Source organism: Neodiprion pinetum, chromosome 4, assembly GCF_021155775.2.
Source record: "Neodiprion pinetum isolate iyNeoPine1 chromosome 4, iyNeoPine1.2, whole genome shotgun sequence".
NCBI lineage: Eukaryota > Metazoa > Arthropoda > Insecta > Hymenoptera > Diprionidae > Neodiprion > Neodiprion pinetum.
In genome coordinates, this window is record NC_060235.2 from 39021116 (window position 1) to 39135904 (window position 114789).

At 37.5% G+C, this 114789-nt stretch overlaps 5 protein-coding genes and 1 long non-coding RNA gene across 7 annotated transcripts; 4 read left to right on the top strand and 2 right to left on the bottom strand.

Moving 5' to 3' along the window:
* Window positions 1-26624: 26624 nt before the first annotated feature.
* Window positions 26625-28561, top strand: U2A (small nuclear ribonucleoprotein polypeptide A'-like U2A). Its single transcript, XM_046622039.2, has 4 exons — window positions 26625-26862; window positions 26975-27015; window positions 27314-27893; window positions 28100-28561. Exons 1-4 carry the CDS (start codon window positions 26781-26783, stop codon window positions 28144-28146), a joined length of 750 nt encoding a protein of 249 aa, XP_046477995.1. The 5' UTR covers window positions 26625-26780; the 3' UTR covers window positions 28147-28561.
* Window positions 28562-29005: 444 nt separating this feature from the next.
* On the top strand, window positions 29006-32076 carry ND-B18 (NADH dehydrogenase (ubiquinone) B18 subunit). Its single transcript, XM_046622051.2, has 3 exons — window positions 29006-29212; window positions 29869-30037; window positions 30369-32076. The coding sequence occupies exons 1-3, from the start codon at window positions 29101-29103 to the stop codon at window positions 30451-30453; spliced, it is 366 nt and encodes a 121-aa protein (XP_046478007.1). The 5' UTR covers window positions 29006-29100; the 3' UTR covers window positions 30454-32076.
* LOC124216916 (very long chain fatty acid elongase AAEL008004) lies at window positions 31427-63747 on the bottom strand. Its single transcript, XM_046622035.2, has 5 exons — window positions 63012-63747; window positions 45065-45423; window positions 40299-40436; window positions 38836-39078; window positions 31427-33789 (listed from the first exon to the last, which is right to left on the bottom strand). The coding sequence occupies exons 2-5, from the start codon at window positions 45320-45322 to the stop codon at window positions 33592-33594; spliced, it is 837 nt and encodes a 278-aa protein (XP_046477991.1). The 5' UTR covers window positions 45323-45423; window positions 63012-63747; the 3' UTR covers window positions 31427-33591.
* Window positions 53773-103670, top strand: sit (stuck in traffic). Of its 2 annotated transcripts, none has more exons than XM_046622029.2 (6): window positions 53773-53919; window positions 95732-95836; window positions 96673-96944; window positions 97774-97957; window positions 99072-99187; window positions 100470-103670. In XM_046622029.2, exons 2-6 carry the CDS (start codon window positions 95743-95745, stop codon window positions 100662-100664), a joined length of 861 nt encoding a protein of 286 aa, XP_046477985.1. In that variant the 5' UTR covers window positions 53773-53919; window positions 95732-95742; the 3' UTR covers window positions 100665-103670. The 2 variants fall into 2 exon arrangements, with proteins under 2 accessions (XP_046477985.1, XP_046477984.1); XM_046622028.2 differs by lacking the exon at window positions 53773-53919 and adding an exon at window positions 83319-83870.
* Window positions 103080-107312, bottom strand: bond (james bond). The gene is made up of 6 exons (XM_046622038.2): window positions 106326-107312; window positions 104996-105186; window positions 104694-104780; window positions 104566-104622; window positions 104024-104266; window positions 103080-103929 (listed from the first exon to the last, which is right to left on the bottom strand). Exons 1-6 carry the CDS (start codon window positions 106384-106386, stop codon window positions 103771-103773), a joined length of 798 nt encoding a protein of 265 aa, XP_046477994.1. The 5' UTR covers window positions 106387-107312; the 3' UTR covers window positions 103080-103770.
* LOC124216931 (uncharacterized) lies at window positions 105657-108448 on the top strand. Its single transcript, XR_006882732.2, has 2 exons — window positions 105657-106720; window positions 107318-108448. It is a non-coding gene; the product is annotated as an uncharacterized lncRNA (long non-coding RNA).
* Window positions 108449-114789: the final 6341 nt, after the last annotated feature.

The following is a 114789-nucleotide window of genomic DNA, read 5'->3' on the forward strand; positions in this document are numbered from 1 at the left end:
GACGGATTCTTAAATGGGCGAGAGGTTACGGTTGACCGTCACTTGTCGGCCGGTCGATTCTAGGGAATTTTTTTGTTTTATTCTTGCCTGAAAAGGTTTGCTTCAGGCTTTGGGAGAATGGATTTCAGCCAATGAAAATTGAGCAAGTTGAATCGCGCTTGGTACAAACAGGTCCTTTCGGGAGAACCTTTCGGCATCTGGAATTTGTTAATGAAAGACATCGAATTGCCGGGGCTGTATTAACTCAACGTAACTTCCTATATTATTATACATCGCTTATAGTAAGGCTGAGAAATAATGTTGATTCGTAGCTTTGCGCGGTATTGATATTGTTTTGATAAATAAATTCGCGTAATCAAATTGGCCAATCAATGTAAAACGGCCAGTAGTATATATATATATATATATATATATATACATATATGTATATAGCGCATTCCCGTGAGTTTTTCTCTTTTCACTTCTTCTTTGTTTTCTCTTCTTCGTAAGGCTATCATAACATATTCGACGAATTATAGTCGTCGTGTTACATAGATACTAGGCGTGTAATAACAGGTTTGCGGTATATCTCCGGAATCTAGTGTTGGCCGTTAATTTATTGTGAGAATTTCATCACGATTTGGAATATTACTGAATGATCTTTTTATTATAAAAACACGGATGTACCGGATCATCATGAGGCTTAATTCGATTCAGATGTTTAACTTCTCGATTCGTTATAACCGATTTGAAACAGCGCGGCATTACACAATGAAGCGTGTACATTTTATATTTTATACTAAATTTGTATATACCTGTATTGATCAGAGATACTATCGACTAAACATTTTACGGCGAAGTTGAAAAGTCTGAAGTGCGTCCGAATCGCTGACTGAATCAAACGTTACCCTGTATCAACAGTTTGAAATTATTACGACAGATTTACGTTTAGTGGCTCGATTAAATTTTTAATACCAACAAATTTGAACTGCATTTACCAAACTCATTAAATGATATGGGTAAGAAAATCCGATCAATTATTTACACAAATAAACCATATTGGTGGAGACGTTTAATTTTATAAATTGTAAAAGTGTCGTGTTATGAAAAATTTGTGAACTTCACAGACGGGCGCAACTCGTTTGAAGGCCGATACCGATGACGAACTTTTCACATATTGAGAAACGTACTCTCAATAGATAATTGGGTCAATGACTACCATATCTTAAAGACTGGCGAATGCACAACTTGCAGATTGAAGTAGGACGGTATACTTGATTACGATACGCCAACCTTTACGCGTTACGAAACTTCTATTAATCTAATAACACCAATCGGATCGGCCACACGTGTAAAAATTCATCCAATCGTTTATGCAGAGATTACCGGAGATTCCGGTCGATGCTGCATTGCGAAATGCAGCGATGCAACATCATTCGATACATGATAATTATCAGTCGATTAATCGAAAAAAAAAAAACAGGTAATCCAAGTATTCGATTAATCGACTGATCGAATAAACAAATACACTCAAAGAAGAGTGAATCCGATCGTTATTTGTTTCGGTTGAGCCTTGGAAAACTTCTGAAAAGATTGGATGTTTGTTGATGAAATCTTCAAAGAATGGCAATAAATGTGCGTCTGTTGTTTATAACTCAATTTCATTATGCGTAGTTATAGCGATTCGAAAATATCCGGAGAATCTGGCAATGGTAAGTTTTTCCGGATATTTTATCGTTCAGCGAGAGCACATCGAAAAGAAACAGTCAAGCGACATAATGCATCTATAATTTCGAGGTGATTCAGACGCGTCTGTTAGTGCAGATTTGGTCTTCTTTTTCCGCACAGTCTTGACAAATCGGTTGTTATGAAATTTTTTTTACTCCTCTGCCGCTTATTAATATTACTTAAACAGTACGAAATAGTAAATTGTGCACGAAGGATGAAAGGTGAGTCTGTTTTTGTAAAAAATTTGGTATCAGATTACATTGATCAAAAAATTGATGTATGCGTTCAATTAACAAACACTTCCAATTGTTTCAAAAGTATAAAAGTACCGAGGTAGGAAAAAAGCAAAATGGTTAGGCGTGCCTCGTTTTTCGTAATCCCAACAATGTTCGAACAGTTTTTTTTAACACTACCTGTTTTACTAAATTTTTCTAGTTACTGTAACAAATGAAATTTTTCTCAGTGTGGTTAATTTTTCCCAATGATTCGTAACAACCAAGTTTCAGCCCTGCATATGCCAAGTATGCTGAAAATTCAATTGTGCGAAACACTTCTTTCAAAAATCCACACATATATCGATCCAAGAATATACTATACAGATAAGAATTAACTTTTTAGCGATTAAATTAATTATATTGGTAGAAAGAAGAAAAAGGCGATTATATCCTCGACCGCAAATCATGCTTGAATATGTCTTTTTTCTTCGTCATTTCCAATCATCGACCCTTTTATTTAACAAAGTTATAAACCGACGGCCGAAATTTCGAAATTCTCGACGACTAAAACCAATTGCTAGAGGGTTAGATACTACAGATTTAATTTTTGGTAGTTTTAGAACCAAGGATCGAACAGATACAATCAAAAAAGGTCATTAATTGGGACAGGGTCAATAACTTGTGACGCGTGCCTAAGTTACCTTAAATAATGAATCTTTGTCATTCATTCTCACGATGCGCTGGTTATTTGTTGTGTGGTTTGATTATTAGTTCGTATAAATCTGCGTCATTAAGTACGATCTAAAGATAGTGGAACAGGGATCATCGATCCACTAATCACTCCTCACACATTTCCTGCTACCGTATAATATAACTTCGTAATGATTGTATATTTATATAATTAATCGTCGATTTACAACCGAGGAGATTTATATAACTCATTAGTCTGCGATCATAATCAAGCTGAACGTAGGAACGCGTATAGATGATTAGTTAAAAATTGAAAATCATGCCGGAAACTCATTTTCACTCTCATTACCAGACAGATGTAGAAAAGAATAAGAAAAAGTCTGATCGTCTTCGATTCGTCTTCGCGATGTGAAAAAAAAAAAAAAAAAACTGGGAATAAACCTTCGTTCCGACGAACACGATTTTTCGAGAGTGCAGCGTCTGGACTGTTTTTTGAAAATCTGCCAACTCATCGGTACAAAGAATTTTACGATTGCAGGATGACTCGCGATTTCGTCGCGATATTCGAATCGTCGAAAACGAGAAGAGGTGAAAAAACATTGACATTCGCTCATTGTCATACGTCATCGAGCGGGAATGATTGGCGAAGAGTTTCGGCTCGGAACTCGCGCACGGTTTAGTTATGAAAATAACATGGTAATTAGTCGGGCTAAGTGCGCCGATATTTGGAGGTAAGAGAACGGAAAGAGAAAAGAAGAAGAAGAAGAAGAAGCCTTGGTATTCAATTAGACGTTTCTGGTTAACTGCGCGCGTGCACGGTTCGTGAATATCAATTCACAAAATAACAATCATTGACCGAGTATATTTACCCGAGATTCCATCTCCGGCATATTGTTTGAGATTTTTTTTTATTTTTATTTTCATCGCGCGCCATTAATTGAAAATTTTATCCATCGACGGAATGCCGTGTCCAATTTTCAATCACCGTTTATCATCCGATGCGTTTAAGCGTAAGTATATAAGCCGTTCCTTGGACCCCTGGAATATTCGCAACCTCAACGTATTTGCGATCCAGTCTTATAAATGGTTCTTTTTTTTTTTTTTTTTTTTCTTCTTCCATCTATAATTCATGAATTTGTTATATCTATAAAGGCGATCACGTTGTCCCGGAATTTTCGAGACTTCATTAATCAGTCGTTGTACTGTTTTATGTAATTGTTTATTCATTGGTTGGTTAAGTTTTTTTTCTCATTTAACTTCAGAGACTAGCGAACAGGTAATGATTCCGGACTTAAAACGCGCGCTTTATTATTTACGCACACGTGCAGCGGCCGCTTTCCGATCTCACTTTTTTAATCGTTATAAGTATATTAAGCATTGACCGGTTGAACATGTCCTTCCATAATGTCTACAAATTATAATTTCTCTGCTACCGCAATTTAATGGGCTTATTAAACATCATTTCCGTAGGTACTTGACTTTGTTGAGCATTAAGATTAAGTGGCTTAATGGTAGCTGTAAACATATAAAAAGTACGGTCATTAAATTTGAAATGAAATTTGTTCAATATATTTACTTTGCCCGTTTCGACCAGGCTTAAATTTCGTGTCATATTTATTCACACAATGTAAATAGCCCGATTTTTGTGTTAAAAATTAAAAAGCACCACCGATTCGAAGCTGGTTTCAAAAAATCAGGAAAACATTCGGCGATAAGGAAGCGCGAAGCAAGAAATAGGAAACATCTCGAATTCCATATAACGACGACGGCGCGCCGTTTAATTTGACGCATGTAATTAAATTCCGGATCCGCAAATATCAGATGCAAACACATGGATTATAACTAACATAAATTTCTTGACGTAAGATACAGAGGCTATCCTTGGCTTTCGTGTATCAATTTAAATAGGCTTCGTCATGTGTTTGAATTTTTTGGTTTTAGTTTTTGTCTTCTCCGTTACTGTCGATTCGCCTTTCGCATTCAAGAAAATACTTTTTCCGGATGAAATACTTGTGACAAATTAATATAGATATGAAATCGAACCTTTGAATGATCGTGCCGAGCATCAATTTATTCGAGATAACACGGCCGTGCGTTTTTTGCGATAATGTGAATTTTGTATCATGAAAATTTGTCGTTCAAATAATTAAAAATTTTACCGAACGCACCTCAATCCATTTATTTTGGAAATATGAAATTGTTGTATCAAAGTTCAATGGTTGAAGCAGATAATCAAATTTTGTTGCATTGACTGAACACATTAGAGTTATTCAAGCGTAGAAATCATATTTGTCAAATGTTGTAATTATAAATATGTTGATTCAAAATATTGTGGGATTTATTCGATATTAATCTGGTGAAATCCGAAAACTTGTAACTGTTGTATACATGTAAAAGTGAAAAACGAACATGTGGCGATGGTTTTTGTTTATTTGTCGTCAATTTCAATTTCGGTCATTCAAAACTTGGCATTATAATGCTTTCTTCGTTTTTAACAAGTCGGACGAGAAATTTACTCTTCGATATCCGGATCTGACTTCTTTACCGACTCAACCAATTAGCTAGATCAACAAAGTGTGGAATTCGATCGATGTAAATTTTCTGCTGGCTAGATTCATTTACTCATTTTATTTTAAGTACCTAATCGTTTCTCTGTCGACGAACATGCGACATGGAGGAACATTGTATAAGCTTGAAATGAAATGATATCTAGTTGACTAAATTTCGGAAACGCATGAAAAAGTTCGTTCGCTTTTGTTGAATAAAGGAATTCTCTTGAATATATCATTTTGACGAACTAACTAAATCGAAACGGTTGAATCGAAGTCATCGTATTTGAAAGAAGTATAAGTGACAGTAGATGGAAGCGAATGGACTCCAAAAAAATCAAATTTTTTGTTGGTTCAACAATTCCTTTTCCTCCGTGCGCGAACCGAGTTCTATGAATTTTCATAAAAGTATTTTAATAGACATAATATTTCTTTCGCAACGAATCAAATACAAAGTATACTTTTCTAAAAGTGATAAAATATCCCATCAATACTAGGCAGCAAACATTTGCGTTCTACAACATGCGCGAAAAAAGCCCCTTTGCAGAATTTCTATTCATTCCATCATTCCAGTGAAACAGAAATTACAAAATTTGCATTGCAAATTTAGATTGGCATAACCCCTTAATTAAATGCAACTTCGACGAGTACTAATGGAATTTGACTTATGGTGGTATTTTTATATATTTAATTTGTTGAGGCCTGTCGACAGGTACAAAATAAGGACCGTATCGGCATAAGTGAACTTAAGTTTACGGATTGAACATTAGGTTTCAGGGTCATTGTCCAACTGCTAATCATAATTTAGTCTCGGAATTGAAATTAGTTTCTCGATTTGAATAACACGGATAGAAAGTTTTTTTTATTGTTTTTTAATTATTACAACCATTCAGCCTCGTTTAATGGCAGGAATTTTATCGAAAAGTATTCGTAGGAAATAGAATTGTGTAGAAAAGTGTCATTTGAATTTTTCGTTTTACGGAGTCAATGGCTTGGCCATTGTAAATTGTTTTTCGAATCGGAGCTTCATTACTCTTGAATCACGTTTCGTGCTCAACAGATTTCACTGAATATATAAATTATCTACAAAACGTTTCCCGGATCAATTCCGTACCATTAAAAACATATAAAACACAGTATCCGCGTACGATTTAAATGACCTTTAATGATGATTTTTTACGTGCGATTTGATGCAAATATTCTCTCACATTAGTTTAAATCTTATCAGCTTCACGATTTTATTCAATTCAATGGCCTTCGTGCATGGAGCGACTCGCGATACTGCGCATTCGTAGACCACCATTAGACCTTATCGTTAGCATCGTAGACGATGTATAAAATAAAAGTGGTTTTTTGACAAGTCGATTGGTATTTATGCCAAAGCGGCTTAGCGTTCTTGCCCGGCGAGTCCAATTCTACTTCGTTTCGAGTTTGATTAAGCACATCACTCTGCTTTATCTTATAGATTTCCTACTTTCATCGAAGTCTAAAGCTTTCACTCCTTTCAGGGGGTGGATGTCGAAATCTCAAAAGATGAAAAAGTCGACGAATTTTAAAATAACGAATGATTAGCGCACCGATATTCGGATTTTTCATAAATCACATTCATTTAACCGAACGCTCTTTGATGCGATAAAGTATTTTCAGAACAGTAACACGAAAAAATCACGAAACGTGAAGATACACGGAAAAATGAAAGTTCCGAAATTAGAGATTGAGAGCGGCTGATACTTCGAAAGGAGAAAAACAGAAAATAATTATTTGTCCAAGATTAAAGTTCAGAAGCAGCAAAATTTCGATCCGCAAAATGTAAAATGACCAGAATACCGAAAGGACGAAATACCGAATCTCCTGAAAATACGGAATGTCAAGATTGACAATCGTCAGTGTCATCAAAGAAAAAACGAACGCAAGATATTTTTAACAACATTCAAACAGTAAATCTTTTTTCCCGTACGTTTGATTTATACAAGTCAATTGTTAAATTAAATCGTCTTCCACATTCGTGTCCACGTTCACGTGTCAATTCGCAAGTGTAAACATAATAAATATGTTGCTGACGTCTTGCAACGTCTTTCGATATTTTATCAACTCTGTTTTGATCAGTCGTTAAACGAGTCTGACATTTGAAAAGTTGACTTAACAACTGCTCGGTATTTCCGCAGTTCAATATTTTGTGATTCGTAAACTTGTCCATTCTCGACGAAAAAAAAAATGTCAGTATAAATTTATTTTATTTACACATATTCGCGTTCAAAATTTTTTATTTTTTCTTTTACTTTTTCGTGCCAACTTGTCATATTACGGTATTTCTACGTTATTGACTGTCCGTAATTTGACTTGAGAAATGTCATGCCGTCGACTTTTTGGTCTTTCGCATTTTTTTAACCCCCATCCAGCATGTTGAAAAAAGCCATAGATGATCGGACGATTATACTCATTATTCGTAAAGCTTTCGATACCGTATCTCGTACCAAATTATTGACCAAATAAAAGCGTCTTAGCTGTTCAACCTCGGTGATGAAGTTGATTGATCGTTATTTTCCTGGGTTTAAAATGAATGGAATCCGTAATTGTCGGTGTTGGCTGCTACTATTATCAGTCTTTGTGAACGATTCCTAATTTATTAATTCATTTCCACAATCAAATATCACTAAAGGTTACAAGTATCAAACTATCGCATGATATTAAAGCGATTCGTGATTGGACCGGTTTTTGAATAGCTACGAAATTAACTTTCAAAAGACGAATGGAATGATTTGCGGTAGCTTTAAGCTTATCAGCATTCTTGATACCCTTTTCCCTTCGATTCTGCCTTTCATGGGCTTCTCTATGATTGACATAGTCATCAGCTGTACTCTCTATTCTCTGTCATGTGATTCTATCTAAATCAGCTTCATTCATTTGTCAATATTGTTTTAACTTTTAGCTGCACTTTTATACCACTCGTTTTATCGATATCTTATTCAATTCATTTCTACGTTTATTTATTTATTTATGTTTCTATGCTGTCTCATCTTGTTTTATCTGATTTTTGCATTTATTTCTGTGGTTTTTATTATTAGCTTTTTTTTTCATCTCCATCTATTTACTTATTTAACTCTATGTTCTATTTTCTCTTTCCTTCTGCTATTTTACTTCAGTGCTTATCTTAATTTTGTTACTTATTTATTTTATCTTAGCTTACACTTGATTCATATATTTGTTTATCTACTGTCATATTTACCATCCTAGGGAACTTGTCCTTAGGCGAATAAGCGCTTCTCTCTCTCTCTCTCTCTCTCTCTCCCTTTCTTATTATTTTAGTTTCCCATTTTCTTCACACACGAATGCTTTTGTACACTAGGATAAAGTTTGTTTATTTACTAATTCCTGTCTTTGAGCATTGGATCATCTCTGTATTACACCGTTTATCGCCGCATGGCACATACGAGCTAAGGTATAAATGATTAAATATATCAATCATTCAATTTCTCTCCTTCTCTCTCTCTCTCTCTCTTCGGTTACTCTTGACCTCCCAATTTCATGAAATCCGAACGAGAGATTTCGACAGCGGTACGAAATATGACGAAAAATGTCATCGCTTAGGTATGTAAATACTGAGAACCGGTATATTTGGTTACGAAATCGACGTATAGCTTATCACTGGATCTAACGATTCCACACTCTGATTTACTGGATTTTTATTTCGGAATAACCGACAGCGTCGCGTATAAGAATAATAATTATGTATTATTGCCGTGTGCAGGCATGCACCAGAAAATTAAGGTCAACCGTCACAAATCATTATATATCCATCATATTTTTATACACCTGTACAGTTTTACTCGCGTCGAAGTGACGAAATTCCGTCACGTTTGGTAGGCTGATCGAGTTTTAATAAACATACGTGTAAACAAGACCGAAGGAAACTCATTCACAAAAAAAAAAAAAAAAAAAAACCATAACTACCGTGCACAGAAATCGCGCATACAATGAAACGCATTGCGTGTATAATTCGTTTTTCTTTCTCTTCGAGCTTCCCCCCCCCCCCCCCCCCCGCACCGTTTTTTTTTTTATCACCCCCATTGTAATTACAACGTAACGAAAAATTCGGAACGTAAGATATCATTAAATGGTATAAAAGAAACTCTATTTTGCAACGAATCAAATTTCAAGATATACTTACACGCGGGATCGTGAAACGAGCGGATGAATATTAAACTAGGTATACATTTGTCACTGACCTCGTTGTGAGAAAACTTGTTGAGCCCGAAACGTTACGGATTTAATTCTAACACAGAATAATTTCGATCACTGCTCGCTTGAAATTAAGATATATTTGTCTTCTGTGTAATTATAATCACACAATTGCGACGGGGTATTTAATATCATAATCGTCGTCATCGTCATCGTCATCCATGTACAAACAAAGCAGCTGTCTGTGGCGAATAAGAATTTTTTGCCTTTATTGACAAGTATTTGTTCTTGTTTTTTTTTTTTTTTTTTGTTTTTTCTATTTTCGAGGTAATGAAAGATTTCGCGATATAAATTATAACCAGTTTTTTTTTTTTTTTTTTTTTTTTTTCAACTCGAAAATTTAATTATTTTCATCAGAATTCACTGTCTTCATCTTCACTTGCCACTGCAATGGCAAAGGAATGTCAGTTTGGTTGAAACTATCAACTATAGTTTCACATAATGTTCACACGAGTGATTATTCGTTTATTGGCCAGGTGTTTATGCTTGAATAATTAGACACGGATGGTCATTTTTCTTTCGGTAGTTTTTTTTCTTTTTTTTTATTCTTTTCTTCACAAAGTTTGTTTTACGCTTATTTTACAGGATCTTAGGTGAATTAATTAGCTAACGTAATTTCTAGAATCTCACTGGATGTTCAATTAACTAGAAAATTCGCAATACCGAGTTGAAATGAAGATTTGTGAAGAACGATGATCGAAGTGACAAATTCGAATGCAGTATTAAAAGACACGCGACACAAGAGAATTAGAAAAATTTGACCTTCTGATTAGAACGTACATTGCGTGAACAAGTTTCCTAATATCAAAATAAAATAACGGTCGCCTCTACGATACAAACGAAATATGATACAAACGTACCCGAGTACAGGGTACGCTGTGTAATGTATTCCATCTCATTCTTTTGCACGTTCAATGTATATGTTTGTCTCTTTCTATAACGCCTCAAGTATTCGTGTTACACTTGATGAGGATTTGGTTTTTTGTGGTTTTTTTTTTTTTTGTTCGGCCGTGTTGTTGTTGTTTTTTTTTGTCCCCTTATCTCACTGTCTCTTTTTTCGTTTGAAATTTTTTTCATGCAAAACACTAATCGACAAGCCGACACTTACGGACTTCTTGAACACGCAAGGAATAATGCAAATATTGCCATGTAATTTAAAACGAAGCCTCGATGATTTGCAGACACCGGATTCTCTTGCTACGAGAAACTTCGATTATCATAGATCGATGATCGAACTGAACAAATGACTGTTTATTATTACACATACAACCGCCGATGCGTATAAGGGGAAAAGTACCGGGGATGATTGAAACTGACACGTCAGTTTTTTGATATCGTTGAGAATTCATAATAATTAATCGTTCAATATTATAGCGGTGTAATCATTGTACAATATCAATTGAATTATTAATGAGATAGCTGACGTAGATGCGCGGCACGCGAATGTTGCGAATATCACATAATACAGGTGTACGGATATGTATAGGATGTTTTAAAAAAAAATAATAATCATAATAATAATTAGAAAAAAAAAAAATTAAAATACCATTAGTCGCGGTTTTACCAGATGATTCTGCTTCCTATTTATCGATCTTTATCACGATTTTTAATCTCGAACCGGAGCAATAAATTTTATAATCTTTACGGATACTCCGGGAATCATTTGTACAAAAAAATAGACATTGACATTCCACCGAATCGTGTGATTATTTATTGAATTATCGTAATCGTTCGACAAATGGATTTTCGAATCTCTGGTCCATGAGTTACGAGTTATGACCTGACTAGTAAGAAGGAGCATGTCAACCCGACGAATATCGGCATTAACATCGCTGACGGGCACAAGTATTCGAACGGTCATGACTTTTTATTTTTTTTTTCTCTTTACCGGCGGCATATCTTTCAGGATTTTATAGATAATTATCCGGTAAAGCGTCGACTAATAGTCTTTTTTTTTTTTTTTTTTTTTTTTTTACACCCTGTACGTTATAATTAAGAGTGCGCACAGACATACAAACAGATACAAATGTGTAAACAGATGGTGAAAAACGTATTGTGTATAAATTATATACATGTACAGTACGTCTAGGAAACAAATGACCTAAGATTATAGGTATATTAATGTCATTAGATTCGAGAAGCTTCCTTTAGACGGTCTAGTCATGCAAATATTCGTACAATACATACCTATATCGCATGCAATGTACTCGTAAACGAGTCGCCTCTGTATTATACTTAGTGTGAGAAAATGGCGAGAATAAAGTGATACAAAAAGCAAAGTAAAAATTAAACACAAAAATTGATAAACCGATAAATGAATATCATAGAAAAAAAAAATCATGCGATAGTATACCAAATAAAGGAGTAAAAGCGCAGCGGAGGACGAGAGAGAGAGAGAGAGAGAGAGAGAGAGAGAGAAGCGTTTATTTATTCGCCCTGGGACAAGTCCCCTCAGGCGGCATATGTATAATCAAGAACGAAAACAGAAAAATTAACAAATACGAAAATAAGTAAATTAATTAATTAATACAAAATAAAATAAAAATAAAACACAATAGCATTGATAGAAAATAAATAAATAAATAGATAAATAGATATGTAAACATATAAAAGTAAATAAATAAATAGGTAGAAGTAAGTAAAGATAGAGAGAGAAACAGAATAGGATTAGTTGAGACTGCCAGTACTCGAGCATAACAACTCGGGGAGTGAGCCGAAAAATAAAAAATAAAATATAGAAATAAAAATAAAAATAATTGATTTTCAAGCAATTGTCACCGGCCCAATCATGAATTGCTTGTACATCACGCGAGACTTTACTTACGCCCTCGGCAATATTTGATGGTAGGAATGAAAGGTAAATTTGTAGATCATCAGCGTACAAGACATGCTTACAATAACGTATCGATGCGGGTAAGTTGTTGACAAAAATGGAAAGTAGTAACGGAGCCAGCACCGAGCCCTGCGGGACCCCCGAGTGAATATCAATATCAACCCAGAGAGAGAGAGAGAGAGAGAGAGAGAGAGAGAGAGAGAAAGAAGGAGAGAAAACCTCTAAAACAATAATGCACTTATACACGTGATATTGTTACTAAACGCGGCTGTGATGACGTAAATCGTTTATAATTATGCGAGAAAGAGGGAAATAGTGACGTTCTGTTCACATTGCATAATTCACACGATCGTGTTTTTGCCAGTCATTGCGATCGATTGTAAATCATTGGTGCACCGAACGATTGTGCGCAGTTATTGACGTCGAAGGATTAAAATTTCGGAAAATCATTGCATTGTATGCATGATTGTACATACATATTGTAATGATTCTTTATGATTTTCTATCAGTAATTATAATATTGCAAGCGGGTCGTACCTAAAGTTAAAAATAGCCACCTCGTTTTATTTATTATTGAACAACATACACTACAGAACAAGAAAAAGGTAAACTTATCTTTCTAACATGGGCGTGTCCGATTGTAAAATCGAAAAGAACGCTAATAATCGTAACAAAAGATATAGCAGGCACAAAAAATAGAAGGACAGAATAAATTAATAAATGAATTTACAATGGCCGATCCATGTATAACTAAAATCTAACGACAAAAAAAAAAACGGCCGGGCTTAAGGTTATAAAAGATAAAATGAGCCAATAGGCGTCACAAAAGAGAATTGAAAAGAGCGGAACCAAAAAAAAGAACGAAATAAATATGTATAAATAATAAAAGGGACAAAACAAAACAACACAGAGCTACTGGGAACCCCGGGGTCTTCTTTGTAGGCCAGGTTCCTTCTTCTTGCTCACGAATATCTCCTGTCCTCCAGACTACTCGGCAACGGGATAATCAGTTTGTGTGAAATATACATATAAGAAATGACGCGGTCCTTTCGGATAGGTGGTTGGTGACCGACTAATCGCCTTTTGGCTCGCTTGGTCTCAGCAGCTCCGTACATGCGGATTTGAATTTTCGTGTACTGGCAATCCTGGCCAGCCTCACGTGACCAAATCTAGCCCGATATCTCGCACACAATCCCCCATACTGATGGTGACGTTTTGGTCAGAAGGGATGCCTTTTTCGTTGCAGCAGTCGTAAGGGTTATGAAGAAAACGGGCAGCATCTGGATCACTCTTTCCGTCGTTGCGTGGAGTTTCGTAAAGACCGCTGGTGCTTCGGTGCACGGAGATACATGGGTACATAAAACATGTGGAAATTGGGGGGACATTTAGACAAACACTTGACACCCTTTTCTTAAGCTTAACATATTAAAATGACATTCTTCTTACAATAGCATTATTTTTACAACTCAACAAGTTCCTTAATTTAAAATTAACAGGAAACCGTAGGCGGCTCGCAAGGTGAAGATGTGAAGACAATGGTTGCTAATGAAACAAAAAGAATAAAACTGTCGGTCTTCGCATCGATTACAAAATGCACACCGCAAAACCGGCACAGCACGCGGAAGGTTAGCATTCCTCGGGTTGCACGTATTTTCTTAAGCTACATCTATTATAGATCCCTTGAACTTTATCCGGATTCTCTACCTGCGATAATTGAAAGGCGTTGTTCTCAAATATTTTAGTGATCACGAATGGACCATGATAAATATGAAATAATTTGTGCGTTTTGCAGGCTACAGCATCAGAGGGATAAGGGATTTTCAACAGTACTAAGTCTCCTTTCTGTAACACAACGCGCGAGGTTATTTTTTGTTGTTTTCCACGACTTGCATGCGCTTTACGGATCCTTTCGGTCGCTTGCATGATTTTGATTCGATGGGGAGTTTCGGTAGAAGGTGGAAAGTTCACAATCTCTGCAATCTTACTAGCTGGATTTTTTCCAAAATGCAACTCATACGGTGTGAACCCAGTGACGGAATGCACCGTCAGATTTAGCCATTTACGTATATCAGGTAACAAGCACGCCCATTTGGTATGCGTCTCACTACAATATGTCCGAAAGAAACGACCCAGTTCTCTCATCGTTCTTTCCACGGGGTTAGATTTTGGATGTCGGATAGAAGATTTAATCACCTGCATATTATTCAATTCTAATTGATTTTTCCACATTGGTGATGCGAATTGCGAACCGTTATCTGACAAGACTCGTTTCGGTTTTCCATATTTCACAATGTAATCATTAAGCAATCTATTGACACATGCTTTAGTGGTAGCTCGTTTAAGGGCATAAGGCGTCACCAATTTTGAAAAAACATCGACTATTGCAAAGATATACTGCACTCCACCTCGAGATCTCGGTAAGGGCCCATAAAAATCGACAGAAATCAAATCATTCGGCCCGCTTGATTCGACTAATTGATAGGTTCCCTCCATGGCATAACTAAGAGGCTTTACCCGCTGGCACAGGTCGCATGAGATCACACACCTTTTTATATCACGTCTCATTCCTTTCCACAAATAGTATCGACAAATTTCCTGATAGGTTTTGTACACTCCGACGTGACCATATTGTTGATGAATACTTATGCTGAGCTCAGTAGCTAAAACTTCGGGAAGGGCAATTTTCCATCTTGACTCCGCTTTAGTTTTGGTAAACAAAATATTATTCCAAATGATGTGGTTAGGTGTTCGTTCACCTTGCTCAATTGATCGTATATGACTTAGCAACCTCTCGTCTTTATCCTGTAATTGTCGTAGGTTTCTGAACATCTTGCTAAAATTTTGATCTGTTTTTACACTTTCGAGTGCTGATATGATACATATAGCACCCTTTGCATCGAGATCATGAAAATTGTCGCGCAGGGATGCGATTATTATCTTTTCGGTATCGGAATGGTCTACACGATCCGGGAAATTTCGGCTAAAAAAATCGGCGACGATGTTATCGACTCCTTTACAATGCCCCATTCGAAAGGTGTATTGATTAAGCAACAGAACCCATCTTGAAATGCAATTCGTAGCGCGCGCATAAACCCGCTCCCGGCTGTTTTTAGGCCGAAAGGGACTCGACAAAATTGATAGAGCGTCCCGTTATACAAAAAAGCAGTATATTTTCTCGATTCTTCCTCGAGCGGTATCTGCCAGTATCCGGTAGTCAAATCCGTGGTAGAAATTACTTTAACGCCCTCGTATTTATTTAGCAGCTCCTCTATAGGCGGCGGGCTCTCGTTGTCAGCTAAAATGATATCATTAATGAAACGCGCGTCGAGACAAATGCGTATGCCACCGAGCTTCTTGGAGACTATTCTCATCGGACTACAATATGGGCTGTTTGACAATTCTATTATACCGTCCTGTAACATTTTTTGAATTTCCGCATTGACTGCAGGTCGGTGAGCTAGCGGAACCGGATAGGTTCGGTGTACAAATGTTTTATGAGGCCTGACGTCAATTTTATGCTCGTAAATTTGAGTGCACCCTGCTTTATCAGAGAATGCCCTGCGATTGTGAATCAATACATCGAGTAACCTTGATCTCTGCGTCTCCGTTAGACAGGTTAGCATTTGCACGATCCGTCGCGCCTCGGTAAAAAAATTGTGGTCTTCGGAATTGGATTGACGTTGTTGAAATGATTCGCTTTCTGAACGGTTGGTATGACGTACGACATCAGAGATATTCTGTGATAAATAGTTTGATGACGCATGTTCTACCGTTCGCGCGTTCATTTTTTCTTTATCCCCCATAATGGCGGTAGTACGGGGATACCCATCAATGTGATTACTATTATACTTATCTCTAATAATGTTTATCTTACACACATTTACATTATGCAAACTATTTTCAATCAGCTCAGTTGCCGATACATAAGAACAATGATTAGACAAAACGGCATCTATCATGGTAGAGACCGAATCATTCTCTATGTCACCTTCCGAATCAGTTTCATCATTCGATTGACCGAAGTCGGAAGATTCAACAAGATTTTGCACAGAGCGTAACCCATCTGGTACGATCAGCGAGTCTTCACGACGCGGACGGTCCGTGTCGTGATCGACTCGCGTCTCAGAGGGTTGAGCTACGTTAGTACAAGTTTTATTCTCTAGGTCACAGGAAACAACTTGGCAAAAATTTTCAATGGGATCAGGATTTGTGATCCTTCCATTTAAGTTTTCCTGACAAATGGTTACATAATTATCAACATGTTTAGTATCATTACAAAATTGGGAATCATTCTGACCGGTATTTCCGTACTCCAGTGGGATCCCATTACACGTTGGAGAATTTATCCTAACACTAACACACAACTTGTCCGCCGAGGATCGACCGAAACCTGCGTACAGATCGCCTAGACAAGTATCACTACAATATATCTTCTTTTTATAAAAATCGAGTACAAATCCATTCTCAGATAACCAGTCTGATCCTAAAATGACAGGATATACCAGTCTTGGAACAACAATAAAAATGGTAAAAAACTCACGATCACCTATCTCGACATTCGTGAAAACTTGTTTTTTTATTGTTAGAGGTTTTCTTCCAACAGCGGGGCAAATAGAAACATTACTCATCGGTAATTCATCAAATTTGGCACGCTCTTTCAGCCATTCAAAAGTGCTTTCTGCGATGCAGGTTACTTGACTGCCTGAATCTAAAAGCGCAACAATTTTTTCTTCGTTAAATTTACATTCCACATGTGGACAGGTGTCACGGTGTTTCTGTGGTGATGTATCCAGAGAATCCTTCACCTCATTCGTTATATCAAAACTCAGGTCCTCAACAATGGTTTGAATATTCTGATCCACATACGGACCATAACGATGCGAGTCATGGCTTAGTTTAAATTACGATTTTCGGGTGAAAATCCGTTTGCGTACGTTGGCGGGGGAATTGAAAAATCTACTTGATCAACGCTTGTTGGCCCACCTCGAAACTGGCTATTATCGTAATTCGATTGTCGATACTCGGGATACCGCGGCATTGTCGAGTTCCTTACTTTTTTTGATTTCGTACTACGGTAGTTTGACGGATGCGCGTGTGACGTTGACGGATCGTTTTGTTGTATTGCCCGCACTTCTCGCTGTGAAGTCGTATTGTGACGATCGCGCTTATTATCTTTGTCCTCCTCTACAGCATCTAACGAAGATAAAACTTGGGCAACTCTTTTTGAATTATTATAATCGACACTCGCCAAAGCCATTTGAATATTCGGGGGGAACTGTTTTACAATAATATAGTTCATTTCATATCTATCCAAACGAGGCTCGAAGTAGTTTGCAGCTTTAATTTGCTTATAGTAATAGGTGCTTAATGATCCCTCTGCTGGTGAATAGCGCGATGACGACCACTTTGCCTTTAATTTAACTCGCGTCTCGATACCAAAAAATTCTTCTAAAAAAGCTCTTCGAAATTGAATGTAGCTGCCAAATTGCATTTTATTCGCCTGATACCATAGCTTCGCTCTGCTTTTTAACGCTGTTTCTACTATAGGTAATTTTGAATCTTCATGAATTTGTTTAAGCGTGAACCACCTTTCAATATCCGATAGAAATTCCGTTGGATGATATGCATTTTCATCAGAGAATTGCGGGAGCTTAATTTCAATATTGTTTACGTGCGAACGCGAAGAACACTCACCCCCACCTGCCTGTGGTAATGCTGGTGCCGATGCTTCTACCGTAGCTCGACCCAACCTATCCAACCTTGCGACTAGGTCCGTAATCTGTTGTTGTAAACTCCTGATTTGGTCGTGTGCCGACTCAGCCGACTCATCAACACGATTCGATTGACTACTACCAAGTGACGCGTTATCTGGCATGACCTCTGTGTTCAAATTTTCAGTTTGCGTACCTGTCGACATTCCACCTTTTTCAACGTTCGCCTGACTCCTTTGCTTTTCCAACCTAGTTAAAACCATTTAACATTAGAACTTATATCTATATGTCTATAATTTAATAGGTTCAAATTTTGAGGTAAGGCTATTTTCCTTTCTGGCCATCTAGTTGGGCGCCATTTATGTAATGATTCTTTATGATTTTCTATCAGTAATTATAATATTGCAAGCGGGTCGTACCTAAAGTTAAAAATAGCCACCTCGTTTTATTTATTATTGAACAACATACACTACAGAACAAGAAAAAGGTAAACTTATCTTTCTAACATGGGCGTGTCCGATTGTAAAATCGAAAAGAACGCTAATAATCGTAACAAAAGATATAGCAGGCACAAAAAATAGAAGGACAGAATGAATTAATAAATAAATTTACAATGGCCGATCCATGTATAACTAAAATCTAACGACAAAAAAAAAACGGCCGGGCTTAAGGTTATAAAAGATAAAATGAGCCAATAGGCGTCACAAAAGAGAATTGAAAAGAGCGGAACCAAAAAAAAGAACGAAATAAATATGTATAAATAATAAAAGGGACAAAACAAAACAACACAGAGCTACTGGGAACCCCGGGGTCTTCTTTGTAGGCCAGGTTCCTTCTTCTTGCTCACGAATATCTCCTGTCCTCCAGACTACTCGGCAACGGGATAATCAGTTTGTGTGAAATATACATATAAGAAATGACGCGGTCCTTTCGGATAGGTGGTTGGTGACCGACTAATCGCCTTTTGGCTCGCTTGGTCTCAGCAGCTCCGTACATGCGGATTTGAATTTTCGTGTACTGGCAATCCTGGCCAGCCTCACGTGACCAAATCTAGCCCGATATCTCGCACAATATACATGTGTTATCGAATAAACTGATTTCTGTAGACAGATGTGGCTGTGCAAGTTGTGCAACCTGTGCAACGCAGGGCAGATGAATTTTTATAATCGTGCAAGCTTCGGTAAAAGACGTATCGTTAACATGCATAATGCACCGAATACGTATGACCGAACTATACGGGCGGAATCAATTTCCGCCAATATTCGTACGACCGCAAACGCTTAACACAAGTGTGTCTTCACCTTTGAACAGAAATGAAAACTGACATTTGCAGACGTAATTTCCGGTGTCGTGCTTTTTATTACGGTTATTTTGTTGACGTTGTTTTTAATTTCGCTGTACTTAGTCTTGATTCTCATCGTGATAGTGCAATAATGTTTTGTATTCGAAGCGTTATCGGTTCAAAATTGAATATGCAAATGAACGTGACTGTTTTTGTAACTGGCGAATATTGCATGAATTAAACTACGCAGCACGTGTAAAGGCGGATGATTGGAAGTTGAGGAGTTATCTAATGTCCGGAATATTTATATAATAATTTATATATAGATTTGTGTGTATATTCTTGAAAATGTCTTTGCACTAGCAAATTATTCTACCCACATCCGCGTAAGTCATGTTTATCGAACTGTCGTCATTTCGCGAAGACAGATGTTCGTATAGGTATACATATGAGCAAGGCGAAAATAATAATGAGAAGAAGTATAAAAAAGGCTTGTTTTAACGGAATTCTGGAGTCTGTAATTACCGCGATAAACGTTTTTTTTTTTTTTTTCTTTCAATTCGATTCTTCAATACGCGCATCTCTCTGTACAAATTTCTCGATATTTGTTCGGAAAAATGAAAGAGCATTGAAGCGAAAAAGTCGTATCGATTTTTATTAGACAATCACAGGATAGCCCACAAAGGGTAAAAAAAAATATCGATAATTAATTTTAATTTATGTAGTTTTACCAGGTGTTAAAATGGCATCAGTCGGTTCTCGGTCATTTCCGACAGCGACTTGTGTTTCTTCAATTCAGGCGACGCAAGATAAATTAATATCGACGAGATATATTTCGTCCGAAGTGAGATCAGTTTTTGTCGATTTGCGCAATATCCGGCTCAAGGTCTAATCGTGGAAGGAGATTTCTTTACCGATCTTAATTCCAGATTGACGAGTAAACATGGCGTCGCGGCTGAGGAACAGCTGATCGTTTTGGTCGAATTGCACGACTACGAAGGCACGAGAAGCTCAGCGCAAGCTACCGATCTTCTATTTCTTTACGCGGAGTCGTCACAAGATGAAATCCGCGGGTAAAAACGAGTTTTAAAATTAAATACGGAGCAGCAGAAGGCGGCGTTCTTAAATGCAACACCCGAGACCCCAATCCGGGCGTCACGTACACGTCGCAAATCAAGACACAGACGTCTTGAGAGCATCCCATCGCTAATAGATTCCAGACTGAAAAACTAGTTTTTTGATTATTGTTTCGCTTGGCTGCGTAGGAATCAACGGAGCTGCTCAAGGAGCCTCGGAGAAAATTACGACCCGCAGTCTTGCTCGCTGAAGTCTACTGTGGAATTTTACGGGATACCATTTGCGGAAAGTCCTGGTATAAGAACCAGAATGACGAGGGTCTCGAGGCCACGAGGCCACGATCTCAGCGCGGCCCTTTTCACTCAGGTCAACAGCCGCCAGCTGGCTTTTGTGCAATCGTTCATGTTCACCTTCAGACTTGTGGCATACTTCGCAACCGAGATTGCCGCGAATTGAATCGATTCTATTCTCTGCGAAGGTATGTGGCAGGTGTAGATACGTTTGTGTATAACACAAGCCGACTCGAATGGATATAAGCTGATCCCACGCGGTGTTCGAACACGTTTTCTAAATACTTCAATGATGCAGTTTCGTTAAAAAGCCAGCCTACACCACGTGCGATATTTTATAACTTATTTAAAGATCGCCTAATTTTATACTTCTGAATGTTTACGTTTACGGCTGATTTCGTTTCTTCCTATGTACGTGCACACCGTGTCATTTTTCGAGGAAATCTCACATGTTATACTCGACGCAGAGCAAATCCGCCTACAGTTATGGAATTCAGGGTACACTTTGCCGATATCCGCCTGCATTTCGGCAACTCAAACTACGACGAACCGATCGACATTTGTTTCGCGGTTTGTGATTGGAGATATTGAGGCGCCGGCCAATCGCGACGAGTGAGAAAAAAGACGATCGGTAAAACGTCCTCGGAGTTACTGTAAATATGTGGACTCGGAATTGCATAAAAGCAGGCGAATTAGCCCGTAACAAATGCAGAAGAAGAAGAAGAAGAAGGGAGAGGGAATTTCGAAGTTGAGACACATGCGTGATATTTCCTCAAGTTATTGAAAGTCATTTGATCACAACGCTTGGACTAAAAAGAGGAGATAAGGTGAATCAAGCTCGGACGATGAGTAAAAAATGTTGTTCAATGAGAATTGATTTTCATCAGAGGAAATTTATTCGTACCTACTTCCGTAATCGTATAAGCGTACAATGAATTTGTTTTTTTTTTTTTTTCTTCAGTATCGTCATCAATGATTATATATTCGCAGATTCTTTTTGAACTTTGATCTGCTTGTTACCAAAATACAAACGGACATTGTAAAGGTATGAATAAATATGAATGTCGTGAATTGAACGAATATTCGATTGAGGAAATCGTTCCCCCATTCCGCCTTTGCCCTTTTATTTAATTCATGTCTTTACGCACTTCCAGCCACCTTTTTTTTTCGGCGAAACCTTCGCTCAGTCCGATATCCGACAATTTTTATTTTCGCAGGTTCTTCCATCAATTGGGATATGAAATTGCAAACAAAACTCATAATTCACGCTCCTTTATCCTCGAGAGTTTCGCCTAGCTATTATACAGCAATTTAAATTCACAATAATATATGTATTTTGGATAGAAAATAACTGTTTCTGTTCTTGCGATTGTCTTCGAGATTTTCTAATTACTGTGATGATACTTTGAAAAGAAGATTAGCGAAGGGAAACACGTAAATTCTTATTATTCATTCTATAGGTAGCCCGAGGTAGACGACCTGTCGTTTTACCAACACAGTATCGCGATTCGCGGTTTGAACGAGCAGTTTCCATCATAGCTAATCATTTTAGACAGATCAATTAACTTCATTTCATTTCACGACCGATTGAACGATCAATGTTAGAGCACGCCGATGTTTGTAATTGTTTACGCCACGTCCATGACCGGAGTGTCAAAAGCTTGGAATAAATATATTATCCCCGAATGCACGACCGCGCTGATTAATACTGTAGAAACAATTATTTTTGATTTCAACTTTGTCTATCACTCAATAATAACGTACACGATGTTGCATACAGTTTAGATATTGCTGCACTTCTGGTATTGCAGATAAATACATGTAGATACAAACATAAAACTTTGAATGCAGTTTTACAATTATAAAACAATAGTTGTCGCGGAGATGAATTGCAATAAATTTATGCGCATACATGTGCATCGTATAAGAAATATTCCATGGTATAATCATATGTATAACGTGAATGCATGTATGTTATAGATAACAATCTAACTTTATTTATCTTATAGCCGTGCGGCAGAGACTCGTCCGTTAGTTTACTACTTGAATTATAATCGCAAATTTACCCATTGACGTTCAAAGCGACGTTTTGCACCGCCACCGATTAGCAGTATAGTAATAACAATGTGAGTATCGAGTTTATACGCACTGTTTGCGTCGCGGTGATTATTTATTTATTTTTTTTTTTGTTTCCTTTTTGCCGCATTTTTTGTTCCGTAAACTTTGTTTATCATTGGTTTTTTTCTCACTGCTCCTTCTCTCCTTCGGTTCGTTGCATGTGTACTCAATTTTACCGAGCGTGCATGTCACGAGCTATTATAATACATCGAGAAAAAAAATTAATTACTTAAAAGTCGTACCAGAAAATTCTATGGTAAAATTTTTATCGTTAGAATAACGGTTTGAATATTGTTGACAATAAAAGATGATTTGGTACAAGTAAATGTTTAACCTGATTACAGTTGCCAAAACTACGATTTCTGGTTATTGCAAGGCTTAATCTGTTTGTTAATAGTTGACTAGGATCTTTTTAGTTTAACGAGGCCTTAACATCATTTTGTTGTTACAACAGCATCAAATTATCACAACGGTTGGAAGAAAATGCATCACGAGAACAGTAACATCTGTTGCACGTGATTTTATTTTTGTTAGTTAGAAAAGTGATATCCATTTTGAACCCGGAACCATATTTTTTACGGTTATGATGAGAATATGAAAATCGTCGAGGACCGTAAAGTGACAACGACTAGAAATTTCTTTCGGTAAATTCACGTCAACGCGTGAAATTAGGTTTCTGACGAGTCGGCGAATATTCTGGACATCGAGAAATTAATGAGGCGGCATGGCGGCAGTGAATTTAAACTAGCAATACTTAGGAGTATGTCCGTTTCTTTATTACGCGTCTCCGCTGATTAGACAAAAAGATTATATGTGTTTTCAATTCGTTTATGGAGGCTATTATTCATTGTTGTTTACTCTCGTAGTAACGGACAGTGCAAGTCGCTGGGGGAATTCTGAATATCTTAACGTATATGGGAAAACTTTATCGTCAATTAAATAGAAATATAAAAGTGAGTAAAAAATTTTTATATTCTCTCTGAGAAGAAAAAAAATTTTGTTTTGTCTCATCGAAAGGTTACCGAATACCTACTTTAATTGCGTAGTGTGATTGTAAACAAATATGTTTTTTTTTTTTGTCGAAGAATGGATGCGTAGGAGAAAATCTTGCAATTTTCAAGTGAATCCAAGTACCTACGCATTGTTATACAGTTAAGTGAATATTTTTCTTTCCAATGCCACATGACTCGACTGAAAATTACCGATGTGACCCTGCAAATTGTGCCATGCGCGAAGCTCTGATATTATCATTAATTGTATTGCCGATCTATTTTCGCGTTTACTGTATTCGAGTTTTTATACCAGACTTATAACATGTGGATTGTACTCAACTCAACGAACACATAAATAATGAATAATTCATTGTTCATTTATTCGGCGCTGTTTTCTTGCCCTTCAAATCGTATTTCCTGCAGACTATAAATAATCAGAAATCAATTTATGTTTCCCGGTTGTTTGATGGAGTTCGGTTTTTTTTTCCTTCCATCCGGACGGATGTGATTGAGCACCTTGAAACTCAAATGGCCTTGCATGGGTTTGGAACGAATGGTTTTCTGCAAATACAATTCAAATAGCTAGACGTTCGGGGATTTCTCTTCAATAATTTTGCGTGCGAAGAAATAATTAATATTTGCGTTATAAAATATTATTTTATGTGCGACCCGAAATCCAGTACAACTTTCAATGCAAATCATGCATTGCAAGTCTGGCGAAGAAGTTGGTAATAAACAAAAATCATAAAAGCAGGCTTACAAAAATGAAACTCAAGTTAATACGTTGAATTTTCAAAGAATCTCTTCTTACATGTAGTCCGAAAATGAAGCAATGGATAAAAACGGCAAATTAAAATCAATCGTAAATCGATATAATAAACTCTGCGAGGCATAAATTCGTTGATTACAATCTGTGATGAGTTTGTATGGGACAAGTGAAATCATCCGGGTCGATCTGTGTCAGTGTTAGTCGATAGTGTTATTTCGACAAAATTTCCGACATAATCCATCGAAATTGGAGACAATAATGGATGATTGTTGATGATTAACGATACAACTTTTTGGTTAATTATAACTTGATTTACTTGAGTCATCGCTTCTCAATCTCCGTTACAATTTTCTATGACCCAGTTTCGAAAATAAAATAAAATTTTCCGACGCTCGAACTTACCTTGCGGCGTTGATATAGGCGAGTTTTGTAATTTTTTGACCTGCTTTATTTTCACAATAATTTTACCAACGGTTTTTGTTTGAACCTCCTGCAGTTGTGCAAAAATTGAGAAAGCCAATTGCATCGACATGCAAGTTCAAGGTTGAGAAGATCTATTTCAAATTGACCTTGATAATAAAGTCGAAATTATTTGCACTCAACGCGGTTGGATCTTTCATTTAGTAAGACAGGTAGAAAGGTGATTTCTCTTTTTTTGGAACATTCATGCGTATGAAAATAATCGTTCAACATAGTATGCATCAAAATCTGGTTCCTATTCATCTACTGGCATTAAAGTTAGATATGGGTGAGAAATTCGCAAATTTAAATAAAAATCGCGACTATGTTCCCTACTCTTCGATATGTTATTCGATTAACGAAGAAGGGGCATTCATTTAGTCCATCGCATCTAAAAAGTAGGTAAATCATTTGTTCCAGTTAATTCGTCTGTTAAATTAACGAGAAGATTAATATTCTTAGAGTGAATTTAATACAAAAACCTACATAGTTTTGTGTGTAGTTCAAACTGTTCAGAGTGTTTTTTATTTCTAATTTCAAGACAAGGACGACTAAGAAGAAAAAACCGCTCATTGATTGCTTATATCAGATCAAGTTACTTTTTAGGAACAGGTAAAAAAAAAAAAAACGGATGACGTTCGATTGACGTAGTTAATGACACCAATAACAAACATTCTGGAGACGTTGGTATAAATCCAATACGTCAGGGAATGCCAGTTCAACTATTTACATTTACTTAAATGGTATTCTGGGTAATCGACAAGAGAAGGAATTTAAATGAGCTAAAATCATAGAACGGTAGATATTCAGGGCTGCAGACCATGAGCAAATATGTGTCCTTTTTAGCAATAATACTTCACTGAAAATTATAACCGCACTAAAACTACGTTCGGTGTTCAATTGAAATGGCAAAACTCTCGAAAACAAATTTCGCGTACGATATTTGTTAATCCAAACGTTCCAAAGGTAGAGAATTAACAAATGTTCAACGAGCTGAATGACGAGGAAAATCGTTCAAATTTACATTTTTTGGGAAATATCTTCGGAATTTGCCGCAGCTTAGTGTATGTAATGTTTGTTAAATACAAAAATCAGTTCGATTCGTATAAATGTATATACAGTAACTAATTTTGTAATTCAAATCGTCGACATCTGTGATTTCTCCCGATATATTATGATCAACATTAGCTTACCATCAGTATTTACAAAATCCTAAATCATTCAAATTTTCAATTTTCGCTAGGTAAAAAAGATTTTTTACTTTTTTGAATATCTTTGAAATTGAAGTAGGATTATACAAAAATGTACCATAGAGCCGACAGATTAAAGGTAACGGTACGAAGTTGATGAATCGGTACAGAATTTACGAGATTAATGAGCAGAAAAAGACCGTATGAAAATCATATGAATAATTGAGATAATGAATGTGCTTACTGAGCGCAGTCTCTGCAGTTACCGACTTGATCAGATGACTCGGTTGGTAATGACAGAAGACCTTCATTACTACCGACCACGGTCTTACATACAGGTCTGGTAACTCCGGCAGTTTTGAGTGGTAGGGGGTGTCACTGTTAGAGAGGCACACGGTCTTGTTTCCTATCCATCCGCTAGGGGCGCTATTGGCCCGGGGTATGATAGATATAGATATATACCAGTGCGTGCTACCGACGCAACTACTGCTGATCATAAACGCTCCGTCGACTCGGCTGTCTCTAGTCTTCTGAGTTCGTGATTGATTCACCATAGCTGCGTCAAAACCGTAGTCGAAACGGTCAAAATTAGCGTAATAAACGGAAAGGATTTGGGACACGTTTCTTTACAGTTGCTGACAAATTCATTGTCTAGAAAAATGGTGAAGTTAACACCGGAATTGATCCAGCAATCGATGCAGTACATAAATCCTGTACGAGATCGAGAATTGGACTTGAGAGGTGAGAATGTTAACGGTTTTTCAAACGACGTTGCGCTGCTTTGGCGTAACTTAACCTGAAAGATTCAATTTTTGCACCGGTTGTTGCTGAAAATTTACTTTTTTTATTACAGGATATAAGATCCCAACGATAGAAAACCTGGGGGCCACCTTGGTGAGTATCAACGTTCAAGAAATAAACAAGAACAGAAAAAGAGATTAACTTGAGGTCAGAATTGATTCCAAATATATGAGAGTTGAATTATGATGGAAGAAAGTCCGTTTTTGCATGCATGTATAAAGCAATTGTTGGGGGATGAAGAGCATTTGTTTCTGTACTTCTAACATTGGCATTATGTATTATGGTTGCCTGAAGTCGAACAGTTTGATTCAAGCCTTTGGGCTTCGAGTTCAGAGTTGGTGAAACAAAAGAGTGCTATTGATGCATTGTTAACAGCCTATATTTGTTCCAGGACCAATTTGATACAATAGATTTCTCTGACAATGACATCCGAAAGCTGGATGGATTCCCGTTGTTGAAGAGACTGAAGACCTTGTTCTTCAACAACAACAGAATAGTCAGAATAGCCGAAGGCTTAGAGCTTTGTATTCCATCGCTGGAGGTGCTTATGCTTACCGGTAACATGATACAGGAACTGGGCGACTTGGACCCACTCATTCCGCTGAAGAATCTTCGGAACTTGTGTCTCCTGCAGAACCCGGTTTCCGCCAAGCCTCAGTACAGACAGTACGTCGTCTATAGATTGCCACAGCTCCGTCTTCTCGACTTCAGGAAGATAAAGCCAAAGGAAAAGGAAGCAGCCATCCTCTATTTTAGAAGCAAGAAGGGCAAGGACATGGCCAGAGAAATAGCCAAGAAGGCCAAGACCCTTGTTGCTAACAATGGCACCCTAAGCAAACCACCCACCAATGCTGAAGAACGCACAAAGATCAGAGAGGCCATCACAAAAGCTTCGTCACTTGAAGAAGTTCAACGATTGAGCAAGTTACTACAAGCTGGTCAATTACCTGGCGAGGAATCTTCACAGAATGGTATGGAAAACTTTACTAAAATTGTTTGTACGCCTGGCCTCGGAGCTTGATTTGAACATAGTAAGACTATTCTAGCAAATTGAGTTGCGAATGAATTTTTTTCCAAATAAAACATCGAACTCGATACTTATTTCAAAATCAATTTTTTGCAGACGAATATAGCGCTTGTTTATGCTCGCGGGCTACTAATATCTCCTATTTTTCAGGCACCCCACAGCAGCCAACGCCAATGGAGGAGGAGGACGATGAGTGAACGAAATTGAGGGATAAATGTTTAATAATCTGTTTACCGTATTACGAATTAAGTTCTTTTTTTTATAAGGTTACAGCGTAATCCCGTAAGTATGCATTGCCTCCTGATCAACGTTTGTAAAATGAAATATGTGAAAAAAAAAAGGTTCTGCATATTAAGCTAATAAGAAGCTGTACACTACACAAAATACAGTATTATCCATTGGAATGTATGGATAGAAAGCGATGGAAAACCGAAATAACGGTTCATTGAAAATTCTAAAAATAAATTACTCTTTGATTGCAATGAAACAAGGTTCGGAAGCGATTTTACCTGAACGAAATTTTCTCTGTAATGTTTCTCCGCTGATTCTAATGTAAATCTCTGTTTATTTCAGCGTGGTTCGAATAAAACACATTGTTTTTCACATTATAAATTGTGTCTTTTAATACTTATTCAAAGACACTTTTAATACACATCCAAAGTTTCCCAACAACTTAATTTGCTTGCAGAATTTCATCAAAACTAACCATAAACTAATATTAATAGTTGATATAATCTTACGGTTTGCATTGATGAAAATTCATGCGTAAATCAGTAGCTCAAAGATCTTCTGAATCCCACGTTCTCACTCAAGTTTAGGCGAACCGTTCGCGTCTGTAACACAGCTTAAACTAAACTGGAGCATACAAAATCAGCTTCGAACCGTTGTAAACAATTTTTGTTTTGATTTTCCACACTCTAGGGTCCGTTCGAAGCGTCGAAACTCGGATTAGCGACTTAGACCGCCTGAAGGTAAATTACAAGTCATACACAAACGTAAGACCCGCTTGCATTTCACGGTTACGTAAGGAGCGTCAACAGATGTCAGCACTGTACAGCCAGTTCGTCAAATTCTTCCAATCCGCTATAGGTTTTCTCCGTTCCAGAAATCGGAGAATTGTTAAAAAAATTAAATTTGGTGGGCTCGGAAAAATGGGGAATACGTACGCGCACTACGTTTCTCACCCGGACACGACACCGGGGATCGATATAGAACCGAGTTTTGATCCTCAGATTGGTTTTGCGAACGGGAGAAAACCCAGAGGCAAGTGAAACCTCTCCAACCTAACCTAACCTAACCCTAAACTCGTCCTTGTTGGCAGTTTATACACGAGAGAAATTGAAAAATGAGTGAAAATTGAACGTACCTCTGTTGATGTCGGTCGAATCTGCTCCTTTCCTGCCTTTGAAACCGTTGACACCGTTCACCGACTTTGCTCGCAAAATATCCACCTTGTTTATCTCGATCAGCAATCCTATGACATAACCGAATATGCGCACACCTTATCATTCATCATACCCAGTGTTCCAAGAGAATCCAATGCTGTACCCCGAAGCTCATTCTTGCTCTCGCACTTCATGCGGAGAGACTGAGCGATGCAACTGCCCTCTTTTCCTCGAATTTCTTATGCTAGATTTATCTCAGCGTGCAACGTTAGGAAAATCGAGAGACAGCTAGTGTAGAAGACTTGTTTACACAAGTATTCATGCTAATTGTTATTGCCAAATACCTTCCTGAATTGTTATTCTAAATCTTGGTAGTTGTGGCAATATCCTGGTATTCTTGGCTCCGTAGATAAATCTGTGAATCTTATCAGTTCTCCTGTTAAACGTCACAGGTAATCCGAGGGTTAATTTTACAGTCCTAGTGAGAAATCGAGATTCTTGCCTAGTTCGACTACCTGATTTTTCTTTCTTCAGTTATGGTGGCGACTGAGGAGGAAATGCAATCCGCTCGTCTTCCCCAAGACCGTCGAGACTACTGTGCTCACATATTGATCGATTATCAAGCCTGTCGAAAAGATGTCTGGCCTTGGGCTGTGAAATGTGCTCACAAAAATCACGAGTATTTAAACTGCGAATACGAAGAGTAAGTCCAGTCAAGTAATTACAGGCCTGTTTCAAATGTTCCTCAATAATGTAGAGGGAAAAGATCTTATTAGGGTTTTTACTGCAAAGTTATAACGGCAAATTATATTTCTTTTGTCGTATCATCGATAAAAAAAGTAATTTTTCCTATACCGATGTACGTGAATTTAAATTTCAATACGAATTACTATTATTGGTTGTTTTAGTTATCCTTTAATTATTAACTGAGTATGAAATCTTTTGTCCTTAGAACTTATGGTTTTCAACGTCATGTTTTGTAATGCGAGAAAGAAAAAATTGACCAATTCGATATGAAACTAATTTCATTCCAGTTACATCATCAGAATGAAGGAATACGAACGTGAACGCAGACTTCTTGAGAGACAAAAAAGAAAGAAGCAGGCAGAAGCAGCCTAGGATGAATTATAGTTGATCATGAATTGAATCACAAATATTTCTGTAAGCGCAGTAGCGAGTAATATATATAAATACGGTGTTCAGTTTCTTTATACATAAACGCATCGTCGTCGATCACGTCGTGTACATACAATAAAAAACTAAAATTGAAAAAAAAAAAACCAATCTGTGATTCCTTTTACAATACGTTATGTAAACAAATTTCCTTTGTTCAAGTCGATCTTTTATTCTGCAAGTACCTTGTTTCCATAATATTTTCGTCAAACTGACTTTGTAATTTATTGCTAAGCTATTGTAAGTCGTCGCTTGTGCGAATAATGCGCTGTCTGCCAGTGACCCTTAAATCACTTTTTCACGGGCGCTTTGTCAAAAATCCACGACAGCACATTTTCGCCTGGCTAAAATGTAAGCAGCACAAAGACAACTTTCAAAATATATTTTAAACGGCTCCGAGGTACAGTAACATTTATTAACGCCTTAACCTTACGGCTAACTTGTTTTCGGTCCGAAAAAAAATGCGAGTTCAATTCTGTACGAATTATGTGATAATATAATTCGTATAGAATCGTAGTCGCATTTTATTTTGGACCGAAAACAAGTTAGCCGAAAAGTTAAGACATTAACGTATATGACTGTAAATGATGATCAGTCTACAAGAGGAGAGGACGCTTTTGAAAAACTTGAAACGCCACGAAAAAACCAACATGGACGGAAAAGTTGGCGACACACTTGCTACTTAATTTCGTCTCGTCGATAATTTTACGGACTAAAAATGCAACGAGCACTTACACAGACGCACTGAAACGACGACGCAAGAATAACTCGAAGTGATAATATCACCTTGGACGGGATCCCAAAACCCGAAATAATCAAGCTTGGAAAACGAGTTTGTATAACGACTACGAATTGCCTATAATGATTTGTATTACTTCATATATTTTATTGAAAAAAAAAAAAAACAATTCATGACATGTATAGAAATATAGTATGTATTTACAGAATAGTTTACATTTATACATTAATTGTACGTATTATACTATAATTATTACTTTTCATAAATAGAATTTTTATAATCCGCCAGAGTTTCTCGTTTATTAAATAATAATAATAATAATAATAATAATAATAATAATAATAATAATAATAATAATAATAATAATAATAATAATAATAATAATGATGTATAAAAAAAAGAAAACGAAGAAAAATTACGAATCGGTCAACAGTCGACCCTCGGGACTGATTGGTTTATAATTCGCGAGGATTGAACTACTGCGCATGCCGCAAAAATCCTCACATTACTGTTTTGGACAAGTTTCAATGAGCGTCACTGCACTTCGTTGTGCGAGTTCAAGCGGTGGCTGCATCGCCCCCGTAAAAATCGATAAGGCAACGCGGGTTTTCCTTATCGCACAACGTTCGCGAACGTCTTTCGGTCAGCGTTACGATAATCCTATCCACCCCTGAAATTTCGTTATCAAGAAAACAAGCGTGTACACGCTTATATCTGTAACTGCAGATTATACAACTGCCTGTATACGATACGTTTTTTTCTTTCGTCGGTGAAACTTCATGCCAAAAATCCTGGTACGGTGATTTATTTACGGTGTGCGTATATATAAAGGTGCGTTCGAAAAATTATAAATAATTAAAATATATTGACTACATTCCTATGTTACATCGTAAGAAAAAAAAAATTATAATTTTTTTTTTTTTTTTCACTCATGCCTATGCGTTCATATTCATATGTATATTGTATATACGTGTATTAAAATCAAATTCCATCCTGTGAAATCTTTTATATGCATACACACACACACACACACACATATATATATATTTATATATATATATTATATATATATATAAATGTAATACCGAGTATATTTAAAAAATAATATTTTAATTGTATTTTTGACCAAATTCTTTGTTTTTCTTCTGTCTTATATAATAATAATAATAATAACAATAATAACAATAACAATAATAATAATAATAAGTGTTTTCTTTTTATTTTCTAATTCTTTTTCGCTTATTTCTGTCAAAACTTTTGCCGACGTCGGTCGCTGCAACTTGCGGAGAATGTAGGTTACGTGTTCCAATGCGGGAAATATATGTGTGTATACATATACACAGTATGTGTTTTTACGCACCTATGTTTACGAAATATTGCACACATACACACAGGGTACATGTATACACTTGAGCAATTTCACAACCTGTATTGTATATGATTATTATTTGAACGACGATTTTTCATATTTCAATATTAACATTTACGGTTTATTCTTTCAACATTCGTCAGTGCTTGGGTGCATTTTTGTAGATTTGAAAAATTCACGTACTGATTGCTGAGTGATATTTTGCAATTCCGAAACGTGATTTTTCTTGTTTTTTGCCATTAAGCAATTGATATTACGTTAGTTGTCAGTTTTTTTTTTTTTTTTTTTGTTTCACGAGACCTTTAGTTACAGTAAAAATTAATAATCGTCATGGTAATTTCCAAATGATATGCAAATGAAATTTAAGAAATACGAAGTTTAATTATACGTGTCAAACGCAATTCATGTATTTAAGTACATGTATACGTATAATCTATTACGTGTGTGGTACGATGATTCTATACGGTTTAATATTGAGCTCGAGTCTCGAATCTCTTGGCCATGCCTTACTTAAATAAGCCTGGTCGTATTAAAATCGCGGTATTTCATTACGCCTATGATAGTGATTAATGCATAACGTTATATTATTACACAATTTCTATATATATTTACAAAATTAGCCTTAAGCGCATCTACACTATACGTGTAAACTTAACGAAATGAATTTGCACGAAACATGCGGCGTGTAATCTATTACTTACTTGACGTAGAAAATAATTTATGATTTATGGTTAATTAACGCTTATTTATATGCTTGTATTTTTATATATAATATAACATATTATATATCTATATAATTTGATCACACGTTAATTTGATCGGTATTATACGATGGGGTTTTCGGGATAAGGTAGAAAAGAAGTTAGGACGTGATGGGGAGAGAAAAAAAATCAAAATAAAAGAAAAAGAAGAAAAAAAAAAAAATGACAATGACAATGAAAATAAGGGAATAAGAATTGGCGCGCGTGTCTTTGAACTAATCTGATTTAACAGCCTTTTGTTGGATAGTCAGTTTCTTCGCCTGTGCTCTGCGGTAAGCTTGGTTGTAAAAGTCCGAGAACAGGACGAAGAATATTGTCGAGTGTAGGAGCAAAAGTCCGGCGACTAGTTTCGGGTATCCGCAGTCAAACACCAAGGCTTGGGTGCTGTGCACGAAGACGAGGAAAAATTGAACCTGAAAAGAAAAGGATAGAAAAATTTTTCACCTTTAATTATTTACCTTCTAAAATCGTACGCGATACGTAATTTCGCGCAAATTATATTTTACAACGTTTAATATCCGTTTGATACTCTTGCATTTTCACCTGCGCTTGCCTCTAATGTATGTGCATATTGTACATACATGTAATATAAGTACACTCAGAACGAAAGCGACTGTTCATTATATCCAATTAATATTTCGAAACGTTCTGGAAAGGTTTTCGAAGTAAAAGGTATTAACCGCAGAATAAGTCACGCCCCGAGTGAGACAATTAATGCGAAATCGTCTATATAATGATAATAACAGTAATTATGCCAGTTTTCGATATTCTGCAACTGCATTCAATTACATACGTGCATAAGCGTACACGTAAATTTGTATGTATGTACGTGAACTTGCGCAGCTCCGGACGATCCGTGCGAGTCACAATGTATGCAATTTCTACATACATATTCATGACTAGATATTTTATAAAGCTTAATATCGTTGCAAAGGTCATGAAATTCGTATTCTCGCGTGCATGCGAAAAACCACTTTTGCCGTATATTTCTCAACACTACGCAATCCACAACAATAACGACGAATCCCGAAATGTTCCAACGTTAAAGACGAAATTATGATATGTAGAAATAAACGAGGATGAGGAATGGATGATTGAAAATTTATGTAGATCCTATTTTCTGTATTTTCGGTGACCGTAATGAAAATGAAACAAATCCAAAAAAAAAAAACAAGAAAAAAGAAACGACGGTGTGAAAGCTGTTTTTTTTCGTTTTTTTTTTTCAAATTGAGGTTACCTTGAGCGTGGCGCCACGTGGCCGATTTCAGAGTTTTTACGAGTCTGTCTCGTTCCTTCGCAAGACTTTGAATCGATTTAAAATTTCTCGTAAAACGATCGTGCCAGTGACGGAAAGTGCGCTCCGGTCAACTACGGCTGAAAAAATGTCGTAGAAATTTTTAATCTATTTATTTCACCGTGAGGTAGGCTTTGAGGTTATAGTTTCCAAATCGTGCGATCATCAATTCATATGATAATTTATCCGTCCTAGCTGACCAGAGCTCACTTCCTAACATTAAAACGATTACATGTCAAGAAATTTCGAATCGAATCGATGTTCTACGAGATAACAAGATGGAGATTCGTAAAAGCTCTGTAATCGGTCACGTGACGCCAGGCTCAATACGGCTTAACTTTGATCGCGGGATAGCCGCGCAGCCAGCGACATCTGGGGACGAATCGTCGTACCGACAGAGTAAATCGTATTATCACGCGTCGTAGGTGTTGCGCAGTCGCAAACATCGCCGCTCCGATTGGGCGGTTAAATTAAAACGCTAGCAAATTTCGCAAGCTGGTGAAATATTTCATAATTTCGACAGTGCATGCATGGTGTAGTAAAATTGCAAAAATAAACCTAATTGCGGTATAATAGTCGAAGAGGCGAGCGTACGGATCCTGTTCAATCGTGTAATAATAAAGATCCTAATAAGGCCGGAGGCAGCGGCGGATAATTTTGTACGCCGAAGAGTAATTAGCCTAATTATGCGTTCGCGATAGACCCGGAGGGGGAGGGGGAGGACAGACGGAAAGGTTCACTCCGTCAAAGTTTAGCAATTGGCGGGTGTGCGCGGGCACATTCCTATATTATGCACTCGTGTGAGGCAGGTTCTGTCGCGGTGCTGCAAAGGCAAACGGCATATCGGAATGCCGAATTATTACACCATCTCGGCTTGAGGCCGATCCGGCCTTTACGGAGAACCGCGGGCCTCGCAGCCTCCGGTTGGGTCCAGGTACCCAAGATCTTTACGGAGGCTGAACGCTCGTCTGCGAGTTGGTGCTGCACCAGCACCAGCAACAGCAGCTGATCGTGAGTCCTCGAGCGAGTAACGCGAGTTGAAATTGCTCAACGTCCTTACCGACATTTTTCACTTTCCCCGCCATTCTATCCTGTCCTATCCTTTCCTATCCTAGCCCATTCAATCCTGAAAGTCAATACTCCGTCTCTTTCTCGAGAAATTCATCCAGGCTCTTTTGCACACGGAGATTGCTGCTGTAACGAAAGTGTCGAATCGCGCGATCGCTCGTCCGCGACTTCAAAGACTGTAGCACCGGCAGAAATCGGATAATTCGTTCGCTTTGATTATAATATTAAATCGCGGACCTGTTACATCGCACAATGCGAACCGTCGCGAGTCTCGACCGTGCAAAATTCATTCACCTTGCGAAATAACCGCTGCGCCGCGAATTGTCTGGTCCAGTTTTTTACCTCTCTTTCTACGAATCGACGCAGTGATTTTTACGGTTTATACACTTTCTGCGGCTCTGCCAATTGTCTCAGTGCGAATTTTGTTGCATTTTTCACGCCTTTCGGTATCTGTAATTTATTAGATGACAGCGCGCCATTCCAATTACCGAAAGTGCCATTCGGTGGCGGGAAATACAGCTGGCTACTCTGACTTCGTCGTATTTAGTTATAAAAGTCGTTGTTCACCGGATATTCTTCCCTTTATCAAGTTAACGTCACAACATAAAAGTCCCATAAGTTGCACGAGTTTTTTCTTGCCTCTCCGCGCATTCAGTTCACCCGAAACGATCAGCTGATCGTTCAGACCGGCGCCATATTTATGTAGCGATACACGTGATTTGGATTCTATCCAATCGTTTTAAAGTATTCCGGAGATTTTTCTACAAGATCTTTCAGCTCTTGTCACACGTCATTGCAATTTGGCGATTTGCGAATGGCTTGGGAAAAATGTTGAATTAATATGGAAAATTCGCTTGCCGTTTTTGAATTCAATTTCTTTCTTCGTAAGTATTAAAAAACTCGTCACAAAATTTGCGAGATCAAATGAGCTGAATTCTTTCTACACTCGTATAAGGTATATGTTCTCGACTGTAGAACTAGTTTTACGCGCTCGAGTACAGAAAGAAAGAGATTTCTTTCAAGTCACGTCACGCCAGTTAAATTACGTCCGAGAGTCGTAGAAATTATACGGGATCGATGTCTCCTCGAATTGCGCAAATTTACTCGACAGAACCGAGTCAGCCAGCGTTTCTGACATAGAATTTTCATCCAGTTTCCTGACTTATCCTGGGATTCCGGTTCACAAATATTCTCCACCGATTCGAGATGCGCAATGAAATTGGCGAATCGTGACTCGGCGCACAGAAATCGAGTCGGTAAAAATCGCTTAGTCACCCGCACGAGGCTGGGAGTACAACTTTTACGCTATCGCAACTAGGAAAAGAGTGAACGTTGTCTCGAGGTGACCGAAACCGTTCGCCTTTCATTCTGAAACAACAGTTAATTCGGCGTTTTTATTGCCTCTAACAGTGGTGAAAGAAAAAAACTTACATTGTATAAAATACCTTTTAAAAATGAATGGGCCGTAACGTCCGAAGTGAAAAAACCGTCTCAAAATCGCCGTTGACGGTGAACACAAGTTAAAAAACGTTCCTAATACGTAATTGAAATGAAACTGAATAAATTCGAACAACGTAAGCTAAGGTGGCGAAAATTTGAGAAATGATTTTACGCGATTAGAAAGATCAAAATTATTGAAATCATATCTTGTTTTTTTTTTTTTACCTTATTTTCTTCATTGCAGAGATTTTCAACGGTGTAATAAATCCTTTACTCAAATCCTAACCGACTCAGCGTCTGTTACTCTAATTTGCTCCAATTCGTTTTTGTTATCATTGGGGCAAATGACGTTGTTGAAAATTCCTTCTCTGCTCCTGATTTTCGATTCGAACGTTTTGGCCGAATCATCCTTAATTATAGTACTATATTCAACAGTCTTTTGCCAAACAAATTCCACGTTTGGAGCACAATATTATGTTCGCACAATATGTAAATTTATAAATCGACGTGGATAAAATAAAAACGCGGCGCGAAGACGAATCAGAGTCGAATATTTGCGAGGGTAAATCGAACGGACAAAACGTATTTTCACCTTTCCTATTTCCTTAGTTTTCCCTACCGCATCGAGCAAAACGCCCCGCTTAAAACAATACCGTTTATTTCGCAACTCCGTACCGTTGAATTCCCGTTTATCCCTACCGTTTCTCATTTCGATTCCCCGTCTCCGTTCCGAGACTTGGGCGGCTGCCTTATACATCGAGTGTGTATTTTGATTATAGCAATCTAGACGATATTGCGAGGCGGCGTTCCTAATTCGCTCTACACACTCACAATCAGCGCGGTTGAGCAATGATTGACAGCAACCTTAAACCGCGTTATTCCCACCGCAGAACGATCGTTACTATCATTGTTGTGATTTTTTTCCATCCCTCCTTTTCTTCCTTATATCTTCGAAGGTACACGTCGCGTTTTTTTCCCCTTCCTTGTCTCTTTTTATCCGACAATTACTTCTCCTCGTTTTCTATATTTCACACGCTCGCACCGTTTTGTCATACCAACGATCTTACAATGCGCCTGCCGCCTCGCCGAATCACCCTTTTTGTCTTCTTTCTACAATTCGTCAATCATATCTAGGTTATCGAAAGTACAAACCTCTCACTGCGGTAAAGCGGTCTAAACGCCGCCGCTGCGGCAAAGTCGCGTGGCTTATTTAAACACAATTACTTCGCGCCAAAAACTTTCGCCTATGTAATTCCGTGCTGTGCGGTAATTAAGACGGAAGTAAATTTTTTCCACAAGAAAAAAAAAAAAAAAAAGATCAAACAAAATTTATACCCTTCGACAGAAATATGTCGAGGTCGGTCATTAGTATGGCCGGTTCGCAAAAAAACAAAAAAAAAAAAAAAATCACGTATTTGTACGTAATTATTGCTTCTCATTCGATTCAATAAAAATTCACATTCCAGCTCAATTAATATAAATTCAATCTTTGCGAGACTAGGAAAAACTTTCTCACATAGTACAGATAACTTGAATTCAAATACAGATCCTCTGTTTTCCTGGATTTTTCAGAATCGTCGGAAAAATTTCATCGATCCCCATTATCGATAAAATCCCCCCCCCCCCCCCCCCCCCCCCCCCGGAAATTTATACTCACCAACTGAACTGTGGTGAGGTGTTTTTTCCACCAGAGGTACTTTTGGTACTCGGGTCCCATCGCCGATAGCATGTAGTAGGCGTACATGACTACGTGAACGGCGTTGTTTATCAAATTTCCAAGTGTCCCGTGGCCTCCGGCGATGAATTTCACGCACACCCAAGTCTCGAGGGGCGTCAAAGAGTGATGGTAGAGGTGAAGGAACGACACCTGGCTGTCCTTTTTGCGTAGAACGAAGAATATCTGAAGAGGAGGAGAGAAGGAAAGAAAGAAAAAAAATAAATAAATTGGAATTAAATAAAAGCAGAAGGAGAATGAAAAAAAAAAATTATCAACGGGTGGATAATTGTTCATATTACGCTAAAAAGATGATTCGCGATAACTCGATGAAACGTGTTTGCATTACCGCAAATTTATTTCACCCGTTAACATTACCCCGTGCAAATTAACACCGTACGCAGGTTCAAAGGACTGATTAATAGACGAGCTAACGTTTTTATACAAACATGTCAGGAAAAACTTGCGAATAATTTTTCTTCCATCTCACTGTATATTTTTGTATATATATATAGTTGGCACGGAATACCTCATATATGTATATATATTATATATACCCCCGCCAATTTGCTTCATTATTTTTTATATGATTCTACAACCTAAAAAAAGAGCTCGCCATTTTTTTCAGATTTTTCGTCCGAACCATTCTTTTTTAAAAAATGTTACAAACCCTTTTATGGTCTTAAAAAAAAAGGCATTTTTTGATTTTTTTACAAAAATTAACATAATTTCTAGGTCCCAAAACAAACATTTTGTGCCGTAGTTCAGAGTGGAGAATTGATTCTTTGTATTTTTTAAATATTTTTTTAGAGGCTTAATTTTTCTTATTTTGTATGTATACAAAACATATGTTATGTTTGTGACATTTTTTAAAAAAGAATGGTTGGGACGAAAAATCTGAAAAAAATGGCGAGCTCTATTTTCAGGTTCTAGAATCATATAAAAAATAACGAAGAAAATTGGCGGGGGTCAGGGAAAATGTCCTCTCAGTTGGCACGGAATGCGACATATATACTGTTATCATTTACACTGATCGGTTAATAATATCCTGAGAAGCGATGTGATTAGCGTGCGAATCGCGAAGGCGAATAATTCGTATCATTACGCGCACATCAAATAAAGGTGTTACGTGACGAAGGGGAGAAGCGAAGTGTTTGCTCAGTCTCACCTTAAATCCGGCATATAATCGTGTATTCATAAATACCAAATTACTACATCCCAGACGTTGGTCTCTAAGCTTTGCGCAAAGAAAGCAAACTGATTTAACGAACACGAATAAGATTAGACAGCGGCCAGAGATGAACGAACGGCCAAGGTTGACTGTATTCGACTCCTCGCGCTGTTATAATAACCCGTCAAGCAGGCGATTCGTGTTCGTATCGTTAATTCGTCGGATGTTGGCTTACCGTGTCTGCGAATTCGGTAAATTTACTGATGAAGTACCACCAGCACAAATTGGCCATCCGCAAGGCGGACGGATTGTGAGAATAATCGACCGGTTGACATTTGTAGCTGTAGTCCAGTAGCCATCCCGACATCAGATGCTGTAATGGGAAAACCAGTCCATTCGTTTAGAGACTGTTGAAAGAAAAAAAAAAAAAACAAAAAACTCCCGTTTTATTATGTTATCATTACCGAATTTTTTTTCTACCAGCCAATTTTATTATTCTGCAAGACGTCGGCATTGAACGAATATAATATTCACCAGGGGAATTTAACTTCGCTAATCTGTTCTGGCATCTCTTTATATTTCACACTGTAATTATGTATTTAAGCATCGGTTGTCACGGGATATATTTTATCTGCGATATCGACGACCAAAATAGTTGTGCATTAGTTAGCGAATTTCTTCTTCTTCTTTTTTTTTTTTGTGTTTTTTCTTCTTATTTACGCATTCTTCATAATTTATTTTAGCTTGTTCAATCGGAGAGTGTAAGACAAACGTCGGGGATATACCGAAATTTTTATCCACGACTGTATTTACGGTAATTTGCGTCCAAACGACACGATTGCGCGTTAAATTGCACATTGGCCGGATCCATGAAGAGTTCATGAAAAAATCAACATCCGTATAATTGGTAATTATTTTTATTGTTGTCAATATTAATAGCATCGTAAATTAGAATTGCCAAAAATTATCGATTTTTGGTTAAACCGCTTATATTTTCCCGATTAATCGAGTATAATGATTATGTTTGAAACTCTATTAATCGACAATTATTATTCTTCACGATAGGTTTTTTTTTGTTTTTTTTACTCCCATGCATGACGCAGAACAATGTCAATTTATACGGTCAAAGTATCGATTATTATCATCGTCTTACTTACTAATCGTAAGTACCTATTCGATGTAATTAGTGAAAAATGAATAAATATTTTTATTTGAAATTGAAAAATACCTTGAATGAAACAATAGATTATTAAAAAACTTTTCCGCCATTAATACTAGGTACAGAAATTTACGTAACTTTGGTTTCATATGCACCGTTTTAAAAAAAAAAAAAACGAAACAATCGATTGTTCCATTAATTTTTACCGATTCAATCGAGTCGTGTTCGACTATTTTTTCGATTCGATTAATCGATGCATCGATTATTTTTAGATTACCAGCCATCGCTTAAAATGGCATCGATATTGCTAAGGCTTTCGTTGTAGATGTACGCAAATCGGCCCGAAACTTGTGTGTATTTTAAAAAGTAACGGCAGTTTGTAATTTATTGATATTAAATTTATTCTTCCCTATTTTGAATTTTTAATAATTCTTCTCTTCGGATCTTATCGACTCTTTTTATTTAATCGTTGTTGTTCTCGTTGCATAGATTTTAGTTTTTCTTCGCACGCGGGAATTAATCTCTCGACGATCTTGGAAGGCGCGCCATTATTGCTGCTATCGCTGCTGCTGGTGCAGAAAGAAGGAAAGAACGGAGGCACACAAAGATACCGGCAAACGCACACAAATCACTATGCAGCCTTGAATATAGAAAGTCGATACAGGAAATTCCTTGGAGGGAAATATTGTTGCTCAAACTTTCGAGAAAAAGCGCGGCTTTGCATCGCCATACTTTATAACTCTTTGCCGGCTTGAACCTAATGATTTCGTATTTCCTAATCATCGTTTCATACGTCTCTGTGTATATGCGTAAGTTACAAGTACCTATACGCGTATGTAATTCTCAAGTGTGTTACAATCTCCGATGACGAATCGAAACCAAAGTAAACGCGGCAGGTGAAAGGTAAAAAAATGGAAGAATACAAGATGAAAAAGATGTCCACATTTGCGTTTGTTGGATAAAATTTTTTTTTTTTTAGGAATTACAAATTCTGAAAGAAATTAGAGACTGTATTCGATCGATTCTGACGAATGGAATTTAATGCTGTTTTCAAAAATAATTGAAAATTTTTTTAGGATTAATGATTATTAGGCGTGACAAATTTTTTTCAATAATTTCCTACAAATACAATTTCCGCCAATGACATTGAACGCGCATCAAAGACCGTTAGTACTATGAGCAACAGAAACGATTCAATGGAAGTTAGAATAACAGGGATAAGTTATCAGAAATTTGAAAAACAGTTCTCTTTTCCCAATTTTCGATTCGGATAGTCCGACTGATTCGCAACCTTGAATAACGAATCTCTGTTTTCTACTCAATATCCGAAAGTCGGCCATGAAGATACAAACACTGTTACTGTTGAATTGCGTGTAATTACTGTTTCAATGACTATACTCTTACGGTTTTGGTTACGCACATTCCGAAATGAATGAGGCGTATTTTTTATGCTCATGTATTTCAACCGGTTCGTCGGTAATTATGAATTTTTAACCATAAGGAAAACAAGCAACTCGATTCCAGTTTACGACTTGTCTATGTCGTTAATTTTTTTTCACCTAAGAGGCGTGTGCAAATTCGTTAAAACGCACCCGCGGACTTAACAAAATCCTCTCTAATAACGTAAGGTCGCGGTATGTATTTACAGTAAGAATGACTAAAAATAATCGATTATTTTTCAAACTCCATTATTTCTCCTCACAAACGGTTTCTGTTTTCTTTACTCTAACGAACGACGCAATGCAATAAAAATTTATGCGATCAAAGTATCAATTACCATCATTGTTTCACTTCCTAAGATACCTATTTGAAATAACAAGTGATGAAAAAGTGAATGAATATTTTCAGCGCAGCTACAAATTATCGAGAAAACTTTTCCGCTATGCGTTGTTTAAAAAAAAAAATAATTTTTACCGATTCAATCGAGGCGTGTTCGATTATTTTTTTCTAATCGATGCATCGATTATTCTCAGTTCAGTGGTAATCGGCAGACTATTTAGGTGTAGGAAGAGGTAAAGTTGAAGACTCGAAACAGTCACGGAGAGTGATGGAGCACGTTTACCCCTTACCATCGCCTCGAGTTAGCAAATTGCCACAAGAGTTACACCACACGCTGTCAGTCAATTAAAATTGGTATTTAAATTAGGAATTTCACAAGTTCGGCTGTACAAGATTCGGACGCGAATTGCGAATGAATAACCATACCAGACGCTCGTCAAACTATCGTCCAACTGTCGTCCAACTGTCATCCAACTGTCGTCCAACTATCGTCCAACTGTCGTCCAACAGTCATCCAAAAATCGTCCAACTATCGTCCAACTATCGTCCAACTGTCGTCCAACTGTCACCCAACAATCGTCCAACTATCGTCCAACTGTCGTCCAACTGTCATCCAACAATCGTCCAACTATCGTCCAACTGTCGTCCAACTGTTATCCAACAATCGTCCAACTATCGTCCAAATATTGTCCAATTATCGTCCAACTATCGTCCAACTATCGTCCAAGTCGACGGATTCACGGCATAAAGCGATCGCTAATCACACTCGTTGTTAATCGTTAAACCCTGGCGTAGATGATAATTAAAGGGTACGTGAAAGAAGCGACAAGCTGCAATACAGAAACCGTTCGCCGCCAGTGAAATGATGTTTTCGTTCCTCAAGAAGTCAGTCGGTCAAGGTTGCATCTCGTGATCTGTCCGTGCTACTTTCTTCCACGACGTTAACAATTATTATACCTATAGTTAGTACGCGGTTGTAACACGGAGTTCCAGCGGCTTACAAACTTGTCTCGCCGAGAAGTATAACTTGCGAACGAATGCACGCAATTACAATCGAAACCCGCCGAACGAGTCTCCTTGCAATGTTTGCATCGTGTATGATTCTAATTTTACAGCGTGAAAAAAAATCACTGTTTACCGTTGTTATACTAGAAAATATATGTAAGTTAGAATTATAACGGTTCGAATAACGTTAGAACTACATATGAGAAAATAGTGGTAATTTAGTAACCGTTTAGTATGCTTCAATACGGTTGTCGATGCTACATTTTCTGGTCATTGAAACGTCGAGTCCGTTTCTTTAGTTTACTGTATTCTTTTCGTTTGTGAACAACGGTTAAAATTATAGCAATATCGAGTGACCGTATAGTCGAAGAGAATGATGACCCTTTACATCAGATTTTCCGGTCACACCTGCCAAAGTTAATTTTAATTTTTTACCAGTGTAGTGCGATCGATCGATTAATCGAATAATTCAGTCTTTAGATTGATCGTTTTTTTAATTAATCGATAAATCGACATTTTCGATTAATCATTTTCCCGAGGAATCGATTAATCAACGGTTTCGATTCATATACCGATTGACCTGAAGAATTATTATGAGGCGATTAATCGTTTTTTTGATTAATCGAATAATCAAAACCGTCGATTAACCCTAACAGGTCACACTTCATTAGAATCGTGATATCTTGTTTCAACGACGAGTTCTAAAAGTCTAAAACAAATATCTACGAATCGTTTAAGGATCGCAGGAAAAGCTCTCTCAGTTTTCCTAACCAGAATTGATTGTTTAAATATTGTAAATAATCGGCAAACTTCCAAGAAAGTGCCAAAAATGTTTAAAAAAGGCCTTTATTTAGCGTGAAGAATGCCGCGAAGAGGCTTATTTTCACGACTTATGGACTCTACGAGAGGTTCGAAGGACGTTTGGGGTAAAATTTACCCAGAGTGACCAATCAGGGTTGATCGATCAATCGAAAAAACGATTAATCGAACCTGCCGACCAATCGATTAATCGGATAGCGTTATTTTCTCAAGCTCTTCGTTAGCTCGCGATTTCTTACCTCGTACATCATCCCCAACGAGAAGAGGACCTGGAAGGCGTTGTAGGCGATAAGGGTGCCGCGAAGCTGGAAGGGTTTTTTATTCGCCATCACCCTCGGACCGAATATCGTCACGCCGTAGAGGTAGAGGACGACGATGAGGAAGGTGGGGATCGGCGAGTCCATAAGGGGCCAGTCGCTCACTCTTGGGTCCGATACCGTCGTCAGGATCTCCGTGTACTGATCGAGGGCCATCCTGACGAGGTATTCCGCCCCCATGGCGCCCCCGAAAGCTCCGGTCCTGTTCGTGTCCTGGATTTCATTGCGCGGCTCTGGCTCACGCTCCGCCACTAATTCTGCCGCCGCGGACGCCAGCTTGCCTGAAATTTTTTCAAAACTAATCAATCTCCTTTGTTCAGGGAAATTTTTGGAAACCGGAGAGAATTTAAGCAATCGGTTCGGTGCCGGTCAAAAAATATTCAATTGTTCAAAGATTGACTTGCCCAAAGTTCATACAATTATAAAATTGTTATATTCGTATGGAGTACAAAGATGTATTTAAGAATTCTAAAACAGAATACACCGGGACAATCTGTTGAAACTTGAAAATCAACCGCGCATGCGCGAGTTTTATCGGCTGTTCGCGCAGGCTGGCCAATCCGAGTTTTCAGCTGTCGAACTCTTTCTGCCGGCGATGCGATTGATACGAATTTTCGAGGTTAGAATCTCAAATAATCGAGGCAGCGGCTCGGAAAGGTTTCGGAAGCGTTTGTTGTCGGGTCGGAAAGTTGATTCTTCGAAGAACGCTCGGAATTCAATGCTTACGCTCTTTGAACATTCAAACGCAGACATTTTGCGTAGGTTGGCCCGCCTGCGTCGCGGGCTAAAATATCGCTGCGGGAAGATTTGGCCGACCAATGAGATTTAATTATTTGGCGCATGCGCGGTTCATTTTCAAGTTTCAAGAGATTGTCCCGGTATCTACTGGGTTTATAAGGAAAAGATTAAATATCGATGTTTGATCGGTTCAGATCGTTTCAAAATCGATGATAATTTGGCAGATTTATAAACACCATTATTTCGTAATGTGGGCAATGTTACATATTTAATTTTGCAATCCTGCATCGACATTGATCGTACGAATACAAATGGCAATATTAAATCAACCACTGGAAAAAAGTAAAAATCCATTTTAGTTCCTTTGTAAAAAATAATCTGTCTGAATGAAATGAACGAAAACGTAGAGTGAAATAGTCGAAAAATACTGAATTTTCATTACTTCAAAACAATTCGAATCGAACCATCGACATCTGAGCTTTTCTTTATAATTCCGATTTGTATTTATTAATGGATTTTCGTGGCTAACGAACAAATGCTTGTATGATAAAATACCCAATGCAATTATTGTGAAGTATCGATATTTGCCCAACGAAACTTTTCAATGAATATTTTCACGGTGAACAAGTTGAATACGATCGTTTGGTAAGAGTGTATGACGTAATCATATCTGTGTCATCCGATATATAGCGTCTGGGGTTCGATGACTTATTACACATACAGAAATTCTTTTGAAATTTTTCTCTCGCCTCTTCAGTCATCTCGATGACCTATATTATGTATATTATAATAACGTTCAGTGTCGATGAAAGTGTTAATGACGTTTGAATCATTCCGTATGCATTATTCATACGTAAAATTCAAACACTCGAAAACTTCACCTCGTTTGGCAAAATATGTAAATATTTTACAATGATTTCTACTCCCTATTTACACAGGCACGGTAAATTTATGATCACGACGTGACGCGAGTACCGTTCGTCATCTCGTGTATCAGGTTCCATTCGGACGGACATCTCGAGTTCGATATCTAATCAAACAAACCTACATTCACGTTGATTAGAAACCCAGGTAAGAGAATCGTTAATTTACACCAAAATTCGCCCGCGTGTTGAAAGAAAGAGTCGAGATCCGAACGGAAAAACGAATGAAAGAAAATAAAAAATAAATAAAATAAAACGCAATTGCGCAGAATTTGTGTGTAAGAAATTTTTAAAGCCTTGCAAGCTGTCGATGAACTTTTTTTTTCTCGAGCTTTCGATTGCCGTTCGATAAAAAAAAAAAAAAAAAAAAAAATGTACAATCAAACTTTAAGGAATATCAAAAGTTTAGAAGAAGATGGTTTAACCATTATTTCGTTTGTAAAATACAATATCTAGGCATCGATTGTTTTACGTATATATTTAGATACCTCTTATTACACGACGGCAAGAAAATTACGCAACATCCGCAGTATAGAAATATTTGCGAAACTCAGCGTAACGCGTCTTATTCCTTATGTCTTTACAGATGGGTGAGATTTTTTTTCTTTTTTTTTTTTTTGCAAATAAATTGCAACCTATTACAATATGTGCAGTAATATACCTAATCAGAAACGTATTTCGCGCTTCGACCGGGTTTCTCCGCCGCTGTCTGCATGCGATAATAATAGCTGGGTGATGATTTCTCCTCGTAGGATTCGAGCGAAGTGTAACGAGCACAGAGCTCGTTGTGAAAACAACGGAAGAGAAGAGTCGTTGCATTTGCGGAGAATGATTTATCGCCGTAAATGACATTATCATTCCCGCGTCAATCCAGCGGATTTAATAATCCAGCATTTGCGATTATATAAATTTGTGTCGTAACTGTCTTAGCGCCGATCGAGTTTTCAAATCAAATGATCAAAACACAATTAGCTATTCATACGTACGTATACGCGCGTGATTTACGTCCTTGGCTCAATAATTATTATGATAATACAAAGCTGCACAACTTGTCTGCAAATTATTTTCTTCCGGACGATGTAATCGGCGTCTCAGAAATTTTTTGTTATTACACTACCGTCGATATTCTCTTTGAAGATTACTCAACGAGGAAATAAACAAACAGAAAAAAAAACGACAACGAAAACAACAAATTAAAATTATTCCGCTGAGAAGGTTTCATGATTGGCCGAAAATCGACACTTTTTGGTCAATTTTATTACGAGATAGTTACTTGAACAGATCTTTTTTTTTTTTTTTTAGCGGTTTTTTCAATACCGCCGTTTGTTAATCGCAATCAAAATCTTAGCAGTATTGTAAAACGAATTATTCAACCAAGCGAAGATGATGTAAAAAAAAAGTCTCCAACGGACAGCGAATTTGGAGAATACAGTCTTCTAGTAGTCAAAACGAGTCGTCGTAGAGTGAAGTTCAACTGATCTAATAAATTTTTGGCAATTTTAAAAGGATTTTAAACAAATTTTAAACGAATTTTTACGACGATTTTAAATAAAAATTACTCATACACAATGAATTTCATCGCCAGGGAGTCAATATTACCAAAATGTGGTTAAATCTTTTCAAAATCAGGTTCGTGACTCACGATAAGACGCGTGGCAATCCAAAGTTTGACTCTTGTTTGAAAATACAATTCTCGAGACCGAGGGCATTGACCCAAATTATCATCAAAGGGGATTTCCCATGGCAAAACCGGTCCTTCCGGGTTCACCGGGCGAATAAAGAGTTATTAGCGTTTGTCTGCAGTAATTGCGAAGCCGCCTCGCGTCGCGCGTCAAAAGAACCCGGACACGACATTCCGGCATCAAGGTGGATTAGTGCTTATTTTTCAGCCTTTGTTATTACGATTTTTCCTCAGCAAGTTGACGTGCCGATAAAAAATTTTGCGGTCAAAGACAATTGCGAGAGTTGGAATATTATTATCCATAAAGATAAGGATTTCTTAAGATTGGGAAAAGAAAAACAAAACTGATAAGGTTCTGGGAATTTTAGAAGACCAGATCAATGTTACTTTTCGAGAAAATTTTGAAGTCACGATGGTGTCTTTTTTTTTGTAAAAGTCTCTGAAGAGACTTTTTAACAAAAAATTGAGCGGACATTTCAGGGTTGAAAAATATGTTTCGAAGGGTGGAAGAACCATGAATGAATTTCTTGTTATAAGACGATGACAAAAGTTATCAGAGGAGATTGGGGCGGGGTTGAAATTCCGAACTTGAAAAATTCCGAAAGCGTCGAATTTTGAATTTTTCGGTGGCGACACTTGAAGTAAAGAAATCAAACTTTGACGAAACATCAAAGTTTCCAATTTTCCAAAACCCGACGTTCAAAGTTCCGGAAGTGCGAGAATGAGAAAATTAAGAAAATCTGTAACACCGAAATTCCGAATGATCGAAGATTTTCGGTTTTGTGAAATTCTACCGCTTTGATTTTTCTTTATTTTCTGATTCTTCACACCCACTCTCGTTGAGTAAACTACGCTGTACGAATATATTTGAATTTTCAAAACATCACCCCATCGAAACTTTATATTTCGCAATTCTGCTCCATCAGAACCTTACTTTTCGGAACTTTGCTCTACCGTAACTTGAATTTTTGAAATCTTGCATTTCGGAACTTTGTCATCTCTCCAAAGTTTGATCTCTCTCCTTCAAGTCTCGCCACCAAATAATTCGGAACTATGCGTTTTCGGAACTTTTCAAATTCTCAACTTCAACCCTGCCCCGGGACATCGACGACTTCGAAATAGCAAAAGTCTTATCCGACCTTCGAAAGGCGAAGAGTTTCGCAGTCTCGAATCGGGTCTTCGAGCAAGACCGAATGTTTACACGAAATGTTTATATGAAATACCGAGCGTTTGCCCGGTGATTGCATCGTACAGACGTTGAACTTTCGAGTACGAAATAGGCAATGATAAACGAGATTGGTACCAGTTCGAGAAAGGCTGTGCAATAATTCAAGCGATGGTTTCGAGGGCGCGTGTAACAGCGATAGCAATATAAACAATATCTATTAAGCATTCCCGAGTAGCGCAAGCTCTCTGACCCGTGGAGATGCGGTTTTGAATAGAATATACGGCACGTCTCCATCCTCTGAAACGTATCGGCGTCGAGCAAGCGACAGCGACAGCAACAGCAGCAAGTTGCGTTCAAGGACGATGACCACTCGTTGTTGAGCAAACTCAGATCACGAAACTCGCATCAATTAAAAGTAGAAAATTGTAGAAAACAACAAGTCGGCTCTCTCTCTCTCTCTCTCTCTCTCTCTGGTGAATCGCGCGGTTATTATCATCACTATTAAACCATGGTGCAATACCCACTTGCAGTTGGCACGGTGAACGCGTACGACGGATATACGATGATTAATCGACACGCGCGACTTTGACGATTTAGGATTCGGAATTTCGAAAGGGAGCAAGATAAAATAATCACCGCCAATCTTGTCGTTACCGACAGAGGAGCTAAACGCGAATTAAACGACATTCTCATCGTGTGACGGACGCTGAGCGAACGAAATCGAACAACGCAATTATTGAAATATTAGCATTTTGAGAAAGGATTCTTAAATAACTAAATTTTTGTGTTCTTCGACATATTCCGATGTATCCAGACTCATTTTCTTCATCATAAATATATCCGAAAGTTTCAAATAATGGTTATTTCAGGAGTGGATAAACTTAGTTACAGATATCAGTTCGTTAATCACATCGTCGCGTTGTACACTGAGAAAAAATTTCATTTGTTACGGTAACTAGAAAAATTGAGTAAAACGGGTATCGTTAAGAGAAGCTGTTTGAATATTGTTGGAAATACGTAACCAGAAGACGCTATGATACAAAATCGATAGATATTTTGAATGTTTTTTCAGATAACTCGAGGAAATCTGCTCAGCGAGGAGAATGAGGCCGAAAAAATGAGAATAGTACGAATAACACTGAATTTTGATAATTTTGAAGGTTCTAGTTATCGACCTCTTTTCCCAAATCGTTGATATCTCAGGTTGCGTTATTCACATTCGTCCAGAAACATTTTTATCATAAAGTGTCCACACGTAGTTCCAGCGATTTTTTAAACAACATTCCCTCTTTCAATTCGTCCATCTTTTTCCCAACACTGGTTCTGCATCATCATCATCATTATATCATGTTCAATCGCACGCGGCATCCTCTGGGCGAAAATGGATGCGAATTCTTGTACATTGATCGATAACAATCTGTCACAGCGTTTGAATCGCTTCCTCGAATGTCACGTCAAACGTATGTATATCATAGTCGTATATTTTCATTGTACCGCGATCAGTCACTTTTATCGCAGGAATGGGATGCGGTATGTCGTAGAGCTTGCGCAACGGCGGAAACCGTGTTGCGGAAAGAATTATCACCCTCCGAAAGCTCACCTCGGAACAAATCCTCGGTTATTCGATCCTCCTTCGTGAATCAGCCGATCGCTACGTCGAACGTGTTTTTATATATATATATATATATATATATTTATCCTTGATTCGAGTTATATTATCAATTACAGGAGGGATAACCCTTCGCCGGGAAATATTTAAAGCCCTTCTGTCTGTAACGCGGCGCGGAAAATCCTTCGAACTACAAACGGCGATGGCATAAACGGAACTGACTTGCGATCATCATCGGTACGATACAAGATCCTCGTTTAAACGAACGAACGAATCGAACGGTACGTGATTTCCAGAGAAAGTTCCGCGGGCCGAGAATGAGATGGAAGAAAGCAGCGGCCTATGGGAAAGATACGAAAAAAGTAACAAAATACGGCGGGAGGGAGGACAAAGAAAGAAAAAAAAAAAAAGAAAAGAAATTTAAAAAATCGGCGAAACATCGACGGGAGGAATCGCCTGTTCGAGTTACTTTTTAGCCGCTTTTCATTGGCTCAAACAAGATAAATACCGCAGTGACTGACTGTCCTGTCTCCTCGTTCGTACTTATAACACTTATAGTAGGTAAGTGTGCCGCGCTTAGCTCAAGCCTCGAGTTCCAACCAAGACAAGACCCGGACTGCAGACAGGACTCGGAGAAGGCGAACGACACGGTCGCGGAATTCATTGTGCATCCTAGGTTTGTCCTATAGATGTTGTTCGTGCGCGTGTTCGTGCATCCGCGGAATTATCCACGGGCGTGTAATTCCGCCGACGCGGCGACGTGCAAATGAACGATCGTTAGTCCAGTTTCCAGTCGGCTGGCTCGAGTCGCCTTCGTTTCAACGGATGGAACACCGTAGGAAATTACGCAAGAAAATACTGTAGTACATCTTGAATTAGAATCGCTTTTAGGGATACGCGTCTCAAAGGGTAAAAACGGAACCTTTTTGGTATCGTTTCGTTTTTCGTTTGTCCGTCCGTCCCTTTTTCCCTTTTTCTCGGGGACCGGTGAAGGTACGAAGTTGAAATTAATATCAAATACTCAGATCTACGGTCCCTTGGAGGTGTGAAAAATTCAAGATTCTAAGTCAACGCGATCGAAAGATACGGACATTTGTGTCACCTATTTTTGTACTCGCAAACTCACTCGCCAATTCAATCAGAGTTCAATTCGCGCTTGTCCGGGTTTTGTTTTTTTTTTGTATATTCTCGAACCAAGAAAGAAGAAATTTTATTGCGAATCGGGGCGAGAAAGATTTGAAAACGAAACGGAATTTTGAGGTATAAGTTTTAAAGTTCAACACCGTTCGGCGTCAAATTCAATACCGTCGGTGTGAATTGTGCTTTTTTTCACACCCGATGGTATCGAATTGTATAGAATATTTCACTAATAATATTCGATCGTTTTCCGAAACGCGGAAGTCCATTTTGCATGGAATTTTGTAATTCTGTATATTAATATAAAAAGATTGTAAAAGTCAATAACAAAAATACAGAAACGGCAAAAAATAAAGATACAGAAAATTTCATATCTTGGTTTGAATTGCCATTGATTCGACCCTTCGACGTTTCGAAATTTTATGAAACAGATTTTTTTCTTCCGTCTAATTCGAAAATCCGATATCGCAGAATACCACGAGTATAACTTCTACGTTTTTTTTTATCATCTCCCAACATTTTTACCCCCAATCAATCACTAACCAAAGGAGTTAAAATTCACGCGAGTTATCGACTATAAAAACAAATTTTTTCACAACGAACATTGTGAAGATTTCACTAGTTTTGGGTCATTTGTTAGCCCGAGTCACGATTTCTCCTCGGGCACATACCGTTCTTCAAATCTTCTCAAAGATTCAATCCATCCAAACAATTCTCTCTGTCTTCATCCGCAAGCATTGCAAAAATTAAAAAAACCTTTGTTACATTCCATACGGTTGACTGTTCATTGTCAGTGTGATTATAATTTTCAACGGTTGTCTTACAGAGCGGACGACAATTTGCAAAGAAAATTTACTAAAGAGGATAATTAAAAGCGACTGTAAGTGCCGTTTTCATTTAGAAAAAAAATAAAATAAAATAAGAACAGAACAGTTTAACTACGTTTTTGAAAATTTTTCGCTTCAGTCGCACTCACAGCCTTTTTCGATTTTCCTCCTCAATTTCTTCGCACGCGTTTCACTTCGAATAGTCAATTTGTATCTTTGCACGCCTGCCGGCGGATAGTTGCTAGCCCATCGACCGACTGCTGCCGGATGATTTTTACTTTCGAAATATTTCGCTTCGCCATGCGCACGCGATACAGGCCGTTAATAAACAAAACGGGACCTGTCTCGGGGCCTCACCAAGGACCCAGATACCGCCTTGCGGTGCCAACGTACCTTACACGCCTCTCGAAACTCGTTTGGTCCACCCGTAAACTTACTCTGTACAGTACGAGGTATCAAAGACCTCGCTCCGAATCGGTGCGGCTAATATGGAGAGTGTGACACTTATTTTTTTTTTTTACAGCACCGACATCATAATCGGAGGAATTCGTTTTACGACAAGGGCCAAAAAAGCTGAGCAATAAAATATTCTCGTCGAATCTCCCACTCTTTTCACGATTCACTTTATTCGCCAATCGGTCGAAAACCGATTCATACGATTCCAAGGATCGGGGATGAGAATTGCCGAAGAAAGGTGAGAAAAGTGAAATTAAAATTGACAATAATTAGCGAATCGCTTGACCCGCTCACTTTTAAATTAATATATTTACCCAAAATGCCCGTAATCGAGTAAACGGACACTTTTTGGACGATTTTGAGATGTTTCGAACATTTTTAAGAAATTGATGCTTCGTTTGCTTTGCGTTTTTCTTACAATGCGGGAATAATTCTACAAAAATAAATAGCTGCAATCAAATTGACAGAAAGTTTAACTCCTGTTTCATATACTTAACAATTATTTAATACGTAGTATATTTCGAGAAAATCGTACATAACCTCAAAAATGTTGGTAGCCCTGACGAAACAACTGCTTTTGCTCGCGAATATTAGCGCATGCGCGTTAAAACGTTCGGTCGTTAGCGATTCGCTTTATAAATTAAATATGCGTATAAAACTTTTACTCACAATTTTCATTTTATTTTATTTTACAGTCGCGTATTGTTTCTGTTCTCGATGACACTCGACTAGGTCTAGAATTTACAGATTATTACTCAAATTTGAAATCGAAATTTTTGCGTTTGTCAACTTATTCGTATCAATATATCCATAAAATATAAATTTCGATCAACGACTTTACAGGAATTCCAGAGAAGAATTAAAATCAAACTTTATTATTTACGATGCTGTGCAACTGTTTTGTAGTAATTAAGGAGAAAAAAAACTATGGAGTTTAGTAATTCCCTGGCTCGTTGGGATTTTATTTTCTTATTAAAACACCAAAACTTGGTACTTGAAAATTTACCATGATATCGATTGAAGGAAAACATCGAGCAACGAGACCGGTTGTTCTAAATTTTATTTGTCTACGTGAACATCAAATCTGATTTCCAGCTCAGTCCCTCAACTGTGTGACTCGAGTTTTCAAGACTCAGGATTCATTGCAGCTTTCATCGCGCAATGACGTTAAAAAAGAAGTTAGAAAAAAAAAAAAAACCGAAAACAAAGCCTGTGAGATGCTTATACGATTACAGCTAAGTGGCAGCATTTTTTTTTTTTTTAAACCTCCTATTAGGAAGTAATGTACCGAGCGTGATGTAAGCACTAAATTTTTGCACGAGTATATCGCTCGCTGACCTTCCTAATCCCGGAAATTGCAGCACAGTGAGTCGACTGATACAGAAATACAAGGCGTGCTTAAATTAATCGCAAGTCTGAGCATCGTGCGATTTATAACTGACGTGAGAGAGCAAGGAAATCGCGATTGATGAGGCCCCGAAAAAATTGGGTCCGAATAAATAGCCTCAAGCGATCTAGCGGCGAATATTTTTGCGAATTGTAACCACGTTGTGAGATTACAAACAATTCCGGTATTGTGCAATTAAAGAGGAAAAACAAGAGTTGCCGATTATGCAGCAACACTTTTATTTATTTACACCAGCCGCGAAAATATGTCGCAACAGTTTTGACGTAATTGATTTAAAAATTTTTACATTTTTAATTACATATTTCACGCTCAGAGCCGGAATCGCGTCAAGGTTTATAATAATAGCGACAACAAATGACGCAACTTCACATGAAATGCGAGAGAAGTGATGAGAATCTGGAAACAGGTTGAGTTGTATTCCTTTCGTTGTTTGGTAGTTTTCGTTAATTTTTCACATGCCGTGCCTTGTGCGCAGAGCCTGTTCTACAGTAGACTACAAATTATACATACTAAGCTCAGAATTATACAAAGCCGAATGTTGTCTCATGATATGGTAATAAAAATATCTTGAAAAACAGGAACCTTGCTTGTTATTACAATAATTGTAACCGCAATTATATTCAGCTGGGAGGTCATCGAGCCGTAGAAATATGCCTTATTTTTCTTATACTTGGCATATTTTTATATCGCATATACACATATACACACGTATTATTTGCGTGCCTGATATTCCCGAGGTCGCATACATTAAAATTTGCAGCATTTTACGAATCAGTTGTCGTTGTTCCAACGAACTCAATTCCGTCACGTTTTTATTTTACCTTCCGTCTTTGTGCGATAAAAAAAAAATAAAATAAAAAAAATAAAAAACAAACAAAATAAATATTTCGCAACAATCGCGTCGGTGCGGCGCGGATTCGATAATATGATAAGTCGGAAAATCGGCTCGAACCTGCAATACGACGTAAATTCGCGATAAACGAGAAAGGTTAAGAAACACGGGAATGAAATTGTAAAATCGGGATGGCTAACGAGGGCGGAACAATATTTAGACGAATCGGTGCCGATGCCGATAAAAGCGGAGAGAAAGAGAGAAATATTTATATATACATACATTTATACATATATATATATATATATATATATATATATATATGTGTATATAAAAAAATGTCTATATATAATATTCGAGCTCACCGGTCTACTTATTTCAATTGCAATCCTTCGAGTAGAATATCATTACGTGCATTATACAGTATGCAAGAAAATTACTGAAAGCATTCCCGCGCGGATTTTTTTCAATCTCGAACGTGTTGTTGTTTTTTTCTCTTTCTCTTTTGATTTTTTTTTTCCATCTGCTTTTCCCCTCTCGAGGCGCGTCGATATCGCCAAACGCGACGATCGCAATTTTCACGCTTTGAACGGCGTCGCGAATTACGTCGTGCGCCTGTTGTGATTAAACTGACGTTTTATTTTTCACCTCGTTTTCTACCTTCTTCTGCAGTATTTTCGCAACGTTCGCCCCGGGCATGCAAGAACGATGGAAAATCTTTCGGGACGTGGCGTTTTTTCCGCACATCCTGTAGATTTTCAAAGATTTGATTATAAATTTGCAAAAACATTAAAAATAGAAATAAGAAAATAAAAAAAAACATCGTCGTCGATCATTGCGTTGTTTCCTTTTTTTTTTTTTCGCTCCTTCTTTTCTCGATTAAATCCAGCGTCGCGCGGTTCGGTTGCAAAGTTTTAAACTCGTTACAAGTACAGGATTAAAAACGTTCGTGCAACAGTAAATTTTCGAGGACACGATAAACTGCGAAACGGTAATTATATAATTGATAACAGTCCGAGACGAAGGCTTGCGATTGCGAACAGCTGACGAATTATCAACTTTTGCAATAAACATACCTTCCTTGCTATCATAAATTTTGAGAACTTGATGGTTACGAAGTAAAAAAAAAAAAAAAAAAGATAAGAAAAAGATCAAGAGTTCTTTGACGAAAATCCCATCCTTTTTTTCTTCTAACCTACCGGAAATTACATTGTTAATATCATAGTGGGAATGAACGCAAACTGTTATGATAAAAAATTGCGACAGAAAATGGGAATTTCAGATACAATTGACTTTTTCCCTAAACTTGAGCGACGACAAAATGAAAAAAAGGGTATAATTCGAGTAATGATCTGCCTGATGAAGGGAAAAAAATTATTTCCACTCCAACGCGCTGGATAATTTAAGCAACTTCAAGGCCCGTGCGGGGCGGTTCGAGCCGATTTCGCATTTCGCGTATTCAACACGCTGCACGCGTGTCAATGATTCTGGAACTTAACGCAAACGCACGGGCATTTGAAAACGGCGAACGATAATTATTTCCACGTATTATACGTCCACGTATGTATACAACTATGCACAGCAATAATCTGCAACAATTACACGGCAATATTCCGCGAATGAAATCGCGCTGAGCCCGAGACGATGCGATTACAAAACGCTCTCGAATAAAATCTCCGAAAACTTGTGTAATTTGAATGAATTACGATAAGCGATAATAATTGTTTCTTTATTTTTTTGAATTAATTTATTTTTCGCGCAGAAATTGAAAAGTTTAGTTAAAAAGAAAAATAAAACAGCCGGTTTCTTTTTCTAATCGTTGCGATAAATTGGTCTTCTGAATAAAACGAGCCGTGGAGTGAATCCGATCGGATGTAAATCGGATTTTTTGCAATTTTTAAGGCACTTCGAACAAAGCATCGAGCTGCATAAAATATACGAAATAATCAATCGCTTCGTATTTTTTTTGAAACGGTCGATCTGAAAACAAAATTTTGTAAATTTCAGTACGTAGTCTTAATAGCGGAAATTTTTTTTGATAATATATTATTTCATTCAAAACGTTTTTCAATTTCAGATAAAAATACCGATTCATCTTTCAATAATTACGTGAAATAGGTAGTCAGTAAGTAAGACAAGGATAATAATTGATACTTTGATCGCACAAATTGATATCGTTTTGCGTGGTTAATCGAGGTGAAAAACAAAAACCGATTTCGAGAAATAACAATGGTCGATCAATCGAGTATCAAAAATGATCGATTATGCACGATTAATTAAAATAATCGATCATCTTTGATCGTTCTTGCTATTCACAATAATCGCAAGGATCGTTAAGGACGAGATTCTCGCATCGAGCCGTGACTTACAATTTTTGCGAAACTCGTCGCATTTCTTAATTGCAATCCGTGAGGAACGGCGATCGAACGCATGTTCCCCCACCGATCGAGTCTTTATCCAGTAAATTTTTAAGAGAAATATAACACTCTACACTTGTTGGGTAATAATTGAGTGACCGACGAAGCGGCGAGTTGATTTCGCTGACTTGAAAGGCAAATTCAAAACTCTTACTTCGCCGACGTATCGGTTTTGTGTGTTTGCTGTGCACATGCAGAAGCGTTGTAGCAGGCTTGATGAGTTTTTGCACCGCGTTCCAGTTCACCGCAACACGGCTCAGAATTATGTCAGTTACTTACAAATTTTCAACCGGCTCGTTGCTGCCTCGGTTGTTCTACTTATCCTTAAAACTGCTTGCTCGGCAGTAGCGATCGAAAAAATTAGCGACGTTCTTTTGAACGCCGGGTCAATATCCGAGCGAATCGCGCGGTTCGAGATTTTTTTTACTTGAAATTTTTCGATATTTATCAGGCATTCCACTCAGGCAAGTCCGTCGATGTATCCTCGCTGTGGGTGATTTTTTATTTTTTTTTTTTTATCATCAAATATAAAAAACATCTTTTATCGAGTTTTAGATTTTTTGGATAATGGGTTCGATTTTTACCGCCATCAAAAACACGAAAACCCAATTTTCGAATAAACAGCCTCAATCAGTTGGCTTTAAATTCTTCACAACGGTTCTTCAAATTTTTTTCAATTTCAAAAATTGATAAGAAACGAACGAAACGTGAATTTGTATTTTCTAAATTCATATTCAATTCGATTTTTCTTACCACTTTTCAATTACTCGTTTCGCTTGTAGCTTCTAAACCAAAAGCTTGCCCGTTTTCATTTTGACCTCAAAATTTTCGTCTTTTGACAAAAAAATTATCGAGAAAAATTTGCAGCCAATCGATCGGGGCTGTTCATTCGAAAATTGTGTTTTCGCGTTCTTTGGAGCAGTAAAAATTAAACCCCTGGTCAAAAGTATGTGAAACTCGGTGAAGGAAGTTTTTTTTTTTTTTTTTTTTCTTTTATACACTAAACCACACTTAAAAAAGAAAGAAAGAAAAAAAATTTATATATATAAAAAAAAAGAAAAGGGAATGCCTCGTACGTGTATTACAGGCGGATTGAAAAACCGCGAAATTGAAAAAGAAAACATATCTTTTTTACATTCATATACGTACAGTGTAATATGAGCACGTGGACCGGAGACCTTGTGCTGATTAAATATTGTATACCCGCGGGTTTTCGAGTTGTGTAATATTTGCTTTTAAGACAGGTGTGACGTTTGCTCTTTCATTATACCTATATAATATCCTACGCTCTGTGTAGCCGCCTGATACGTATTATAATTTTACTATCTATTTATAAAGCTGATATATTCGATCGATTTCACGATCTTTCGATAATTATTCGGTGCTTGATCCGATTTATCCGTAAGAAAAAAAAAAAAAAAGAAAATCACGGCGAACACGCTAAGCGAATTTTCTCAGGCATTAGTCGTGCACGTCGGCGTTCAAATTGAAAGAAAAAATTGTCGCCGAACTGCAAAATCGCGGGTTTTAAAATAGAAGGAATATAATCATATTTTCAAAGACGCGAAAAACTAATTTGTAGAACGTCAGAGTTTAGAAAATTGAAAATACAGGAAATTCGTAACGAATCTAACCTTTATATTTTTTCACTTCTTTATATACCCAGATCCTAATATTTTTAAATTTTATAAATGAAATTTACGCTCCCATAAAAATTCTTTGAAATATTTTCACTCCCACCTGCGCGTAATAATTTCCTCTGCGAAAAAATCTGTACAAAAATCGTTAAAAAATCGGTTATACTGTTTAAAAATTCCACACATGGATGATTAATTTTTCGCTAATAATCTCTCACGGTTTGCGCGATAATAACCTTGCCCCCCAGACTCGTTCGAAAAGTGAACCGCGCACGTCGATTTTCAAGGATCATCGATCGTTAAACTAACTGCACACGGTGTGGGACGTCGTCCGGCGCCGATCTCCGATCGATTTGAATCCGATTTTTTTTTTTCCCACTTGTCTTGCGACCGTATTTTATACCCATATTGCACGACATGCGTGCAGCGGCCAATGTTTCCCAACAAATTCGACACGCGCACGCAAAAACAATCGATTCGTCAACGCGCGTATTTCACGTACCGTTAAGCCCGCACAATTGTTATAACAATTCAACTTTCGCCAAATTTTACAATATCTCCAATTAATTAACCATTATTCGGCTGATTTCTGTCTAACTGTACAATTCTTATAAAGTACAATCGTTATTTTAGATTCTGGTCAATTTCTTTCCTCCCGATTTCGCATCGCGATCGGCTCGACCGATTTTCCTCATTTTCTAAAATACACGATCCCGATTCGTTTCTTCGTCGCATTTTCTGTAACTTCACGAAGTAATAACTACGTATATAATATTATGATTATATGTTTTATATATATATATATATATACATATGTGTGTCTGTATTCGCGCTTTCTATCCCAGCTTCCGAGCCTCTGCAACATAGCACGGGGGCCTACTTCATATTTTATAACCATATTATATATATATTAGGGTGGGTCAAAAAAATCAAGTATTTTTTTTTTTGGATTCGACACACGAAAACTAGTTCCTAGCTACCTCTAGAAAGTACTTACCAAATCTAAGCTCTTAATATTAACGGGAAGATTATGCTCATCATAGTTTTCCATTTTCAATTTAGTCTTATATAAAAATGGCCATATCTTATCACCAATAGATTGTTAAATTAGTTGCATCGTCAATATTTATAGGAAATTGAACGCTCTACAAAAATGGTCTCTTATACTTTTTTCATTAATCTAACCATTTAAAAGATATTCAAGGTGAAAGGTTGAAGTATTTTAAGGAAAATAACTTTTTGTTTTGAATTTTGTAACTTACTAAAAAATAATTATTGTCAAATGAGTTTCAGATATTTTCATAGGAAATTGAACGCTCTACAAAAAAGGTTTCTTGTGGTTAATCGATTACTGTAACCATTTAGAAGATATTCGCAGTAGAATCCCAATGCCTGTTGATTTTAATAGTTTTTAAATAATTATTTCCAATTTATCCATTCAATTTATGAATTTTTACAATATTCATGAGAATCTGAGTTTATTTCGAAAGAATGACAGTTTGCAAGTTATGTCTTATCTTTTGTTTGAGAATATATTTCTTTCGAATCAATTTTTTAACGATATTTTCTTTTTATAACTTTTATCACAATTGAGGATCGTAATTTGATATTTTTCAACGGGTTTATTTAAAATGTCATTCAAATTTCTTTTTTCCAAAAAAGTTATAATTGAATATTTTTTGTTTGGGGAATTTGTCGAAAATTCAAAACAAAAAGTTATTTTCCTTAAAATACTTCAACCTTTCACCTTGAATATCTTTTAAATGGTTAGATTAATGAAAAAAGTATAAGAGACCATTTTTGTAGAGCGTTCAATTTCCTATAAATATTGACGATGCAACTAATTTAACAATCTATTGGTGATAAGATATGGCCATTTTTATATAAGACTAAATTGAAAATGGAAAACTATGATGAGCATAATCTTCCCGTTAATATTAAGAGCTTAGATTTGGTAAGTACTTTCTAGAGGTAGCTAGGAACTAGTTTTCGTGTGTCGAATCCAAAAAAAAAAATACTTGATTTTTTTGACCCACCCTAATATATATATATCATATATATATTTATATAAATATTAGGGTGCTTTTTTTTTGGACTATTTTTTTTTTTTTCGGTCCCACCGTAAAATTTTGTTGGAAATACAACAAAAAAAATTCCCTGAAAGATTGAGCCCTTAATATTAATATCAAGTGCTCGCCCAAGGCATGTAAAGATTTCCCGCTTAAAACACACGTAAACTTTAATTTTTTTCTTTAAAACATCTACAGTTCAGAGGCATTCTATGGTGTAGTCTAGGACGTCAGTAGGTTTTCTTCGGAATGAAATGATCTACAAAAGTGCTCATTGCGGTGAAGTCGTAACTCACACCGGCGAAGTCGTACGGGCCACCCAAACCCAATTTTTTCATGAAATTCTTGTCTTTTTGCCCGTATCTCGTAAATAACAAGAGCTACAAAAAAAAAAAAATATTCAACAAATTTGTAGGAAATTTAATTTCCTACAAAAAAGTTCCAGGAAACCAAATTGCTAACATCGATATTTATTGAGATATTGGGCTTTTAAGGTGAGGAAGTGTGGAATTTTCATGAATTATTGAGTTAAATTGTCGAATTATTGATTGTCGAATATTTTTTTGTTTTGTAGCTCTTGTCATTACAATTACAATTACTAATAAATGTACGTAGATACGCGGCGAGCGTTCGCCCCCGAACTTGAAAACGCGATTAGAAAACTGGCGTTTATTACATCACATCGCATACTTGCCGGTTAATATCTTCGTTACGATGGTTATTTTTTAATTTCTTATTTTCCGCCCCTCTGTCTGTCTTCTCGTCGTACAATCACCGGATATGTGATATAATTCAGGGTCGTTTCAGTCCCCGTAAAGAAATATTACGTAAACGCGTATGTATGGATGCGTATCCGTGATTATAAGACGAGTTTAGTGCTTACGGCTGTACACGTTTTAAGAATTTATATATATATATATACATATATACGCAAGTGGGTAATTTTAGTGAATGAATTTCATCTTACCGTATCGCGTCTACTCGTTAAGGCCGAAACTTTATCACCACACTCAACACTGTGTCTTTCTTCTTTTTTGTATTTTTATTCTGATTTTTTTTTTCTTTTTTTTTTATCTTTCTTACTCTTCGTTTTTACTGGAACCAGGTAATTATTTATTTGATTATTTATTTCTCCGTGTATGAAACGTACACAAAGTATTCTTGCCCCTTCGATCTACGCGATCAGTCGACGGATATATTTGACTTGGGTGAGGAATAGGAGCTTTGTTAAATCCTGCATCAACGAACGAATCGATTTATATGTTTCACTTTGCTGCGAGGTTCTATCGGAGGAATAGGAACCGTCTATCTGTTCCTCGTTATTCACTTTGAAACCGCACCTCTCGACTTTTCCCGTATTGTCTGAAAAACGTCAGCAGCGAAAGCTTGCAGCTTGTAGGATACACGAATTTCACCAGTTAATTATCGCGCCCTCCGCAGCAGACGACCGGAAAATCAATCGGCGACAGACGCCAATTTGTAGAAACAATATCTCTCGTCGTCGATAACCGAAGAAGAATAATAAGAAGGGAATAAAAATATGAAGGAAAATAATAACCGGTATATCGTAAATCGAATCAATTGTAAAACCGGCGATGTTTGCGACTGCAGCGGCGACGTCGTATCCGTACAATGTGTAACTCGTATGACACAATTTTACAGACACGCGGGTCCGGTGAGCTGATGCTGGTGGAATGGTCGGGGGGCCTCAGGCCCAACGGCTTAAGTATTGGCTATCCAAGAAGGGGTACGTTGGGTCAGACCGATCGGTTGCAGGTGGGGGTTGAATTTGCGGGGGCTATACCTCGGCGGAAATCAAGGTCTTCCAGAGAGTAGCCGACGAGAAATGTGCGCGCAAAGGAAACGGCGCGTGCGCAATTTTAATGAAGAAACCGAACGCGATTCACGCGCTCGACTCTTTTCTGAAAATCGTACACGGCACGCCTGTGATCTGCCTGGAAATTTCATTGCGGTTGAGTGTATTATTTTTTTTTTTTTGGATTTGTGCGTCGACGTGTTTTTCATGCCGACAAGCGAATGAGCTTTATTTGCTCTGCGGGTGCGGGGTTGAAGTTACGAATTTGAAAACTTCCGAAAGAGGCCTTGTTATTTATCGTTTCGCGGGGAAACTTGACGGAAAGAAATCAAACTTTGAAGTAACGACAAAGTTTCGAACCGTTGGAAAGTTCACGGTTCAAGGTGCCGAAAAGTAAAGTTACGAAATATGAAGTTTCGATGGGGTGAAATTTCGAAAATTAAAACTTGTATCGCACAGCGTGGTTTAATCGATGAGTGGATGTGGAAAATCGGAAAACCTGAATGACGGAACGATCGGGATTCCGAACGCGGAAGTATAGAACACTTCAAAACAAAGAAAGATCGAAGCGGTGGAATTTCAACTCACCGGAAATTCACAGAACCGAAAATCTTCGATGTTTCAGATTTTTTAATTTTCTCATTTTCGCACTTTCGGAACTTTGACTCGTCGGCGTTTTGTCCTTTCGGAAATTTGAGCTCCGGGTTTCAGATCGTTCGAAACTTTGATCTTTCGTCAAAGTTTGATTTCTTTTCTTCAAGTTTCGCCATCAAATAATTCGGAATTCGGCGCTTTGGGAACTTTTCAAATTCGGAATTTCAACTCCGTCCCGAATTGCGGGCGAATAAAATACAAAAACATGACGATTATTGTATCGGGCTTCGTGTTTTCAATTTTATACACAGCTTTTGCCTTCTTATAAACTCTTTTTACTTCTTCTTCTTATTCATCTTTTTTTCTATCCTACGTTTTTCATCTAACTCCGTTTTTTCCTAACGCTATAACTAGCTACACCTTCCCCCCCCCCCCCCCCCCCCCCCCATTAGTTGTTGTTTTATTCCTCTCTGACGTATGAATATGTCTTCAAACATGTTATACCTGTACACCGTGCACAAGCGAGTGTAATAAAAATCTTACGCATCTTTATAAAGAATTGCGAAACATTTTGGCCGTCGTCGAGAATCTGTCGTTAGACGGAACGACGTGACGTTGCAAAAGTGATTTAATTTTCGAGTTCACTTCTTCTTTCAATTCTTCAACGTCCAACTATTCCTTTCAGCGAAATTATATTTCGCACGTTATAAGATTTCCCGATGAAAAGTATCTTCTTTTCAGCCTTAAAAAAAAACGCATATTACGCACAAACATGATCGGTAAAAAGGACTTTGAATATTGATAGAACATTGAGGTTTCGCGTCATCGAATTGCATAGGTGAAAAATATTTTCCACACCGATAAAACAAAAACAAAGCCCACGACAAGGAATAATTTGAACCAAACTTTTTACTTTCCCTTTTACATTTTTTTTACGTCCAGTTTTTTTCCCCTCTAGCCCGACTCTTTTCAATTTGTCAAATTTTTTTTTTCCCCCCTTCGTTCCTCGTCACTTTCCTTCCGCGGGCAAACCTTGTGTCCCGGAATTTGCGGGCCTTTTTTTCTTTATTTCTTTTTTTTCCTCTTCTCCTTTACTCACCGGACCGCGCGGCTCGAGTTGACGGTCAAATATTCTACACGTCCGAGAAATGATTCGACGAAAGGCTGGCGAGAGTGATATTGTAATAACCGATGGGTGCGTGTAATACGTAATACTTGGCCGCAATAATGTTATAGAGGCATGGCGTATACGAATGACCTTGAGAAATTGTTCAGTGATCGTTGGCAATTCGTAATATATGTTGTACGACATACGCAACCGTATTTAAAATATGAGGTTCGAAATAAATTCGCGGTTGCAACGTAATTTTTTAACCCACCGACTTGTTTACGTTTATTCGTTTACTTGCGATTCACTCGGATTCACTTCGCTATCTTGTTTGCATGGGAAATAGTCGTTTTTCCAAAGAGTTCGATTTCAGGTTACACACGAGCATGTGAATTTACACCCATTGGCATACAATATTTATATTATATATCGCAACTGCATCTTAACCTACTGCTGAGGTACCTTCACGCCTATAAATTACGGCTGTGTAATATAAATATGTACGTAGATATATACGCATACGTGTAAAACATATGGGATTTATGCGGAGAGAAGATGAATAAATAATTACAAATATATGCCGTTGCTGGTGAAGGCCTCGATATTTTCAATAACGATTATGATTTAATAATCAGATCGATAAACTTGTACAGATGAGTGATGCAAAAATTGTACGACAACCTAGTATTTTCTAGGTGTAGATAATCGGACGAATGCGGTGAAATGCAATGAAACGAAATTTTTTTAAGCAGCCTAATTATTTTAGGCGTCGATATATCGGTCAGTAAAAATGAAAAACGTAGGTACAGACCGGGACAATATGTTGAAATTTGAAAATCAACCGCGCATGCGCGAGTTTTATCGGCTGTTCCTGCAGGCTGGCCAATCCGAGTTTTCAGCTGTCGAACTCTTTCTCCCGGCGATGCGATTGATACGAATTTTCGAGGTTAGAATCTCAAATAATCGAGGCAGCGACTCGGAAAGGTTTCGGAAGCGTTTGTTGTCGGGTCGGAAAGTTGATTCTTCGAAGAACGCTCGGAATTCAATGCTTACGCTCTTTGAAAATTCAAACGTAGACATTTTGCGTGGGTTGGCCCGCCTGCGTCGCGGACAAAATTATCGTTGCGGGAAGATTTGGCCGACCAATGAGATTTAATAATTTGGCGCATGCGCGGTTCATTTTCATGCTTCATGAGATTGTCCCGGTATCTACTAAGTAGGAGTTCTTATTTTATAACCGATCGTCGCGGGTTACTGAACTATGAAAAATTAAAAAATCAGAACGAATGTTAAAATTTTATTCGCGTAATTTGCAGAAGTAGTCAAAATAATCGTGAGGAATAACTGTGAAAATGTATATGAATTTTTACCGCCTTTCAAATTAACAGTGCCAAGGTCCAAGCTTGTTGTAAATCTACTGTATTTTTATTTTATTTCCAGACATTCAACGGAAATTTTTTTTTTCACGGTATATTCCTCCTGTTAGGAAAAAATTCATCAAGCAATCAATTATTCAAACGTGTAAGCTCCTTTTGATTTTACGAGCGTTTAAGTTTTATTGCTTTTGTTATACCGATCATTTTTATCAAGTTCAATCGACACGCAAGTCGGTGATCTTGCGACTCGCGCTCTTTGTACTTGTATACGTGTATCGTCATATTTACAATAATGTCTGTGTGTATTTGCGAAATGGCGACAGATTCAGATATACAGGTACTTTCGAGGTAGTTATGTCGTCGAGACTTCCTTAAAACTCGAATTTATGTGCATCCGAACAGAACAACTTTTTTGGGCGCGATCAAAAAAAAAAAAAAACCAGAACTCTTAAACGGAAAGGTTAAAATTTGAATTCGTACAATGTGCCGAAGGCAAAAAAAAAATTGTAAACACTGCTTACTTGTGGAAAAGTTGTCTATTGAAAAGAGAAAGACGACGAATCGCTGGAGAATATTAGTTTGATGAAATTTCAATATCGCGTTTCGAGTAATAGTCGTGGGGGGGAGGGGGGGGGGGGGGGGGGAGGGATCCGTGTCCCATTTCTAATTTAATATAAAACAAAATAATAATAAATAATAAAGAAAAAATAAAAAATTTGTTCAATATCGTGCAAAATACAAGAAATAGCGAATCGCTTGAGACTGAGCGGCGGAGCCGTTAACACGAGGGTACGAGCTGGTAGCGCTCGTGTTGAACTAACGGCTGACCAGTTTCACTTGAAAATTGGGCGTCCGAAACGAGGAGCCGAGAGCCGTTGGGATGATTAATTCTAAGCCGCGTGTACGGAGGCAGAGTCGCGAAACGATATCTTTCACAAGGGTCGCGCGACGGAGACGGAAAGCGGCAAGGGTCGTGGGCGGGGGGCGAAGGGGGGGGGGGGGGGGAGAGGAGAGGGAGGAGGAGGAGGAGGAGGAGGAGGAGGAGGAGGAAGGGACGAAGGAACGGAGTTGCGCGCATGCGCGCGCGCGACAATCGAGCGGGGTGTACAACTACCTGCGGCAACGAAAAGAAGATAGAGCGAGAATACGGGCGAACGTAGAGACGGACAGAATTAATATATACATCGAAATTTCCCATTCACTCGACCGGCTCTCAAATATTGTTATACGCTGCTATAACGGGCGTGAAAGAATTTTTTCGAGGCCGATCCGAGACATCGTGCAGCGGCGAATTACCCAACTCGCGCAATATTGCGAAGCTGTGCGCATGCGCGCTCGATCATCAGCGTTGATTAGACCCGCGCAGTTTCAAGAGCTGTTTCGTCGCACGTACCAACCGATTGGCACAGCCTGCAGCACAGCGGTTGAAGGGAGTCGAATGGAGGGATCGAACGATCTTTGGACCCGAAAACGAGCGTTGCCTCATCTCTCCGGTCTGGTCAAATATTGTTAGTATACACAGAATTTTGCGACTCATCGCCTTGTCGATGATCCCGCATAACTTCGCGTCTCCGGGGTCGAAGCGGAGACGAAATTTAGAGAAAAGAAATACGGCGGGAGAGGTCGTTGCCGGATTTAGGATCGCAAAAAATTTGGTTAAGCGAAAACGTGATTAGAGTATGAAAAGTCGCGGCTGAGTCAAGCTTCGAGTTAAATACAAATTGCAAAGCCTCGTGGTACTGCAGGATAATAATCTTTGAAAGAGGTTAATTTTTAACAAATCGTATCAATGAAGTCCGAGGAATTTCTTTTACTCACTCTAAAATTTATATCGCTCGGCCGATTCCGATGAGCATTATGTAGCTATTATCTTATCCGTACCGTAAATGAATTCTCCGCAACTGATAATCGGAATTTTAGATTTTGTGTGATAGGAACGTTGCACTCTTTGCAGAATCACACGTAAGTTTCATCGTGCAAATATTAAAACAACCCTCTGTAAAATATCAACTTTACCCAAACAATATTTCGACTGACTGGAAAAAAAAATGTATATAATATTATACTTTAGAGAATTTCATTTGTGAGTAAAATAAATTATTTATCGGTCAACAACCATTATTTACAACAATGCGTGATTTCTGTGGTACATTGTTAGTTAGGGAGGTGTTTGGAATTCAAATCTTATTCATTTCTTTTTCTCCGACGTGTGAAATTTTTCGATTTCATTCAATTTTGTCGGTCTAGCTTTGCAGTTGCATTTCTTGATGGATCCGACGGTTACCTTGGAAGGTGCAATCGCCGCCAGAAATATCGTTGCGCAATCTCTACACGTTTCCTTTGCACGCACGCATTCATACATTCACAGGATATTTGGTGTAACGACGTTACGAGCCGTACAACGAAGAGGAGCATCGAATCCGTTTACACTTTTTTCAGATCCAAAGAACTCCGTCAACTTTTTTACTCGCGATGATTTGTAATTTGTATATTATTACTTACCGTTGTTTTTTTTTTTTTTTTAAACCGCAATTGGAACTGTATACGAATTACAGAACGATATTAACACACGTTCCAGAATGTTGAATAAAGATTGGCATAAAACTTCGGAACGAACAACCTTGACATTCTAAACAAGTTTTGAAATGAAACGTTCCGTTTTACACATTTTGCTGGAAACTTGAGAATGTAAAGAAAGAAAAAAACAACATAAATTGCCAACTCTTGGAGAGAAAATTTCGAGACGAATCGTAGTCTAGCTTTACAGACTGTGTCGTCAAATTTCTTCATCGGGTTGTTCCCATTTATTTTCTCTACATTTCAATCCTCATGAAATTGTATGATAAATTGAGCAAAGAGGTATTGCAACGTACATACGTTAGAAGGATCAATTATCAATGGTTTAAAGACGCGCAGAATGTTCGTTGTGAAAGAGCGAATATTATGAAAGGCGTGTGTATACTGCATATAATACATTATACCTACATACATGTATAATGTAAAAACGTAAAACATACGTCTACACATGTTTATAATTTTATTTCTTTTTTTTCCGCAAATACTCGTTGCCAATACTCGCCAAAGATATAATTTTGAAACGGGATTCTCCTAGCAATTAGAGAGAATTTCAAACGTTTTCTTCCAACCCAACCATCTACAATATAACTGCCTATACGCCTGAGGTGAGATAAAATAATTTACACCGAGTTAAAATATATAAATTCCTTTTTTAATCAACGCGAAATTATTCACTTATATATACAATTCACTTCTTTCGATCCCAACGATTTTCCGAATCAAGTATCGGACGGTGGTGTCGAAGATTTATGGATGATAAATCCTCAACTCCTCAAGTCACAAGATAATTAGCATTCCGCATGTACGTTATAATGTATAAATTACTTGATTTTTTTTTTTTTTTTCCTTTTCCCCTCTTATTTTACACCATATTACGCGTACTATTCATTCGCGTGTATCAAAGATATGACTCAGAGAGTTGACGAAGTCGGAACTACGATGAGTTGTCAGATTTTTTTCCTTTTTCCCCTATTCTATACGATATAGTCGATTGTATATTAATAACTAAACCGATGATTGTCGAAAAACAATCGTACGGAAAAGTATTGTGAAAAAAAGAATGTTACTTCTCTATCCCTCTCTCTCTGTCTTTAGTAACAAGCAGTAACGTTCGACAGGCTTAACGTTGGTGCTATTATATGAAAAACGTTGTTCATTTAGTAACTTCAGAATCACACGACGATTACAATATATCCGTAACAGGTTTCCGTAATTTGAGATTAAAAAAAAAAAAATAAAAAAAAAATAAGAAAATAAAATCTTTTTTCTCCTTTCTTTATACGGCTAAATTGGCTTCTACGACGAAAGAGCGTCTAATCAGGATTGTCCGGGGTTTACGATCATCGTCAATCGTTATGTCATCCGTCATTTTTGGACCCTCGTCAGTATGTGCTTAGGAGATAATATTTTCCAGACTTGATTTTAGTTAGCGTCGTATATGTATAGTCAACGTTTCGTACCTTCGGTCACGCGGCTAGATCCGGCTTCAATTTCTCTCTCTCTCTCTCTCTCTCTCTCTCTCTCTCTCTCTCTCTCTCTTTCTCTCTCTCGCTCTCTTTTTTTTCTCGTCTTCCAACCGAACATCACCGAAAATCTTCAAGGACGTTGAAACGGCCACTCGCTGGGATAATTCCTACACCTATAAATGTTTTTACCTGCAAAGAATATAAGAGAGCAATCGCGTCCAAATTCGCAGCTCTGTACTTACTCGTTAAAATTAGCGACAATACCCTAACATCTTTGCGAATTAGGATCGTATTTCTTCATGCCGGAGCGTAAATGCCCGCTCTAATTACGCTTGCGTCATTCGGTATTCATTTTTTATTCACCATTTTTTTTTTTTTTTTTTTTTTTTTTCTCTCGAGACACATTTACTTTTACGACATTCAAGAAATGTCACGCCGCCGATGCGTAAATTTATCGTAACTATTGCCATCGTTATTTTTTATAATATTATTATTAACTACCTGAATTTATATTTCTACATTTATTCCGTATCGTATTTTCCGACCTCAATCAATATTACCGCGTAAATTATTCCCTGTTTTTTTGAAAGGGAAAAAACAAAAAAAAAAAAAAAAGTTCATGCACTCAATGTTTCTGCTCGTTCATATTCTCTATTCTTTTTTTCTATACTTCTCGTTTTTATTTTCATTCGTACATGTAATATTTAAGTTTTGTAATTCTTACGTAGAGATAATTTTTTTTTTTTTTTACATCAAGATCAAATAAATTAATCGCAATAGTTCGAATCTACATCTATGTATAATAAGTATACGATTATCGTTTTTCAGAAAGTTGTTGCAGAGCCGAAATAGAACGAAAAAAAAAAAAAAAAAAAAAAAAAAAAAAAAAAAAAAAAAAAAATGGAAAATAAACAAATAAATACATATCGTTAGGTCCAATGACTTTGCCTCTCGCCTTGTTTATTCTTCGAGCATTTCGTACTCTTCACACCGTCCGCATGTGCGCGGTGTGTAAAACCACAGCGTAATAAAGACAATAATTCTTACAGAGAGATAAACGAACGATTCATATCTTAAGGTTTCCACATTTTTTCCCCTTCTTTTCTTTTTCCTACTTTTTCATTAGTCGAATTATGAAATACACGCGGCCACCTGTTAATACCTTACCATATATAATTCGAGTTTTATCCAGGTCATATTCCCTACCAACGATCCGCCGATTCGATGTCCATACATACGTAAAATATGTAAGAGGCATGTGTATAAACTGCATTGTACATCTTTGTCGCAAATTATAGTACATGTATATGCAAAGTATATATACGAGAGCCTTCGGATTGCGCACGGTGTACAATAATATTCCTTTCTCTTTCGCGATTGTGTGTGTGTGTGTGTGTGTGTATTTTTTTTATTCTTTCATTTATTCATTTTGTTCGTCTTCTTCTGTATTCTCGCATTTTTATTTTATTTTTTTAATTCTTTTGGTAATTCCATTCACAAGCATCCTCATCATCATCGTCATCATCATCATCGTCGTCGTCATTATCGTCGTTACGGTAATAAATTATTTTCAGAATAATTCGGAGAATGAATTACGAACAAGACTTGAAGAATTCATAATCTAATTCATTCATACAATTACAGATCTGTCGTTGTGTATAAAAAGTGACACTTTACTTTTGATTCTTTCTCCCACTTCGCGAAACCATAGTTTATAACATAGTGGGAGATCAAAGAAAAAAAACTTATTATCCAGGCAGTCTAATATATATGTATATATATTATACATACATACATGTATATGTACAAAGCTTATTCACATATTTTTACAAAACGATGCATCCAGCCCAGCATAATTTTAACGGTCAGAATGACCTGAATGATTTTATTTTCCAATTATGTACTATTCTGATTTTTTATTTTTTCCTTTCACTTTTTGACTTTCAGTTTCTTCTATGGGTATAATAATAATAATAATAATAATAATAATAATAATATTTTTATATACAGCTATCGTAATGTTGCATCCAAACAAGACCGTCCTCTACGTAATATTATTATACACATATATTTTTGATAATATGTGTACGTATAGAGTTCACCATAAAATATCTATTACCAATGTTATTAATATATATATATATATATATATATATATATATATATATATAATACATGAATCATTAATGTGAAATTTCTCAAAATTTTTGTAATCGTCGTAAAGTTCACATATTATACAGGGTGATATGTCAATAATATTGGTAATAGATGTTTCATGATAAACTGCATATATATTAGAGTGTTTCAAAAAAACCGACTATTTTTTTTTTTTTCGAAGAACATTGAAAAATCTTCCGAGTGTCCCTCAAAAATGACCTCGGTAAAATGTGAGCTCTTAATATTGATATTTAGAGGAGGCGATTATTAATTTTCTATTTCCCATTCAAATAACATGGGAACATTTTTTTTTTAAATTTAGAATTTTATTACTCGAAAACGAATCAGTGTGAAGATATAAACAAAACGTGTTCTTGTAGGAAATTTTACGCTCTACAAAAAAGATCTGAATAAAGATTTGCGTAAGGTAAGTCGTTTCGGAGTTATCAGGCCTCAAACGTCGAACCGTTTGAAACAATGATGTTATTAATTTATAAATGCTACAAAATTGACTCATGTCGTTGATTAATGAAATTTATTAATTGACATTTCATTGGAAGTCTATAGTTTTGTAGCATTTATAAATTAATAACATCATTGTTTCAAACGGTTCGATGTATATATATATATAAATGTATAAAATGTTCAGGTATACTTACGTGCGCAATATTTGGAAGATATCGATTTGCTAAAGTTGGGGAGAACGTTCTAATCTTGTTACTTAGAATACAGGTTATAAAATTACGATTCTTTCAAAATATTACCGTTAAAAGTAACAAATGAAAAGAAAAAAAAAAAGAAAGAAAAAACGATAAAAAAAAAAAAAAAAAACAATTTAATAGCGGTTAATTTGCGTTGCTGTAACATTCATTTACGTTATCTATATCGTTATAACGGGGCTTCGAACTTCCACGTTTATAAGTGTAGATGACTTATCCGATTTGGAATTTGAATGTTTTTTTTTTTTTTTTTTTTATTTTGTTTACCATCTTTTTTCAATTTAGTTTTTACACATTATCCGTGATTGATGCGTGTCTGGATCCGGTTTTCGTACACACCGGCCTACCAATACCAGAACCTTTCCCTAAACTGATCGGCAAGGTTGTTATCCGCAGCGTTCCTACGCTAGCCTGCAAACCGATTATGCGTAGGTGCGTCTGCATGTTTTTTTTTTTTTTTTTCCATTTTAACTTGTAAAAAAAAAAAAAAAAACAATTTGCTTAACGAAGGAACAAATTGACGAACGAACGAACAGAATTTCGGATGGGAAAAATTGGAAAATCAGTCGATAATAATTAATCAGCACAGAACTCGGATGCTTTGACCGAAAGAACAGGTGTGGAAGAATATTTACCTACTTCTTCTCTCCTATTTCTGTTAAACGTTGTTGTATAGAAATTAATATTCCACGTTTGCTCGTGTATAAATAATAATATAAAACTTTTCCCAAGCGATAAATAAAAAGTCCCCCGTTCCCCCCACGATGTGAATTCATTGATTTTTTACACTTCTTTTAGATCAATGCAGGCACAGACGAATAGTGGACTGGAATATTCCACCTTGAAATACCGGTATAATAGTTGCGTAGCCAACCCACGATATTTAATATGTCCATATGGTCGGTAAAAATAAGACTATTAGTTTGAAAATTTTCACTTCCTGATGGTGGTAATATATGTTTGTTGTTTATTCATTGTTCGTCTTACGCTCGGAACGAATCGAGGCGTTTGAAGAAATACGCGGAATAATCTTTGGAATTGTTATTGTTCGACCGATTAAAATTGAAATAATTTATCGTGTGATAAATGTAGAAAAAAATCATCGTAACGTGTGCGGTTTTATGAATAGTTGATAATAATTTTTTTTTTTATTTTTCCACTTTTCTTGTGCCTTTTATCATTTTTCATTTTTTGCTTCAGCAAGAAATTCTCCTATCATTCTCGCGCATGACGACGAGTAGTATTCTTCATTCTTATATCGCTTCGCAAGCGTAAAAAATGACGTACGTAATATCAGCTTTTACATAAAATAATTACGAATATTCACCATCGTCGCGAAATGCGGTAAATTATTTATTGCATCGACTACCGTCTTGTTATATTTCTGTTTTTACGTGAACGACGATTTATCCGTATATAATTTACGTTTAACGATGATGCCTGAAAAATCAATCGATCTTTCAAATTTTCCAGCTTCTTTTACACCACACGATTTGCATCGGCGTTGTAGAAAATATTAATTATCAAATTTTTTTCACGATTTACAATTTTTCATCACAATCGATTACTCTTTAATCGAACATGACGACGCAGACGAATTGCAATGATGTAAAATGTACAGGCATTACTGGCAAAAGGTGTAAATCAACGTTAGCATCGTGACTTTTGTTTTTTTTTTTTTTTTTTTTTTTTTTACAATGCACAGCGCAAAATACTTTTTGCGACAAATTTTTTTAACGAGGGTATTTCCCGTTTTCATATAAATATACTCGTTATAGCCACAATAATTCGATACGTCGTGGATCGATTTGCAAACTGCGAAGGCCAATGCGCGTTTTTCGGCTTGATTCATTCTAAATAATTCTAGTTCCCTCGTCGATTCTACACCACAAAGGTTAAACCGATCTCGGATAATGTTCGGTTTCCGTCAACAACGTCGTCGACCATTTATTCCGCTTCCTGTCTGCTCGTGTTCGTTTATAATTTATTGCTCATCCTTGCGTGGGTGTCTTTAACACAAGCGGTTTTCTACATATTCGGAAACCTGTCCAACCGATTTTCTGTTCATTTTAAAAAGTCGGCTTTGAATTCGCAAAGATCTTGGCCAACGATCGTCTGCGGATATTGAAATTAAGATTCGTAGACGAATTGAATATCCAATCGTCGGAAGGTAACTCTAGTCACCCGGATGAAATCAATACAATCTTACATCCGTGATGAGATGAAATCGAGAAAATCGAGCAGGTATTACGATTACGATTAAAGATCATCGTTCGTAGTCAAATCACTGCGAAAATGACTGATTGCCGTTATATTTTTATAGACCATAAAATAAACGCGGGGATTTTCTGTTGTACATACATGTTTAAATTATACGTATACACGTAAATTACGATGAAGGGATTTTCAAATTACTTCTTCATATTTATCCGCGGGGGAATCACAGCCGCGTTATAATATGGCCATGTCTAATGGACTTGCGGACATTAATGCTGCGATAAACAGTAATCAATAAAATACCTGATAGATTTTTTTGCTCAAACTATATGTATTTTAATTTCGATTCTTTTTTTTTCCCAACCGTGTTGTTGGTGTTGATGTATGTACTATACATTTGTATCGTACACACATATATCTATACTGTGTGTTGTATATTGACATTGAGGAAACAGAATCCAACCTACACGTATGTATCCTAATACCGAGTGAGCGTGTGAGAACGAAGAGTGCGTTTCTGAACAGAGTTAGTCGAAAACAAGATTGCAGGCAAAGCGCCACGCCATGTCTGGTGTTGTCCTAAATCATTAATTATTAACTCTGTATGTATTTCTATACAATAAATGTAGCATAGTATCTCTACAGAATTATTGGAGCCTCATTTTTCCCGACACATTCTAACAGTTTGTTTTTTCTTACCATTCAAATATCTCGTGTAAGATTGCGTTAACATTTCGTCTGTGCGTTAACTGGTTGACCTTAACTCGTCGAGAGACGCAGTTTTTAAAAAAAATTCAATCGTTTAATTGTCTACCACGCAAGTGTCGCCACGCAAAGAGTACGGGTAATTATTCGCATCTATCGTTAGTTTTTGCGTTTGAGAATTTAGGAAAAGAAAAAAAAAAAAAAAACGTTAGTCGACAACGACGCGGTGGAAACGATTAAGTTTGTGGATACAACATTTAATAGTTTGTTTTTCTTTGCTCGGAAGGTAAAAAAATTATTATTCTCTGCAAGGTTGATTGCTTAACAATCGGGTTTTTTTTCTTCCTCTCGCAATACTTCTTCTAATTCCCACCTTTGTCTCTGTCTCTGTCTAAAATCGACCTCACCTTCGATTAAATCAATGTACTTTATACGAATACGATTGTTTGTAATTCGCGATTTTCGCAATATTCTTATCCCGACTATTCGTATTATCGTGCGTTTTCGTCGAGGAGGCTTCGACAACTTCGGAGACTTTGGATTAGAAATTGGGTGTAGAAGCGGACTGTTGGAAACGAAGGGAGAATGGTGAAACGTAATTGAGAAGGTCTCGGATTACGATTCTGAAATCGATCTTGATATCGTATTTCAATTTTTGCATCAAATGGGTCAAAACACTCTGCCCATTTCCCACTCATTTTACATTCTTAAAAATTTTCTCACGCAGTTCGTCACTGTTTTTTTCTCCCGAATAACCGACCACTCACCTCGTCTCACTTTCTGTACAATTCGGTGGAAAAAAGTACCCGATTAACGTAACGCGACATTGACTTTGACACAGCGGTTCGAAACGCCCGACGAAAGGTCGACGATTTCGTTTTATCATTTTTTGCCGCCGCTCAGACTTCACGATTAATACCATATATCGATCGGTATTTGATCTATCACCTTAACGAACGTTTACAGTCGGCTAAATCCCAGTCTGCAGAGCAGTTCGCCATTGGTAACTGGAATCTGTTTCCGTCAGCAAACGCCGTCGTTTGAAATCATTCTTATTTGTTTCAACTCAACGTGTCGCTTTGACGAAGTTAATCGCAGACAAGGAAATCGTCGTTTTTGTTTTATGCAGAAGGCCGAGCAGTGGTAGTGATTTCTTCAAGTATAGAAAATCCCTCGGAATTACCGTGCGGAAAATTTTCAGGCGAAACTCACCCCAATGAATATTCACACCAAGCAAACAACGACTCTGAACTTACCGGATGTAACGAATAACGAGTCGTCTGATCGTACAGTCAATGACGCTAGACCCTTTTTTTTCATATATTCTGGTTTGCACAATGACGTAAATGAAAATGTTGGAACTCAGGTAGAACCGAACAAACAACTTTCCTACGGATTGCTATACTGTATACATTATTATAGAGATGTCGTTGTCGATAATGACCCACGCATCATCGATCCTAATGATCTTGATGGAAAAAGCCTCTGTCATTACTGCATTTGTGCAAGTAAATAACACTGTATTAAAGCGTATGAGCCTCGAAACGTTTTGTCGACAAATCGGCACATTTCTCGAAACATCGTTGTATAATTTTTTCCCGTAATCAGCGTGTAACGTCTTACCCGCATCGAGTCTGCAAAAATTATACACACTATAGATTACCCTAGAAAATCAACATCTCGCAATCGTTGTTCAAAGACATCGCGTTATTTTTTCTTCCAACCCGTAGGTACCGTATAAATGACACGTAAAAAATCATGGAGCTTCGCGTATGCAAACGTGTTTTGAGAATGTTTGAATCGTTTGAAGTCAAACGATTTTTAACAAGTGTTTGAGATATAGCGTTGGAATTTATAATTGATAGGAGTAGCAGAAGCTGCCACCGTAACGGATAGACAATATATCATTAAAACTTGCTGCCTGTGCAATTACGCCAGTTTTTTTTTAACACTATTACCACCCGACATGCGGCTGTTTACGATGAGCACGTTCGGTCATGTTTTCACAGGCCTTAATCACGCGCTTCTATCATTATGCGCAACGCTACAAAGGTATGCGCATATACCCTACTACACGCGTCTAAGCTCTGTAGGTGTAACATCCAGCCTGTGTCGGAGTGAAACAACGATCGGAAATTCCTTGGCGGTAAAACCGAAGGCCAAGGGTAAAATTAACAGCCTCCCTTCGCTTCCATCTTATTCGTTTCGCACACACGTCTGCACTTCGGTATATGGGATAGACTTTGCACCCAGAGTCTTAGACTAGCTTTTCTGCGATGATCGCGTGATATTTGTAGATCCATCCTTGATGGCGGGAATCCCCGATGTCTTTATCGCGATGTTTAAACTCGCGAATTGGTTACATCTGTGTGTAAAAATAACGCGTGTTTTTGCCGGTCGTACATCAGACTGGCTGCGTCACATCCCGGAAGGATTTGAACAAAGTGACACGCCAATTTCGGACTTACGGATATCCTATGGCGTAAGGAAGACGCGCGTGTTATATTCGAGAAGAGATGCAAAATGTTCGCGGAGACAATCGCTGCTCAAATTGTCGACCAGGTTTCATTCCCGTAGAAGCACAAGCACGGGATCACGTTTTGTAAACAGCCTTAAATTCTGCGATCAATTTTATCATCTGTTAGTAATTTTACGTTACATCGCCGCGACACGAAATAAGAGAATGACCGAATTGGCAAGGAATTGTCTATACGCGGAACACGCGGACTACTTCCTAGATCAACCGGCATGTAAAAATGATGAAAAACTATTTGTTGTATGATACGCGTTGGAAACATTGTTCAAGGTTAATATATTCCGAGTACGTACATACTGTGCGGTAATTGGCAGTTTGTAGGAAAATGCACGGTAGGTTACGAAATGGGGGATTCGTGGAAATATTCCAAGTGCAACGTTTAATATGTTTGGATTTTTGCGCACGCAAACGTTGGTCGTATTATTCTGCAAATTATTAATTGACGACAACAGACGAGCGCAGTGGTTGGTATTATTCTAGAAAACACTTTTCCGGTGGGGTCTACAATCGTTCGCTAATATCAAGGATCTTCAACTTATCGCTTACAGTGTGCACGATCGATCCTCGGCGCTCTTTTTGGTCGATAATGTCGCTCTGGATCACTTCGGATTTCTCTTTGCTGCTCGGTAAGGCAGAATCCTCTGATTCATCACTGCGCCTGGCGACGAAGCGGTAGGCAACTCATAATACATTCATATCGAGTGTTTAGTATCAGATCATCGGTTGATACCAAGCGTGGTTTCATATGAAAACCGAAACCATATTTTTCGGCTTGGCTACATTCTGTGAGAATAACTGAAGCTTTTCGATTCGGCATCCGTCTTCTCGGCGGATAAAATCACTCTGGATCCCTTCGGACTTCGTTCCACACCTCGGTAATGTAGGATTCTCGAATTCACCTCTGCGCCTGGCGAACAAGTGGCAGGCAACTGGAAATACATTTGTGTCGAACGGTTAGTATTCGACACCTTGCACCAGGCGAAGCTCCCAATGAAAGCCGATCGAATGTTGTTTTTTCTTGTTACCGCTTGTGGGGTATTCCATCTCTTGAATTCTCCAAGTTGAAAAATAAAACACGATTTTATGGCACTTTCTGCGGCCCGAGACCCAAGAATTTAATCAATTGGGAGGGATAAGTGTTGTCATACACGCAGGGGATTGTTGGAAAAACAGCATCAGCGCCCAGAGGTAATCACACCGCACCTTTGAACAGGGCCAAAGAGAGACAAAAATGTGAGCTAAATGTCACCGCACCTTATGGTTGCGACTTACGATAAGTATTTGATGAAGTTTCGCAACGCGTACCACGCGCTAACTGACCGAACGAAGGAGAGAAAAGTCATTTATTTAGCAACAGTGAACGGTCATTGCGGCAGCTCTCTTCTCTGGCGCAATATCCAAGACTTTGCATGTATTTGCGCGCCGTTTCTTACGTTTCTTCTCATCACAGGCAATCGGAAAATGGGCATGAAAAATTTATTCTTACGATTATTTCGAGGATTCCAGAAGAGTTAGCCGAAACAGAATCATAAAAAAAAGAGAGGCAAAAAAAAAAAAAAAAAAGAAAACAATTTCAATCCGTGGAAATCAAACAGTTTTCGAAATAATAAAAATTGTACAATATTGTGTAATTGGGTATTTTCAATTACCTAAATTTACGGTTTGGTTTCTTTCCGTTCGTTTTGAGAGAACATTATTGTATAATTCCATATTGTCGAATTAAATTATATTTTATTACTTCTGATTTAAAACCGATTAGCCGCGTAAAATAATAAAAATTACTTCATCTATCGAAAAAACCTGTACAGATTTCAGTTATACGCTAGGTTTGCGCATGTTTATGTAATCGTACCTAATTTCCGCAGTAAAAAGATGCGCAAGTACCGTACGGATTGCATTAGCGTGCAGAGCCGCGTACTCGCAACAAAAATGAAATCTTAAAAAAATTGAATATAAATACCGTGGCCATAAAATTTTATCAACGATAGATTTTCGCGTGTCTAAAAGGTAAATTTCATCTATTCAATTCAGTCTTACATCGCACGGCATGAATATAAATAGTCGAATTTGCATCTGTACCAACAACTTCAAACGGTGTTGCATTACGTTAATTAATAAACACGAAAAAACGTGGAATACATTATTGTGTAATTTGCTCCTACGATTTTGCGAATTTAGAATATATTATCTCGAGGTTTACCTAAAGAAACACGAATTACATTTATCTCTATATCTTTATCCAGGCATTAAAATGGCGTTTTGTAAAATCCGGTGTCAGATTTCAGCGACTCAAAATTCGCGAAAGTGCTTAAAACTTTGGTTTTTTCTATCAAAATCAAATCCAACACGCGTATCGATAAAAATGCTTGTCAGTGAAAGTGTTGCCTCGAAATATTTCGTCCTTCTAATGGGTTTACCGATCGTCAGCAGTGGCGGCAATTCTGTTTTATTAGAGATAAGAAGGGGCGCTGTTGTACAACTTAATTTCAATCCGCTCTTACTCTCAATTTCTGCACATTTCGATCACATCTGGAGCACAAGAGTTCGCAAAGGGCCTCTCGCCATGAAGTAGGTATCCACTTATTGTTTCGCCTGAAACGATCTGGTTAATACGGTTGTAAGCTTTCGCCTCAGTCGTTACACGGGAGTTCTTTACCTCCCGGAAGTTCGCTGTCCGCGGAGTCTCTGGGACAGGTATAATCACGTAATAATCACCACCACCTGCAGACCGGTGCGATATAAATCATGGCGAAAAAAAAAAGAAGGGAAAAAAATAATCGTATCAGTGTGCATTGTTCGGTACGAGTCGCTATACCGTGTTCGTTCATTGCCGAGTGTTTTGCAAATGCATGTACACAAGCTTTTTGCCTTGGTATAAAGTTATGTAATATAATAATGCATCGTCGTTATTCCCGAGAACTTTTGCTGTATTTTCTTCTTCTTCTTTCTTGTCAAAAAAATTACCACGGACGGTGAGAATAAACAGGTAACGAGGGTATAATAGGTCGGAAATTTTCTACGATGGAACAAAAATCATCTACGATGACGCCGTCGTAATTTCTTTGATTAACCCGAGTGTTGTAATTTGAAATTTACCACGATATTCAGTAATCAGTATCGAAAATTTGACTGTTACTCGCTCGAACGTCGAAAATTCGTCAACGTTTATAGCATAAATAATTGATCAGGTTTTTTAGAAATTTGTAAATTTTTATTCAATCATATTACGGCCCGCGAGTCGACGACCAAGTTCTGTATTTGGCAAGTCTTGCGTGGAGATTGAGAACGTAGTAATTTGAGGGTAAAAAAAAAAAAAAAAACAAACATCATAATATCGGCATGCAGAATCGCGTATTATACCATTAAGTATCAGCAATTAAAGTACACGATTCCTGTAACAAAGGTGGGACATCTTAATTCCTTAGTCATGATTCTGGTTCCTTCATACATATACGCATAGTGAGAAAAAGAATCGTTTCTAACTCACCTTGAACCATGAACCGAAATTTTTTCGCCTTGTATTACGTGACTGTAACTATAAAAATAAAGTTTGAACGTCAGACTTTGTCCTAAAAAAAAATTTCAACATATACTTTATTTCAGAGAATAGAATAGAGTCAAATTGAATGACGCGTCCTGTGTTTCGGGAGGATTTTCATGGTTTGTTTAAAAATGAACATTTAGATTTTTAATCGGTAAAAAATAAATGGAAAATGAGCGATCGAAGACATCATCCCTTTTCTGAAACAGTCGAATAACTTGTCATTACCGACGTCATCGTCATCTGAAAACTTATGAAACTTTCATAACTGTGACGTAAACCCAAGGTGCATTGTAGGGAAAACGGGAGGAGAGAAATGACGGGTATGGACCGAGCTGCGGGGCCCGGTGAAAATAAATCGGTCTCCCTCTCCACTGCGGGGGACCTACTTAGGCCCTGATTCCCACTTCGTCAATTTCCGCAGGCCAAGTAGCCGGGGATAGCACAAGTCCCAGTTCGTTCCTAACGCCATAAGGTAGACGCCACATGTTGCCTATCGCCAATAAAAGCGAAGCTTTCCGCACTTCGCAACAGAGTCACGGATTAAACGGTCCTCGTACCGGCGTCCCTCAGCCGGACCCCAGGAATAAAGTTTAAAAAAAAAACAAAACATAGAAAACCAACCGATCGCGCATCATTAACGATCCTTAGAACAAAGAGGATCGTGGATTCTGCAAATAAGCTCGTAAAATCGTCAGGGAAATCGGTAATCGGTCTGGTCACGGGGTCGATTACAGTCACCGAATCGTCGGTAGATCAGGATCGGTAAATATATCGGTAAAACCAGGGTGTTCTCGTTTGTGTTTGCCGGAAGCCGGTCATCGTCGCTGGTGAAAAATCGCCGACAACCCGCGTACTCTTGGGAGGAATAAAAAAGTAAATAAAGAAGGGGATAAGTATTGAAAATTTGAAAGTATTAAACTTCTTCATTTCCCGCTCGTTCAAAGTTTCAAAATGGAATAATCGGCCGTCTGCGACGGATGAACTGAGGAATCGCATTCATCGATCTGGCAAGTAAGTGTTACGCGTAAAATTCGACAAATTCTGTAAAATATTTATGCACGCGAAGCCGATATTTTGCCTCCGATTCGTCATTTGCCGCTTAGCGAAAAAGGCTCGTTGCCTTTAGTTCGGCCCGATCGCGTCCACGGCTTGGTGGACACTTTCAACGTTCTAAACTAGAGAAATCGTGGCGGAAATCTTACTATCATCTAAGAGACCTTGTTCCGGTTTACTAAACGTGTATATGCCTGCACGAAAGTCCTATAAGACCGGTTTTATTTCTCGTTTCTGTATGCATACGTGCGTTAGGTATTAAGGTGAATATATATTTATACGTGTTTAACGTTATTGTGTACCTTACGTACACGTAATTACCAGCTTACGTGTAGAATATTTTAACTCGATTCAAGAGGGGAATTAAAAAAGACTGTAAGTGCCTTAAACATGGAGAGAAACTGTTTTTTTCTTTCTTGCATAGTTCTTCGTCGCTTGAATTTGTCTGTGCATGGAAAAATGAAAGGGGAAAAAAAAAAAACAGAAACTGCCACTCACACTCTCTTTTAATTCTCATATGTACTCGAATTATACGCAAATATTTAAAAGTTGTAACGTTGTGAATTTTCGATCGCATTTTAACCCTGCGTAAAATTTGCAAATTTGTTTTCACACCTCGCTGTTAACTTTCCGAGATCACACCGGTCAATGCGAATTTTCAGTCTCGGTGTTCTAGATGTTAAATTTTCATTTCTTTCACGTGAGCGACGAGAAGACATGAAAAAAAAAAAAAAAAACAGTTGTATTAGATAAAATTTACTTTTGTAGAAACCAGAACGATATTTCGGGTTTCAAGAAAAGTTACCTATATTCTCAAACATTTATTGTAAATAACGACTAAACAAACTTAGGTTTCGGTTTTGATTCACTTTTGTTCGAAAATAATAATAAATCACAGGTCAACAAAATTTTTTTTATTTACTTCGAGTTTATATCTAAATAAACAAATTTCGCTTCCATATCGAATAATAACCGAAATCTTCGTTTATCGGCGTAAAAAAAGTACAAAAGAAAACTTTATAAGCAACAGATCGAGATAGTTGGTTATTATTCGACGTATAGGATCAAAATTTATTTATTTAAATGTAAACTGTAAAAATAATGTGTTTTTTTTTTTCTTTTCTAATCCGAGCAATTAATCGCCGCACATTGTTACACCTTACCGGTAACACATCGCGTTATATTCCAACCGTTACTTTCACGATCGTTCGATTTCACGATCAATCAAACTCTGCCGAAAAAAATTAAAACGATTGCGCAACACGGCCTCCGGTCTTCGATATGCAATAATAATTTCCAATCGAATTTCGAGCGTGTCGAAAAAGAAGAATAATCTATAGTCCGTCCATCATTCCGAAGAGAAGAAAGAATAATTTCCCTTACGAAACTGTTAAATATTACACAAATAGTTTGTAAATATTTAACGGCGATCGAACTCCTCAACGAAGACGAATGTTATGAAAATTATGCTTCCGGATACCGGAGGCTCGAATTCCTCCGACATTTAATTCGTTTTATTCGCTCGCTATATTTTCACGCGCATTGCCCGAGGGCTCGATCATGTAACTCCGCATATTTAACCGCTCGCAAACACGCGGAAAAAGGCGCTCCCGTACGCGTCTCCATTTGCTTTCTTGTTACGCTTTCTTCAGACCATTTCTCCCAAGCTCTGTAATGTACTTAACTGCACGTATATCAAGCAGTCGGAATCTGCGTCGAGTGCACATATGCGTCAGTTTTGCTGCAACGAAGGTGAGACGCGATATCGAAACGATTAATAAGGAAGCCGACGCAACGCGACTCGCGGTCAAAGAGCGAAAGCTGATTGCAATTTGTCTGGGATCCTTGAAATTTACGACTCTTTGATACGGATTTACACAAGATATATTCGGTTTCATAGAGAAATTTTTACTTCCGTTTACCGATCACTCCTCAACTAATTTCATTTTTTACCACGATCGAAAAATATTATAGTTCTAGGTAGAAAATGATCATTAGCTTTATAGCTGTTATGGGAATTCTAGTAACGATATCGCAAAATGGTTACTATAACCATACTTCGTTGTCTATTAACAAGAAAATTTATGGGTTTTAATTAACTGACACCTTTTTCATCGACTTATAAGTCAGAAATTGTGCTATTGAAAGTTATAATCACATTAAATAGTAAGTTCGACCGCGTTGTAATCTTGTAACGTGTAATGTAATTTTTATTATCGCACCCGCACGATGGTATAAAATTAAATCAGAGTCCCCTGAAGGTTGAAAATTTGATTAACCACGCGTTCAGAGATTCTTAAAACCAAGTATCTGCCGCTGACTAGTCGTTAAAAAAAAAAGTTCAAGTCCGCGTATCGGGAACTTATTTATATTCAATCCTGTATAAAGTTTCAAACCTGCAGAGTGAAAACTCGCGGTTACGCGCCGAGTGGTATTAATATAGTCACAGTTATATCGTAAGCCGAGCAATCTCTACCCGTTACACTTGCTACAACAATCGTACATATCGTGGCAACGCCCAAAGCGTGCCAGCCTCGTTGAATCTAATTGTAAGATTCTATTCAGAACGTGACGTTTGCCATGCGCATTGAAGAGAGTTGGAGAATCGCGGTGGGGAAAATGAAATACGGATATGAAATATGAAATGAAGAAAGAAAGGATCGGTCGATCAGCTCCTCCTTATTTCCGGAATTTGAACAAGATCTACGAAATTTTTATTTTTTTTTTTTGGTAAGAGCTGAAACGTTCTTTCTGCTTTCAATTTCTTCATTCCTCTTTCAAATTTTCACCATCCGCATATAGCGGTTTCGCTGATGCGCGAATTCGCCGTTTCGAATATTGTCGAAAGTTTGGCGGTAAAAAATCAAAGACCAGACAGCTCACGGCAATATATTTTGGTTATAGCTCATGGCCTCTGACATCCGCACTTGTAATAGTAGACCAGGTCTAACAGATCCTTGAAAGCTGCATCGCAATTATACTTTTTTTTTTTTTTTTACCGGTTACAATATGGTCCTGGTCACGTTTCTATACAACAGTACATATGATGATTCTGCTTATTATATTGTACACACACATTGAACAGACGCAAGTATCCGTATAATTATAAAGGCGGATTCGTTGTTAACGATTTTATCGCAGGCATGTGAGAAAAGTCTTTTTTTTGCTTTTTTTTTTTTTTTACTCTCTTTGCTGTAATTAATTTTTTTTCTTTAGCATTTTTTATCTTGTTTCCTTTGTACTTTTGACGGTCTGCACGGCGACATTCGGAGAGAACGGTTCTAAGCCATAAAAAAAAAAACGAAAAAAAAAAAAAAAACGCCTTTCCGATCTAACGCCTGCACACTTTACCACGCGTAATGTATACCTGCCAACGTTAAAAGACTCATACGAAAATTCAAATTTTGTTAATTAACGTAATGTCGTTATTATTCTGTAGAATAAGCACGCAAGTCGATAAAAAATATTACCGTTAGGTATAGTGGGATTTGATTTATTCTTAGATTATACTTGACTTCGATTCTTGAAAATTTCTGAAAAAAATTCTGTTCAACTCGAGATAGTATTGAGAATAACGTCAATGTTTTTGCCTTTTGTAAAATAGATTTAAACAAAATGAAGAGAGAAAGATTGTTTTATTTTTCTGTTATATAGGTAGGCATATTATTGTGCTCTGATAAGTTGGACAATATTGAGCGTACAAATCGGAGGTTCGTTTACCGGTGCAATAAAGAGAGAGAAAAAAATAAAAATAAGCAAAATACAAACAAATTACCGGTTAAAATCACGTACAAGTGAATCGTGTAAAATGAGAATATCGCGTGTGACTTCGCGATGAGCTTCGTTTCTCGTTAACGGAGTTCACGAAACGAAATACGCAACGCTGTTTACAATAATCGAATGCATATTTATGAAAGAGATGCGATACGGAGGCGAAGAACGGTACCGGGCGTCAAACCGGATGAGAATAAGATGCTGACCCAGATGAAGAAGGTGCCTTTAACCCTACCTCAACCGAACAGCCTCGGGGCGAAGAACGGTCGCATTTCGGACACCGCAAAGCAGGTTCCGTTGGCTCCGAGGTGTTCGGCCTGAAGATATACGGAGAAAGGAGGAGATTGTAACAGATTCGAAGACCCAATTTCATCTAATTCCGAGGCGCATTGACGCGGAGCGACGGAGTTGAAATTCTCGTCGTTCTCTCCGTGAACGGCGCTGTAAATGGCACCTTTAACACATTTTATTTATAATGAGATTTCGAGGCGACGATGTGAGAATTGAACGCGCAAACACGGACGGTAAGAGGAAGAAACGGACCTCGATGGACCGACGTGTTTCTACCTTCACTAATTTCGGCGCTGGTACGAGCAGAGAAAAGACCGGTACCGGTTCTCAACGGATCGCTCGACTTACTTACCTGCCCGCTTACGCCGATATATCCGCAAGCTTTCTTCATCCGAAGCCCGGTCATTTAACGGCGGTGTTGGTCGAGTTCGGTGAATTGGGAGCCGAACCAATTAACGCGACATTGAAAAAGACCGGCCTTTTATGACGAGACGAGACGTTATTAATGGGTTATTAACCCAATTTAGGTGCGTTAAAAAAGGCGATTTTCATGAATTTTTTCAATAGGTTTGTATTATTAATATTGAAGTATAAGTTGTTACACTTAATAAATACACTCCCGAAATAGATGGAAAGATTTTTTTCAATTTATTTTAGTTCCAATCATTTATATCAAGGATCTTTGAAAATTTTCATTTTGACTATTTTTATTTGGCCAAAGACATTGAAAAGAAACGTGGATTTCTTTTGTTTTTCGAAATATGTCCGCCATTTTGTCAATTTTGCAAAAATAAAAAATCGTATGATATGCGCTATAGCTATTAATACACTGAATCTAAAACCGTTCGATTTTTTTTTTGGACCATCAATCCCAGGGATTTCATCAACAGCGCAGACCCATCTTTTTTTCGAATCTTTCTTCAGCTACCACTTTCATGTATAAAAACTCACTGAAATGAATTAAAAAAAATCTTTCCTTGTATTTCGGGAGTGTATTTATTAAATGTAACAACTTATATCGGGACAATCTGTTTAAACTTGAAAATCAACCGCGCATGCGCGAGTTTTATCGGCTGTTCGCGCAGGCTGGCCAATCCGAGTTTTCAGCTGTCGAACTCTTTCTGCCGGCGATGCGGTTGATACGAATTTTCGAGGTTAGAATCTCAAATAATCGAGGCAGCGACTCGGAAAGGTTTCGGAAGCGTTTGTTGTCGGGTCGGAAAGTTGATTCTTCGAAGAACGCTCGGAATTCAATGCTTACGCTCTTTGAAAATTCGAACGTAGAAATTTTGCGTAGGTTGGCCCGCCTGCGTCGCGGACAAAATTATCGCTGCGGGAAGATTTGGCCTACCAATGAGATTTGATTATTTGGCGCATGCGCGGTTCATTTTCAAGTTTCAAGAGATTGTCCCGGTATATCGATATTTATAATACAAACCAATTAAAAAAAACTTATGAAAACAGCCTTTTCTTAGCGCGCCTGAATTGGGTAGATTCATTAATGCCGAGTCGCTTCGTTCGCGTTTATTTTATTAATGAAAATTTTTCGACATTGGTATTGCGATCGAGGTGCAAAATTCTTTGGACGCAATAACCGTGGACGATTTTTTTAAAGGAAGCAATTTGAGTTAGCGATTCGTGCAGATTAAACGGATCGTTTGTTTATATCTCGAAAAAGCTTCCTCTCTCAAAAGTCTGCGAGAGCAAAGTGAAGGCGTCGTGATTCTTCGTCGTGTAGAAAGAACGGCTGTCCAAGTGAGCGTACGAATAAACCGAACGAAGTCGACTCTGGACCGCGAGCTTTTCAAGTGAAAGCTAACCGCGAATAAACCGTTTTTGCTACGAAACGACGCAGAGTTAGATATTACGTTGCGTACGCGGAGTAACTCGTTACCCAACTGAAAGTTGAGGTGATCTTAAGTCCATCGAGTCTCATGGATTTATCATTTGTTTTTTTTTGTTTTTTTGTTGTTTATTAATTAAATTACCGTTGATAATCGATCGGACGCGCGACGTTGCGAATCAATTTCCGCCACAGCTGCTGGAATAATTCTTAAACGGTTCGCCAATTCGTCCACACCGGCGGTTAAATTTTTTTACACCGTGAAAGAATCGCTGGGAAAGAATCTTCGTCGTTACGGAGTATCAGGACGAATTGTCATCTTATCGCGAACAAATTGACGTTGCGAAAGGTTCGCTGGTCTCTCGCCAATTGCGCCAACGGGTTTAATAATAAGGATAATTGCACACCTACGGACTGCAATTTTATCCGTTTCTCCTGCTCTGTTTCTAGTCCTCTTAAAATTCTGCTCTCCGTCGACTGACACAAGTCGGCTCAGACTCGCTTTGCGCAGATTATACGGGCCGTTTCACTCGCGCTTACGGCCGTAAATTTGCAATTTCCATTCGCCGGGTGTCTCTCAAGATGTGCGGTTCAACGAACGACATTGCTCTATGCAAGATGACGACGACTTCGAACGGCTGATATTGATCCGGGACGGTTCGCAAATGACGAATGATTGCGCGATTCAAGGGAACTGTAGAGCTTCGAGATTTTGAAACTTTTGGTGACTTGGTTTTTTTTATGATAACGGTGCAATTGAACACAACCGGCTTTAACTTTTCGGACTGTTTACTGGCATATTTGTAAATAATCAAGATGTTGGTTCCCAGGTCATTGATACGGTATTTTTGAAGAAATAGTTTGATCTTTGCCTTAGGCTTTGAAATTTGAAAAATTTATTGATTTTTTACTTGTTTGCACGGAAATCGAAATTCTATGCTGAAAGATCATTTTTGCAGGAACTAGAACTCGGCGAGTTACGAATTATAGAGGAGCGATGAGATTCGATAAAGTTGCGAAAAATTTGCCGGAAAAATAAGACAGCGCTGCAGCGTGACGACATTGGAGTTTCAAGTTTCGGCGATATAACTGCGAGTGCGTTGAACTTGAAAATACTTCTTTTCTTTTTTTTTTTCTTTCACTTAACCGAAAGCGTCGTAATTATATAAAAATTGTAGCCTCGTCGAGAAATCTGTTACAGATGCCGAAGGTCGTTTCATAACTCGAAGAATCGTATATTATTTTTCAAATTTCATCCAATCAACCTAATTCCAGCGGCAACATTTTTTTACAAATCATTTTTTGTAATGAACTAGTCGATCCATCTGAGCAACTCAAGTTTTTGTTAATATGTTTATTCCAGCACATATTCTACAACGAAAAATTAACGTTTCAAGTTTTCACTCGGAGTAGGATTTCTATTTTTACTATCTTTGAAATTTTTTTTTTTTTTATAAGGACGCCGTTGTGTTTCGATCAATATTAAAGTATAAAGTTAGGAAATACATTCTTTGTGGCTGATTGTCTTGCAGTTTTCAAAAATTTCCATTAACCAAAAAAATCACCAACAACCAATTACGCAACCTTGTGTAGAATTGACAAATATTCGATACTTAAATCGATGTAAAAAAATAGTAAAAATAGGAATTCCACTCCAATCGAACCCTTAACATCTTCGTTTCTCATCTTACAACGTGTAGAGAAATTTTCAAAAAAAAGGTCGTTTTTTGGGTAGCTTACAAAATAATTAATTTAAGAAACTTGTTCGGCAAAAAAAAAAAAAAAAAGTTTCCGAAACTAGAACTATATTTTTCGACTGTGGTAAAAAATGAAAATAATTAAAGACCTAGCGGTAAACGGAACTGAAAATTTCTCTCATTGTTGAAAACGGACATCCGCTGCTCTCTGTGAGGAGCTGCCGAGTTTGTCCTTATTGCACAAATCGCCGGATTGACGGACGTTGTGCATAACTCGGCATAAGCCAGCACGTTACATGTCGGCTCTGAATGCACCTATGCACAATGCCTATGTAACGATCTACCCGTCAGTTTTCTATTCTTGCGTTTAAACTCGCGGACTTGTATTTCCATATTTTCCCCTCGTCCTGCACTGATTTTCATCACTTTCGATTTATTATTATTTCTCGCATTGCAGTTTATGCATTGACTTAAGAGTTTCTCGCTCAAATACTGTAATATTCGTCGGTTCCGAGTCTCGTTTCTTACTTTTTTAATCTCGTTTTTTTCGTCAATATCCGATATTTTAATATCGCATGATACAGCGAAAAGAGTCTGAGATTAATGACTGATGTAACGAATTATGTTACGTTAGAATAGAATTTGTACATCGGATCAGATTACCCGTCAAAATGCGAAAATCAGCTGTTTAGAAATTGGATTTTTATAGAAAACGCTTGAGAAAGTTGGAAGTTTTTTCAATGGAAATGCTATCATAATTATTTATCATAAAATCTATGAAACTTGATAAAAAAAAAAAACGAGATAATGGTTGTTGGAATAATGATATAATCCTGCCAACGACATGTTGAAAAGACGGTGTATAGCTTAAAAATGTCGCATCCATGTTCCGACGATGTGGCGCGGAATTTGAGTATCGTGAATCGTATTTTCACATAATCTGGATTGATTTATTAATAATAATAACAAAACAAAGATAAAATCGTTGACATTTGACCGAACGAAATCTATTTTACATCAAGGTGTATGAAAATAATGGAATTATACACTCGCTATCGATTAAAAATTAAAATTCGTCAACTTCATTTATCCACATCATTTTAAAGATTTTAATGTAAATTATACTCCTCCAAAAGGATATCCGACTTACTCCGGAGTCAATAAAGAACCACCTTAAAAGTTTGTACATGGCATATAAGATTATACAAGATTGGTTTTTCAAAGCGTTTCTCACAGCATCAATAAATATATTCCACCGAAAATTCGTGCTACCGATTCTGAGAAATATGACGATAATTGCTATTGAATCGGCGCATCAATTAACAAACCTTACTGTCCGTAATACGTTATAAAAAGAGACAGAAGTAGAGAGAGAGAGAGAGAGAGAGAGAGAGAGAGAGAGAGAGGCTTTCGCGTGATCGGGGAAAGTAATGCGAGCTCGATATTGCTGCCTTTTCACCCGTTTCTTCGGATATTTCTTTTCGCCCATTCACGTAACTATGATAGAGCTGTTTATGTCATCGGAGCTCGCCGGGTCGCGAGTGAAAACGCATCTTACAAACCTTTTTCTTTCTCAGCCCCGCCTGTTTGTTAACTTTTATCTCTTTTACGCGACGATTTTACAAACGAATTCCTAGGCGAACGAAGTCTCGAGTGATTAACGGACTATTACATCGCACCTTAATGGTTATATACACATATAGACATACGCTTCGCGGGCAAGCATTCAAGTTGTTTAGGAATTTCACAATCTCAAAACTGATTTTATACACGACCGTTTGAAAAACGGTCTATAATTCTATGTATATATGTATGTATATTTTTATAACTATTTGTAAGGCCGGACGTTTAATCAAACGACGATTTTCGCTTCTCCCTGTATAACTATTGTAATATAATGCGAATATATGATGCAATAAGTTTCTAATGCACTTTGTATGTTAATCATTGCGATTTATTTTCAACGAGATCCGTTACCCTTGTATTACGTTTGATCGCGAAAAATCGATTGCTGATCAGCTCCAAATCGGGAGTCTACGTTTTTTTAAATTTTTTAATTTTTTTTTTTTTTTTTTTTTTTTTTAAAGTAGAACAATCTATTCAACTAATTGGCTAATCAAGAACAATTTACCGATAAAAAATTTTCATATGGTACTCGGAAAAATCACAGCAATTAGGTATAATGATTATTAGCGCTGTGTCGGAAAAAATCTTTTATCGAAACTCTGAGAGTGATACATGAAAAGAGAGAGAGAGAGAGAGAGAGAGAGAGAGAGAGAGAGAGAGACAGAGGCAAACGCGATTTATGCACGAAAATTTTTATACAGAGTTCAATTCAGTCGCGAGGAATGTTTTATAAATACACCTGATCACATAACGTAGATGAATTAATAAATCGTACCGAATGATTTAGCCCAGCAAAGATCTTTCGTAAATGCGTCACGATCTCAGAATGTGATCTCAGAAAAGCGAAATCAGCTGGGGGATGCTAAATTTCGAGATGTGTGCGGTAATTTCGGAAGGAAGAAAAAACCAGTTAATGTTATACAATTCAAAAAAGTAACGAAAAAAAAAAAAACGAAAACAGTAAATCATATATTCTATATAGTTTTGATACAAGAAATAAAAAAAAAAAAACCTTAAATCAAAAAGAGTCTCAACGTAAAGTAATTTACAGACATATTTCGATGCTAAGTTCGCTGCTCGAGAGTCGTAAACAAAAATACTAGCAAATTCAAGAAAAAAAGGAGTAAATCATTTTTTCACGCTCGTAGACCGTAACACTTAAACTAGTTCGTAGTCTTGACTAATTAAAAAAAAATGTGCGAATTACAATAGAGCGAAAAATTAGGATTAAATGAAGTCTCTAATCGCAATCCACCGTTATATTTATTTTATAATTACTCTATTTCCTCGCATTACTCGCGACCTAAAATCAAATACAACGACGAAAAAATTTTTTAAGGAGGATATAATCTCGAGGAAGTCACGTCCTCGTGTGTATAAAGCACACTTAATTAATACAATTGCGCACACTTATTATTATTCGAATCTAAGTTTACCGATTCGAAAGCGTTAAATTCTCACATCGGTGTCAATAATTAGGCAAGCTGCGTTTCCAGCCAGTTTCAACTCTCGGATGTTTTGCCGTTGTAGCTGGCCGTTTGAAACGAAGAAATGAAAGGCAAGAACGCAATGTAATCACATAGCAAACGAAAAATTATATGATAGGTAAAAAAGAAACTCTGGTTATAATATATCATGCGGATTATATTAATTTATATATCATACCCATAGACTTTCACTTTTTACAGAGGAGCCCGCTGCACACACGGACCGTGTCAAATCGCTTTATCTTGCCAGTGTCAACGATAAACGAATCTCGATCTTAATTCTCAAAGTCAAACGTCAGGTTTTGATATTACGAATCGGCTCGTGTGTTACGAGTTGGCGGAAAGTGGTGGGTGGGAGGAAATCGCACCGAAAAACAATTCATATTTTGCTCGTCGTTGTTTCGGCTAATTTTAACTTCATTCGCGTCCTCGCCGAATTCGTAACTGCGTCTCGTTATTTACACCTGTACATACATGACAAACATGTACCGGGACGATCTGTTGAAACTTGAAAATGAACCGCGCATGCGCGAGTTTTATCGGCTGTTCGCGCAGGCTGGCCAATCCGAGTTTTCAGCTGTCGAACTCTTTCTGCCGGCGATGCGGTTGATACGAATTTTCGAGGTTAGAATCTCAAATAATCGAGGCAGCGACTCGGAAAGGTTTCGGAAGCGTTTGTTGTCGGGTCGGAAAGTTGATTCTTCGAAGAACGCTCGGAATTCAATGCTTACGCTCTTTGAAAATTCAAACGTAGACATTTTGCGTAGGTTGGCCCGCCTGCGTCGCGGACAAAAATATCGCTGCGGGAAGATTTGGCCGACCAATGAGATTTGATTATTTGGCGCATGCGCGGTTCATTTTCAAGTTTCAAGAGATTGTCCCGGTATAAGTAGAATTTCGCTGTGGATTATCAAGAATCTATCGATTGCTTCGTCCGGTACACCTTCTTCTTTTGCGAGAAAGTTATATTGTGTATTTATTTAACGCAAGAATTGAAGCCCCTTTCTTTTTTTCTATATTTTACGGTTCTTTGACGCATAATTAAAAAAACAAAAAAAAAATGCTCAACCCACTAATTAATTGCCTCCAATCTCGTTACAGTCTGATTTCTAATGAACACCAGCGACGATACAATCAGCGAGATGTCGAACATCTACAACAACTCGGTCGTGAGGTTTTACCAACGTTTGTTCTACGAATGGGCTGGTGAGTTTATTCGAGAATCTTATTTTACGTTACTTCGAACAATCGGCTCCTCCGTATCTTAATTCATAAATGTTCAACAAATCTTATAAATCATTGACAAGAGATTCTCATTGTCAACATAAATATGGCATTGAATTTGGAAAGAAGAGTTGTCGAAGAATTTCAACAAGAAAAAAAATAAAAAAAAAAATAAAAAATCGCTAAAAACAAGAACCTAAATTATTTTTTACAAATATCCGGATACAGAATTGTTCTTTAAAACCGAAAGAAACTCTGCAAAAATATAAGAAATTACACCTATTCATGAAATACAAGGCAGTGCGTTCAAATGTTTTAACTGCGTTTTGTGACTTTCAACCAAAGTTCACCACGAAATCCGTATCGCTAAAAAACCTGATTCCCATCAACCGGAAGTAGAAAAATTCTGTGGTTTGCAGCCCGCAAGAGGTAGAAAAAAACAAAAAAAAAAAAAAAAACAAATAAATAAACAAATAAAAAAATGTACAAGATGTATAAAATTGTCGTACGCGTGAACGTTGTTGCAGAAGCATATTGTTTTCTTTCCAATCGATTTTAGATACTCGTGAAACGTGACCGTGAATTTTAAGAACACGTTGCTGGTGGAAGAAAGATAAAAAAAAAAGAAAAAAAAAAAAAAGTTTCAAGTGCGGAAATACTAATCGAGTCCGCATATCACGTGCTTCGGATCTTTTTCATCCTAGTTCGGGTTGCGTAATAAATTGATCAGCACTTTTCCACCTGTCAATTAAAAAGATTATCTGCCGCAGGCTCATCACGTCAGACGGTCATGCGTTCAATTCTTTGATCTGTCCTAGATGTGAGGACAAAGGATTGGTTTCTGATGGGGTCGCCGGTCCCAGGCGCCAGCATAATGTTCGGCTACCTTTACTTCGTTCTCTCATGGGGCCCGAGGCACATGGAACACCGAAAGCCGTATCAGCTCAAGAATGTTCTCATTCTTTATAACTTGTTCCAAGTTATCCTCAGCATTTGGTTATTTTGCGAGGGTCTCGACGCCGCCTGGCTAACTAAATACAGCTGGAAGTGCGAGCCCGTAGATTTTTCAAACTCACCAGAAGCGCTCCGGGTCAGTTTTCACGTTAGATTGGAATCATTCCAGTATTATTACCTGCACTTTCTCTCCATATTTCTATCCACTTATTCACCTCGGCGTAATTAATAGTCAAGGTGACCAGTTACGTCGGTCGGCTTTGCCGAATGAGGAAGACTCTTTACCAGAGGACCGGTTGGAATTTGAAAAAAAAAAAGATGCGTTATTTTTTATTTTTATCGCTTTTTTATGACTGTATAAATTCACGAATCGAGTTCTTATGCCAATTTAATCAAATCACTGTACATTCGTTCTCTACTAACTCTTCATTATCGTTTTTCAATTGGTCTATTCAACGTTCTATAACGTTTTGTATAGAAAGGAAACGGTTAACTACACTTACAATTCGGATACACGAAGATAATTGTGGAAATTGTTGCTGTTTTTTTTTTTTTTTTTTTCGTTTTGTTCTGTTTTTGTTTGAATTCTAAATATCGTACGTGTGTATAATTTGACACGAATTGAAGCGACGATTTTCTTCACCGATAAAAAAGCAAAAAGAGAAGTACCTGAGAATAAACAAACGAAAATCAGACCTACGCACGAGTCGGAAAAATATTATCGATACGACGTTTCGTAAAATCTTTTTACGATTGGTTTTCGTACGTACATTTGTTAATATATGAGCGTGTTATTCCGGCTGCGACGAATTCCTACCGGTTTTCTGTCTTTTCACTCTATCGTTCTTTTTTCTTTCTCTTCCGTCTCTTTTGCAAGTTGCGCATAATCGCTAAAAGTGAATTTAAGACGTAGAAGAATCCGAATCTCTCCGATCCACCTGATAGTAATAATAAACGATCCGCAGGTTGCTCGAGGGGTCTACATTTACTTCCTTGCGAAAATCTCCGAGCTCCTCGACACCGTCTTCTTCGTTTTGCGGAAGAAGGATCGACAGATAAGCTTCCTTCACATGTATCATCACACCGTCATGCCTCTCGTCGCTTGGGGAGCCACCAAGTATTATCCCGGCGGCCACGGGACCTTCATAGGTACGAAGAAAGGATAAGAAAGAAAAGAAAAAAAAATCTAAAGCGACCGCAAGATACGGTTGTAATATCGAATTTTTGAATAGTGGAAAGTCTGAACAGCGTAACACAGTGTCAAAATGTTATAATGAAAAAGCGAAGTGTGAAACGTGAAAACTTTGGAAAGGTCAGAGTCTAGTCGATTAGAAAGTCAAAATTTATAGCGAATTACCAGAATAAATGAGAATGTATGATAGCGGGTTGCTATAAAAAAAAAAAAAAAAAAAAAAAAAAACAAGAAACATTTTTCAAACACGCATCAAAATTTTGCTATAGCATCTCAAATAGAATATCTCAGCCAAATACGACCTTCTAATATTGATATTCAGAGGTGTCGATTTTATTTTTTCCATTTCTTATTTAAATAATGCGTAAGAAAAATCGAAAATTTGTTGAATTTTTTCCTTTCTCGCAAACGGCTTGACTCATAAGCTATCAAAACACAGATTCTTACAGGAAATTTCACGCTCTATAAAAAAGTAATGAGATGGAATTTTCCCAAATATAAACGATTGAGAAATATTCAACAGATGACTCAATGTTTGTAGGCGAATATTTCTCAATCTGATAAAGTTAGGAAAATTGTATCTCAGTATTTTTTTATAGAGCTTGAAATTCCCTATGAAAACCTGTACTTAGATGGTTTATAATTTTACAATTTTATTTTTTTTCTTGTACGTGTTATGTAACTTGTAAATGAAAGAAGTAAAACAGGCACCTCTAAATATTAATATTAAGCGATCACATTTGGTTGAAATATTCCATTTGAAATTATCTACCGAAATTTTCATGCGCGTTTGAAAAAAAATAATTTTCGTCTATTTCGAAACGCTCTAATGTATAAACAAGCTGAAATACACATAACGTGCATTGTGAAATTCTTTTATCTCCCTACAAGTCGAGTCGTCTGTATTTCGATCTTCTATATTTAATCAATTCTATTTTTGATCTATTACATTTTGCTCTGCTCTTCTACTTGTCTATGACTCGTGTATCCGTTACCGATTTTCGCCACTTTTTAGTTGAGCTTCTTTGTTACTCAAATTCCTTTCTCCTCTTTTGTCCCATCTAATTTCAGGCATCATCAACACCTTCGTCCACATCGTCATGTACACCTACTACCTTCTGGCGGCGATGCTGCCGCAATATCAGGCCTACTTGTGGTGGAAGAAATACATCACCACCTTACAAATGGTACAATTTTCAATCGATTCTTGCTTTTGTCAACGCTTACAGATTTTTAGAGCAAATTTTTGCGCGCCAATTCTCTCTAGCTTGATCCTCTTTTTCTCGTCGAATTGATAAAGTCTAAATTACTTTCGCGAATAACGCAGTTTTTCGCATCATTCGAGGAGGCCATAATTTTACAAATCGCAAATCAAATATTCAATCAAAAGAGCTTGAATGACTGAAATGATTTTTTTCTGAGTAACGAGCAATCGATTCTCGGCTAGCTTAAATCCATGCCAATTTCTACTCAACATTTGAAATCGCGCGACAAACGTCGAAAATCATGGAAATCATTGTAAGTCTTGCGGTAAAGGTGAAATGGTTTCAACTCATTGAAATTTTATTAATTTTTTCTCCCCGATTTCCATTCATTTCCAACGATTAAACCCAGCGTTCCAAATAATTTCCAGTGTCTAGTTACGATTTTCCGTGATCAGCATGAAAATCGGTCAGAAAACTCGAAAATCATTGAAAAGCAGGCCTAAGTTTTGAACACTGAGAGAAATTTGTAGTTCCGGTTACCGCTCGGTCCTTAACTATTTTCATTTTTTACCACGATCGAAAAATATAGTTCCAGGTAGAAAATGAAAATTAGTTTACTGTTACCGGAAAGTCTAGTATCCGTTACTGTTCTTTCTCATTACGATCACTGTTGCTATATTTTCTTGCAACTGTTGCGAAAATTTAACGCTCGTGCAACGATAAATTGACCTTAAAGCCTTGTTCAACTAAAAAAGTAGAGTGAAACCTCAGAAACTGATTTCGCGTTGCGATAACCAAAAAACCATCGACGATAGCGCAAAATGTTTACGCGTACCTCGTTTTTCGTAATCCCAACAATATTCAAACAGTTTTTTTTTAACGATACCTGTTTTACTGAATTTTTCTAGTTACTGTAACAATTAAAATTTTTCTCAGTGAAGTCAGTGAAAATCGATTGATACGGTATAGAAATGAATTATAAAAATGCCTCGTAATCAATGCCACCCAATTTGAATAAAAGCATATTCTAAATCCAATGAAGCTTTCCTCGATTAGAATAAAATTTCAAGTCGCTTAATTTATGTTAGTTTTCACCGTGTTTTTCCTATTTTCATTTTCTTCACGCGCATGTGCTCTCAAAGTTGTTAAATGTCGTCATGAGGATTAACAACGATCGTTGCTGTTATTATTATTGTTATTATTACAGTAGTCGAGAGAGTAAATTTTTCACCCGTGAAAATTGATATTCGTTCGTTATTCTCAGGGCCAGTTCTGCATCGCCTTCCTTCACAGCCTGCAGTTGCTGATCTACGACTGCGACTATCCGAAGTGGTCGCTGATGATCATTCTCCCGAATGTGACGTTCTTCTACTTACTGTTCGCGGACTTTTACAACAAGGCCTACGACAAGTCGAAGACATCGGAAACTGTGGCGAGTGCAAAGCTTCGCGAGGATTAAGAAAGTCGGAGGGTGACGAACAGCGGTAAAGTCCGGAATGGAAAAACGAAGGAGGCCTGATCGAGTAACGACCCAGTTTTTGGCCATCCTTCAAAGGGAGACTGAAACGGCTTCGGGACTCCGAACGAAAACATTTATTTGGCGCAATGAACGGCTTTCTCGATTTCGAAAAAAAATTGCCTTACACGTAGATCCGGCTTTTTGTATCCTACGAGGATGCCGAATGGCTGGATGAAAAAAAGACGGTTCAACTTATATCGATTGGTTTTGGCTCAACAAGTAGCGCATTTAGCGATCGTATTTGTGTACATAGGTGGATAATCTAAAAATCTAAGTGACACGTCAAGTAATTCAACGAAATTTAGCATGTGATTTGTAAACGAAGTTCGGACTGCGATGATATTTGTACCAGGGCTTCGATGCTGTTATTCTTAAAAAAATAATGCACAGAATTACAGTTCTCAAAATATATCGACGACTGGACGTTATTGGTTCGAATATTCGGTTCACAATTTTTTTTTTTTTTTTTTTTTCAAAGAAGCTGCGTTTACTGACTGAATATTCTCAGTTTGTTTTTGATGATATTTTTCATTTCTGTACGAATTTCTTATCTCTAGATTTTTAGATTCGCAAACCGGATAAGTAATCTTCCAGTTTACAAGGCTGAAATAGAATCAGGCACAATTAGAAACGGTCCAATCTTTCCAAATGTATCTTCCAACTATCTCGATAAAAGCTTCACTGACGATGTTTCAAAGTGTGCAATTATTGCTCAAACAGATCGTATCTCAAATACGTATATATATACGACTCGGTCGCAGAAAATGTATTCGCGAAATAATTATAATTGAATTTGTACATATAACAGGTTATAATACGTTTATCGTTGTTTACGAGTTTGTTAAGTTCTGCGCCAAGAATATGATAGAATATAATTTGATGCATCTGTCGCTTCCGAAATATAAGCGAGCAAACAATTTGAGAAGCTTGTATATAACACACAAATTGTACGATTAAATCGCGTTTAACGTACGTTGGATATATAGATTTAAAATATTTAACATGTTATTCCTGCCTGCAGAATGATTCAGCAAAGCGATACGTCATCGATATGTGATGAAATTAATAAACGAGAAAAATTTCGCAGACAGTTAGGTACCGTTGAACTTGACGACAAAATTAGCGCACGTAGGCACTTGTTTTTGTTTTTGTGTCTTTTTTTGTTTTTTTCTTTCAAACGTCGAATATCGTAGGTACTCATAGATACTAGAAGGCACTCGGCGTGCATTTTACAGCTTTAAATATCTTTACGGAAGAGTTGATATCTTTACATATTATTATACATTAATGTAGGCATGTACCATATAATATAATACAATAAATGTATTGTACATGAGAGTAATATATATATATATAAACTATAAAATTAGTTGATCAAACGATTAATAAATTCACGATTCAGTCGCTAATTATTATGTATCGTATACACGGTAGGGTGATTCAAAAAAATCATTATTTTTTTCGAAAAAAATTGGTAGTGAAAAAACGATTTGAAATTACGAAAAAATAATGCCTGCACGCGGAAAAATTTTTTACTCGAGATTTCGAGGTAGCGCAAGTCGATTTTATGTATTTATTTAAGGTTTTTTTTTCGTAAAATTTAGATAAGACCATAATTGCCGGTGTAAATATATATTTTACGAAGAAACCACAGGATACCTTTTTTGTAGATTGATTTATTCTTGACAAAAAAGCTATCTTGTTAAATTTGACGTAATCCAATTTTCTCAATTTACTCACCGAGTCTGGAAAAAATGCGTTCTTGAAAAATATCTCATGAAATACTGGATTATGTCAAGTTTAACAAGATAGCTTTTTTCGTTAAGAATAAATCAATCTACAAAAAGGGTATCTTGTGGTTTCTTCGTAAAATGTATATTTACACTGGCAATTATGATCTTATCTAAATTTTACGAAAAAAAAGCCTTAAATAAATACATAAAGTCGACTTGCGCTACCTCTAAATCTTGAGTAAAAAAATATTTCGCGTGGAGGCATTATTTTTTCGTCATTTCGAATCGTTTCTTCACTACCATTTTTTTTCGACAAATATAATGACTTTTTTAAATCATCCTAATACACAGTCAATCATTTCTTATCCGATAATTGGTGAACTGTATTAATTAGTCTTACTGTTAGTTCGGGTTGAAAATACGAACGAAATGAACAGAGAGAGAGAGAAGCTTTTCTAGCGACTGAATTTAAGGACGGGTTCGAATCTACAAGACGTGCGATTGTCTGTTTCGCGTTTACGTTAGCGTTAAATTGTTATAGTGTTAAATTTTGTATTATACAATGATTGTACGCATTGTGCGTGTAATTATCGGATTTAAATAAAACGTGTATTGACGAAAATTTTAAACGATACGATCAGTTTATTCATTCGAATTTTATGCTAGGTATTATATTACACGTATATGACTTGATTTATATATTCCATTAGATTACTTCTTAGAAATATTATTGCCATCAAATAAATAGATTAAGATCAAACTTAACGAATAATTAACGATACACACATCGGCTGATACGAACATTCGCATCTGTTTCATTTGAATCACATTTTTCATTGCAGTAGTTAGAATGCTCACGTTATAATTATAACGTTGCAAAGATGTAAGAAGCGATTTTCCTTTTCGTCTCTTAAAACGACCTTGCTCGTTATAATTACCGTTCAGATCTTGCCTACCGATGATCCTGACTTATTAACCCCAAGTGAACACATCGAATGATGAATGAAAAATATTGAAATCGATTGGAAATTGTTTTCAAACAATTACAACGCTCTTTGAATTTCTTATGCGCATAACATATTCGACTTTTTACCCGATTATTGTTATATTTATATACGCGGACGGCTTGACGTATTATGCAATAAACTTACGACCTAGGCTTTGTACAATCTATTGAATAGCGGACCGTGTCCAACGGCATCGCGTGCCGCCCCTTTTCAGGCAAAAACATAACCATTCACTGCAGAAATATGCATCGCAAGTAACGGTCCATCGATCTTCCATCGAAAGAAGTCACTGCAAAAGTGAACAATCTAAGCCGTCTTCTTCGTGTAAGATTTTCTGTAAAAGTCACTGAATAGGTAAATGAATATCGTGACGTTAGTCGCAAAGAAGTAAGTCAGAGCCTTTGGTAGCTTGCAGTCTATCGCCAGGAGGTAAGTAAGGTAGCAAAGCATCACGCCGAACTGAATCTGAAACGACAATGGAGAAAAAGGTGATTGACAACGATCCGTTACCGGTGCGGCTACACCTCGGAGATCACGATCGACGCAGAAATTGACTCACCAGCTGCATCCAGGTCATGTACTTCTTCCACCAGAGGTACTTCCGGTAGGCTGGACCCAGCGCCGCGATCAGGTAGTAGGAGTACATGACAACGTGGACCAAGGAGTTGAGGAAACCGATGACTATGCCCTGCTCACCCGGCAGCAGCTTCAGGTAGCACCAGGAGAACAGCGCGGTTATGGTGTGATGATAGACGTGGAGGAAGGTCACCTGGTTCTGCTTCTTACGGAGGACGAAGAAGACCTGGAAGAAAAATTCGGTCATATTTACAGACCTTGAAGTTGCAGGTGAAAGCCTGGAAGGTTGAATTTCGCTGCCCAAAGTGAAACGAACGTTTTGCAAAGTTCAGTTGGCGCAGAACGGTACAGATGTGATTTTGGATCCAGGCCAGGTGTTTTTCCCGGTAATGTTATTGTCTGCAGTTTGCGAGTTTAGAGGCAGTTTAGAATGTGGCACTTAAGTGGCTACGGTGCTCGTAAAATACGTCGTCCGTTATGTATTCCGGAGGTGCTTGAACGTGGATGAGAAAAAAATACACTCACGGTATCGAGGAGCTCGGTGATCTTGGCAAAGAAGTACCACCAGGCACCAGTCGAGAGCTAAAACCATGAGAATAAACGTCAGTGGAACATAGAAACAGTCGACGAGAATGACCTGAGTTGATAGTTACCGCAAGCTGAAGCGGGTTGTTCACCACTTTTTCATCGTGGCTGCATCCTTCAACGATAATCAACTGCAACAGGTCGACTTGGAACGTCTGCGGAAATATAAACACAAGTTACACGAGTTGCGTAGTGAACTAATGATGAAAAAATCTCTGTTTCTGCTTCTCACTCCTTTTTGTTTCGCCTTAGTGAATAGGTAGAATACGGCGAGAAGAAGAAAGAAATGGAGACTAGAACGGACTCGAATTTGCGTAAATTACAACGTCTCTCGCATACATTCACCGGTCATTACTCATGTCTGTCTCACCAGGGAACACAGCCACAGGCTGAAGATCACTTGAGCACCGTTGTAGAGGATCATGAGATTTTTAAGCTCGTACGCCGGCCGGCTCGCCATGATCTTCGGGCCCACCTTCAGAACGAAGGTCAGATACAAGGCAAGGATGCCAAGGATCGGACCCGGGGACCCCATCAGAAGCCACGTGTCTACCATTGGATCTGGAAGGACGTTTCATTCGGTAACAATGAGCAAAAGGCGGCAATGGACAAATGGAAAGGTGGTCTTCTGACTTCTTGTTCTTTTCTCTTATCTTTGTCGTCGGAGAATTCACCCGAGAAGTAACGCTAAGACACGAGAGATGCCATCTCGGCACGCTTTACTAGTCGAACGTTGCATACACACAGCGATTACCGAATAAGTATAAGTGAAAATCAACCACGTACACGGATGTGTGAAGCAAATTAGTGATTGATGACGGGTTCCCTGAACTTGAAACTCACGTTGCTTAGGTCACTTATGCAATGAAAAAAGAACGTTCGCAGGTACATCCGGATATCTGGCACGTTTGCTCAATAAATTTTGACTAAATGGGATTCCTCTTTTGCATGCACTCGAGGAAGTCGGACGTTTGTGTTCAAAGGATATTCCATCGATCCTGGATATATCGACGGTCAGGATAGGAACGAAAACGAGAAGACGCAGACCATCCGGATTGGGCAAATAGAAATGGAAACGAAATCAAACTAAATGAAGATGCGGTAGAGAAGAATGGGGCAAAGTCTGATGGGACCAGAAGAAAAAAGAGGCTATTCGCTAATTTCCATTCAGGACTAAGCCACGGTTATTCGCAATTCTGGGACTGCAATATTTTGCTCCATATGAAAATTAGATGGATTTTCATCGGTGATCCGTGCTGGAGTTCCACCGTTATAACCTTGCCTACCGTACATGACAAGCGAAAATTGATGAGAAAGCGAAAGTGAAATAATTCGATACCGCTTCGTGACGTAACGTGAATATTACTATAACCGACACGGTTATCGTTATAATTACTCGAGCTGGTTGTGGGCCGGTGTGGCGCGACACGAAAAAAACATATGTCGATATGACGATAGACGGTAGCCGTGAAGGTGACGGAGTGGCGACTGCACCGTGCGCAACAATTGCAATAAGTGGAACAATTAAGTCCAAGCAAACTCCATGCGTCGGACAAGAATGTGCTTATACTGGTGGAACGCGATAATTGGTAATTAAGAACGGGCAGGTCGGAACTACGTGACTGACGGGTAATCGACAGTACGAGTTACGTTGGAGAGCAAGGAGCGTGATAAGACGGACTGATCATTGCGGTACTCACCCTTATTCGATTCGAGTATGTCATTGTAGTTGCTGACCACCATGCGTATCAGGCTCGCCATTTCGATGGTACCGCGGTACTTGGTCAAATGGTCACCTGGACAAATGGACTCCCAAGTCGACGATGACTCTGAAGAGTCGGTCCAAGCAGCGTGGCTTTGTCCGGGTGTTAAATTATTCCGAATGTCAGAGACTGGGATGATCCTATTTTCCGAAAGTCCGTCGATGACTCCAAGTTCAGTACATCCTCGACAAGGACGGCTAGGCTTTCAGGTCTCTGGCTGCACTCGCTCACCTTCTCACCACAACGGTCTGACCGACAATGAATGACGCGCTGCTCAAGTACTTCGAACCACAATCGGGGGGTGATGGCGGATGCTTGCCTAGCTAACTTTGGTACGTCTGACCCAAAAATCTGTTTGCCGGGTGGCTATATAGCCCGCGGAACCGCGGCTCGGCCAATCGCTGGTCAATCCAAGGCCCAAGGATAAGCGGTCTCGACCATCGATCTTTGAACCGATTGGGGCCATCCCTGGGACTCATCTAGCAGATTTGTCAAAGCTGGGAAGTGACTGACGAATAATCGCGGTTTCTAAAACTAGACAACGCGTCGTTTGTCTAAAAATGGTTATATTTCTCATATCGATTCGAATGTTTTTGTCTTTTTGAATAAATCAAGTCGTCCGGTGACCGTTCGGGTTTTTACCGCAAAATCACGAAATTTTTTGTAAACGGGCTGATTTCTCAGATATTTGGGATTTCCGAGATGTTGTGATCACGCTGGGAAATTTCGTTGCTCGAAGGTCTCTCTACCACTGGGATTTTTTCCATTGCTCACACGCCTCGGCCCCTTGAAGCGGACTCGTCTTATCGCCGCAGCGAGAGTACGATAGACGGGCCCCAAAAGTTCGCCGATTAACTCAACATCCGGTTACTTTCCCCGAGATTTTCGGACGATTTATCGACGGTTTAAACGTCTCTGACACCTTTCAGGTTACAGCTGGGAAGCAGCGGTTAGCAAGGCCGACTTTTATATCAAATCGGCGACTGAACGGGAGGCGAAATGTTTCGGAGACCTTGACATTTGGTGGTCAATGTTTGTGGTACGAAAATATCGAACGACTTGAGAAAGAGTTGGGTAAAAAAAAAAAAAAGAAATAAAAAACTACGTTTCGGAAGAGATTTGAAAGTTGCGAAAATCTTCCGTTCTATTCCGCACGCCGACGGCACTCCAGGATATCGCTCGCTCTGATCGTTGTCCAAATATACGCATTAGGTAACTGTGTGAATACCTGACGGTACGTAAAATTGCTCAAAGAATGCGTAATATTGACAATGGGACAACAATCACCGATGCGAACGTAAACGTTTCGGCGAGCAGAGGAAGTGAAATTAGAATTCATTATTGCGTCTAGTCCACTGATTTCGACAATTTTCGTACCAGTAAAAATATGCGACATTTTGAACGACGCCAGGGTGACTGAAACTTATTGCGGTCAAGATCGGTCCTTGATCATTCCGCGACACGGTGCCGAATCATATTGCGTATAATTTGAAATTCAAAAACTATCCACCGCATTACGATTGTAACTCTCACGTGTTATGTCAGTCTCACGGAATACGATTAGGCTGGCAAATAAATTCTGAGAATATTGATGTTTCGCACGCTGTGCGGTTTTCGTGTCTGGCGAAAAGTCGTTTGGCAGGGAAAACTTCGTTTCTTTTTTTGGCAAATTCATTGCTCGAAAGCGTTTTCAATGTTTTGTATTTTTCTGTGATCAACGATCTTTATACAAATACGACGCGTGATCTGGAATCAAAATATCAACGACTATGATCGGTTGATTATACCTGCGTATAAGATACATTCGTGTCATTCATTATCTAGATGAAGATTAGAGTACTCGTATACAAATTTATCTATATAAGAGGTAACATAGTCGCATCCCATGCATTTAACTTTATAAAAGAAAAGGTTATTGTAATTTTCATTGAGATTCGTAATCAATCAAGAATGGAAAATTGTTGATTTTATGATGTATCCTATACAGTGTGGCGCTAAGAAATATTATTCCTGCGAATAATTTTTTGTCGAGGCAAAAAAAAAAAAAAAAAAAAACGAAAGATTTGGTTGGATCAAGTCAAATTTAAGATAAAGCAACGAAACATTTTCTTCACCACCCACAAAACATCGACTATTTAATTCAAACAGCCCCTTTTATCAGTAATCGTCGAGCGAAACGAGTTTCTTCGAGGAAAGACGTTTTCACTGAAATATTTATTTTCCCAAAATGACATCAGAGTCTTGACTTTGAACCGTGTCGCATAAGCTTGTCTCTGCGTAAGTAGTTTGTCTTGTCGGTTTGCCATAAAAAAGATGAAGATAAGCGTTAGATTAATCTAGATAAAGATGAAAGATGAACTTGACACACGTCATCTCCTACGTTAATTAAGACGAAAGGTTAAGCGGAAAAATAGTATGCGAATAATGCCTGTTTGGCAGGGGAATTTTTTTATTTTTTTTTTTGTCTCTTAGAACAGGCATGTTGGAAACTAGTTGCGCGCGGCGTCACGACCTCAGAATTATCGTTAATTTGCTAATATACATATCAGTCGGCTGTGGCAGCAGACCTGTATTTTTATTTAACGACAAAATGGTAATATTATGCCGTAAGTTCTCTCTCGTTTGCCATGAACAAAGATTAAAGGATTTGCCCGAGGAGGAGAGCGTGAACCGATGCATGCGGAAAGGCCGAGTTGTGCAATTTTTCGACTCGTAATGCGCCTTCGTATGCGCGTGTGTAAAATACGCCACCTTTTGTTCCTATGTCGGGTGAACTTTGTTTCGTCAAAGCGCGTAAATTACACGGATATCTGAGGATTGTTTCTTTGAAACGCGGTCGGAGTGCAAATGCCGGGATCGGTAACTCGAGTTGTCGCTTTCTGGTCGTATTATTGATGGTCGAGTGAACAGCTGATGGTTTTTGGCTGCAGGACGAGGTCTCGACTCCGGCGACGGTCATTAGGCTAAAAATAATCGATGCATCGATTGATCGAGTCGATTAATCGATTATTACGTTTTTGTTTTTTTTTTTTTTTTTTTTCAACAGTACGTTTGAGAACAAAATTTCGTAAATTTCAGTACATCGTTTTAATGGAGGAAAAGTTTTTTTCATAATTTACAGTTTCGTTCGAAATATATTTCAAATTCGGGGGAGATTATTCATTTTTCCATCACTTGTTATTTCAAATAGTTATCTTAGTAAGTAAAACAATGATAATAATTGACACTCCAATGGGAGTAATAAAACAAAAACCGATTGCAAGGAAAAACAATCGAGTCGGTTGATTGATCGAGTTTGAAAAATGATCGATTTAATCGAAAATCGATTATTTTTGGTCGTTCTTATTCACCTTTTAGAAATTCCGAAGTCCAGCTAAAAGCGAACGGATAAAGCGATTCGAAAACTTGTAGGATTGAAACTGGCGGGTTCGACGTTGCATCCTTGCTTACCTTGCGCGACGGTTGAACTCTCTCTGACATTGTCGAATTGCCGATCGGCAATATTGCTGATTGTTGAAATCCGGGAATCACATATTTATTCACTAATACCGCATATAATGTGTCTAGTCAAACAGTAACCAGATTTTTTCGACGGCAAGTGACCTTCTCATCTCGTAAGATTGATTTTTATAACTCATTTACGAGTCACCAATTTTCCGAAATCCTTCGATATACGTACGTGAGAGTAAGAGACATGCGATTTGGCCAATTTCCGTAAAAAAAGCAAATTATTCGCCGGATATATGCGCAATTAACAGACAACTTTTTGACAAATGTTTCAACTGTATCCGAATTCTGGTTCCGAACATAATTAATAATATGAGAGCCTTCGTCAGTTGGGATTGAATGACGGAAAACACTGACAATTTGCCATCGTCGTAAATTTTAAGAATACAAAAATTTGTGTTGTAAATTTTTTCTAAGGGGCTATTCATAAGCGGCGTCACATGAATTTCATAGCTTCTGATCCAGCCCCCCTTCCTCTCTCTTGTCCTTGTTAGAAGTAATCGCATTCATGCGACCTTCCCTGTTGTGACCTCATTCATTTGGCAACTAGCGATTTTTAATTTACAACTTTATTAAAACAGCACTTTTAATATTCTCATTGTTTTTTAATACTTTCAAGTGACGTGACGATTTGGAACAACACTTTGTGAACGTAATTAACGGATGACTTTAAAGCTAGATTTTTTTATATTTTACAATATAACCTCAAGGAAATTTTTCTCAATTCATAAGTTACAATAAAATTTCGAACAAAATTTCACTCGATTAGAATGAATATAAAACATAATCAAAAAACGTGACCGGCTAACGTAATAGTTATAAACACACGGCCCTCACCCAACATTGTCCACTAGACGATTATACGTACATTTACAAAATCACACCAAATTTGTAACGTATCAAGCAATTAGCACAAATTTTGACGATAAAATTGAAAGAGAGAGGACTTTTGAATTGGAATTGGAATTAGAATTAGAATTAGACTGTATTTAATTACAAGTCCCCGAAAGGCAGAATGAAAAGTTAAGATGGTATGTAATAAAATAAAATAGGGAGAAAGAGAAAGTAGACACATAAATTAACCATTAGTTTTTCTAACCTTACATTAGTCTTGAACGATACCTGCGACGCATTGAAATGCACGACTATAATATTTTAACGAAAATTTTGCTCGTTACCGAGGTTAAATGTTACAAATCATTGGCGACTACTGTAAAACTCATTAAATTTTTCTGGCTTCTGTCTTTCCTTTCCATTTTGAATGTCATCGTGTGAATTTTTGATGATGCTAATACAGAAGAAATGCCAGACAATTACTTTTATTGTATTTCCAAGATTTTTAAAAATTTAATTCAATTTTTGAAAATTATATTTTTTTAGGTAGTGTCCTTCCCCCCTTCCTTCTTCGACCCCGTCTTGACTCCCGCCAACCTAAATGCATGCAATAGTTGTAGGATTTTCTCCTCTTTTCTTTTTAAGTCGATAATGCGACCAGAATTGAGTCGGGAGTAAAGTGCATTATGTACCAAGGGAATAAAAGTGGATTATTCCCTTGTTACGTAATGTACTATTACTACCCATGCGTCTGGAACAACATAAAATCTCTATTTTTCTTTTTCGAGTCATCAATTGATTGAAATGTTTATTATCATAGCTATAAAACCGAAAAACACGTTGGATATTCGTGCAACGTTTGAAAAATATTTCTTTTATCCATTCAACTGCCGTCAATGTTTTTAGTAGCCTCAGGTGAATATTTAATTTTGAAAACACGTGTTTCAATTTTTTTCAGATCAAGGAATCCGATTACGGCTATAAAAAGTTATATTTTTCGCGCATTCATACAGTTTTCAGCCCTTGGAGTTGACAAATTTTTTATCACATTCTCAAATGGCGTCATAGAACAAATTATAATTTTCTTTTCTCGTGACGGATTTTTCTTTTAAAAGAACACTGAGTTATACTATTTTTGTGTCCAGGTATACAATTTTAAGATTATCAAGTCAATGTGACTTATTATACGGTATAACTATGGCGTATTAGGAAAATATAAGCACGGTACGAGCGCGTTTGACGCCGCTATGAGGCTTTGGCGAGTAAGTATTCAATACCATGCATTAGTAATATTAACTCCTGAGGTTAAAATTGAGATTAGCAAAGTATGATAATTAATGCAAATTATTCAGAACGACGCTAAAATTATCTGAAGATTGAAGTATCGTCTTCTGTACGTAAAACTTGACTACTATTTTATCTTATATCTACTACTTTACATTGTATAACGCTTCTTAATTCTATTATACTCGGCGTTTAATTATTAAAAACGGCAAGTCAAGCGTAAAATACTAACTTCAAAGAATCTTGGAAACATCGTAATTTTCAAATTTCCTGCATGGCTTTTATTCCACTGGGTATTTTTTTTTATTGAAGATAGACACGGTTCTGAAGAGTAGAAGTTGAAAAAAAAAAAAAAAAAAGAAAAAAATGCAATATTGATAATTCCGGAAATTGAACTAATTACAGGCTATACAAATTAGATAAAAAAAATCATTATCAATCGTCATTGAATTGTCATAGCTTGTAAGTGGAATGAAATGCACTTATTCTTTCGGCTTCAATCGCCTTATTTCTTATCGTCTTTCTTCGTACGATTAATTTTAATTATCCACGCATAAATTTCAACAAATTGATAACGTTTCCGTGACGACAAGCGCTGGACGGCGTTAATGTTACATATGACGTACGTTACGACGCGTTAATATGCATCATTTATCGTTACCTACTTTCATTCAACTATAACTCCAAGTTGCGCAAAGACCATCATTATGTTGTAATACGGACGAGCTACCCCTTGAAAAATTCTGTTCGATGTAACGTCGGTCAAGTTTATTTTGGGCTCTCAGCATCATGACGGGTTGTAGACTTTAAAATTTAGATCATCGATAATGGAAAAGAGCTGACCACGGAAACGACAGACTGCAACGAATGACGAATGCGCTTGACCACCGATTTTTGGATATTAATAAATGTGCCTCTTACCGATAGGCATCGGTATATTTAGAATATTGAAGTTATTTTGAAAGGTTTTTGAAAGGAGTCTTGACGGCAAAGCGCCTCTGGACAGAGTTTCTAAGACTTGTATAATTTCGGCAAAGCGCTGAATTATTAAACACCGAAGCACAACTTTAACTTCCTTGGAATGAAGCATAGACAAACGTATACCCGGAGCAGTACGTATAAATACTGTTGAATAAATTTATCATATCTTATTAAATTTTCTCGATTTTATTCTCTTAACGATGATCCTTTCATTTTTTTTTTAAATTTTGTTGAACGTGTCTATCTATTTTCCTCTCAGCAGAGTCGATTTGAAATTCCCTCTAGAATTTCGGTCAGGATAGCAGACGGTAAGGGAGATCTCTGCAAAATGATCGGCGCTGGCTTAAAACTGACGATTTCGACGATGTTGGAAACATTACGACTGGTATATTTCGGCTCTCCGAGCATCGATCGTATTGATACAAGGCTTAAATAAAAGCTCTTAAAATCTAGAAACGTAGAAAATTTGTTATACGTAGAATTTCATCGTGAGAGGGAAGAAATATGTGATAATATTTTTATCGCGTAGGCCAAAGGCTTCTCTTTGCTGTAAAAGATACGCGCGTCGGCTCTCGCGCGTTTTATTTAATTTTTTTATTGAACTTGGCGCGATCAAATGCGAGTTCGATTCTGTACGAATTATGTGAGAATGACTCCGAATCTCTCACATCGGCTGTAACGCCAGTCATTGTCGCATAGTTCGTGAAGAATCGAACTCGAATTTTGTATCGAACCGCCAACACGGTTACAGGAAAGGGAAAGCATTAATGAAAATTACTCTAAATTGACTTGAGATGAATAGAAAAATTTAAACGAAGTTTTGTCTTACGCAACAATAACGCCAGCAAATGTATTTCTGTAATTCAATTAACATTCATTGCTGGAATACGTTTCCTGGCATTATTCTAACATGAAATAGAAAACTTTTGCGGTATTTTTATTCGTTATTGCATGTAGAATGGCGTTGTCACTGGCTTTTCAGTGATATTTCATCCATCCTCTTAAGATTCTCTCATTGGACATAACGTTCAGGTGTGAAAAAATGAACCAATTATAAGGAAAGCAGAGCGTCAAGAAAGAAAAGAGACGATCGCACCTTATTGCTTTTTGTAAATTACGAGTAATTAACACATACACACAGACACACTCAAGGGCTGCGCGAGGGAGCCAGGCAGAATTCGAGTAATTGACATTGAGCTGACGCAAATATTTGCCAATATAGGCAAATAGACGCGGTGCCGTGAAAAGAAAACCCTCTCTCTCAGTCATCTTTTTTGATATTTTTAACAAATTATCCGGAAATCTGGTTCGTCTCACGACAACGATGGTAAAGGCAACGGTACAGCCGTAAAGGGGATGAAAAAAAGTACGAAACCCACGGTGCATTAGCCATATCCAATTCCGAAAACGAGCCAAACGTTCGAATAAATTATGAACAATGTTGAGACGATATAATGAATCTTGTCAACGCTGCAGCGATGTATATTTTTTAGGTTACTGACGGTTGGTCAAAAATTATTAACCGTTCGGTGTTTGCCTGAACAATGAATAGCCGAAAAGTCATTATACCGCATGTTAGTGAAAAACCGTTTTCAATTTAATTTATTCCTCGTTCCACATACTGGAATTGTTTAATTTTTCACCTACAATGATACATGTATGTATATCGTTACGTATAACGTAGGTATACTGATATATATACATATATAAAGGGTGAGTTTCTAACGAGTGCATGGTCCGACGTTTACTAAAATTTAACGCGCACGCGCTACAATTCGAAAACAGTTGTTTGCCA

Bases quoted from the DNA above. Each gene is read 5' to 3' on its own strand.
- LOC124216916 (XM_046622035.2), bottom strand. From the start codon at position 45,322: ATGGGGGCGGAATACCTCGTCAGGATGGCCCTCGATCAGTACACGGAG. The intron at 40,437-45,064 runs GTAAGAAATCGC...TTCCCATTACAG, and splicing joins CGTTGGGGATGATGTACGAG to CATCTGATGTCGGGATGGCT. The intron at 33,790-38,835 runs GTGAGTATAAAT...TTTTCTTTTCAG, and splicing joins ACCTCACCACAGTTCAGTTG to GTTCAATTTTTCCTCGTCTT.
- ND-B18 (XM_046622051.2), top strand. From the start codon at position 29,101: ATGGGGAATACGTACGCGCACTACGTTTCTCACCCGGACACGACACCG. The intron at 29,213-29,868 runs GCAAGTGAAACC...TTCTTTCTTCAG, and splicing joins GAACGGGAGAAAACCCAGAG to TTATGGTGGCGACTGAGGAG. The intron at 30,038-30,368 runs GTAAGTCCAGTC...ATTTCATTCCAG, and splicing joins TTAAACTGCGAATACGAAGA to TTACATCATCAGAATGAAGG.
- U2A (XM_046622039.2), top strand. From the start codon at position 26,781: ATGGTGAAGTTAACACCGGAATTGATCCAGCAATCGATGCAGTACATA. The intron at 26,863-26,974 runs GTGAGAATGTTA...TTTTTATTACAG, and splicing joins TCGAGAATTGGACTTGAGAG to GATATAAGATCCCAACGATA. The intron at 27,016-27,313 runs GTGAGTATCAAC...TATTTGTTCCAG, and splicing joins AAAACCTGGGGGCCACCTTG to GACCAATTTGATACAATAGA.
- bond (XM_046622038.2), bottom strand. From the start codon at position 106,386: ATGGCGAGCCTGATACGCATGGTGGTCAGCAACTACAATGACATACTC. The intron at 105,187-106,325 runs GTGAGTACCGCA...ACGTCCTTCCAG, and splicing joins CATACTCGAATCGAATAAGG to ATCCAATGGTAGACACGTGG. The intron at 104,781-104,995 runs GTGAGACAGACA...ATATTTCCGCAG, and splicing joins GCCTGTGGCTGTGTTCCCTG to ACGTTCCAAGTCGACCTGTT.
- sit (XM_046622029.2), top strand. From the start codon at position 95,743: ATGAACACCAGCGACGATACAATCAGCGAGATGTCGAACATCTACAAC. The intron at 95,837-96,672 runs GTGAGTTTATTC...GATCTGTCCTAG, and splicing joins TTTGTTCTACGAATGGGCTG to ATGTGAGGACAAAGGATTGG. The intron at 96,945-97,773 runs GTCAGTTTTCAC...AACGATCCGCAG, and splicing joins ACTCACCAGAAGCGCTCCGG to GTTGCTCGAGGGGTCTACAT.